Source organism: Arachis hypogaea, chromosome 1 (assembly GCF_003086295.3).
Source record: "Arachis hypogaea cultivar Tifrunner chromosome 1, arahy.Tifrunner.gnm2.J5K5, whole genome shotgun sequence".
Lineage (NCBI taxonomy): Eukaryota > Viridiplantae > Streptophyta > Magnoliopsida > Fabales > Fabaceae > Arachis > Arachis hypogaea.
The window spans coordinates 52,868,353-52,995,898 of NC_092036.1; the positions used below are offsets into that span (position 1 = coordinate 52,868,353).

Here is a 127,546-nt window from a genome sequence, read left to right on the forward strand (position 1 = left end):
TTACCACTTTGATATAAATCAACATCAATATCACCAAATAAAATATACTTAAACAACAATCAAGTTTCACTTTCTAAAATAACTAATATGAAAATAAACATAAAATTAGTCAATCAGCAGATTCATATAGTATCACACTATCACATAACCTATTAATCAATTATCTAAAAAATTTAACAATTCACATAACTTATAATTTAATTAATTCACAGAGCTTATCCAACTGCTGCATATCTCAATCAACCATGGTATAAATCAATATATATACATCTCTATAAAAAAAACATCAATTAATAATAAAAAAAATCAACCCTAAATAGCAATAACATAGGACAACATCAATCAATTTAATAGTAACAATAAAAAAATACAACAACAATTAGAGAAAAAATAACACAATTCAGTCATTAAATTTGCATTAGAAGACAAAATGCAATAATCACCCAATTCATTAAAAATTAATATAGAATAACTAAAAAAACTCACCTCCACCGTTCCACTGGAATTGACACCTTTACCGCATGCACTACATAGAGAAGATGGAGACAAAGAAGCGAGCCACAGTGAATATGGACGACAAGGAGCACAGAGTGATAGATTAGCGGAGGCACGATAATGCAAAGGAGCCAGCGAGAAGCGCAACAATGAGACACCAACCGTGCAATGTTGACGTCGAACTCTACCTCTGACCTCCGCCATTTGAGAGTGAGTGAGTAGGTTAAGGAGGGGCTCCTTGAAGAATTAGGGATTTCTTTAAAAAGCAAAAAAGATCAAAACGACGCCGTTTTAGAGGAGTTAAAGAAAAATTTGAACCAGTCCAAATTTTACAAATTCGTTGGTTCATCGATTTTCATCAAAACTAGCTAGATCAAATCTGTTTCTACCAGTTCGTTTTCTTCGCCAATCCTATGTTTAGGCCAAACCGGTTCCAAAATCGATTCACTAATTTTTCAGTCTGACTGCCTACGTCGGTCAGGTTTTTACAACAATGGCGGGTAGTTTTTTTTTATGCTAGGTCAGGTTTATAATATTAATATAGGACCGGGTAGTTTTTTTAATTAGACCTTAAAAAAACAGAATGGCGGGCCCTCCAGGCAAGTTTGCCTATCCCATCAAAACCGACCAAAATTCATGGGTTAGGCTGTGCAGGTTAAACAGATTTTTTTATTATAGCGGTCTAAAATTTCTAATTCCGCCCATCTTTTTTGGTGAGTTATCTAAGCCGACCTAATGGATTTTGGCCTATTTACCATCCCTAATTAGATGGTTTAAGATTGTTGATAACATCACTCATGAATTGTTTGACTCACTAATACTATATATCTAATAGCTAACTAACTGATTTAGTTAGAAAATATTTACTAATCAAGATTCCTAACGACTATAATGACTAGTCATATAGCTAATAGATCTTTTTCAATAGAATTATAATCTAGAATTACTTTTCATTTTTGATATTCAAACTTTTAATACTTTTAGTAGAAGTATCACTATTTGAAAATTATGTTTAAACTTTTTATTCTTGTCCTAATGAACCATTGTTAGTTGATTAAACAATACAGTTATTTTTTAATTATTTTTTATTAATATTCATAACTTTAATGATGGTTTAACCTTTGAATTTGACATTATATAGTATTGGTTTTTTTTATAAATTTTTAAATAATTAGTCTACCATAGTTATGAAATTACTTTTAATGATAAAGTTGTCTTCTATTTTTTAGAAATTAATACTTTTTAAAAAAATGTCTGTTGTAAAATCTAATTATTGGTCAAGAGCATGATAGAAAAGCGAAAAATCTCTATCATATAATAGTAATTTTTTGAAGTTTCATGGAAAATATAAGTTTTTTTTTCAAAAATTTTAGCTTCCTAAAAGAGTTTATTGCAAAATTAAAATTTTGAGCAAAACTTTTTTGTATTAATTTAAGAAACTATGTGTCATTGGAACTAATATTCGTAAAATTTATTAGTTTTTGGCTTATTAGTTTAGATAATTTAAATTTTTTTCTTTCATTATCTTTTAATTTTACTCGACGATTCTATCTTTTTTTAGCCAATGATTTAAAGTGTGTCCAGCTAATAACTTAGTAAAAAATAATATAGATAAATTATTTTAAGTGGTTTCCTAAAAATAAAAGTAAATAGTCATTTTCTAATAACCATAAAAGATTGAGACATTGGTGGACGAAATTGTGATCATCAATGGCGTCATCAACATGGTACGCATAATTGTAATCTCAACTATTCATCACAATTTCGCACAACTAACCAGCAAGTGTACTGGGTCGTCCAAGTAATAAACCTTACGCGAGTAAGGGTCGATTCCACAGAGATTGTTGGTATGAAGCAAGCTATGGTCACCTTGTAAATCTTAGTCAGGCAAACTCAAATGGTCATGAATGATGAATAAAACATAAAGATAAAGATAGAGATACTTATGTAATTCATTGGTGGAAATTTCAGATAAGCGTATGAAGGTGCTTGGTCCTTTCCGTCTCTCTGCTTTCCTACTGTCTTCATCCAATCCTTCTTACTCCTTTCCATGGCAAGCTGTATGTAGGGTTTCACCGTTGTCAGTGGCTACCTCCCATCCTCTCAGTGAAAATGTTCAACGCATCCTGTCACGGCACGGCTAATCATCTGTCGGTTCTCAATCAGGTTGGAATAGAATCCAGTGATTCTTTTGCGTCTGTCACTAACGCCCAGCCTTCAGGAGTTTGAAGCTCGTCACAGTCATTCAATCATTGAATCCTACTCAGAATACCACAGACAAGGTTTAGACCTTCTGGATTCTCTTGAATGCCGCCATTAATTATAGCTTATACCACGAAGATTCCGGATAAAGAATCCAAGAGATAAACATTCAAGCCTTGTTTGCTTGTAGAACGGGAGTGGTTGTCAGGCACGCGTTCATAAGTGAGAATGATGATGAGTGTCACATAATCATCACATTCATCATGTTCTTGGGTGCAAATGAATATCTTAGAACAATAATAAGATGAATTGAATAGAAGAACAATAGTAATTGCATTAAAACTCGAGGTACAGCAGAGCTCCACACCTTAATCTATGGTGTATAGAAACTCCACCGTTGAAAATACATAAGAACAAGGTCTAGGCATGGCCGAATGGCCAGCCTCCCAAAGAGGGTTCAATCATAAAAACATGATCAAAAGATCTAAAATGATCCAAAGATTCAAAGATCTAAAGATGAAAATACAATAGTAAAAGGTCTTACTTATAGAGAACTAGTAGCCTAGGGTTTACAAAGATGAGTAAATGACATAAAAATCCACTTCCGGGCCCACTTGGTGTGTGCTTGGGCTGAGCATTGAAGCATTTTCGTGTAGAGACTCTTCTTGGAGTTAAACACCAGCTTTCATGCCAGTTTGGGCATTTAACTCCCATCCTTGTGCCAGTTCCGGCGTTTAACGCTGGGAATTCTGATGGTGACTTTGAACGCCAGTTTGGGCCATCAAATCTTGGGTAAAGTATGAACTATCATATGCTGCTGGAAATCCCAGGATGTCTACTTTCTAACGCCGTTGAGAGCGCGCCAATTGGGCTTCTGTAGCTCCAGAAAATCTACTTCGAGTGCAGGGAGGTCAGAATCCAACAGCATCTGCAGTCCTTTTTAGTCTCTGAATCAGATTTTTGCTCAAGTCCCTCAATTTCAGCCAGAAAATACCTGAAATCACAGAAAAACACACAAACTCATAGTAAAGTCCAGAAAAGTGAATTTTAACTAAAAACTAATAAAAATATACTAAAAACTAACTAGAACATACTAAAAACATACTAAAAACAATGCCAAAAAGCGTATAAATTATCCGCTCATCACAACACCAAACTTAAATTGTTGCTTGTCCTCAAGCAACTGAAAATCAAATAAGATAAAAGAAGAGAATATACAATGAATTCCAAAAACATCTATGAAGATCAGTATTAATTAGATGAGCGGGGCTATTAGCTTTTTGCCTCTGAACAGTTTTGGCATCTCACTCTATCCTTTGAAATTCAGAATGATTGGCTTCTTTAGGAACTCAGAATCCAGATAGTGTTATTGATTCTCCTAGTTAAGTATGATGATTCTTGAACACAGCTACTTATTGAGTCTTGGCCGTGGCCCAAAGCACTCTGTCTTCCAGTATTACCACCGGATACATACATGCCACAGACACATAATTGGGTGAACCTTTTCAGATTGTGATTCAGCTTTGCTAGAGTCCCCAATTAGAGGTGTCCAGGGTTCTTAAGCACACTCTTTTTGCCTTGGATCACAACTTTATTTCTTTCTTTTTCTCTCTTTTTTTTTTCGTTTTTCTCCTTTTTTTCTTTTTTTTTCTTTTCTTTTTTTTTTCGTTTTCTTTTCTTCTTCTTCTTTTTTTTTTGTATTCACTGCTTTTTCTTGCTTCAAGAATCATCTTTATGATTTTTCAGTAACATGTCTCCTTTTTCATCATTCTTTCAAGAGCCAACATTCATGAACCACAAATTCAAAAGACATATGCACTGTTTAAGCATACATTCAGAAAACAAAAGTATTGCCACCACATCAAGATAATTAAACTGTTATAAAATTCAAAATTCATGCAATTCTTTTCTTTTTCAATTAAGAACATTTTTCATTCAAGAAAGGTGATGGATTCATAGGACATTCATAACTTCAAGGCATAGACACTAAGACACTAATGATCACAAGACACAAACATAGATAAACATAAGCATAAAATTCGAAAAACAGGAAAATAAAGAACAAGGAGATTAAAGAACGGGTCCACCTTAGTGATGGCGGCTTGTTCTTCCTCTTGAAGATCCTATGGAGTGCTTGAGCTCCTCAATGTCTCTTCCTTGTCTTTGTTGCTCCTCTCTCATGATTCTTTGGTCTTCTCTAATTTCATGGAGGAGAATGGAATGTTCTTGGTGCTCCACCCTTAGTTGTCCCATGTTGGAACTCAATTCTCCTAGGGAGGTGTTCAGTTGCTCCCAATAGTTTTGTGGAGGAAAGTGCATCCCTTGAGGCATCTCAGGGATTTGGTGATGAGAGGGATCTCTTGTTTGCTCCATCCTCTTCTTAGTGATGGGTTTATCCTCATCAATGGGGATGTCTCCCTCTATGTCAACTCCAACTGAATAACAGAGGTGACAAATGAGATGAGGAAAGGCTAACCTTGCCAAGGTAGAGGACTTGTCCGCCACCTTATAAAGTTCTTGGGATATCACCTCATGAACTTCTATTTCTTCTCCAATCATGATGCTATGAATATGATAGCCCGGTCTATAGTAACTTCGGACCGGTTGCTAGTGGGAATGATTGAGCGTTGGATAGACTCCAACCATCCCCTAGCCACAGGCTTGAGGTCATGCCTTCTCAGTTGAACCGACTTCCCTCTTGAATCTATCTTCCATTGGGCGCCTTCTTCACAAATGACTGTGAGGACTTGGTCCAACCTTTGATCAAAGTTGACCCTTCTAGTGTAAGGATGTTCATCTCCTTGCATCATGGGCAAGTTGAATGCCAACCTTACATTTTCCGGACTAAAATCCAAGTATTTCCCCTGAACCATAGTAAGCCAATTCTTTGGGTCCGCGTTCACACTTTGATCATGGTTCTTGGTGATCCATGCATTGGCATAGAATTCTTGAACCATTAAGATTCCGACTTGTTGAATGGGGTTGGTAAGAACTTCCCAACCTCTTCTTCGGATCTCATGTCGGATTTCCGGATGTTCACTCTTTTTGAGTTTAAAAGGGAACTCGGGGATCACCTTCTTCAAGGCCACAACTTCATAGAAGTGGTCTTGATGCACCCTTGAGATGAATCTCTCCATCTCCCATGACTCGGAGGTGAAAGCTTTTGCCTTCCCTTTCCTCTTTCTAGAGGTTTCTCCGGCCTTGGATGCCATAAATGGTTATGGAAAAACAAAAAGCAATGCTTTTACCACACCAAACTTAAAAGGTTTGCTCATCCTCGAGCAAAAGAGGAAAGAAGAGAGTAGAAGAAGAAGAAATGAAGGAGATGGAGATGGCTTTGTGGTTCGGCTATGGGAGGGTGGGTTTGGGTGGGAAAGTGGTTTGAATTTGAATGGTGAGGTAGGTGGGGTTTTATGAAGGATGGATGTGAGTGGTGAAGAGAAAGATGGGATTTGATAGGTGAAGGGCTTTTTGGGGAAGAGGTGTTGAGGTGATTGGTGAATGGGTGAAGAAGAGAGAGAGTGGTGGGGTAGGTGGGGATCCTGTGGGATCCACAGATCCTGAGGTGTCAAGGAAAAGTCATCCCTGCACCAAGGGGCGAGCAAAATTACTCTATGTGCCAATTCTGGCGTTAAACGCCGGGCTGGTGCCCATTTCTGGCGTTTAACGCCAAGTTCTTGCCCTTTTCTGGCGTTTAACGCCAGTCTGGTGCCCCTTTCTGGCGTTAAATGCCCAGAATGGTGCCAGACTGGGCGTTAAACGCCCATTTGCTAGCCTTACTGGCGTTTAAACGCCAGCAAGATCTTCCTCTAGGGTGTGCTATTTTTCTTTCTGTTTTTCATTCTGTTTTTGCTTTTTCAATTGATTTTGTGACTTCTCATGATCATCAACCTACAGAAAACATAAAATAACAAAAGAAAATAGATCAAACATAACATTGGGTTGCCTCCCAACAAGCGCTTCTTTAATGTCAGTAGCTTGACAGTGGGCTCTCATGGAGCCTCACAGATGCTCAGAGCAATGTTGGAACCTCCCAACACCAAACTTAGAGTTTGAATGTGGGGGTTCAACACCAAACTTAGAAGTTGGTTGTGGCCTCCCAACACCAAACTTAGAGTTTGACTGTGGGGGCTCTGTTTGACTCTGTTTTGAGAGAAGCTCATCATGCTTCCTCTCCATGGTGACAGAGGGATATCCTTGAGCCTTAAACACAAAGGATTCTTCATTCACTTGAATGATCAATTCTCCTCTATCAACATCAATCACAGCCTTTACTGTGGCTAGGAAGGGTCTGCCAAGGATGATGGATTCATCCATGCACTTCCCAGTCTCTAGGACTATGAAATCAGCAGGGATGTAATGGTCTTCAACTTTTACCAGAACATCCTCTACAAGTCCATAAGCTTGTTTTCTTGAGTTGTCTGCCATCTCTAGTGAGATTTTTGCAGCTTGCACCTCAAAGATCCCTAGCTTCTCCATTACAGAGAGAGGCATGAGGTTTACACTTGACCCTAGGTCACACAAGGCCTTCTTGAAGGTCATGGTGCCTATGGTACAAGGTATTGAGAACTTCCTAGGATCTTGTCTCTTTTGAGGTAATTTCTGCCTAGACAGGTCATCCAGTTCTTTGGTGAGCAAAGGGAGTTCATCTTCCCAAGTCTCATTGCCAAATAACTTGTCATTTAGCTTCATGATTGCTCCAAGGTATTTAGCAACTTGCTCTTCAATGACATACTCATCCTCTTCAGAGGAAGAATACTCATCAGAGCTCATGAATGGCAGAAGTAAATTCAATAGAATCTCTATGGTATCAGTGGGAGCCTCAGATTCCCATGGTTCCTCATTGGGGAACTCATTGGAGGTCAGTGGACGTCCATGGAGGTCTTCCTCAGTGGCGTTCACTGCCTCTCCCTCCTCTCCAAATTCGGCCATGTTGATAGCCTTGCACTCTCCTTTTGGATTTTCTTCTGTATTGCTTGGAAGAGTACTAGGAGGAAGTTCAGTAATTTTCTTGCTCAGCTGACCCACTTGTGCCTCCAAATTTCTAATGGAGGACCTTGTTTCAGTCATGAAACTTTGAGTGGTTTTGATTAGATCAGAGACCATGGTTGCTAAGTCAGAGTGGCTCTGCTTAGAATTCTCTGTCTGTTGCTGAGAAGATGATGGAAAAGGCTTGCCATTGCTAAACCTATTTCTTCCACCATTATTGTTGTTGAAACCTTGTTGAGGTCTCTGTTGATCCTTCCATGAGAAATTTGGATGATTTTTCCATGAAGAATTATAGGTGTTTCCATAGGGTTCTCCCATGTAATTCACCTCTTCCACTGAAGGGTTCTCAGGATCATAAGCTTCTTCTTCAGATGAAGCTTCCTTAGTACTGCTTGGTGCATTTTGCATTCCAGACAGACTTTGAGAAATCAAATTGACTTGCTGAGTCAATATTTTGTTCTGAGCCAATATGGCATTCAGAGTGTCAATCTCAAGAACTCCTTTCTTCTGATTAGCCCCATTGTTCACAGGATTCCTTTCAGAAGTGTACATGAATTGGTTATTTGCAACCATTTCAATTAGTTCTTGAGCTTCTGTAGGCGTCTTCTTCAGATGTAGAGATCCTCCAACAGAGCTATCCAAAGACATTTTGGACAGTTCAGAGAGACCATCATAGAAAATACATATGATGCTCCATTCAGAAAGCATGTCAGAGGGACACTTTCTGATTAATTGTTTGTATCTTTCCCAAGCTTCATAGAGGGATTCTCCTTCCTTCTGTCTGAAGGTTTGGACTTCCACTCTAAGCTTACTCAATTTTTGAGGTGGAAAGAACTTTGCCAAGAAGGCATTGACTAGCTTTTCCCAAGAGTTCAGGCTTTCTTTAGGTTGTGAGTCCAACCATATTCTAGCTCTGTCTCTTACAGCAAAAGGGAATAGCATAAGTCTGAAGACTTCAGGGTCAACCCCATTAGTCTTGACAGTGTCACAGATTTGCAAGAACTTAGCTAAAAACTGATGAGGATCTTCCAACGGAATTCCATGTAACTTGCAATTCTGTTGCATTAGAGAAACCAATTGAGGTTTAAGCTCAAAGTTGTTTGCTCCAATGGCAGGGATAGAGATGCTTCTCCCATAGAAGTCGGGAGTAGGTGCAGTAAAGTCACCCAGCACCTTCCTTGCATTATTGTCATTGTTGTTGTTTTCGGCTGCCATTTCTTCTTCTCCTTTGAAGATTTCTGTTAGGTTCTCTACAGAGAGTTGTGCCTTAGCTTCTCTTAGTTTTCGCTTCAAGGTCCTTTCAGGTTCAGGGTCAGCCTCAACAAGAATGCTTTTGTCTTTGCTCTTGCTCATATGAAAGAGAAGAGAACAAGAAAATATGGAATCCTCTATGTCACAGTATAGAGATTCCTTGAGGTGTCAGAGGAAAAGAAAAATAGAAGGCAGAAGTAGAAAATTCGAACTTATCAAAGAAGATGGAGTTCGAATTGTGCATTAAGGAATAGTGTTAGTCCATAAATAGAAGGATGTGAGAAGAGGGGAAGAAATTTTCGAAAATAATTTAAAAAGATTTTAAAAACATTTTGAAAAACTTTAATTGATTTTCGAAAACCAAGATTGAGAAAGAAGTAAAGTGATTTTTGAAAAAGATTTTGAAATTAGAAATAAAAAAGATTTGATTGAAAACTATTTTGAAAAAGATGTGGTTAAGAAGATATGATTGGTTTTAAAAAGATGTGATTTTAAAAATTAATAACTTGGCTAACAAGAAAAGATATGATTCAAACATTAAACCTTTTTCAACAGAAAAGACAACATACTTGAAATATTGAATCAAATCATTAATTGATAGCAAGTATTTTTGAAAATGGAAAGAAATTGATTTTGAAAAAGATTTGATTGAAAAGATTTGATTTGAAAAAGATTTGATTTTGAAAAATTTTGAAAACCTGAAAAAAAATTGAATTAAAAACAGAATCTTCCCTCTTGTGCCATCCTGGCGTTAAACGCCCCGAATGGTGCACATTCTGGCGTTTAACGCCCAAACCACTACCCTTTTGGGCGTTAAACGCCCAGCCAGGCACCCTGGCTGGCATTTAAATGCCAGTTTGCCTTCCTCACTGGGCGTTTTGAACGCCCAGCTTTTTCTGTGTAATTCCTCTGTAGTATGTTCTGAATCTTCAATTCTCTGTATTATTGACTTGAAAAGACACAAATTAAAAATTTTTTGGATTTTTTAATAATCAACATGTAACTAAAATCAAATAACAATGCATGCAAGACACCAAACTTAGCAGTTTGTATACCATTGACACAACAAAATGAGAATGCACATGAGAAACACAAAACACTCAAGTCAAGAGAATCTAAAGATCAGAGTAATGAAATCATCAAGAACATTTTGAAGATCACTTAAGGCACATGAATGAATGCAAGAAGAACAGAAACATGCAATTGACACCAAACTTAACATGAGACTCTAGACTCAACAAGAAACATAAAATATTTTTGGTTTTTATGATTTTGTAAATTTTTTTTTGGATTTTTCGAAAATTAAGTGAAGAGGAAAAATAAAAATATCAAAATTCTTAATGAGAATTCCAGGAATCATGCAATGTTAGTCTAAAGCTTCAGTCTAAAGAAATTAGACATGGCTGAACAAGCTTCAGCAGGACATTGCATTCAAGAGCTAAATTGATGAAGATCAATCAGCTTTGGTGATGATAAGAACATCACCTTGAAACACTAGAATTCATTCTTAAGAACTCTGAAGAAAAAAATACCTAATCTAAGCAACAAGATGAACCGTCAGTTGTCCATACTCGAACAATCCCCGGCAACGGCGCCAAAAACTTGGTGGACGAAATTGTGATCATCAATGGCACCATCAACATGGTACGCACAATTGTAATCTCAACTATTCATCACAACTTTGCACAACTAACGAGCAAGTGTACTGGGTCGTCCAAGTAATAAACCTTACGCGAGTAAGGGTCAATCCCACAGAGATTGTTGGTATGAAGCAAGCTATGGTCACCTTGTAAATCTTAGTCAGGCAAACTCAAATGGTCATGAATGATGAATAAAACATAAAGATAAAGATAGAGATACTTATGTAATTCATTGGTGGGAATTTCAGATAAGCGTATGAAGGTGCTTGGTCCCTTCCGTCTCTCTGCTTTCCTACTGTCTTCATCCAATCCTTCTTACTCCTTTCCATGGCAAGCTGTATGTAGGGTTTCACCGTTGTCAGTGGCTACCTCCCATCCTCTCAGTGAAAATGTTCAACGCACCCTGTCACGGCACGGCTAATCATCTGTCGGTTCTCAATCAGGTTGGAATAGAATCCAGTGATTCTTTTGCGTCTGTCACTAACGCCCAGCCTTCAGGAGTTTGAAGCTCGTCACAGTCATTCAATCATTGAATCCTACTCAGAATACCACAGACAAGGTTTAGACCTTCTGGATTCTCTTGAATGCCGCCATTAATTCTAGCTTATACCACGAAGATTCCGGTTAAAGAATCCAAGAGATAAACATTCAAGCCTTGTTTGCTTGTAGAACGGGAGTGGTTGTCAAGCACGCGTTCATAAGTGAGAATGATGATGAGTGTCACATAATCATCACATTCATCATGTTCTTGGGTGCAAATGAATATCTTAGAACAAGAATAAGATGAATTGAATAGAAGAACAATAGTAATTGCATTAATACTCGAGGTACAGCAGAGCTCCACACCTTAATCTATGGTGTGTAAAAACTCCACCGTTGAAAATACATAAGAACAAGGTCTAGGCATGGCTGAATGTCCAGCCTCCCAAAGAGGGTTCAATCATAAAAACATGATCAAAAGATCTAAAATGATCCAAAGATTCAAAGATCTAAAGATGAAAATACAATAGTAAAAGGTCCTACTTATAGAGAACTAGTAGCCTAGGGTTTACAAAGATGAGTAAATGACATAAAAATCCACTTCCGGGCCCACCTGGTGTGTGCTTGGGCTGAGGATTGAAGTATTTTCGTGTAGAGACTTTTCTTGGAGTTAAACACCAGCTTTCATGCCAGTTTGGGCGTTTAACTCCCATCCTTGTGCCAGTTCCGGCGTTTAACGCTGGGAATTCTAATGGTGACTTTGAATGCCAGTTTGGGCCATCAAATCTTGGGCAAAGTATTAACTATCATATATTGCAGGAAATCCCAGGATGTCTAATTTCTAACGCCGTTGAGAGCGCACCAATTGGGCTTCTGTAGCTCCAGAAAATCTACTTCGAGTGCAGGGAGGTCAGAATCCAACAGCATCTGCAGTCCTTTTTAGTCTCTGAATCAGATTTTTGCTCAAGTCCCTCAATTTCAGCCAGAAAATACCTGAAATCACAGAAAAACACACAAACTCATAGTAAAGTCCAGAAAAGTGAATTTTAACTAAAAACTAATAAAAATATACTAAAAACTAACTAGAACATACTAAAAACATACTAAAAACAATGCCAAAAAGCGTATAAATTATCCGCTCATCACAACACCAAACTTAAATTGTTGCTTGTCCTCAAGCAACTGAAAATCAAATAAGATAAAAGAAGAGAATATACAATGAATTCCAAAAACATCTATGAAGATCAGTATTAATTAGATGAGCGGGGCTATTAGCTTTTTGCCTCTGAACAGTTTTGGCATCTCACTCTATCCTTTGAAATTCAGAATGATTGGCTTCTTTAGGAACTCAGAATCCAGATAGTGTTATTGATTCTCCTAGTTAAGTATGATGATTCTTGAACACAGCTACTTATTGAGTCTTGGCCGTGGCCCAAAGCACTCTGTCTTCCAGTATTACCACCGGATACATACATGCCACAGACACATAATTGGGTGAACCTTTTCAGATTGTGACTCAGCTTTGCTAGAGTCCCCAATTAGAGGTGTCCAGGGTTCTTAAGCACACTCTTTTTGCCTTGGATCACAACTTTATTTCTTTCTTTTTCTCTCTTTTTTTTTTTCGTTTTTCTCCTTTTTTTTCTTTTTTTTCTTTTCTTTTTTTTTTTTTCGTTTTCTTTTCTTCTTCTTCTTTTTTTTTGTATTCACTGCTTTTTCTTGCTTCAAGAATCATCTTTATGATTTTTCAGTAACATGTCTCCTTTTTCATCATTCTTTCAAGAGCCAACATTCATGAACCACAAATTCAAAAGACATATGCACTGTTTAAGCATACATTCAGAAAACAAAAGTATTGCCACCACATCAAGATAATTAAACTGTTATAAAATTCAAAATTCATGCAATTCTTTTCTTTTTCAATTAAGAACATTTTTCATTCAAGAAAGGTGATGGATTCATAGGACATTCATAACTTCAAGGCATAGACACTAAGACACTAATGATCACAAGACACAAACATAGATAAACATAAGCATAAAATTCGAAAAATAGGAAAATAAAGAACAAGGAGATTAAAGAACGGGTCCACCTTAGTGATGGCGGCTTGTTCTTCCTCTTGAAGATCCTATGGAGTGCTTGAGCTCCTCAATGTCTCTTCCTTGTCTTTGTTGCTCCTCTCTCATGATTCTTTGGTCTTCTCTAATTTCATGGAGGAGAATGGAATGTTCTTGGTGCTCCACCCTTAGTTGTCCCATGTTGGAACTCAATTCTCCTAGGGAGGTGTTCAGTTGCTCCCAATAGTTTTGTGGAGGAAAGTGCATCCCTTGAGGCATCTCAGGGATTTGGTGATGAGAGGGATCTCTTGTTTGCTCCATCCTCTTCTTAGTGATGGGTTTATCCTCATCAATGGGGATGTCTCCCTCTATGTCAACTCCAACTGAATAACAGAGGTGACAAATGAGATGAGGAAAGGCTAACCTTGCCAAGGTAGAGGACTTGTCCGCCACCTTAAAAAGTTCTTGGGATATCACCTCATGAAATTCTATTTCTTCTCCAATCATGATGCTATGAATCATGATAGCCCGGTCTATAGTAACTTCGGACCGGTTGCTAGTGGGAATGATTGAGCGTTGGATAGACTCCAACCATCCCCTAGCCACAGGCTTGAGGTCATGCCTTCTCAGTTGAACCGACTTCCCTCTTGAATCTATCTTCCATTGGGCGCCTTCTTCACAAATGACTGTGAGGACTTGGTCCAACCTTTGATCAAAGTTGACCCTTCTAGTGTAAGGATGTTCATCTCCTTGCATCATGGGCAAGTTGAATGCCAACCTTACATTTTCCGGACTAAAATCCAAGTATTTCCCCTGAACCATAGTAAGCCAATTCTTTGGGTCCGGGTTCACACTTTGATCATGGTTCTTGGTGATTCATGCATTGGCATAGAATTCTTGAACCATTAAGATTCCGACTTGTTGAATGGGGTTGGTAAGAACTTCCCAACCTCTTCTTCGGATCTCATGTCGGATTTCCGAATGTTCACTCTTTTTCATTTTAAAAGGGACCTCGGGGATCACCTTCTTCAAGGCCACAACTTCATAGAAGTGGTCTTGATGCACCCTTGAGATGAATCTCTCCATCTCTCATGACTCGGAGGTGAAAGCTTTTGCCTTCCCTTTCCTCTTTCTAGAGGTTTCTCCGGCCTTGGATGCCATAAATGGTTATGGAAAAACAAAAAGCAATGCTTTTACCACACCAAACTTAAAAGGTTTGCTCATCCTCGAGCAAAAGAGGAAAGAAGAGAGTAGAAGAAGAAGAAATGAAGGAGATGGAGATGGCTTTGTGGTTCGGCTATGGGAGGGTGGGTTTGGGTGGGAAAGTGGTTTGAATTTGAATGGTGAGGTAGGTGGGGTTTTATGAAGGATGGATGTGAGTGGTGAAGAGAAAGATGGGATTTGATAGGTGAAGGGCTTTTTGGGGAAGAGGTGTTGAGGTGATTGGTGAATGGGTGAAGAAGAGAGAGAGTGGTGGGGTAGGTGGGGATCCTGTGGGATCCACAGATCCTGAGGTGTCAAGGAAAAGTCATCCCTGCACCAAGGGGCGAGCAAAATTACTCTCTGTGCCAATTCTGGCGTTAAACGCCGGGCTGGTGCCCATTTCTGGCGTTTAACGCCAAGTTCTTGCCCTTTTCTGGCGTTTAACGCCAGTCTGGTGCCCCTTTCTGGCGTTAAATGCCCAGAATGGTGCCAGACTGGGCGTTAAACGCCCATTTGCTAGCCTTACTGGCGTTTAAACGCCAGCAAGATCTTCCTCTAGGGTGTGCTATTTTTCTTTCTGTTTTTCATTCTGTTTTTGCTTTTTCAATTGATTTTGTGACTTCTCATGATCATCAACCTACAGAAAACATAAAATAACAAAAGAAAATAGATCAAACATAACATTGGGTTGCCTCCCAACAAGCGCTTCTTTAATGTCAGTAGCTTGACAGTGGGCTCTCATGGAGCCTCACAGATGCTCAGAGCAATGTTGGAACCTCCCAACACCAAACTTAGAGTTTGAATGTGGGGGTTCAACACCAAACTTAGAAGTTGGTTGTGGCCTCCCAACACCAAACTTAGAGTTTGACTGTGGGGGCTCTGTTTGACTCTGTTTTGAGAGAAGCTCATCATGCTTCCTCTCCATGGTGACAGAGGGATATCCTTGCGCCTTAAACACAAAGGATTCTTCATTCACTTGAATGATCAATTCTCCTCTATCAACATCAATCACAGCCTTTACTGTGGCTAGGAAGGGTCTGCCAAGGATGATGGATTCATCCATGCACTTCCCAGTCTCTAGGACTATGAAATCAGCAGGGATGTAATGGTCTTCAACTTTTACCAGAACATCCTCTACAAGTCCATAAGCTTGTTTTCTTGAGTTGTCTGCCATCTCTAGTGAGATTTTTGTAGCTTGCACCTCAAAGATCCCTAGCTTCTCCATTACAGAGAGAGGCATGAGGTTTACACTTGACCCTAGGTTACACAAGGCCTTCTTGAAGGTCATGGTGCCTATGGTACAAGGTATTAAGAACTTCCCAGGATCTTGTCTCTTTTGAGGTAATTTCTGCCTAGACAGGTCATCCAGTTCTTTGGTGAGCAAAGGGGGTTCATCCTCCCAAGTCTCATTACCAAATAACTTGTCATTTAGCTTCATGATTGCTCCAAGGTATTTAGCAACTTGCTCTTCAATGACATACTCATCCTCTTCAGAGGAAGAATACTCATCAGAGCTCATGAATGGCAGAAGTAAATTCAATGGAATCTCTATGGTATCAGTGGGAGCCTCAGATTCCCATGGTTCCTCATTGGGGAACTCATTGGAGGTCAGTGGACGTCCATGGAGGTCTTCCTCAGTGGCGTTCACTGCCTCTCCCTCCTCTCCAAATTCGGCCATGTTGATGGCCTTGCACTCTCCTTTTGGATTTTCTTCTGTATTGCTTGGAAGAGTACTAGGAGGAAGTTCAGTAATTTTCTTGCTCAGCTGACCCACTTGTGCCTCCAAATTTCTAATGGAGGACCTTGTTTCAGTCATGAAACTTTGAGTGGTTTTGATTAGATCAGAGACCATGGTTGCTAAGTCAGAGTGGCTCTGCTTAGAATTCTCTGTCTGTTGCTGAGAAGATGATGGAAAAGGCTTGCCATTGCTAAACCTATTTCTTCCACCATTATTGTTGTTGAAACCTTGTTGAGGTCTCTGTTGATCCTTCCATGAGAAATTTGGATGATTTCTCCATGAAGAATTATAGGTGTTTTCATAGGGTTCTCCCATGTAATTCACCTCTTCCACTGAAGGGTTCTCAGGATCATAAGCTTCTTCTTCAGATGAAGCTTCCTTAGTACTGCTTGGTGCATTTTGCATTCCAGACAGACTTTGAGAAATCAAATTGACTTGCTGAGTCAATATTTTGTTCTGAGCCAATATGGCATTCAGAGTGTCAATCTCAAGAACTCCTTTCTTCTGATTAGCCCCATTGTTCACAGGATTCCTTTCAGAAGTGTACATGAATTGGTTATTTGCAACCATTTCAATTAGTTCTTGAGCTTTTGTAGGCGTCTTCTTCAGATGAAAAGATCCTCCAGCAGAGCTATCCAAAGACATTTTGGACAGTTCAGAGAGACCATCATAGAAAATACCTATGATGCTCCATTCAGAAAGCATGTCAGAGGGACACTTTCTGATTAATTGTTTGTATTTTTCCCAAGCTTCATAGAGGGATTCTCCTTCCTTCTGTCTGAAGGTTTGGACTTCCACTCTAAGCTTACTCAATTTTTGAGGTGGAAAGAACTTTGCCAAGAAGGCATTGACTAGCTTTTCCCAAGAGTTCAGGCTTTCTTTAGGTTGTGAGTCCAACCATATTCTAGCTCTGTCTCTTACAGCAAAAGGGAATAGCATAAGTCTGAAGACTTCAGGGTCAACCCCATTAGTCTTGACAGTATCACAGATTTGCAAGAACTCAGCTAAAAACTGATGAGGATCTTCCAACGGAAGTCCATGTAACTTGCAATTCTGTTGCATTAGAGAAACCAATTGAGGCTTAAGCTCAAAGTTGTTTGCTCCAATGGCAGGGATAGAGATGCTTCTCCCATAGAAGTCGGGAGTAGGTGCAGTAAAGTCACCCAGCACCTTCCTTGCATTGTTGGCATTGTTGTTGTTTTCGGCTGCCATTTCTTCTTCTCCTTTGAAGATTTCTGTTAGGTCCTCTACAGAGAGTTGTGCCTTAGCTTCTCTTAGTTTTCGCTTCAAGGTCCTTTCAGGTTCAGGGTCAGCCTCAACAAGAATGCTTTTGTCTTTGCTCCTGCTCATATGAAAGAGAAGAGAACAAGAAAATATGGAATCCTCTATGTCACAGTATAGAGATTCCTTAAGGTGTCAGAGGAAAAGAAAAATAGAAGGCAGAAGTAGAAAATTTGAACTTATCAAAGAAGATGGAGTTCGAATTGTGCATTAAGGAATAGTGTTAGTCCATAAATAGAAGGATGTGAGAAGAGGGGAAGAAATTTTCGAAAATAATTTAAAAAGATTTTAAAAACATTTTGAAAAACTTTAATTGATTTTCGAAAACCAAGATTGAGAAAGAAGTAAAGTGATTTTTGAAAAAGATTTTGAAATTAGAAATAAAAAAGATTTGATTGAAAACTATTTTGAAAAAGATGTGGTTAAGAAGATATGATTGGTTTTAAAAAGATGTGATATTAAAAATTAATAACTTGGCTAACAAGAAATGATATGATTCAAACATTAAACCTTTCTCAACAGAAAAGACAACATACTTGAAATGTTGAATCAAATCATTAATTGATAGCAAGTATTTTTGAAAATGGAAAGAAATTGATTTTGAAAAAGATTTGATTGAAAAGATTTGATTTGAAAAAGATTTGATTTTGAAAAATTTTGAAAACCTGAAAAAAAATTGAATTAAAAACAGAATCTTCCCTCTTGTGCCATCCTGGCGTTAAACGCCCAGAATGGTGCACATTCTGGCGTTTAACGCCCAAACCACTACCCTTTTGGGCGTTAAACGCCCAGCCAGGCACCCTGGCTGGCATTTAAATGCCAGTTTGCCTTCCTCACTGGGCGTTTTGAACGCCCAGCTTTTTCTGTGTAATTCCTCTGCAGTATGTTCTGAATCTTCAATTCTCTGTATTATTGACTTGAAAAGACACAAATTAAAAATTTTTTTGGATTTTTTAATAATCAACATGTAACTAAAATCAAATAACAATGCATGCAAGACACCAAACTTAGCAGTTTATATACCATTGACACAACAAAATGAGAATGCACATGAGAAACACAAAACACTCAAGTCAAGAGAATCTAAAGATCAGAGTAATGAAATCATCAAGAACATCTTGAAGATCACTTAAGACACATGAATGAATGCAAGAAGAACAGAAACATGCAATTGACACCAAACTTAACATGAGACTCTAGACTCAACAAGAAACATAAAATATTTTTGGTTTTTATGATTTTGTAAATTTTTTTTTTGGATTTTTCGAAAATTAAGTGAAGAGGAAAAATAAAAATATCAAAATTCTTAATGAGAATTCCAGGAATCATGCAATGTTAGTCTAAAGCTTCAGTCTAAAGAAATTAGACATGGCTGAACAAGCTTCAGCAGGACATTGCATTCAAGAGCTAAATTGATGAAGATCAATCAGCTTTGGTGATGATAAGAACATCACCTTGAAACACTAGAATTCATTCTTAAGAACTCTGAAGAAAAAAATACCTAATCTAAGCAACAAGATGAACCGTCAGTTGTCCATACTCGAACAATCCCCGACAACGGCGCCAAAAACTTGGTGGACGAAATTGTGATCATCAATGGCGCCATCAACATGGTACGCACAATTGTAATCTCAACTATTCATCACAACTTCGCACAACTAACCAGCAAGCGTACTGGGTCGTCCAAGTAATAAACCTTACGCGAGTAAGGGTCGATCCCACAGAGATTGTTGGTATGAAGCAAGCTATGGTCACCTTGTAAATCTTAGTCAGGCAAACTCAAATGGTCATGAATGATGAATAAAACATAAAGATAAAGATAGAGATACTTATGTAATTCATTGGTGGGAATTTCAGATAAGCGTATTAAGGTGCTTGGTCCCTTCCGTCTCTCTGCTTTCCTACTGTCTTCATCCAATCCTTCTTACTCCTTTCCATGGCAAGCTGTATGTAGGGTTTCACCGTTGTCAGTGGCTACCTCCCATCCTCTCAGTGAAAATGTTCAACGCACCCTGTCACGGCACGGCTAATCATCTGTCGGTTCTCAATCAGGTTGGAATAGAATCCAGTGATTCTTTTGCGTCTGTCACTAACGCCCAGCCTTCAGGAGTTTGAAGCTCGTCACAGTCATTCAATCATTGAATCCTACTCAGAATACCACAGACAAGGTTTAGACCTTCCGGATTCTCTTGAATGCCACCATTAATTCTAGCTTATACCACGAAGATTCCGGTTAAAGAATCCAAGAGATAAACATTCAAGCCTTGTTTGCTTGTAGAACGAGAGTGGTTGTCAGGCACGCGTTCATAAGTGAGAATGATGATGAGTGTCACATAATCATCACATTCATCATGTTCTTGGGTGCAAATGAATATCTTAGAACAAGAATAAGATGAATTGAATAGAAGAACAATAGTAATTACATTAATACTCGAGGTACAGCAGAGCTCCACACCTTAATCTATGGTGTGTAGAAACTCCACCGTTGAAAATACATAAGAACAAGGTCTAGGCATGGCCGAATGGCTAGCCTCCCAAAGAGGGTTCAATCATAAAAACATGATCAAAAGATCTAAAATGATCCAAAGATTCAAAGATCTAAAGATGAAAATACAATAGTAAGAGGTCCTACTTATAGAGAACTAGTAGCCTAGGGTTTACAAAGATGAGTAAATGACATAAAAATCCACTTCCGGGCCCACTTGGTGTGTGCTTGGGCTGAGCATTGAAGCATTTTTGTGTAGAGACTCTTCTTGGAGTTAAACGCCAGCTTTCATGCCAGTTTGGGCGTTTAACTCCCATCCTTGTGCCAGTTCCGGCGTTTAACGCTGGGAATTCTGATGGTGACTTTGAACGCCGGTTTGGGCCATCAAATCTTGGGCAAAGTATAGACTATCATATATTTCTGGAAAGCCCAGGATGTCTACTTTCCAACGCCGTTGAGAGCGCGCCAATTGGGCTTCTGTAGCTCCATAAAATCCACTTTGAGTGCAGGGAGGTCAGAATCCAACAGCATCAGTCCTTTTTAGTCTCTGAATCAGATTTTTGCTCAAGTCCCTCAATTTCAGCCAGAAAATAAATGAAATCACAGAAAAACACACAAAATCATAGTAAAGTCCAGAAAAGTGAATTTTAACTAAAAACTAATAAAAATATACTAAAAACTAACTAGAACATACTAAAAACATACTAAAAACAATGCCAAAAAGCGTATAAATTATCCGCTCATTAGACATTCACAAAAATAATTGCAAATAATTTAAATAAGAATGGTAATATTTAATGTTTATCTCTGTCTAACATCTCTAGCCAAATGTTAATTTGATGAGAAAAATCGTTAATTCTGATCTTACGTGGTGACGAACTCTCATAGTGACAAATGTGTTGCTACTGTCATCAAAATTATTTTTTTCTCTTTAAATACTCTAATTCTTCTTCTCATCTTCTTCACCAAATCAAAACTCTAAGCCCAATTTATGAAGGCGAAACGACACAAGTTTGAGGAGAGAATATATATAGCTTCTAAGATAGAATGTCAAGGAGTCAAATGATGAACTCGCCTTAGTTCTCATCGTCTTTTATCACAGGTGTTTGTATTTTCTTCAGAAGCATGGTTTGCCCTGTACAACAATTGGTCTCTAAGAACCTGACCAAGATTTTATCAAGAAAGATCAAGATTATTGATATAGGATTTAACTTCATTCTTACCTCCCATTCATTGGTGATACAGGATTATTGACTTGTTTAAGAAGAGATTCAGACTGGGAGGCCAAAAAGAAAGGAAAAAAAAATTACTCAATTCAATAATGAAGAATAAGTTGTTACAAATACTATAACATACTCGCAACATCATCACCCAAGATCCTTTTCCAAACTACATTGCATTAGCCTTTCTCTTTAAATTCTCTCCTCCCTCACCTTCTGCTTCCTCTCACAGCTCCATTTTCTAATGGAAGTTAAAGTGAAACTTTGTCTCCACGATGCCGACTAGCACCGAAGATTCACTGACTTTCTTTCATCCTTCCATGCTGCAACCTACCGCCAGCGTAACCTCTTCTTTGATGACGCCGATTCGGGGATCTCATTAAAGGTGCAGTGTTCCACCTTCAGTTCTACAATGACGACGAGCGGTGCATCAATTCGCTCAGGGAGAAGGTCCTTTTGGTCGATGACTTGAGTTGTGTGGAGGAAGATGAGGAAGATTTGAACCCTAAGGTTGGTCTTGATTGTATCGCAGATCCTGGAAAGCTTAGGGTGGTGGAATCTAGGGTTTTGGGCATGGTGAGAAATGAGTTTGGGGTGAAGGGGTTTAGGCTTTAGGGTGAAAGTAGAGAAGGGATTCGTGAATTTTTGGGGATTTAGGAACATTAGAAGCACTTATGAGTGGAAAGGTTTGAAATTGGCGGTGGATGAGACAAGCTTTGATTTTGGGACTCTTTACAAGATTGACTATGAAAGTGCTGATTCTAATAAGGCTAAGCAGATAGTGAAAGAGTTCTTGAAGTTATGTTGCATTAGAATTATATACATGCTTTGTCTAAAGTTACATACATACATTTCTCATCGATGTTGCATATCTTGCTTTTTTAAGTGTTACATAGTTTAATTTCATTTCAAATCAGTTTGTAGTCCAAGTCGGATAGGATTTATAGTCATAGATTTTTTTATGACATTACTAACACATTTGTCATGTATGAGAGTTCATCGCAACATAAGGTCAGAACTAATGACGTCTCTCACAAAATTAACATTTGGAATGCCTGACGGAGATAAATATTGAAGGTTACAACTCTTATTTAAGTTATGGAGCCTTTTTCAGTGGGAAAAGTATTTTTAAGACCTTGAAGGATCAGGTAGTAAACAAAAATAATAAAAAACACAAGGGTCAGTTCACAAATAAAGAACAATAACAGTTGGGGCGAATTTAGGGAAAATAGACTAACTTATTTACGAAATGAGAACTTATGATTACAACAAATCACCAAAGTCCATTAATAGGTAGGGCTAAATTAGGCTAGGATCACTAGGAAGCTTCGTTTGAACCACCTAGAAGCAGACAGTGCTTCACGACGGAGGAGATCAAGTAATTGAACAACACCGAAGCATAGATCGGGATCCGACCGAGTTGAGGTTCACTATAAGGGAGGCAATGGACCACATGGGGTAACCAGCGATGCAGATACGTTGGTGGAGGTTGGTGGAGGTATGCTCCCGAAATTGATTTCAATTGGGGGATCGTGCCTTCGGTGTGGCTCCGAATTAACGACAATTTTGATGTTGCAATGTTTATGGTGTGCGATGTGGGTATGAATATACAAAATTTAAATTTTTTATTTTGTTGTGCATTTAATGTGGGTAATTGCTGTTTTTAAGTTGTGAAGATTAAAATTAAAATAGAAAAAGAAAAAAATTTACGAAAAATTTTGTCTCCTTTAATGAAAAGTGTTCAGCTTTGAAACCTTTATTTGATATGAATGTAGTGATGAAATATTAAAAGAGTAGATTTAGACCCATTTGTAATCCTCTCTACACGAGACAATGCTTGTAGTTTTTCTGCCTTTGTTGACAATAGTTATAAGTTATTCATATTGGATGCTGCCATTTAGAAAGGTATACAGAGGAATTGGAATTGGAAGTTATTAAAATTTGTATTGAAATTGCTATGTGTTTTTACTGATGCGTGAGCATCTTTTCTATATTTTCTTCGTATTTTAGACATAAATTTGTTGAGTTTTTATGAGATTTTAGTGTTTGAGGCCTGTTTGAATGCTACTTGGATGCTTATTGTGGTTTCATTAATTTCAGGAAAGATTCAGGCGAGTTTGACAGAGTTTGTGCAGAAGAAAAAGGAGGAAATTGGATGCTATCAAGCTGGCGCTAAATGCCGCTACTTGGCGTTTGGCGCCAGGAACCTCGTACTTCGTGCAAGCTTGCTGTCAAGCTAGCGCCAAATGCCATGACTCGATGTTTAGTGCAGCTGTCTTGTAAATAGTGCCCAGACCCACACGCTAGTGGCGCTAAACGCCAACCTTGATGTTTAGCGCTAGGAAGACAGTAACTCACACAACATTCTCTGCCTCAGCAGCACTAAACGCCAAGACTGGCGTTTAGCGCCGCATTTTTGGAGTCCAAGGAAGGCTTCGTGGCTTTAGTTTATTTTTAGTTTCTTTTTATTATTTATTTTTTCTTTTCATTATGGTTAAAACAAAATACAATCTTTTAGGTTTAAGAATTTATGATTTTATTTTATTTTCAAATCAATTAGGTTAGATATAAAAGGAGAAATGATTCAGCCCTTTGAGCTCTCTTCTCTTCTTCTTCTTCCTTATTCCTCACTTTACACAATTTGAGAATCCAAGTTTTCTCTAAGCAATGAGCAACTAAACCTCCTCTGTTAAGGTTAGGGGATCAGTTTATTTTTATGGATTAACACCATTGTCATTCTACTTTTAATTAATGCATTGGTTGAAATTCAAGGATTGCTTTCATTCTTCATCCTAGGAATTAGAGTATATTGGAATATAACTCTTTTTCTACTTGAATTCTTGTTGAATCTTGGAAAAGTTAACTTACTTGAATAACAACTTGAAAGTAAATCCGCATAATTCTCTAATTACTTGGACTTAACGTGATATGTGACATATAATAATCTTATCTTTGGGTATTTAGGGTTTGTGTGATTAATAAACTAGAATTAGACTTAAACATTTAATCTAAATTAAGTGACCAAGCAATTGGCGGTTGATTAGGTTAGAGGAGATTAAATTACTAAGGAATTAGGGTTTAATCAATTAACGTTTGCCATGAATTGAAGTAGTTGGTAAAAATTATTAATCTGAAAAAATAAATATCTCTAAAGCCTTAACTATTCTCTCATATAATTCTTACAACCAATTTACTGTTTGCTTTCTTAATTTCTTGAATTACTTTTTAATGCAATTGAACTCAACACTCCTTTTTGTTTGTCTGACTGAGTAAATCACTCAACTATTGTTGCTTGGTCCATTAATTCTCGTGGGATCGACCCTCACTCACCTGATGTATTACTTGGTACGACCTAATGCACCTGCCGGTTAGTTTGTGGTTTTCAAAATCCATACCAAGTTTTTGGCGCCATTGCCAAGGATTGACTGTGATTGACAACTACCCGTTGTTTGATTACTTAGATTAGATGTTTTCTTACTCTAAGAAGATGCCTACAACAGGCGAGAGTTTATAGAGCTGCTGAGAATCTCAAGGATAACTTTGAGACAAAAGCTAAAGAAATCACTATAGAGGCAAATGATGAGCGGATATTTTATACGCTTTTGGGGTAATTTCATGTAGATTTTAGTATATTTTAGTTAGTTTTTAGTATATTTTTATTAGTTTTTAGGCAAAATTCATATTTCTGGACTTTACTATGAGTTTGTGTATTTTTCTGTGATTTCAGGTATTTTCTGGCTGAAATTGAGGGAGCTGAGCAAAAATATGATTCAGGCTGAAAAAGGACTGCTGATGTTGTTGGATTCTGACCTCTCTGCACTCGGAATAGATTATTTGGAGCTACAGAAGTCCAATTGGCACGCTCTCAATTGGATTAGAAAGTAGACATCTAGGACTTTCTAGAAATATATAATAGTCTATACTTTGCATGAAGATAAACAACGTAAACTGGCGTTTAACGCTAGTTCCATGTTGCATTCTGGCGTTGAACGCCAGAAATAGGTTGCAAGTTGGAGTTAAACGCCAGAAACAGGTTACAACCTGATGTTTAACTCCAGAAACATCCCAGGCACGTGAGAGGCTCAAGTCTCAGCCCCAACACACACCAAGTGAGCCCCAGAAGTAGATTTCTGCACTATCTATCTTAGTTTACTCATTTTTTTGTAAACCTAGGTTACTAGTTTAGTATTTAAACAACTTTTAGAGATTTATTTTGTATCTCATGACATTTTAGATTTGAACTTGGTAATCTTTGACGGCATGAGTCTCTAAACTCCATTGTTGGAGGTGAGGAGCTCTGCAGCGTCTCGATGAATTAATGCAAGTATTTCTATTTTCTATTCAAACACGCTTGTTTCTCTCTAAGATGTTCATTCGTACCTAACCATGATGAAGGTGATGATCTGTGACACTCATCACCATTCTCAATCTATGAATGCGTGCCTGACAACCACCTCCGTTCTACCTTCGATTGAATGAATATCTCTTGGATTCCTTAATCAGAATTTTCGTGGTATAAGCTAGAATCCATTGGCAGCATTCTTGAGAATCGGAAAAGTCTAAACCTTGTCTGTGGTATTCTGAGTATGATTCAGGGATTAAGTTACTGTGACGAGCTTCAAACTCGTGAGTGTTGGGCGTAGTGATAGACGCAAAAGAATCACTGGATTCTATTCCGACATGATCGAGAATCGACAGATGATTAGTCGTGCGGTGACAGCGCACCTGGACCATTTTCACTGAGAGGACGGATGGTAGCCATTTACAACGGTGATCCACCAACACACAGCTTGCCATAAAAGGAACCTTGCGTGCATGAAAAAGAAGACATGGAGAAAGCAGAAATTCAGAAGACAAAGCATCTCCAAAACTCCAACACATTCTCCATTACTGCGTAACAAATACTCATTTCATGCTCTTTCACTTTTTACAATTGAAACTAAAGAACCCTATTGGTATCCTGACTAAGATTAATAAGATAACCATAGCTTGCTTCAAGCCGGCAATCTCCGTGGGATCGACCCTTACTCACGTAAGGTATTACTTGGATGACCCAGTGCACTTGCTAGTTAGTTGTGCGGAATTACATAGTGTGAGTGTAATTTTCATGCCCCAAGTTTTTGGCGCCGTTACCGGAGATTGTTTGAGTTTGAACAACTGACGGTGAATCTTGTTGCTTAGATTAGGAAACTTTTGTCTTTTGGGTCAGAGTCTTTTATTTTCTTTTCAAAATTTTTTTTTTAATTTTTAGTTTTTCTGTGAGTTTAGTGTCATGTTTTAAGTTTGGTGTTAATTGCATGCTTTTCTTTGTCTTTCAATTTTCGAATTGCATGTTCTTTTTTCTTCCTTGATCTTCAAATTGTTCTTGTTTGATCTTTGGTTTGTCTTGTTTTGTGTCTTTTCTTGTTTTTCTTGTGCATTTTCAAATTTTTAGTTTTCAAAAATTTTTATTTATCAAATACCTTTTTAAAACACGTTAAATTTATAGCTCAGTTGGCTAGAGCGTTGGCTTATGTTCTTGGCAATTGGGAATCTTCCTTTAAAAACTTTTTCAAAAATAATTTTTCTTTGATTAAGTCTTGTGCCAAACTTTAAGTTTGGTGTTCTCTTGTTAATTTTCTTTAATTTTCGAAAATTTTATTTTGGTTTTCTAAAAATTTTAAGTTTGGTGTTCTTTCTTTTGTTCTTGTTGTTCTTGTGAGTCTTCAAGGTGTTCTTGAGTTTTCTTTGTGTTTTGATCTTAAAATTTTTAAGTTTGGTGTGCCTTGGTGTCTTCCCTCCAAAATTTTTAAAAACAAGGAGCATTGGATTTAAAAATTTTAAGTCTTGTGTCTTTTGTGTGTTTTTCTCTTTCATAATAAAATTCAAAAATCAAAAAAATATTTTTTCTAACTCTTTTTAAACAATTTTTTCGAAACTTTTCATAAAAATTTAGATTTCAATTTCAAAATTTTTCAATTCTTATCCTTTTAAAACCTTTTTTTTAAAAAAACCATATCTTTTTCAAAAAATATCCTAACCACTTTCTCTCTCCTCACTTTTTCGAAAATCTTCATAAAATATTTTCAAATTTTTTATTTTTATTTTTATCTTTTTTATTTTATTTCATTTTATTATTTCAAAAATTATTTTTCTTATATAATAAAATAAATAAAATAAATCTACATCATCTCCCTTTCATCATCATGGACCTAAGTAGAAATGAACAGTCCAGAAGGACTCTGGGGTCATATGCTAACCCCACTACTACTTCATATAAGAGTAGTATCTGTATACCCTCCATCGGAGTTAGTAGTTTTGAGTTAAATCCTCAGCTCATTATCATGGTGCAGCAAAGTTGCTAGTATTCTGGTCTTCCACAGGAAGAACCTACAGAGTTTCTGACACAGTACATGATAAAGAAATAGATCAGGATGTCTACAGATTATTACTATTTTCATTTGCTGTAAAAGACCAAGCTAAGAGGTGGTTAAAAAACCAACCTAAGGCTAGCATAAGGACATGGAAACAGCTATCAGAAAAAATTTCTGAATCAATATTTCCCTCCAAAACGGATGACACAGCTAAGGCTGAGCATCCAAGGCTTTAAACAAGGAGATAATGAATCTCTTTATGATGCCTGGGAGAGATACAGAGAGATGCTAAGAAAATGCCCCTCTGAAATGTTTTCAGAGTGGGTGCAGTTAGACATCTTCTATTATGGGCTTACAAAGAAAGCTCAAATTTCTCTAGACCACTCAGCTGGTGGATCTATCCACATGAGAAAGATAATTGAAGAAGCTCAAGAGTTCATTGATACAGTTGCCAAAAATCAGCATCTGTACCTAAGTAGTGAACCTTCCATGAAAGAAGAGGCTAAAACAGTAACTGATGAACTCAGTCCTGTAGAACAAGTTACTGAATTCAATCAGCAATTAGATTTTCTAACAAAACAACGAGCTGAATTCAAGGAGATACTACAAGACACAAGAATGGCTAATATGAATATGGAAGTGCAGTTGAAGCAAACAGAACAGCAGTTATCAAAACAAATAACAGAAGAGTGCCAAGCACTTCAATTAAGAAGTGGAAAAACATTAAATATCTCACTTCAAGGCAGCAGAAAGCCAAGAAATGAACAAACTGCTACCCAAAATCCCTCTTAGGACAGTAAGAGCCCAGAGAGGAACAATTCTGGCATTCAAATGCCAGAAAAAGGTGAAGGGCTGGCGTTAAATGCCCAACCCATGCTCAGTTCTGGCGTTCAAACACCAGAAATAGGCAAGGAGTTGGCATTGAACGCCCAAAGGAAGCTCAGTTCTGGCATTCAGACGCCAGAAACAGGTAAGGAGTTGGTGTCTAACGCCACTCCAGCTTCCACCCCTGGCATTCAAGCACTAGTGGGGGTTTAGACACATACAAGTATTGATAGCAACCCCTCTAAAAAGGTTTCTCAACCCACGTCTGTAGGCAATAAACCTGCAGCAACTAAGGTTGAGGAATACAAAGCCAAAATACCTTATCCTCAGAAACTCCGCTAAGCGGAACAGGATAAGCAATTTGCCCACTTTGTAGACTATCTCAGGACTCTTAAAATAAAGATTCTGTTTGCAGAGGCACTTGAGCAAATACCCTCTTATGCTAAGTTCATGAAAGAAATCTTAAGTCATAAAAAGGATTGGAGAGAAACTGAAAAAGTTTACTTCACTGAAGAATGCAGTGCAGTCATTCTGAAAAGCTTACCAGAGAAGCTTAAAGATCCCGGAAGCTTTATGATACCATGCACATTAGAGGGTACTTGTACCAAGCAAGCTCTATGTGATGTTGGGGCAAGTATCAACCTAATACTTGCATCTACTATCAGAAAGCTTGGTTTGACTGAAGAAGTCAAACCAACCCGGATATGTTTCCAACTTGCTGATGGCTCCATTAAATATCCATCAGGCGTTATTGAAGACATGATTGTCAAGGTTGGGCCATTTGCCTTTCCCACTGACTTTGTGGTGCTGAAAATGGAGGAGCACAAGAGTGCAACTCTCATTCGTGGAAGACCTTTCCTAGCAGATGGACAAATCCTCATTGACGTCCAAAAAGGGGAATTAACCCTGAGATTCAATGAGGACGAGTTTAAGTTGAATGTTGTCAAAGCTATGCAGCATCCAGACACCCCAAACGACTGCATGAGCATTGATATTATTGACTCTCTGGTGAAAGAGGTCAATATGACTAGAGTCTTGAATCAGAACTAGAGGATATCTTTAAAGATGCTCAGCCTGATCTGGAGGAACCAGAGAGAATAATAGAATCTTTGAAAATCCCTCAGGAAGAGGAGAAACCTCCTAAACCCGAGCTCAAACCATTACCACCATCCTTGAAATATGCATTTATGGGAGAAGGTGACACTTTTCCTGTAATCATAAGCTCGACCTTAGAGCCACAGGAAGAGGAAGCACTGATTCAAGTGCTAAGGACACACAAGACAGCTCTTGGGTGGTCCATCAGTGATCTTAAGGGCATTAGCCCAGCCAGATGCATGCACAAGATCCTATTGGAGGATGACGCTAAGCTAGTGGTTCAACCACAGAGGCGGCTGAATCCAACCATGAAGGAGGTGGTACAGAAGGAGGTCACTAAATTAATAGAGGTTGGGATTATTTATCCTATTTCTGATAGCCCCTGGGTAAGCCTTGTCCAAGTCGTCCCTAATAAGGGTGGCATGACAATGATTCATAATGAAAAAAATGAACTGGTTCCTACAAGAACAGTTACAGGGTGGCGTATGTGTATTGATTACAGAAGGCTCAATACAGCTACCAGAAAAGATCATTTTCCTTTACCATTCATAGACCAAATGCTAGAAAGACTAGCAGGTCATGAATACTATTGCTTCCTAGATGGATATTCAGGTTATAATCAAATTGCAGTAGATCCCTAGGATCAAGAGAAAACAGAATTCACATGTCCATCCGGAGTATTTGCATACAGAAGGATGCCATTTGGTCTGTCCAATGCACCTACAACCTTTCAAAGGTGCATGCTCTCTATTTTCTCTGATATGGTGGAAAAATTTCTGGAAGTCTTCATGGATGACTTCTCAGTATTTGGAGACTCATTCAGCTCCTGTCTTGACCATCTAGCACTTGTTCTAAAGTGGTGCCAAGAGACTAACCTGGTTTTAAACTGGGAGAAATGTCACTTTATAGTGACTGAAGGAATTGTCCTTGGGCACAAAATTTCGAACAAGGGAATAGAGGTGGATCAAGCTAAGGTAGAGGTAATTGAAAAATTACCACCACCTGCCAATGTTAAGGAAATCAGAAGCTTTCTGGGGCATGCAAGATTCTATAGGAGGTTTATAAAAGATTTTTCAAAAATTGCAAAACCTCTGAGTAATCTGCTAGCTGCTGACACACCATTTATCTTCGATAAGAAGTGTCTGCAGGCATTTGAGACTCTGAAAGCTAAGCTAGTCACAACACCAGTCATCTCTGCACCAGACTGGACATTACCATTTGAACTAATGTGTGATGCCAGTGACCATGCCATTGGTGCAGTGTTGGGACAAAGGCATGACAAGCTTCTGCACGTCATTTATTATGCCAGTCGTATTCTAAATAACGCACAGAAGAACTACACAACCACAGAAAAAGAGTTACTTGTAGTGGTTTACGCCATTGACAAGTTCAGATCTTATTTAGTAGGATCAAAAGTGATTGTGTACACTGACCATGCTGCTCTTAAATATCTACTCACAAAGCACGATTCAAAACCCAGACTCATAAGATGGGTGTTGCTTCTTCAAGGGTTTGATATAGAAATAAGAGACAGAAAAGGGACAGAGAACCAAGTAGCAGATCACCTGTCCCGAATAGAACCAGTAAAAGGGGCGTCCCTCCTTCTTACTGAGATCTCTGAAAACTTTCCGGATGAGTAACTCTTTGCCATCCAGGAAGTACCATGGTTTGCAGACATTGCAAACTACAAGGCTCTGAGATTCATACCCAAAGAGTATAGTAGGCATCAATCAAAGAAATTAATCACAGATGCAAAGTACTATCTTTAGGATGAACCATATCTCTTCAGGAGATGTGCGGACGGAGTAATCCGTAAATGTGTGCCTAAAGAAGAAGCACAGAAGATCCTATGACATTGCCATGGATCACAATATGGAGGATATTTTGGAAGTGAGCGAAAAGCCACAAGAGTCCTCCAATGTGGCTTCTATTGGCCTACTCTCCATAAAGACTCCCGAGAGTTTGTACTTAATTGTGACAGTTGCCAAAGATCTGGCAATCTGCCTCACAGTTATGCCATGCCTCAACAAGGGATCTTGGAGATTGAGTTGTTTGATGTATGAATATTGACTTCATGGGGCCTTTCCCACCATCATACTCAAACACTTATATTCTGGTGGCAGTGGATTATGTATCCAAATGTGTGGAAGCTATTGCAACACCCACTAATGATACTAAGACAGTGCTGAAATTCCTCCAGAAACATATCTTCAGCAGATTTGGTGTCCCTAGAGTACTAATCAGTGATGGGGGCGCTCATTTCTGGAATAAACATCTTTACTCTGCTATAGTTCGATATGGAGTCAGCCACAGGATGGCAACTCCATATCATCCACAGACAAAAGGGCAAGCTGAAGTCTCTAATAGAGAACTTAAAAGAATCATGGAACGGACTGTGATTAACCGTAGAAGGGATTGGGCAAGAAGCTTGGATGATGCTCTGTGGGCATACATAACGGCATTCAAGACTCCTATAGGGACCTCTCCATACCAGCTTGTGTATGGAAAAGCCTGTCACTTGCCAGTGGAACTGGAACATAAGGCCTACTGGGCAACCAGATTCCTAAACCTTGATGCCAAGTTAGCAGGAGAAAAATGATTGCTCCAGTTAAATGAGTTAGAGGAATTCAGACTCAATGCTTTCGAAAATGCAAAAATTTACAAAGAGAAAGCAAAAAGATGGCATGATAAGAAGCTGTCATCCAGAGTCTTTGAGCCAGGACAAAAAGTTCTGCTGTTTAGTTCTAGGCTCAAATTATTCCCTGGGAAATTGAAATCCTAGTGGAGAGGACCATATGTGATTACAAGTGTGTCACCATATGGATACGTAGAGCTTCAGGATAATGATTCTAACAAAAAGTTCATTGTTAATGGACAGAGAGTCAAACATTATCTTGAAAGCAATTTTGAGCAAGAATGCTCAAAACTGAGACTTGATTAAAGCTCAGTAATAGTCCAGCTAAAGACAATAAAGAAGCACTTGCTGGGAGGCAACCCAGCCATTAACAAAGTTTATTTGTTAATTAATTGAATTTTATAGGTTCATATTAAATATCTTCAAGGTAAAATAACAATTGCATGAGTTCACATAGTTACAGAAGGATTCAGAGGATAAAACAGCAAAAAGAAGCTCACTGGTGCGAAAAAGCCAGTAAGAGCTGTTTTGGGCGTTAAACGCCCAAAAGAAGCATCTATTGGGCGTTTAACGCCAGTAGAGATAGCCATCTAGGCGTTAAACGCCAGAAAGAAGAAACTTCTGGGCGTTTAATGCCAGATTGGTAGCATCATGGGCGTTCAGAAAAACGCCCAGTGATAAAGAATTTTCTGGCGTTTAACGCCAGCCAGATGCTACAGCTGGGCGTTAAACGTCCAGGAGAAGCTACAAATGGGCGTTAAATGCCCAAAATATGCAGCGTTTGGGCGTTTAACGCCAGGATTGTGGGGAGGAGGTAAATTCGTTTTCACTTCAAATTTTTTCCATTTTTCATGTTTCAATTCATGATTTCTTGCATAAACATGTTACAAACTCTCATCTTTCAACTTCAATTCCAAAAATTTTTAATCCTAAACATGTTTCTTAATTTTTTCAAAATCTTTTCAAACCTTTTTCAAAACTCAATTATCTTTTTGAATTCTTATCAAATCTTTTTAAATTCTTCTCAAATCTTTTTAAACTCATCATATCTTCTTTTCAAACTTCAGATTTATCTTTTTCAAATATCTTTCTTAACTTTTCAATTTTAAATTACATCTTTTTCCTATCATACTTATCTTTTACAAATCATATCTTCTATCTTATCTTTTTCAAAATTTTCGAAAACCCACCCTTCCCTTTAAATCCACGTTTGGCTCCCCCCCTCTCCTCCACAATTCGAAATTGGCTCTCCTTCTATCCCTCTCCTTTCTTTTCTTTTGCTTGAGGACAAGCAAACCTCTAAATTTGGTATGTTTATCCGTGATCACTAAACCAATACCCACTAAGATCATGGCTCCTAAGGGAAAACAAACCACTCCAAGAGGCAAGAAAGAGAATATTCCAAAACCACTTTGGAATCAAGGAAAGTTCTTAACCAAAGAACATTCAGACCATTACTACAAAATAATGGGTCTAAGGTCAGTGATCTCGGAAGTTAAATTCGATCTGAAAGAAGACGAATATCTGGAGATTCAAGAGCAAATTCGAAACAGGAGCTGGGAAATCCTAGCTAATCCTGAAACAAAGGTGGGAAGAAACATGGTTTAGGAATTCTACTCTAATCTGTGGCAAACAGACAAGCAGAGAATAGCTGGAATCGCCTTCTATGACTATAGGACGCTGGTCAGAGGGAAGATTGTTCACCTTCACCCTGACAAAATCAGGGAGATCTTTAAGTTATCTCAGCTGAAAGATGACCCAGACTCCTTTAATAGGAGAATGATGAGAACAAATAAGGGTTTGGATGAAATTCTAGAGGACATATGCCTTCCTGGAACCAAGTGGACAACCAGCACAAAGGGTGTCCCAATCCAACCCAAGAGAGAAGATCTCAAACCAGTCGCCAGAGGCTAGCTGGACTTCATTGGGCATTCTATACTACCCACTAGCAACCACTCTGAAGTCACCATCAAAAGAGCAGTAATGATCCATTGCATTATGTTGGGAAAAGAAGTGGAAGTTCATCAGCTGATTTCTTGTGAACTTTACACAATTGCAAACAAGAACTCCAAAGATGCCAAATTAGCTTATCCAAGCTTAATCTCTATGCTATGTAAAGATGCTGGGGTGAAGATGGGAGTAACTGATTATATCTCAGTTGAGCGACCAATCACCAAAAAGTCAATGGAAGGACAAGTGAAGGACGACCCCATCAAGAGGAAAGCACGGGAGTTCCTCCCGGAAATCCCTCGAATTGAATACTGGGAGCGTCTTGAAGCATCTGTCACCAAGTTGCAAGAAGCTATGGAGCTAAAGGAAGAACAACAAAATCAAAATAGCTTGCTTTGTAAACTGCTTAGGGAACAAGAAGAGCAAGGGTGTGAACTGAGGGAACTGAAGTGTCAGAAGTTGTCTCTTGAAGCGCCAAGCACCCCACAGATTAAAGGAGCATCCACCTTCCAAAATAAAGGTTGTTGAGTCCTAATCTTTGCCTTAACTCTGTGATAATTGTTCTTATTAAGAATTTACCTTAGAAGTTATATATTAGTAGTAGTAATTAGTATATCTATTTTAATTTTATCTCCAATTAAGCTATAATTTATTTTCCTCATCATCATCAAACATAATTATTTAGATATGGTGGCAATACTTTTCCTCTTCTGAATGAATGCCTGAACAGTGCATATTTTTTATATTGAATTTTATGAATGTTAAAATTGTTGGCTCTTGAAAGACTGATGAACAAGAGAAATATTATTGTTGATCTGAAAAATCATGAAATTGATTCTTGAAGCAAGAAAAAGCAGAAAAAAAAAGAAGAAGGAGCAGTAGAAAAAGCCAAAAGCCCTTTAAACCAAAAGACAAATGTGAAAAGGATCCAAGGCTTTGAGTATCAATGGATAGGAGGGCCCAAGGAAATAAATCCAGGCCTAAGCGGCTAAATCAATCTGTCCCTAACCATGTGCTTGTGGCATGCAGGTCCAAGTGAAAAGCTTGAGACTGGGTGGTTAAAGTCGTGATCCAAGACAAAAGAGTGTGCTTAGGAACTCTGGACACCTCTAATTGGGGACTTTAGCAAAGCTAAGTCATAATCTGAAAAGGTTCACCCAGTTATGTGTCTGTGGCATTTATGTATCCGGTGGTAATACTGGAAAACAAACTGCTTAGGGCCACGGCCAAGACTCATAAAGTAGCTGTGTTCAAGAATCAACATACTAAACTAGGAGAATCAATAATACTATCTGAATTCTGAGTTCCTATGGATGCCAATCATTCTGAATTTCAAAGGATAAAGTGAGATGCCAAAACTGTTCGGAAGCAAAAAGCTACTAGTCCCGCTCATCTAATTAGAATCTGAGCTTCACTTAAAACTCTGAGATATTATTGCTTCTTGATTTCTTTTTATCCTATTTTATTTATCTAGTTACTTGGGGACAAGCAACAGTTTAAGTTTGATGTTGTGATGAGCAGATATTTTATACGCTTTTTGGGGGTAATTTCATGTAGATTTTAGTATGTTTTAGTTAGTTTTTAGTATATTTTTATTATTTTTTAGGCAAAATTCATATTTCTGGACTTTACTATGAGTTTGTGTGTTTTTTGTGATTTTAGGTATTTTCTAGCTGAAATTGAGGGAGCTGAGCAAAAATCTGATTCAGGCTGAAAAAGGACTGCTGATGCTGTTGGATTCTGACCTCCCTGAACACGGAATGAATTTTTTGGAGCTACAAGAGTCCAATTTGCGCGCTCTCAATTGGGTTAGAAAGTAGACATCCAGGGATTTCCAACAATATATAATAGTCTATACTTTGCACGAAGATAAATGACATAAACTGACGTTGAATGCCAGAAATAGGTTGCAAGTTGGAGTTAAATGCCAAAAACAGGTTACAACCTGACGTTTAACTCCAGAAACAGTCCAGGCACGTGAGAAGCTCAAGTCTCAGCCCCAGCACACACCAAGTGGGCTCCAGAAGTAAATTTTTGTACTATCCATCTTAGTTTACTCATTTTTTGTAAACCTAGGTTACTAGTTTAGTATTTAAACAACTTGTAGAGATTTATTTTGTGGCTCATGACATTTTAGATCTGAACTTGGTACTCTTTGACGGCATGAGTCTCTAAACTCCATTGTTGGGGGTGAGGAGCTCTGCAGCGTCTCGATGAATTAATGCAAGTATTTCTATTTTCTATTCAAACACGCTTGTTTCTCTCTAAGATATCCATTCATACCTAACCATGATGAAGGTGATGATCCGTGACACTCATCACCATTCTCAATCTATGAACGCGTGCCTGACAACCACCTCTGTTCTACCTTCGATTGAATGAATATCTCTTGGATTCCTTAATCAGAATCTTCGTGGTATAAGCTAGAATCCATTGGCAGCATTCTTGAGAATCCAAAAAGTCTAAACCTTGTCTGTGGTATTCTGAGTAGGATTCAGGGATTGAATGACTATGACGAGCTTCAAACTCGCGAGTGTTGGGCGTAGTGACAGACGCAAAAGAATCACTGGATTCTATTCCGATATGATCGAGAACCGACAGATAATTAGCCGTGCGGTAACAGTGCACCTGGACCATTTTCACTGAGAGGACGGATGGTAGCCATTGACAACGGTGATCCACCAACACACAGCTTGCCATAGAAGGAACCTTGCGTGCGTGAAAAAGAAGACAGGGAGAAAGCAGAAATTCAGAAGACAAAGCATCTCCAAAACTCCAACACATTCTCTATTACTGCGTAACAAATACTCATTTCATGATCTTTCACTTTTTACAATTGAAACTAAAGAACCCTATTGGTATCCTGACTAAGATTAATAAGATAACCATAGCTTGCTTCAAGCCGGCAATCTCCGTGGGATCGACCCTTACTCACGTAAGGTATTACTTGGACGACCCAATGTATTTTCTGGTTAGTTGTGCGGAATTACATAGTGTGAGTGTAATTTTCATGCACCAGCAAACAAGAACAATAATGTTACTATCCCTAATGCTCCCAATGCTCCTGAGAAACCTAGAAGGACACTTGGTCCTTACATTGCTTCTAATCCCACCTTCTATGGCAGTATCATTATTGTGCCACCTGTGAATGCCAACAATTTTGAGTTGAAGCCTCAGCTCATTACTTTGGTGTAACAAAACTGTCAGTTTCATGGACTTCTGTAGGAAGACCCAAACTTATTCATCTCTAATTTTCTACAAATTTGTGATACAATGAAGACTAATAGAGTCCATCCTGATGTCTATAGGTTGCTGCTCTTTCCGTTTTCTATTTGGGATAGAGCCAAATTGTGGCTTGACACACAGCCTTAGGAGAGCCTAAATACATTGGATAATATAGTCAGCAAATTCCTGACTAAATTCTTTCCACCTTAGAGGCTGACCAAGCTCAGGACTGATGTTCATACTTTAAGGTAGAGAGGGTGAGTCTCTCTATGAATCTTGGGAGAGGTACAAGGTGATGCTCAGAAAGTGTCCTCTTGATATGTTTTCGGATTGAATACAGTTACAAATATTCTATGATGGAGTTATTGAGGATGCCAGGATGTCTTTGGATAATTCTGTAGGAGGTTCTCTTCACATGAAGAAGACCACTGAAGAGGCTCTATACTTGATTGAGATTGTTGCTAAGAATCAATATTTGTATTCTTCTGAGAGGACCGCCGGGAGGAAAGGATCCATGGAATTGGATGCTTTAGACACACTTCTTGCTCAGAATAAATCCATGTCTCAATAAATAAATGCTATTAAACTCAACACTTGGGTGGATTGCAAGTCTCAGCTATTAATATCCAATATGCTTCTTATGAAATTAGTGGTGACTTTTCTCAATGTGAGAACTATGATTATGGTCAATTTTTTCCTGAACAAGTCAATTACATGGGTGATTCCTCTAGACCCTCCCCATAATGATCCTTTTTCCAAGTCTTATAATCCGGGGTGGATCAATCATCCAAATTTTGGGTGGAAAAATCAACCACAAAGGCAACCGAACTTCAACAACAACTTTTCTTTTCAGGGTAAATTTAATCAGAATAACTTCAATAACAACCGTCAGTTTTAGCCCTCTCAATAATATCAAACACCTTCTCATTGTCAAAAATTATCTGAATCAGAATCTATAGTTGTAGAGCTTTCCAAGATTACTCACAGTTTTATGCAGGAAACCAGAGCTTCACTCAGAAACTTGGAGATTCAAGTGGGTATGTTGAGCAAGCAAGCACCTGAGAGGCTTCCTAATACCATTTTCAGTGATACAGTGCCTAACCCATAGGAAGAGTATAAGGCCATACTGATAAACCCCATTTTTAGGATTTATCTTGTGTTGAATTTAGAGGGTTTTGTCAACTTGTCTCCCATTTATTCACTAAAATAGCATGATTTTGTAAATTCTCCTTTAATTGTACTTAAGAGTGAAAACATGCTTTTTGAGTCTTAAAATAGCTAAATTTAATTCCCCTTAATTCCATTAGATGTCTTGATATGTTTGTTAAGTCATTTCAGGTTTAGGAGGAAAAGATTAGAATTGAGGGAATGAAGAAAAAGTATGTAGAAATGGAGAACTCATGAAGAAATGAAGGAAACGCAAAGCTGTCAATCCTGACCTCTTCGCACTTAAATGATCATAACTTGAGCTACAGAGGTTCAAATGAGATGGTTTTAGTTGCGTTGGAAAGCTAACATCCGGGGCTTCAAAATGATATAAAATTTTTTATAGTTTCTTGGCGTTTAGGGATGCGTACATGTGATGTATGTGTATGCATCGAAGCTCGCACGTGACTCACTAACGGCAACTCGTGGCCAGCGATTTTTAAAGTATTTTGGACCCAATCCAACTCATTTATGATTCTATTTAACCCAAGGATTGAAGATGAATGAGGCAATTAGTCATAGTTTAGTTTTAGTTTAGTTATAGAGTTAGTTTCTAAAGAGAGAAGCTCTCTCTTCTCTCTAAAATTCGGATTAGGTTTATATCTAAATTAGGATTTCTTAGATCTAGGTTTAATTCATGCTTTGATTCACTTTTCCTTTATCAATTCTTATTCTTCTACTCTCCCTCTCTCTAGATTAGTGATTTACTTCTTGTAATTCTTTACTTTTTTCTTGATGCATTCTTTTGTAGATCTACAATTCTTCTTCAATGCAATTGGTAAGTCCTTTGTTGTTTCATAATTGTTTTGCCTTTCTATTGTTAATCTCCTACTTTTGTAGTTAGATCTCTCTTCAATTCTTGCAAATTCATGTTGTTTACCTTTGTTGCCTTTTATGTGTTTGATGAAATATTTCTTTTAGTTATGAGGTAGATTTTATTTCTCTTGGCTTTGGTTGAGTAATTGGAGACTCTTGAATTATCTAATTCCTTTGATGATTGATAATTAGAAGTTGCTAATTAACTTGAATGTCACTATAACTAGTCTTTCATCTAGATTTAGCTAAGACTTGTGATATCAAGTTAATTCCTCCACTTGACTTCCCTTTATAGTTAGAGATTAACCAAGTGGGAGCAATACACAATTCTCATCTCAATTGATGATGGTAATGAGGATAGGACTTCCACTTATCATTCCTTACCAAGAGCTCTCTTAGTTGTTAGTCTATTTCTTTCACCATTTACAATTCTTGTTTCTTATCTCAAAAACCCTAAAGATACTTCATAGCCAATAACAAGAACACTTTATTGCAATTCCTAGGGAGAACGACCCGAGGTTTGAATACTTCTGTTTATATTTTTAAGGGTTTGTAACTTGTGACAACCAAATTTTTGTATGAAAGAATTATTGTTGGTTTAGAAACAATACTTGCAAAGAGAATTTATTGTGAAATTCTAGACCATCAATTTTTCTCTCATAAAAAATGGCGCCGTTGACGGGAAATTACAAATGTGCGATTGTTATTGGTTATTGTACATATGTGAATATTGTGAATATGCTTCTTTGTTGATTGTTGCTAGTTTTATTAGTTTTTGTTTTCATTTTCCCTTGCTATCATGAATTCTCACTTTGGCTATGAGTTTGGTTCTAATTATATTTTAGGAGATATGAATTTCAATGACAACATGCATCAAGGATGGGATACTCAAAGGTGGGAAGAGCCATATGTACATGATCAATCTTCATGACAACAACCTCCACCAATACACTATGAACAAGAGCCATTCTATGATGCATACAAATCAAATAGTTATGGTGAATCCCCTTGTGACTTTCAAGAACCACCACCATATGCCTATGAGCCATACCCTCAACCATACTCACAAGTCCCTTTTCACCAACCACCTTCATATGACTCCAATCCATACCCACCATACCAACCACCTTTTGAGCCATATGAACCATATATGGAACCACCACAACATCAACACTCCCAAGAACCACCCCCTCCACACTATTACCAAGATGAACCACCTCCAATGTATACTAATTTTTAACCACAAGATGAATTCTACCTTCCACCACAACTCTCCATGGAAGAATACTCACGTCCATCGATCCAAGAGCAAGAAGATCTTACCTATGCTTGCAATTTGGAACAAGATCGCCTCAAGGAAACAATGGACCGGCTTCAAGCAACCATCTGTCAAAAGATAGACTCATGGGATTCATGTCCCAAGAAAAATATGTTCAAGGATGATTGTAGAGGAGAAACCGTGGAGTGTGTTGTGCAACAAGTAGAAACATCAGAGAATGTTCAACCGCCACATACCTATCAAGAAGAACCACCTTCTTATCATGAACCCTTTCTCCAAAATGATGAACCCTCTTATCCACCCCAAACTCCAATGGATGAACATCTCACTTTGATACGTCAAGGGCAAGAAGAAATACAAAGGGAGGTACTAGGATTCACGGCCGCCTTGGAAGTGGTGACAAACCGATTGGCCTCCCAATGCTTGAACCCTCAAAGCACTCCCATGGCTACATGTGGAGAATTAAATGAAGAGCCTTGCATGAAAGAGAGATTGGGAATTCCGGTGGAAAATGAAGAATGTTGCTTTGTGTTGGAACAATTGGAGGAAGCTTTGATTGTTGAAGAAGAGGAAGAAGTGGTTGAAGACTTAGGAGATGCGGAACCTCTATGGGAACATAGAATTGAAGAAAACCCCTCCAAGAAGATTGAATTTGATGTTGAGGAGAAAAGTGCACAACCTCCAAGGCATATTCCATATGAAAAATTGCATGGGATAGAGCAAGAATTGAGTTCCCATAGCAATGAAGATCAAGCATCAAATCCTTGTGGTGAATCCTTTGAACGTGAAGAACCTTCTCTCGGTAAAATTGAAAGAAATCTGGAGGTATATTTCTCTCATCCTCCCATTTATGATTTGAGTAAGGGGAAGAAGTTAGATAAAATTGATGAACAAAAGATTGAAATTAAGAGATCTTATGAGGAGGTGAAGGTCCTTAGAAAAAGGAGGATGGGAATTGGATGCGCTTTGTCAAGCTCATTGGAAGCTTCTTTACCTAGGTTGTCATCTACTCCTTCACTTGAGTGGATAAAACTCATCTCTATTAGCTTTATTATCCCACTTGAGTATGGCTTGCTTGAAACGGATGGTCAACTTAGGATGCTTTGTGGGATGAAGCGTAAGAGAAAGATGTTTTGTGGTTGGGGTTTGGTGCACGAAATTGTGATTTCAATGGCGCCAACAACTTGGTACGCACAATTGTAATCTCAACTCTTTTTCACAACTTCGCACAACTAACCAGTAAGTGCACTGGGTCGTCCAAGTAATAAACCTTCAGTAAGGGTCGATCCCACGGAGATTGTCGGCTTGAAACAAGCTATGGTCATCTTGTAAATCTCAGTCAGGCGAATTCAAATGGTTATAGAGTTTTGATAATTAAAAGATAAATAAACATAAAATAAAGATAGAGATACTTATGTAATTCATTGGTGGGAATTTCAGATAAGCATATGGAGATGTGTTATTCCTTCTGAATCTCTTCTTTCCTACTGCCTTCATCCAATCCTTCATACTCCTTTCCATGGCAAGCTGTATGTTCGGGTACCGCCGTTATCAATGGCTACCTCCCGTCCTCTCAGTGAAAATGGTCCAGCAACGGGTTACGTAGGGCTAATCATCTGTCAGTTCTTACTTGTTTTAGAATAGGATCCAGTGATCCTTTTGCGTCTGTCACTACGCCCAACAGTCATGAGTTTGAAGCTCGTCACAGTCATCCCATCCCATATCCTACTCGAAATACCACAGACAAGGTTTAGACTTTCCAGATCTCAAAAATGCTGCCAATTGATTCTAGCTTATACCACAAAGACTCTGATCTCAAGGAATTGAAAGCTCTGTTGTCATGAGAGGCAATCAAACGCATGGACCAGGAATCCAAGAGATATGCATTCAAGCTTGTTTTCATGTAGTGCTCACTAAGTGAGCGCTATTAGGGCGCCCCTTGTGTGCATTCCTTGGTTCCCATTTCGAACCATGGTGCTCCCCAATGCACCTTGCTTTTCTTCTGTTGAGGCCCACGAAAATGCTCACTAAATGAGCATAGTACTCACTTAGTGAGCGCTGGTGCTTTGCTCCTTTGGGTGATCGCCATGCTTTTATGTCTTGGGTCATGCTTTTCAAAGCGTGGCCTAAAGTTCAAAGCGTTCTCAAACTTTAAAAGTGTGCCAAAAATTCCTTTTTTCACCATTTCTTCACCTACAAGTAATCACAACAACCAATCAAAGTATCTCCAAATTCACAAGGTTTCTCAATCATTCACAAACCAACTATTTCTAGCTTAAACCTTATGATTTTGTGTCAAATAAATGATGGTTGATTGAATTGACATAACCATGCAAATCCACTACAAATTACTTACTTATAGTGCAAGAAAGTGCATAAAACCTAATGAAACAAGTGAAAATGCTTGAAAAGATATCATAAGATGACTTGTCATCAATACTAAGTTTATAAAGGAATTATTGACCAACAAGAGGAATTAGAAGGAGAGTGAGACTGTGGTGCTCACAAAGGAATATAGTGCTATTATTCAGAAGGATCTCCCTAAGAAGATTCAAGATTTGAGAAACTTTTTTATTCCTTTCACCATTGGTGATATCACTATTCAGAGGGCATTATATGATCTTATGATTTAGGGTTCACAGTTTAGGGTTTTTGTGTTCTAGGATTTAGGATATACGGTTTACGATTTAGGGTTTACAATTTAGAGTTTTTTTTTCTAGGGTATAGGGTTTAGGGTCTAGGGTTTACAGGTTTAGGGTTTGTGGTTTAGGAGTCAAGGTTTAGGGATTAGGGATTATGGTTTATACTTTAAGGTTTAGGGTTCAACTTTAGGTTCGAGGGTTTACGGTTTATACCTATACTATGGAGTTAGATTAACCTGACTCCACTAGTAGCAATAGGCATGCATAACTTCCATACCAAGATTAGCTCGGTTAATAATATCAGCCCAGGTGTTAATTACATGACCTTGACTATCAACTACAGATTCGTTGAAATTAAAACCATTTAAATTGAAAGCCATAGTGCTAATACTTAACACGATTTCACTCCGCTTAGCCCTACACCCCCTCCAGGGGTATTTTAGTGATAGGTTCTAGAGATCAGAAATTGCTGAAGAAGGAACAAGATGTTTCTTTTGTTCTTTCCGGGCGATCGAAAAATAACATCAATATTGAGATCGGATAAAACAAAATTATATCCAAAAGGAATTACCGAATAGCTTATTATAATGGATATAACTGATATGGACATGGGTTACGGGCGTTGTTTTGGCTATATTGACCGCATCTTTTGGTGTAACTGGTTATTCCTTACCTTGGGACCAAATTGGTTATTGGGCAGTCAAATTTGTCTTAAAAGCCTACCATACCCTACCTGCGGGTTGAGAATCTCTCAACCCTAACCCTACCCGTACCCTAATATTCTAAACCCTACCCTACCCGATCTTACCTGCAGAAAAATAAAAAATTTTCAAGCAAATATAAAATTCAACCATTTCAAATTTTATACATATTAATAAAATAAAAAATAAAAAACTAAGTTCAAATTAAAATTAAAAACAATAAAATCTTAAAGAAATATAACATAAAATTACAAATAATATGATCATCAACTAGCTTAGTGGTTATTTCAAGTTTTTATAAAAAGAAGATTGTGAGTTCAACACTCACTTTCTTCACTACATACATAACTTTTACATATATATTATATAATATATTAGGAGAGCGGGTAGGGTAGGGTAGGGTACACCCTGAACCCGTACCCTACCTTACCCGTAGGCTAATTCGCACCGTACCCTACCCTACCTGCAACGGGTCGGGTAGACAACCCTACCCGAACGGGTTGGTCTAGGTTAGGTACCCGCAGGTAGGGTATATATTGCCAGCCCTAGTTTACGCGGTTAGGATTTAGAGTTTATGGTCTAGGGTTGATGATTTTGGGTTTACGATTTAGTGTTTACGGTTCATGGTTTAGGATTTAGGATTTAAGATTTAAGATTTAGGATTTAAGATTTTAGTGTTCAAGGTTTGGGATTTATGGTTCAAAGTTTAGGGATTAGGGTACATGGTTTGGGGGTTAGGGTTTATGGTTTAACGCTTTAGAGTTTAGTGTTTAGGGTTTAACTTTAGGTCCGAGAGTTTATGCGATTACAGTTTAGGGTTTAGGGATTAGAATTTAGGATTTATGGTTTAGGGTTGAGGATTTAGGGTTTATGATTTATGGTCCATGATTTAAGGTTTAGAGTTTAGGTTACAGAGAAAGACAATGTTTATCTTGTTGTTGTTGTTGTTGTTGTTGTTGTTCTACCATATACAGGTAGAGACATGAGCAAGAAGACAAAGACATGAATAGAAACAGAAAGAGACATAGACCTAGAAAATACATATCGAACATGTGATGATCATAAATACTTTTGTTAATATTCTTGTTTATGTCCTTATAGTTGATAAATATATTATAATTATCAATACTTTTATTATTATTATTATTATTATTATTATTATTATTATTATTATTATTATTATTATTATTATTATTATTATTATATGTTACTACTATTATTGTTGTTTTCCTTTTATATCTTTTTCATGAACCGTTAACAATTTATTCTGCATGCTTCCTACTTAGGTCCCTTAGTATAAAAGATGGCTCATCTAAGCAGAACAAAAAAACACACCCACCAAAGAATATTGCCTGTCCCAAGCCCAAGATTTATGGTCACCTCAGGTTTTCATTGTACCGCCTTGGCCCATGAGTAAACAAAAAAAAGGTTTAGTGAGATATCATTCACACACACCAACTGGCATTAGTTGTGGACGCCATTCTCCATCACCATATTACCAAGTTCACTTTGTCGTTTTGGCTCCAACCACCAAGACGTCTGTCAGAAGAATTCCTGATTCAATTTCGTTACTCCAGCCATGATGACTAACGAGGAAATCCCCGTTGCTTCCCTTGGCCAAATACTAATTAGTCGTTGTTTGGATTTCGTGTCCATGTCCGTCTCATAAAAAATAGAAACAAATATATCCAACGACCACCTTCCTCAGTACATATCACTTGTTTTTTATATCATAAAAACACAATTTTTGTTGCATCTTTGTTCTTGTTCCTTCAAATTTTTTTCCATGGATAGAAAAAAATCCTAATTGGTCTGATTGTTCCTGTTCCTGCGTTCATCTTGTCATAAACTGAAAAACTGCACTGTTTGTAGAATATTTACTAGACATCCACTATCTTGCATTTACTACCTTCTCTACATGTTTGTTCTAACTAATTGGTTTACGGTATTTTACCATTTCATAAAAATCTAATTGCACTGACTGTTTGCTTTCCTTTGTTCTTCTTGTTCTAAATCTGAAAGTTGCATTGACTGCAAATTGACTCAGTTAAGATCCACTATTCTACATTTCATACTTTTTTTTGCATGTTTCTACCCTTTGCTTCCATTTTTTCTCCTATCTGATGAAACCCTAACTAAACTAATGTTTAGGGTTTCTTGGTTCTTGTTACCCTGAACCCGAAAATTATGCTGTTGGAAATAAGATACCGGAGCTCAACTATTATATTTGTCCTACTATTTCAGTTGACCAACAGTTTCACCCTGAACCTTATTTTCTGTTTTGTATTAGGCATACATGTCTTCCTCTAGGGGCAAGGGTAAGCGACCGACAACGAGTGATCAAAACCTGGTGGTCCCTGATGGAAAGGATGTCCATATTCAGTACTTCTGGAAAGAACGACAAAATGACAGCATCGCATTGACGCGAGATTGGCCACAGTTCTATCGAAGGTACAAAATCAATCTGGACTCCATGCTGTATTTCAAACACATAGGTAACTCTGATTTCCAAGTGCATATCTTCACCTTTGGTGGCCATACTATCCCCACGTACCAACAACTACTGTATGAAAAGTAAGGCACCTACTAGCGTGTCAGCTGTATCAACAATCCTTTTTTCGACAAAGTTAAAGCAATAGATGAAAAATTCTCCACCAAATGCCCCTTTTTCGTGATGGACCTCACTGGCCTCATCTTGTCTTCCCACTTGTTGGTAAGCTAAACTAAGTGCAACATGTTCTTTTAATACTATTCTCCCGACCTTGTTTACTTGCACTAATTAATTTTCTTGTATGTGGCTTCATCAATATTATCTATCTCTTAATGATCTTTTGCTATGCTATAATTAGTCGAATGTTCCTCATCTGAGTCATTTTACTGGTCAGAGACACCCACTCTTCTTTGTACACGGCTATATTGAGGTTGAAGCAACCTACACTAAATTTAGTGGCACACAAAACAGTAGCTTCGGAATAATTTCTGGAAGTTGGGAAAACTTTGCAAGTTTGTGCAATTTCAAGCCTGGAGGTGTTGGGACCTTCAAGGTCATCTTAGTTAAATCGGTCACAATCCTTCAAGTCCGATGCCACTAGGAATATGCAAGCTGATGAACTTCTATCCTTTTGTTATTAATTACACATGCATTATGTAGTTTATGTTAATATTTAACTTTTTAAGAATTCTATTATTTAACCTACTCATTCCTGCTAAAACAATACATTTTGCTTTTTTGCTACACTGTTACTATTGTTTCACCTATGCAGATGCTTTGTTTACTAACAATTTTTATGGCTGCTACTACAGCCTAAATTACGTTACAACTTTTCTACTCATATTCACGTCCATTTTCAACCTTCTTCTTTAATTACACTAATTAACACTTCTTTGTTATTAAGTTTTTTTGGTCTCCTTCAAGCTTTTCTAAAAATAATTCATATGTTAATGTAGAAGATGAAGTTGTGCAGAAAGATTTGGGTAACGTCATTAAAATAAGGAGTAGTGCTTGGGTAGGTTGTGGATAGTAATTCAAACTGGTTTTTGGGGATATGAATTTGCATTAGAGTAATTTTTGGGTGGACTGTGAGCGCAGGCCATGTGGCTAACTCTAAAAAAAAATTAACCACCCATCAATACTTCCTTCCAACAAAAAAAGGCCTGAAACCGTCGGTCCAATCGACCATCTCATGTACCAATTTGCAATTACGTTTAAGGTTGGGTCAAATCTAACAATAATAACATCTTGTGTCCTAGAGCAATCTAATCCATACATTAGAAATTTTTCTGCATGGTGTTTTAAAGACCACATTATATTTTTTCCACCAAAAACGTCCTCTTAAATTATTTATAATTAGTTTTATATTTTTCATAGTTAGAAATAACTATTTACTTTTAAAAATAATTATAACAAGAATCAAATTATTTAAATACATTAATATACACAACAATTAAATAAATCTGTTTAAAAAATTGCATGTTATAATTAAATTAATAAAAAAAAGAAATAACAATATTATCCGTTATTATTAATCTGTCGGAGAATTTTCTTTTTTTGAAAAAAATATTTATGATTTTGGTTGCCGCTGACACAGTGAGGCATCTCTATTTGTCTGTGTCTTTAAACCTTTCATTTCAATTGATTATTCACCTTATCCTCAATCGTTGAGGAATTGAGGTTCTTCTTCTTCTTCTAGCACCCCTCCATGGCAACCATGCCTCTCTTCAAGTCCTTTACAATGGCATCACAATCATGGCTACTCTCTCCCCCGTCACTCTTTTACACCAAACCCAAACACTGCCCTTTTCACTCACTTCGTCATTCTTCTAGACTACTCAGATTTCAAGTTGCATCCTTCAATTCTTCTTCGTTCCTTTCACTTTCACGCTCTCTATGCCTCACCAACAGGACCATTCATCATTCTCCTATGCTCACCTTTGTCGCACAAGCGTCAGATTGGGCTCAGCAACAAGAAGTTGATGGTGAAGAAGAAGAAGCAACGTGGGAGAACGAAGGCGAACCCAAATGGGTAAACCAAGATGATGAAATTGAGGCTGTGATTGATGGTAGTGAGGGAGAAGGGGAAGGTGGGTTTGATGAAACTTCTGAGGATGCAAAACTCTTTGTTGGTAACTTGCCTTTTGATGTTGATAGCCAGAGACTTGCCATGCTCTTCGAGCAGGCCGGAACGGTGGAGATAGCCGAGGTGAGACTCCTTTTGATGAATTCCCTTTTCTGATTTTTGTTTGATGGTGTTATTTTTGTGTTTATGCTTGTGTTTTTTGTTTCAATTTCATAGTTTCAATTTTAAATTGTGACTGCTGTTTGGTTCTGAATTCTGGATTTTGCATTGTAATGTTAGGTAATTTACAATAGGGCAACCGATCGGAGTCGCGGGTTTGGATTTGTAACAATGAGTACAGTTGAGGAAGCTGACAGAGCTGTGGAGAAGTTCAGTGGCTATGTAAGTTATTGTTTACATGTGTGACTGTTTTGAGGAGGATTGCTAGTACCATAGAATTATAGAAAGTATTGTAGCAGCTAGGAGAGTTGTAAGTAGAGTAAACTACTATTTCTATCCATGAAAGTTCACAAATCTACGTATGAATCTGTTGTGAATAAAATTTTGTAAAGTTTTATGGTTAGAAATGGGAGTTTACCTATTCTAAGTAAGAAGCATTGTCAATTATTGAGTACTAATTCATGGATGTGGTTTTGAAAATTTTAGATACTAGGGTCAAGGACAATAGTGAAGCGTTTGACATAATTTTATCTTGATGTTTGGTAAAGCTTATAAGATAATTGTTGCAAAGCATGCATCTATGTTGTACATTATGATGAGGAAAGTCTCAAAATTTATTGGGTGCATGCATGGTTATCAAACTTTGATGAGTTTATTAGTTTAGGCCCCCAAATCAAATTTACAAGTTGAGCTTTACAATTTGAAGTTTACATAAGCTATTTGAGTTTACGTGAACTCTCGGTTTAATAACCTTGGGGGCATATGCCCCCGCATATATCTCAGCAAATTCCTCACAGGTTGCTTCTAGATGTGTGTCAATAACTGCAAGAGCATGGGGATTTCAGTCCTTGACAAACTTGGGAGATCAAGTGTAGCATGAAATCTCATTTGATCTGTTTTGTTTTGTTTTTTTCTCCAATGTAGTATATATTAGGTAACCAACTTCGATTTCATATCTGCCAACCTTTTCTTAGTAGTACGTTATTAGCTCCTTTTGAACCTCAAACACACCTTTTACGCAAAGCATTTTGCCAATTTCTGAAGAATATTGGACATTTGTAGAATTTACTGTACCAATGAGATGGGGAAGTATTCTCACTTATTTTGATTATCTTCAAAGTAGTTAACCCTAGTCTTGCTAATCTTGCTTGTTGGTGTACAAGCTTTATCTTTCATTTGGTTGTTCTCTAATGATGCTCTAGTCTGTACTCTATTGGAATTTATGATCACCATGAATTGGGAGAAATTTCAGAATAAAACTAGTTGACAGATTTTGCCGTACTCCTTACATTTACTGAACAAAATAAAACTGAAACTTTACAATTAAAGTAATGATTATGTGTGTGTAAGGCAGCATTTGTGCCTGTAGAAAGGTCTTTTGAAATTTCTCTGTTTTCTGACTTCAAATGTGTGTCTTACATGTGAAATGCCCAAATGCCCTTTAGTCCTTTACTGGAAGCATGACATGTCTTATTAATGTCTTCTTCCCTAATGCTGCTTGTTGCGGCTTGTTGAGACTTGAGATCCTTCTTCTATGTCAGGAGTTAGATGGAAGAACGTTGACTGTTAATAAGGCTGCTCCAAGAGGATCGCAGCCGGAGCGGTCACCGCGCACCTTTGATTCCTCGTTAAGAGTATATGTTGGTAACTTGCCTTGGGATGTTGATAATATTCGACTAGAGCAAATTTTCAGTGAACATGGTAAGGTTGAGCAAGCTCGGATAGTGTATGACAGAGAGACTGGTAGATCACGTGGTTTTGGCTTTGTCACAATGTCCAGTGAGACTGATATGAATGATGCCATTGCTGCTCTTGATGGCCAGGTATCACAAAAAATTACATTCTTACTTTAACAATGTCATCGTCCCTTCATAATTAAACGGAACTTTTATGTTTTGGTCTGCAACTACAATTGCTATTTGCTAATGTAGTGTGCTTTGCAGTTGCAATTATGCATCGCCGCAGTAATTTCATCTGTGATCACAACATCAATTTAAAACCGTTACACACTAATGTCCCTCTATATTGGTAGCACAACTTCTAAAGTTTCCTCCTTTGTTTTTTCGACAAATTACCCTCACTTTCTCTGATTATAGGTGAAGATTTTGGAACTTCCTTTTATTTATAAAAGGGTTAAATTAGTCTGTTAGCTTTTGTAATTTCTCCAAATTTGTAATTAGGTCACTACATTTTAAAAGATTTTGATTAGATCTCTATATTAGTTTTAAATTTGTAATTAGATGCTTTTTAACAGTAAATGTTATAATGTTTTCATTCATCTCACACCACTAGCGAATATACCTCAACTTATTCTGTTAAGTTAAACATTTTTGAAACGACAAAGATGTGATTATAAATTTAAAACTGGTGTAGGACCAAATTAAAAGCTTTTAAAGTGTAGGGACTCAATTACAAATTTGGTAAATGAAATTATAAAAACTAACAGAGTAATTTAATCTTCCCCTGTCATTTAAATAATAATGAAGGCGATATCTTTGTATTTTTTAAATGATAATACTGAAGACCGTTGGAGATATAACGCTAACCTTTCTGAAATGAAGGTTTAACAAATAAAACTAAGCATTGTGAGGACTACTTGTTGCTTATGGTTGGTTCTGATATTGCAGAGCTTGGATGGGCGGTCACTCAGAGTGAGTGTTGCTGAGGAGAGGCCCAGACGCAGCTTCTGAGTCATTATCCGAGTAATTATCCTGTGTGTGTGTATGTGCTGCTTGTTTATGGCTGAGGACATGTCAATCTTGTTTTTATTTTTCTTCTTTGGCGGCTGGTTTAAGGTTAGATTTAGTGATTCACAAAGTGTCAATCTTGTTTTTTAATGTCATTATTAATTAAACGTCCAGAATCCAGATAATGATGATGATCATGATGATTATAATTCCATCTCTGGAGATTTTGAAGAAACTCTTTGTTGTCTTTTATTTTTCATCATAATCAATGGTGAATGTAATCAGTGAGTTGCGAATGAGTTCTTACGTTATCAGCATATCGTTCTGACATTACTCTTGCACAAAATCTTACAAGTGCTTAATTTCAAGAGGATATCAACGATTTAAGTAGCGAGATTTAGTGTTTAAGCTGATCCTTTATCAACTTATCCATTAGTATCTGTTACAGATAAATCCATGAGTTTGGTTCTCGTTGCACTTGGTAGTTTTAGCATTTAGCATAAATGCTGCGAATTTTTGTGAATAGTTGAATTACAAGTTGGTTGTAGCTTGACACACCTTGTCAGCAAGAAGTAGTTAGAAATAATTTGGAAAGTTGAAAGCTTTATTAAGCAAGCAAAAGCTTTGAACTTTGTAGATTCAATTAAGATGTAGCACCACGAACCATGGAAGCGAGCTATAGATTCAGTTTGCTTACATTATTACATGAACTAACATTTCACAAATAAAAACAGCTACAAAACCGGTATAAATAATTAACTATAACTTATTTCGAATAGTATATTTAACTACTAATGAACCGAAAGGAAACCATTAACAATTGACTAATGATATAAAATAAAATTTGGAAAATCTATATCAACAGATTGAATATATAAAATATGTTTTGGACACTTGAGACTATTTACATATAGAAAATACAGTTTTGTTTATTTCATATATATATAGAGAGATAGATGGATAGATCAGAAAATAGATATTCATGAATTTATGACACCTCATCATCAGCATGAACTCATTCTTTTCCCAAGACAACAAACTCTAGCTATATAAATTCTGGACAATATACGGTACAGCCAACCACTTATCTCCACAATTAATTTGTTTCCATCTATTTCACTCCATTAACCTTGCAGTTGAGCTTCTTTACTGGTTAGAGGCACATAACGAACAGAAGTCTCCGTCCGGATACTGACGGAACCATCAGAGTTCTTATCCACAACCTGCAAATCCTGAAATAGGACTCCAACAGGAATCACCATTCTACCTCCTGGCTTCAACTGGTCAATAAGTGGTTGTGGAATCTCCTTGGCCGCTGCCCCAACGTGAATGGCATCGTAAGGAGCAAACTCTGGCCAACCTTGCCTCCCATCTGTCAACGAAACGATTCCTCAAACATTCAAAATTACGGATGCAATTGAAGCAAAACTAATGTAAATTTATCACCATGGACAACGAAAATGGTCAACACACAGATACATCAAATAACAAGAAAATAATTGCTTGCGCTCATCTGTTCGTTCTACTTTAGTTAGCTCAATCGCTTGAAACATACACATCTACTGACTCCAGGACTAGTTAAAATAAAACTATTCACCGATGACCTAAAATTGCGTCTTCACCCACCAAATCATAAAAAGTAAATGCAGGCTATATCTTCAAATGCATAAAATGAAACTGTACTTTTGCTGTCCGAAAATTGAACAAGTTTAGAAAGCATACCACCAGAATACACAGAAAGGGAACCATCTTTCAGTAGTGACGCAGCAGCACTCTTCTGAATATTCTCCGTTGAGGAGGAAACCAATTCAGGAATATGCTCCACACCAATAGCACGGCCTTGTGGTCCAACCATCATTGCAAAGCATGCCGTCAAGTACCCAGTTCCTATAAAGAGGCCCAAAGTATGGAAATATGAGCATAAATGTAGATAGATTACACAGCAAAGAAGCAGTGAATTCAATATCAAAATAAACATTTAATTCTGCATAGAACATTTTGACGGATACAATATCGATACCCACCTAGAATTGGGGCTAATGAAAAATCCATTGGAGATACCTTTTCCTTGTCAGTAAAGAAAGTCAATGATTTTACATCATAAGTCATAAGATCATATAATCATTCTATAACTCCATCATGGAAATGCAACTAAATAAATTGTTTTCTGCTCAACCTTACAATTATGGTAGCTATCAATGACAATTATCATAAATCCATTAGTAATCAATCTCATCAAACTGGGACTGTAACTTCCAACTTTTCATCCCATGCAGTCCATGACTTATCAAAAAACTCCAGGAATGGCAATAGCAATGGAATAAAAATATAAAAGAAATTTAGGACCCGGTCTAATAAGCATTTTCTATTGCTGTTGAATAGTTAAAACATTATGTTTAAATAATAATTATAGTTCATGGACTATACCAGAGCCAACATCCAGCGCATGCATCCCGGGTTGTAAATTCTCCTCAAGCAATTGAAGGCAGGTGGCATGCATGTGCGGCGCAGATATAGTGGCATTATAGCCTATTGGGATTGGGCTGTCAACATAAGGTGGGGTTCCATTGGGTACGAACAAACCTCTATCAATAGTTTCCATTACTTCAGCTACCTTTCTTGATTGGATTATTCCATAACGCTGCAAATTCTCCACCATCCCTTTGTTTTGATTTACGGCATTCCCAGACCAATATTGCTGTACTTTGTGCAATATCAAGTTTAGTTTGGACTTTGGATTCATCCTTGTGTATTTATCTATTTATTTTATCGAACATACAAAGTGAATAAGAAACATAAGCAAGTAACATTGCTGTTGTGTTCTTCCTTTTGTCTTAACTCACCATTCCCTTGAGAAAAGGGAAAAGAGAATCAAGGGCTTAGTTCATGGTCTAAAAAAGGGGAAAACATACAAAGTAATAAAGTATTCATCAAAACCCAAAAGCAACCGCCACATAAACGTTAAATCCAGACTGAAGAGTTGGTGTAGTGGTTAAGCCTCTATGGGAAGTTCTCGGAAATGAATAATGTTGATTACTTACTACTTGAGGAAAATGGTCAAGCTCAAACCCGTTGAAGATCACCCAAAAATATTCCATTTATAAAAGATATTCAAAATACATCAAGTTCACTCACTATCAATAACTGAGTGAAAGATTTTCTGCCCTATTTCAAGGGAAATCAAATTAACAGTAAAGCACCATAACATACCTCGGAAAATAGGGAAAAGCAAAGCAGTGAAATGATGTTTTTTTTTTTTTTCCTTTTTAGGTGTCTGGAAAGGAAACTAAAAACAGAAAAGAAAAAAGAACAACCCCCCCCCCCAACCCAAAAAGAGAAAGGGAAGAACAAAGCTAAGCTAAATCAAAGTACAAAACATGCATAAGCTCAGTTCCAGGATGCAGGAGCGGAATGATGATTGAAATCAAATTAGTAACGAGTTTTCTATTTAGACGTTTAGTTAAAGAGTAAATATTGAAAGCAATGTTAAGGATTCCGTGACAACTCCAAAAACATAAAATAAAATTAAAGAACGATTACGATTAACAGAAACATTCAGAAAGACAGGGAGATAGATTAAGAGGTTACATTACCTCCATCCTATGGGAGAGAGTGTTTCCCGTCGCGAAATTAGGGTTTCTACTTACAACACACAACAGAGATAAAGAGAGTGATCGAGCTGAGTAGCTAGCTAGCTGACCGACACACGGGAATATCGCAATCGCAGCTTCATACAGGGATCAAATCAGAATAACTGTCTTTAGCGTTTAGCGTTTCGGCCTTCTTTTGAACTAAGGTGGTGTTTGGAGAAAGGCAAATAGAGATTGAGTGATCAACAGTAAATCAAATTTTGATAAAATGAGAAATAGATTCTTTATTTTTTTTTATGAGTAAAGTGATCGAATATTTGAAAATACATTTAAGTGATTTAATTGATATGGATATACACTTGAAGAGTTTTAAATTTGGATAAATTAGATTCAAAAATTGATATATCTAAATTTAAAAGATGTTAGAGATTTAAATATATTTTTTGAATTTTTAGAAATATAAATATTGCAGACCAAAAAATTAGGGATCAATTTGTCTTTTTCTTTTGAATTTTTGTATTATACAAGGTATCAAACATAATTGACTGAATTATATTTTAATATTTTTTTATTTAAAATAAAAATAAAAATTTAAATAAATAAAATTATTAGAATGTCCTTAATTATTTTATAAAGAATAACAATTTTTACTTTTTTTTCTTTTTTTATCTCTTTTTTTATTTCTATCTTTCTCTTTTTTTGATAAATTATCGTATCATACTTTTTTTGTTACTATTATTTAGCTATTCTGTCTCTATTATCTTTGTTGAAGCTCTGCTTTCTCTCGTTAGTGAATATACAACACGACAATATCTTTTAGTTATTTTGTTTTTATTTTTTGTACTCGCTGATGGTCTGTCGTGCCATCTCTGTTCTCTGTTCTCTGTTCTTGCCACGTTGCCATGTCACTTTTGTACCCAACTATTCTTTTATTTTCTATTTTGATTTTAAAGTCCTCTTTTGAATTTAATTTTGTCTATGAAAATTTGACAGCACAATACACACTCGTCAGAAACTGTACAGATACTCTTTTGAAAATAATTCTGACTCAATTGTAAAAATAGGAGTGATGCCCCAACGTGAAGGAGATATAGTTTTTGAAAAAAATGTATATATGCTTTGATGGATGCAAAAAAGGCTACAGGACTAAATGTCGCCCACTGATAAAATTAGATGGAGCCTTTTTAAAGATTCAATTTGCAGGATAAATTCTTTCCACAGTTGGACAAGATACCAACAACCACATATATATCATTGCTTGCGCTATTATAGACGTAGAGAACAAAGAGAACTGGTGATGATTTTTAGAGCTTCTATTAGATGATATGAGTGACTACAAGCAAAATGGCTAGTACTTCATGTCGAACATGCAAAAGGTAAAATTTAATGTTTAGCTCAATTTTATCTACTTTTTTATTGTTATTCGTTAGGCTGATATGAGAATATAATGTCTAAGTTTTTGTCTAAATTTGTGTGTTTTTATAATTATTTGCTTCAAATAATTTGGACAAATTCTAATTCAATTATAAACTGTTTTAGACATACCATATGTTTATGCATGTGTTATAATTGCTAAATTGAATGAAAATCTTAAAGATTACTGTCACACTTGATTGACAATAGTTTCTTATAGAAAAACATATATTCATTCTCTAAATTTTATTTCTAGATAAATATTGTGGGAGAAGTCTCAATATAATAGATCTCAAGTTTCAAAAATTCGAAAAAAGCCAAGTCCTTTGAAAAAGAAAAAATGAAAGGATGTAGATGAAGAGCCTTTAGGAAGTAAGATGAGCAAGACTGGAGCAACCAAATTGAATAAAAAGTAAGAAGTTTACTTATAGTTATTGTGAGATAAAAGGTCACACCAAGAGAAACTACTACAAAAAGACTGATGATGTTGCAGCTATTTTTGCTACTGCAATAGTTGTAATTTCTAAAAAGAAAAGGGCTTCTAATACAAATCAAACCACAGAGAATGAGTTTGTACAAGAGAGAGACGATGACCCTATTCCAGCCACTGATGTTACTATTTCTGAGGCTCTAATAGATATTGCTACTTATTTAAAGATTGTGCTATTTCAACTACTTTTTTTACAACTAGAAGATGAAAAACAAGTGATCTACTTAATTTACTTTTACATTTGTGGAATTAAAGTTTATTTTAATTATCTATTTACTTTAATTATGTCTCAACCTGATTTGGACTTGTATTTCACTCATTCAATTATAGATAATTTCGGAAGGAAAGCCCAATAAACTGCAATATAAAAGAAAAGTATCTCCAATCCCAGACTCAGCAAGTGTTGATCCAATACAGAAAGTAAATTCTAGAATATCGCTAAAAATGCCTACTTTTATGAAGTTTGTCTCTACAATGAGTCTAGAATTCAAACCTCTTAGAAAGAAGTGATTTATATCTAGAAGTGATAGATTATTCTAATTAGAATAGTTGCTTTTTTAATTATGTTTATCTTACGTCATTGGAATATAATTATGTTATTTGTTACTTGTCTTTTCATGTCTTTTTTGGATTGTCTTTTGTTGATACTCTATTATGTTTATTTTGGCCAATTTATAATAAACAGTACCTTTGAATATTGGTTATGCATATCTTTTTTTGATCTAAATTTAGAGACTTGAATTGAAGTTTATGAATAGTACTAATAGCCTAATAGATTTAATATTTAGCTTTACTTCTTGACTGTTGCATTAATATATATGTACCAGAGTAACTAAAGCATGCTTCTTTTTAATATTTGCTTTTACAATGCTTTGGTTCATAGAACACATATACAACATTAATTACACACTTCTAACCACATTTAGTCACATTTATCCCAAACATAATACTCACAAACACACAAAAATAAATAGCTAAAGTTAAAATACTAATTCATAGTTTTAAACATCTAATTTTAGCTTTTATTGTGTTAATTCTCTATACTAAATTTATTTTTCAATTATCATCATTATTTGCAGGTTGTGCTCTCCTCACTATACTCTATTCTTCCTCGCCATCTAGCCACTTAAAAAAAATCACACCACATCTCCTAGAACTTTGTCAATCCCTCAACAATCAAGAAAAAGAAAAATTTTTCAAAATATTCATAAACAAAAGTACCAATAACAACACATTAAAGAAAAAGATATTGAACTTACATTATAATTTGGACATTCACAAAAGAGTCTCTTAGCATTAGCATCTGTCCTAGACTACCGAAACACTTGATGCATTCTGCAGCCACACCAATCAGAAATCTTCTCTAACCTCCGATAGTTACAATTTCTTACAGAAGTGCCATGGAAACGTGACCTCGTAAAGTTTCCTGAACTCATCATATTTCTAACAAAATTTCAAATATTTTGGAAAAATAGGACTACAATTTAAGATTTTAACATCTTTGGGTGGATTAAATTGAGTAACATTAATTTTTGCTATATCATTTAACCATTATACTTTCACCATGGCAAATTGAATCTCACGTGGATACACATTTTGCAAATCAACGTGCCACATCATATTTTCATAAATAGAATTTTCATTAATGGAGTTAACAGAAATAACTCGAAAAATAAACATAAATTACAATTTAATATTTCGGAATCTTAATTGGATAAATTAAAATTTAGAATCAAATTGAGCCCAAATATAAATTTTAGGAGGCAAAATAAGTTTTATCTTTTCGCGCATTTTCCTTCACACACTGTTCCTATGCTCCTAACATGTGAGCCCATTCCTTAGGTTCAATTTGTTCACGGTACTAAAAAATATAAGAAGAAAAAATAAAGATATTTATCCATATCTTAAGTTAGGCTAGAATTAGACAATAAATAAATAAATAAATAAATTTTATAATGTTTATAATTTGGTATTTAATTTTTTGACTTATTTTTTTAATAAAATTTAAATATTTAAAAATTATTTATTTATATATTTTTTAAATTAAATATTAATTTTTAATTTTTTTAATAAATTAGACACTACTTTTAACTACCATAGCAATCACCAATTATTAAACAGCAAAAGAAGATACATCTAAATGTACCCAAAAAAAAAGTATGATTTGGGAGACCAAAATACTCTTTAAAAAAAAAATAATTCTGTTAAATACATCATTAGGAACATTGCACTCCTCTTTTTTTTTTTTTTTTTTTTTTTATTCGCATGTTAATTCAACTGTCTTAAGTTAACAACTTAACATTTAATAAGGATAATACGGGGCGTATGTGCCACACCATGCATAGCACCACCTAAGAGGAAAATGTAACTTGCAGACTTCGTGTAATTTCTGCGTCATTTGATTAACAGAACAGTCAGAGTTTAATTTATAGACAGATGATTTTTAAATCTTTAACACTTATTCCCTGTATCCATTTTAAATACATTTGAGCTTAGTTGATCACTTATTTGGACAAATTTAGGTTACTTGTTAGAGAGTCTAATCCTTGACACCTAAGGCTTGACTCACAAGCTAACTTTATCGAGATATATTGATTTAAGCTGTTTCAATTATTTTAAAGACCCAACTTATTTTCGATATAATTTATGCATCGCATTCATATATAGACGTATAGTATTACATTTTAATATTTATCAAGTCAACTCATGAGCTACTAAGTCATTATTGTCAAAGATGAGCACAAGAAAATCGTCCCATCTGCATTGCTAACTATACATTCGTTAATCAAGCAGCAGAAGTTTAGCCCCCCCAGGAAAAAAGTTGAAAATTCTCAACCCAACGTTTTTTCACTCTTACATGTGGGGAATTAGATGGTATCAAATACATCTTCCATCAACAAAGCATAATTGGTTTTCTAATAGATCATGATAGGGGGAACCAGAAGTTACAAACAAGTATCTTAAAATGCTTTAGAAATCTAGAAGTAACTGAGGCAGAATAAACTCCAAATGAGAAGGTTCTATTTGAGTACTTCCCTCTGCCTCCGCAACTGCAGCAGCCCGCTGAACAGCCTCTGCATAAAAAAATGGCTTTTGTCAACATGATACACACTATATACAGTCATAACAAGCATGATTGTTTCTCTTTAAGTACGGACCTGTGACGAAAACCCGAACGAGTTCACAAGAAAGCTTTAGTGCATTGCCATTGACTGTATCAGAAAACACGGACGCGTGTGTATTTTTCAAAATGTCCAGTTTGCCATAGTAACGTAACTATAGCATGACATGATAATAGAACTTCTACCAACTAAGAATGATATAAATTGCAAATGGGTATCAGTACCAGAAGTTGGCCGACTCTTCTTGGAAGTTCCAGCTCCTGCCTGTAGCAATAAAAGACGCGCAGATTATTGACACATTCCAATAGTAAATAGCTAACATGTTATAGATTGCAGAAGTTACTTTGAAAATGAAGTTATAGGTGAATAGTTCTACATAATCTTACTATCACAAATGTGACAGAACCTAAGTAATATAGAGGGAAAAAACAAAAGGAAATGGAAACACTTGAAGCAAATATGGTCTATTCCTAAGTATATTAAGAAAGGAGCATTACATAGATCTCTCCTGAATTTAGGCGATATAACACAAGAACACAAAACTAATTTTTTTGTCATGCCTAAACTTATATGGGAATTCAGTGTCACATTTTATAAAATATAGTATAGTATACTTGTACAAAAGATAAGGTATTGTGTGTAATATTACCTAATCTAAGAAGAGATCAAGGTAATTTTTACTTAACAATAAATTAACTATGGACTTTCTGAAACCTTATATTTTGTGTTTACTAAACGGATCTCTGATCTATAAGGAAAACTAAGACAAACTTCATTGCAAACCATAGAAATGTCAAAGCCCACAGTTTCACATTATCTAAATTGAAATTCTGGTTATTAAGCTTTGTAGGTTCATGGAAAACATAGAGAAAAAGATTAGCTTAACATTTTCAATTTAGTTTCAAAGAGAATACACAAGATCAAACACGAAATTTGTGCCAGTAACAATTAAACTGTTAATTTTGTTTAGTCTAACCACAAACACAAGTCAACAAAAGGAGAACTCAGAAAATGAAAATAAAGTAAGAAACTGGAGATAATAGAGTTGCTAACCTCAGAATCCAACGCTTCGTTGGCTTCGATTCTTTCACGCTCTGCAAAACGGAAACCATGAACATTGAAGGTAATAATTCCGATAAACCAAAGAATGAAATGAAAGAAGAAGAGAGAGACCAAGGGTTCGCGCGGTCCAAACGCGCTTCAGAATGGCATGTATCAAAGGCTGCAACAAAAAAATGCAAGTAGAAACTAGAAAGTTAGGTCTTAGATGTACAATTGACAGCGATGAGAAACAGGTACTAAACGGGAAACGAAGGATTTTCGGGTTTTACACACTCAAAGGCTGCTTCCCCCATCGCAATGTGATTACAGTAATCAGATTCACTCGTATTGTTGCAGAGTTTGGAGGGATAATATAAAAAATAAAATACCGAATTTCCTGTCAAAATTTTTTAACTTTATCTCAAAAATATTAGTTTTAAAAACAGCTCAAAAACAGGCCCCTATAGCTCAGTGGTAGAGCGTCAGTCTTGTAAACTGAAGGTCTGTAGTTCGATCCTGCATGGCGGCAATTTTTATATTTTCATTTTTAAAATAAATAAAAATAATTTAAAAATTAAGAATAAAAAATATTTAGAAGGTGTTTAAAAAAATATAGTTTTTAAGAACTTATTTGTGTTAGTATTTTTTAGGATTTGTTTTGTCAGCAATATAAACTTTCAGGTACCATTTTAGTAGTTTATTCATATTTATAAATATTATTTACAAAGTAATTATTTATAAACAATGTATAAATTTATTTATTTATTTTTTAATAGTATTTAATTTAAAATAAAGATAAAAATTTATATTCAAAGTATTTTTTATTTTTATGCATAATTTTAGTGATACAAAATATTTTATTTTTTAATTTTATATATTCAATTTATTAAATTATTTTTAATTTTAAATGATATAAGTTACTTTTTTAAGAAAATTAAAATAAAAAAGATAAAGAGACTCCCGAAAAAGGATAATATTAAGTTTCATATTCTTATGTATGAGAATATTATAGTTCATTATATTATATATTATTTTTGCATTACAGAACAAAAAAAATAGAATTCTATATTTTTTTGTTATTTATTTTATTTTATTTTAGTTGTCTAAATTAGTTTATATATTGTCAACTCATTTTTTATTATTTATGCAATATTTTTTCTTTTCTAATAGTTGTCTATTAATAAATGTTGAATAACAATTTTGTTTATTATATTTTAATATATTTATTTTAATTACACTCAATAAATTGCTCACATACAAATTTGTTTTCTTGAACCATTTTTTTATCATATGATTAGAATTGTTTAAACATGAGGCAATGATCCTAAAATTTTTGAAGTAAAAAAAAAAAATACAATAAAATAAACTTAAAACTTAAAATAAAATAGTTTAAAAAATAGAAGATATATGAAAAAAAACAATCAACTAAAATTTATATTGCCCATGAGATAGAAGAAAAAAGAGAAGGAAATAATTATGAAGATTGAAACAATAAAAAATATATAACACAAAGTTTAGATATTTATTGGGTTGTCAAGTTATTTAAAAAATTAATTAATAAATATTTTTATGTTGTCATATTTTCAATGTTATATATCAATTTATTAACCATTAAAAAATAATATTATTCAATATAAAATAGGTTAAAAAATAAAAAAGAAATTAACAAAATATACATGGGATTTTTCATTCTACTATTGGTAGGTACAAATTTTTTGACGCTCTTTATATGTCAATTAAATAATCAGTAATATATGCTAAAATGAATAATATTAAATTAATTATTTTTTGCAATATAATATATTTATTTTAATTTAATTATAAATAAATTTGTATGTATTTAAATCTCAAATTTAGTATTCTACATAATTAATAGTTTAAAAAATTAACATTTTAATGTTTCATCAAATTATTAGTAGGGTAGATTTAACTCCAAACTTACAGCATTCTGGACGTTTAGAAAAATGCCCAGTAACAAAGGCTTTCTGGCGTTTAACGCCAGTCAGGATACGTTAAACACCCAAAACAAGCAACAACTGGGCGTTAAACACCCAAAACAAGCTACAGTTGGGTGTTAAACGCCCAAAACAGGCAACATTTGGGCGTTTAATGCCAGGAATGTGGAGGGGAGGTAGTTTTGTTTTCCAACTCAATTTTTTATTTTTTTATGTTTTCATCCATAATTTCTTGCATAAACATATTACAAATCCTCATCTTTCAATTTCAAATTTCAAAAATAACTCTTAATCCTAAAAATCTTTTCTTCTTTTCAAATCTTTTTTCAAAACTCATATATCTTTTTTATTTCTTTTTAAATCTTCTGCAAAATCCATCTATCTTTTTAATATCTTTTCAAATCTTTTTCAACTCATCATACTATCTTTTCCAATTTAGTTTTATCTTTTTCAAAATTCTCTCATATCTTTTCAATTTTAAAATTACATCCTTTGCATTTCATACTTATCTTTTACAAATCATATCTTCTATCATATCTTTTTCAAAAAAATTTTGAACCCACCCCTTTCTTTTAAATTCACATTCGGCCACCCCCTCTCCTCCACAATTCGAATTTGGCTCTCCTCTTTCTCCTCTCCTTTCCTTTTTTTTTGCTTGAGGACAAGCAAACCTCTAAGTTTGGTGTGTTTTGCGTGATCACTGAGCTAAGACTCACTAAGATCATGGCTCCTAAAGGAAAACAAACCACTTCAAGAGGCAAGAAAGAGAATAATCCAAAATCACTTTGGAATCAAGAGAGGTTCTTAACCAAGGAACATTCGGACCATTACTACAAATAATGGGTCTAAGGTCAGTAATTCCAGAAGTTAAATTCGTTCTGAAAGAAGACAAATATCTGGAGATCCAAGAGCAGATTCGAAACAAAGGCTGGGAAATTCTAGCTAATTCTGAGACAAAGGTGGGTAGAAACATGGTTCAGGAATTCTACTTAAATCTGTGGCAAACAGAGAGGCAGAGATTGACTGGAACTGCTTTCTATACCTTTCGAACCATGGTCAGAGGGAAGATTATTTACTTCGACCTGGACAGAATAAGAGAGGTCTTCAAGCTGCCTCAACTACAAGATGATCCAGAATCCTTTAATAGGAGAATGGTGAGAGTAGATAAGCGCTTTGACTAAGTTCTAGAGGACATTTTGATTATTAGATTTTTGATGGTATATAATTTCACAAATGAATTCTCGTTGCAAGTATAGTTTCTAAACCAATCAATAATCCTTTCATACAAAAAGTTGTTTGTCACTAGTACAAACCCCTAAAATTATAAACCGAAGTATTGAATCTCGGGTCGTTCCCCCTAGGAATGACAATAAAGTGTCTTGTTATTGGTTGTGAGTTATTTTTGGGGTTTTAATAAGAAACATGAAAGATAAATGGCAAAAAGTAAACTAATGGCTACAAAGGTCTTGGCAAGGGTTGGTGGTCAAAGATCTCTATCCTAATCACTAACCACAACGTGAGAATTGGCAAGGATTAATCTCACTAAATCATCCTCTAACTAATGGTAAAGGAAAGTTGAATGAGATATATCAATCCAAGTCCATAGGTCCTAACTCTCCACTAATTCAATTAGTGAGAACTAGAGTCAATGGCTCCCAATCATCAATCACTTGGACATTAGTAACTCAAGAGGTCCTAAGTTACCTTTCCAAGCCAATAGTATAAAATTATACTCTAAAATCCAACCAAGCATTTCATCAAACACTTGGAAGGCATAAAAGGAAAGCATAGTAAATCAACAACAAGAACAAAATCTAACAACAACTATTGCAAAGAATTAACAACAACAAATCAAAAGGAACACAATTATTATGATTTACCTTGATTGAATTGAAAGAAAGTAGAAGAAACAAAAGTATATCTACAACAAAACACAAGAACAACATAAAAGAGATTACAACAAAGGAATGGAAGAAGAATGAATGTAACTACAAGGAATTGAGAAGATAGAAGTAGAAGAAGATGAATTAAAATCTAGATCTAAGAACTAAACCTAATTCTAATCCTAATTCTAGAGAGAAGTGAGAGCTTCTCTCTCTTAAACTAACTTTCCCTCCAAAACTAAGCTAAACTAAACTAATGGTAACTAACTTGTTCATACCTCTTCAATCCTTGGCTTAAATAGCATCAGAAATGAGTTGGATTGGACCCACAAGGCTTCTAAAATTGCTGGCCACGAGTTGCATTAAGTGGATCATGTGCCACCATTGGCGCGCCCGTGTACCTTATGCGCGATGCAAATATGACAAATCTTATATCATTTAGAAGCACCGGATGTTAGCTTTCCAACCTAACTAAAACCGCATCATTTGGACCTCTGTAGCTCAAGTTATGGTCGATTAAGTGCGAAGAGGTCGGCTTGACAGCTTTTGCGATTCCTACATTTCTTCATGAGTTCTCCATTTCTACATGCTTTTTTTTCTTAATTCCCTTGGTCCAATCCTTGCCTCCTTGACAAACCCCATTTGTAGGGTTTATCTTGTATTGATTTTAGGGGATTTTATCACCTTTCACCCACATTTATTCAATGAAATAGCATGGTTTTGTATATTCTCCTTTAATTGTGCTTAAGAGTGAAAACATGCTTTTTAGGACTTAAAATAGCTAAATCTAATTCTCCTTGATTCCATTAGATGCCTTGATATGTTTGTTAAGTGATTTAAGGTTTAGGAGGCAAAGATTGGATCAAGGGAATGAAGAAAGAAAGCATGAAAAGTTGGAGAACTCATGAAGAAATGAAAGAACCGGAAAGCTGTCAAGCCGACCTCTTCGCACTTAAACGACCATAACTTGAGCTACAGAGGTCCAAATGATGCGGTTCCAGTTGGGTTAGAAAGCTAACATCCGGGGCTTCGAAACGATATAAGATTTGCCATAGTTGCTACACGTATGGTGGCGCGCACGCGCATAGTACGCGAACGCGCCGTTGCTGCCATCTGGTTCACTTAATGCAACATGTGGCCAGCGATTTTAGAAGCCTTGTGGGCCCAATCCAACTCATTTCTAATGCTATTTAAGCCAAGGATTGAAGAGGAATCAACTAAACTTTTAACCATTAGTTTAGTTTAGTAGTTAGAAGTAGTTTCTAGAGAGAGAAGCTCTCACTTCTCTCTAGAATTAGGATTAGGATTAGGTTTAGTTCTTAGATCTAGGTTTTAATTCATGCATTCATCTTCTTCTTCTTCTCAATTTCTTGTTGTTACATTCATTCTTCTTCCATTCTTTTATTGTAATTTCCTTTATGTTGTTCTTATACTTTGTTGTAGATCTACTATTGTTCCTTCCATTTTCTTTTAATTCAATAAGAGGTAATTCATAATAATTGTTCTTCTTTGCTTTTCTATTGTTGATCTCTTGCCTTTGTAGTTAGATCTCTCTTTAATTCTTGCAATTTATGTTGTTTACTTTTATTACCTTTTATGTGTTTGTTGAAATGCCTCTTTTAGATATAGTATAGATTTTGTTCCTCTTGGCCTAGGTAGAGTGATTAGTGACTCTTAAGTTATCTAATTCCTTTGTTGATTGATAATTGAAGAGATTGCTAATTGGTTTGGAGTGCACTAAAGCTAGTCTTTCCTTGGGAGTTGGCTAGGACTTGTGGCTCAAGTCAATTCATCCACTTGACTTTCCTTTATTTAGTAAGGGTTAACTAAGTGGTAGCAATGAACAATTCTCATCACAATTGAGGAGGATAACTAGGATAGGACTTCTAATTTTCATACCTTGCCAAGAGCCTTTTATAGTTGTTAGTTTACTTTCTTGCCATTTATCTTTCATGCCTCTTATCAAAACCCCAAAAATAACTCAACCAATAACAAAACACTTCATTACAATTCCTAGGGAGAACGACCCGAGGTTTGAATACTTCGGTTATTAATTTTAGGGGTTTGTTACTTGTGACAAACAATCTTTTGTATGAAAGGATTATTGTTGGTTTAGAAACTATACTTGCAACGAGAATTCATTTGTGAAATTCTAAACCGTCAAAAATCTATTCGTCACTCCTCAATCTGAAATCACTTAGCAAATATATCAAGGCATCTAATGGAATCAAGGAGAATTAAATTTAGCTATTTTAAGACCTAAAAAGTATGTTTTCACTCTTAAGCACAATTAAGGGAGAAGTTATAAAACCATGCTATTTCATTGAATAAATGTGGGTGAAAGGTTATAAAATCCCCTAAATCAAGCACAAGATAAACCCTACAAATGGGGTTTATCACATATGCATCCCTGGAGCTAAGTGGATAACCAACACAAAGGGTGTTCCAAATCAACTCAAGAGAGGGGATCTCAAACCAGTTGTTAGAGGCTGGCTGGATTTCATTGGGTATTCCATACTGCCCACCAGCAACCGCTCTGAGGTCACTGTCAAAAGAGCAGTGATGGTCCATTGCATTATGCTGGGAAACGAAGTGGAGGTTCATCATCTAATTTTTTGTGAGCTTTACACAATTGCAAACAAGAACTCCACTGAAGCCAAATTGGCCTACCCAAGCTTGATTTCTCTGCTATGTAAAGATGCTGGGGTAAAGATGGGAGTAGATGAGTATATCTCAGTCGAACAGCCAATCACAAAAAAGTCAATGGAAGGACAACAAGTGCAAGATAACTCCATCAAGAGGAGGGCGCAGGAGTTCCTCCCAGAAATCCCTCAGATTGACTACTGGACCCTCTTAGAAGCATCTGTCACCAAGCTGCAAGAAGCTATGGATTAACTTAAGGAAGAACAGCAGAATCAAAATAGCATGCTTTGCAAACTGCTTAAGGAACAGGAGAAGCAAGGGCGCGAGCTACAGGAGCTGAAGCGCCAGAAGCTGTCTCTTGAAGGACCAGACACCCCACAGATTGAAGGAGCATCCATCTCCCAAAATAGAGGTTGTTGAGTCCTAATCTTAACTCTGTGATAACTTTTGCTATTAGAGATCTATTTTAGGAGTCATATGAGTAGTAGTAGTTAGTATTTTTATTTTTATTTTTCTCATCTCCAAGTAAGCTATAATTTATTTTTCTCATCATCATTAAACATGAACAAAATAGCAGATATTTTTAAAATAAGGAGGCAACTTTTTCGAGTTCTTAATAAGAAAAATTCAAATTATTTATATGTGGTGGCAACACTTTTTGTTTTCTGAAAGAATGATTGAACAGTGCATATTTTTTATCTTGTTGTTTATGAATGTTAAAACTGTTGACTCTTGAAAGAATGATGAAAAAGAGAAATGTTATTGATAATCTAAAAAAATCATAAAATTGATTCTTGAAGCAAGAAAAAGCAGTGAAAAAAATATAATAAATTTGGCGCAAAAGAAAAAGAAAAGCAAGCAGAAAAAGCCAATAACCCTTTAAACCAAAAGGCAAAGGTAAAAAGAATTCAAGGCTTTGAGCGTTAAGGGATAGGAGGGCCAAAGGAATAAAATCCTGGCCTAAGTGGCTGAATCAAGCTGTCCCTAACCATGTGCTTGTGGCATGCAGGTCCAAGTGAAAAGCTTGAGACTAAGTGGTTAAAGTCGTAATCCAAAGAGTGTGCTTAAGAACTCTGGACACCTATAATTGGGGACTTTAGCAAAGCTGAGTCACAATCTGAAAAGATTCACCCAGTTATGTGTCTGTGGCATTTATGTATCCGGTGGTAATACTGGAAGGCAAAGTGCTTAGGGCCACGGCCAAGACTCATAAAGTAGCTGTGTTCAAGAATCAACATACTAAACTAGGAGAATCAATAACACTATCTGAATTCTGAGTTCCTATGGATGCCAATCATTTTAAACTTCAAGGGATGAAGTGAGATGCCAAAACTGTTCAGAAGTAAAAAGCTACTAGTCCCACTCATCTAATTAGAATTGAGCCTCATGTAAAACTCTGAGATTACCTCTTGATCTTCGTGCTATCCTATTTTGTTTATCTAGTTGCTTGGGGACAAACAACAGTTTAAGTTTGGTGTTGTGATGAGCGAATATTTTATACGTTTTTTGGGGGTATTTTCATATAGTTTTTAGTAGGATCTAGCTATTTTTTAGTATATTTTCATTAGTTTTTATGCAAAAATCACATTTCTAGACTTTGCTATAAGTTTGTATATTTTTCTGTAATTTTAGGTATTTTCTGGCTGAAATTGAGAGACCTGAGCAAAATCTGATTCAGATGTTGAAAAAGGACTGCAGATGCTGTTGGATTCTGACCTCCCTACACTCGAAATGGAATTTTTGGAGCTACAGAAGTTCAAATGATGCGCTCTCAATTGTTTTGGAAAGTAGACATCCAGGGCTTTCCAACAATATATAATAGTTCATACTTTTCCCGAGTTTAGACGATGCAAACTGGCGTTCAACGCCAGCCTTCTGCAATATTCTGTCGTTAAACGCCAGAAACAGGTTACAAGCTAGAGTCAAACGCCAGAAACAGGTTACAACTTGGCATTTAACTCCAGGAATAGCCTATGCACGTGAAAGCTTTAATGCTCATCCCCAACACACACCAAGTGGGCCCCGAAAGTGGATTTCTGCACTATCTATCTTAGTTTACTCATTTTCTATAAACCTAGGTCACTAGTTGAGTATAAAAACTACTTTTAGAGATTTATTTTGGACCTCATGACACTTTTAGATCTGAATTTGTATCTTTGACGGCATGAGTCTCTAAACCCCATGGTTGGGGGTGAGGAGCTCTGCTGTGTCTCAATGAATTAATGCAATTATGTCTGTTTTCTATTCAATCACGCTTGTTTCTATTCTAAGATATTCATTCGCACTTCAACATGATGAATGTGATGATCCGTGACACTCATCACCATTCTCAACCTATGAACGCGTGCTTGACAATCACTTCCGTTCTACCTTAGATTGAATGTATATCTCTTGGGTTCCTAGTTCACGAGTTTGACTGCCTCTCCTGACAACAGAGTATTCAATTCCGTAAAACCAGAGTCTTCGTGGTATAAGCTAGAATCAATTGGCAGCATTCTTGAGATCCGAAAAGTCTAAACCTTGTCTGTGGTATTTGATAAACCACTATTTTATGGTTTATATTGTGTTTAATTGAGTGGTTTTTATCAAATTCTTGCCTACTTATTCATATGATTTGCATGATTTTACAATTCCTTCCCAAACTTATTCCATGGTTGAAAACCTGCTTCCTAGAGATCTTTTTATTGTGTATTTTAATTTTCCTTTATACCATTCGATGTCGTAATCCGTGTGTTAAGTGTTTCAGGCTTCATAGGGCAGGAATGGCTTAGAGAATGGAGAGGAAGCTTGCAAATAGGGAAGGAGCACAAGAAATAAAAGAGACAACCAGCGAACAGTGATGCGCACGCATGGCTGACGCGTGCGCGCGATTTGGACAAAATCACAGCGACGCGTACGTGTGCTTGACGCATATGCATGGATTGGAGTTCACGCAAACGACGCGAACGCGTGCCTGACACGCACGCATGGAGAGAAAAATCGTCAAACGACGCGTACGCGTGACCGACGCGTACGCGTGACATGCGCGATCTGCAGAAAATTCAGGAAACACTGGGTACGATTTTGGACTGCGTTTTGACCCAGTTTTCGGCCCAGAAACACAGAATAAAGTCAGGGAACATGCAGAGACTCAATTCATACGGAGCATAAGCTGATAATTCATAATTTTAGGTTTTTAGATGTAGTTTTTAGAGAGAGAGGCTCTCTTCTCTCCCTTAGGATTTAGGATTAGGATTCCTCTTAAAGGATTTAGGATTTCTTCTTCTCAATTTCCAGGTTCAATGTTCCTTTTATTTATTTTCTCAATTTGGTTTATGAACTCTTTATGTTTAGATTGATTTTCTATTTAATACAATTTGAGGTATTTCAGATTTATGATTGCTTTATTCTATTTATGATGTTTTCAATTTAATTTAGAATTTTCCCTTTTGGCTTTGGTTAAGTAATTGGTGACGCTTGAATTATCAAATTCGAGGTGTTGACTAAAAATTAGAATTCCTTGCTAATTAATTTGGATTCCACTAACTCTAGCCTTTCCAAGGGAACGACTAGGATTTGAGGATTCATATTGATTTATCCACCTGACTTACCTTCGTAGTTAGAGGTTGACTAAGTGGGAGCAAAAGCCAATTCTCATCACAATTGATAAGGATAACTAGGATAGAACTTCCAATTCTCATACCTTGCCAAGAGCTTTTCTAACTATTAGTTTATTTTCCTTGCCATTTAATTACCTGTTCCCTATTTCAAAAACCAAAAAATATACCTTTTTCCATAACCAATAATAAATCATACTTCCCTGCAATTCCTTGAGAAGACGATCAGAGGTTTAAATACTTCGGTTTATAAATTTTATTGGGTTTTGTTACTTGTGACAACCAAAACTTTTGTACGAAAGGATTTTTGTTGGTTTAGAAACTATACTTACAACGCGATTATATTTGTGAATTTCTTTATCGATAGAAATCCGATTGTCAAAATGGCGCCGTTGCCGGGGAATTGCAAATGTGTGCCTTATTATTGGTTATTGTAAATATTTTTTTTTTTATTAATTTTTGTTTTATTTTCTCTCACTACTATGAACTCTCACCCTTTTGGCTATGAGTCTGGTTACAATTATGTTGCAAGAAGAGGAGATTACAATGAGAACATGCATCAAGGATGGAACAACCAAAGATGGGAAGAGCCACAAGGATTTAATCAACCCTCATGGCAACAACCACCTCCAATGGACTATCAACAACCATTCTGTGATGCATATCAAGGCAATGGCTATGGTGAGCACTCTTTTGATTATCAACAACCACCACCATATGCCTATGAACCCCCCCTCAACATGATTTTGGACCACCATACTCACAAGCCCTTTTCTGCCATTCACCTCTATATGACCCTAACCCTCAACCACCATACCAACCACCTTATGAGCCATATGAACCAGATATAGAACCACCCCAATTCCAACCCAATTACTCCCAAGAATCACCACCTCAATATTCACCATCTCCACATCCATCAATCCAAGAGCACTATGGTCCTACTTATGATAGCCGAGCGCAATAAGAATAAAAGAATCGTCTCAAGGAAACAGTGGAAAAACCTCATGCAACCCTTCGCCAACTGGATCAAGCGATAAATCGATTACATTCCCGATGTTCGGACATTCAAGGAACCCCCATGGCTTCATATGGAGAATCTACTGAAGAACGTAGCATGAAGGAGAACTTAGAAACTCCGGTGGACAGTGAGCAACACGATTTTGTATTGAAACAATTGGAAGAAGCTATGCCTGCCATTGAAGAGGAATAAGTGGTTGAAGACTTAGGAGATGTAGAACCTCCATGGGAAACTCAAGTCATAGAGCCTCTTTCTAAGATGTTTGCAATTGATGTTGATGAGGGTGTACAACCTCCAAGGCATATCATGGTTGAAGACTTTGAAAGGGATGATCAAGAGATGGATTCAATCATTGATGAATTCTTATCTACATTTGAATCCTCTCCCATTGACTTGACATGGAGATTAAAGAAGAAAAAGAACAACCTCCTATGCCCTTGGTGAACAATGAAGAAGAGATCGAATTGGAAGAAAGCTACCAAGAGAAAGAGGTTGATATTGAAGGAGCTTGCAAAGAGGTGAAAGTTGTCAAGGAAGAACTCAAGGGAATGGAGTTGCAAATCACCTTGCCAAAGTTGTTAGAGACTTCTCCCCCAAAGCCATCACCATCCATCCCTTCATTAAAGTGGGTAAATCTCTCATCTCTGAGCTTAATTAGCCCACTTGAGTATGCTTTGCTTGAGACGGATGGGCAACTTAGAGCTCTTTGTGGCTTTAAGAATAAGAGGAAGATGGGTAGTGGTAGGAGTTGTCATGCAAGATTAAATATGGTGGAAAGCTCAAAGTTTAAATGTAAAGGTTGGTGTAAAGCTCAACTGACTGGGTCTAGGAAGCTGTTTGGATGGTTCAGTGAGAATTCAAATTGCTTGCCACCCGGCTGGAACAATGATGATCAACTTGAAGATGGGTGCAAAAGCAAAGTTTGGGATCCCGGAGGCTACTGGAATTCCAAACATTGGTGGAGATTTTTGGATGAATTTAAGCACAAGTCACCATAACAGAGAGCTCACCAAATGTCCAACTTAAGGACTTTAACTAAAAGTGCTAGGTGGGAGACAACCCACCATGGTATGATCGTTCCTTTTTCAATTATAATTTTATTTAGTTTTGTTTGTTTTTTAGTTTTATTTTATTTTATTAAACCTGGAATTAATCATAATATCTGCATTTGCATCTGCATATTGTATTCTGCATTTTGCATAAAAAAGGGAAGCACGTGACGCGCCAGCATCGCTGACGCGTCCGCGTCATAGGTGCATTAGAAAGAAAAGAAAAAATTGAACAGAAAGTTGGTGCACGAAATTGCAATCACACTTTTGCAATTCTGCACAACTAACCAGCAAGTGCACTGGGTCGTCCAAGTAATACCTTACATGAGTAAGGGTCGATCCCACGGAGATTGTCGGCTGAAGCAAGCTATGGTTATCTTGTAACTCTTAGTCAGGATATCAATAATTATCAGGGTTGATTGTAAAAAGTAAAAGAACATGAAATAAATACTTGTTTTGCAGTAATGGAGAACAGGTTGAGGTTTTGGAGATGCTCTATCTTCTGAATCTCTGCTTTCCTATTGTCTTCTTCTTCAAGCACGCAAGGCTCCTTCCATGGCAAGCTGTATGTAGGGTTTCACCGTTGTCAATGGTTACCTCCCATCCTCTCAGTGAAAATGTTCAACGCGCTCTGTCACAGCACGGCTAATCATCTGTCGGTTCTCAATCGGGTTGGAATAGAATCCACTGATTCTTTTGCGTCTGTCACTAACGCCCAGCCCTCAGGAGTTTGAAGCTCGTCACAGTCATTCAATCCTTGAATCCTACTCAGAATACCACAGACAAGGTTTAGACCTTCCGGATTCTCTTGAATGCCGCCATCAATTCTAGCTTATACCACGAAGATTCTGATTAAGGAATCCAAGAGATATCTACTCAATCTAAGGTAGAACGGAGGTGGTTGTCAGGCACACGTTCATAGTTGAGAATGATGATGAGTGTCACGGATCATCACATTCATCAGGTTTAGGAACAAGTGATATCTTAGAATAGAAGCAAGCATGATTGAATGAAAAACAGTAGTAATTGCATTAATCCATCAAGACACAGCAGAGCTCCTCACCCCGAACCATGGGGTTTAGAGACTCATGCTGTAGAAGATACAATGAGAAACGTGTAATGTGTCATGAGGTACAGATACAATGTCAAAAGATCCTATTAATAGTGAACTAGTAACCTAGGGTATACAGAAATGAGTAAATGACGTAAAAATCCACTTCTGGGTCCACTTAGTGTGTGCTTGGGCTGAGCATTGAAGCTTTCATGTGTAGAGACTTTTTCTGGAGTTAAACGCCAACTTTTATGCCAGTTTGGGCGTTTAACTCCAATTTTTATGCCAGTTCCAGCGTTAAACGCTGGGAATTCTGAAGCTGATTTGCAACGCCGGTTTGGGCCATCAAATCTCGGGCAAAGTATAGACTATTATACATTGCTGGAAAGCCCAGGATGTCTACTTTCCAACGTCGTTGAGAGCGCGCCAATTGGGCTTCTGTAGCTCCAGAAAATCCACTTCGAGTGCAGGGAGGTCAGAATCCAACAGCATCTGCAGTCCTTTTCAGCCTCTGAATAAGATTTTTGCTCAGGACCCTCAATTTCAGCAAAAAAATACCTGAAATCACAGAAAAACACACAAACTCATAGTAAAGTCCAGAAAAGTGAATTTTAACTAAAAACTAATAAAAGTATACTAAAAACTAACTAAAATATACTAAAAACATACTAAAACAATGCCAAAAAGCGTATAAATTATCCGCTCATCACAACACCAAACTTAAATTGTTGCTTGTCCCCAAGCAACTGAAAATCAAAATAGAATAAAAAGAAGAGAATATACTATAGACTCCAAAATATCAAAGAAACTTAGCTCCAATTAGATGAGCGGGACTAGTAGCTTTTTGCTTCTGAACAGTTTTGGCATCTCACTTTATCCTTTGAAGTTTAGAATGATTGGCATCCATAGGAACTCAGAACTCAGATAGTGTTATTGATTCTCCTAGTTAAGTATGATGATTCTTGAATATAGCTACTTTATGAGTCTTGGCTGTGGCCCAAAGCAATCTGTCTTCCAGTATTACCACCAGATACATACATGCTACAGACACATAATTGGGTGAACCTTTTCAGATTGTGACTCAGCTTTGCTAGAGTCCCCAATCAGAGGTGTCCAGGGTTCTTAAGCACACTCTTTTTGCCTTGGATCACAACTTTATTTCTTTCTTTTCTTTTCGTTTTTTCGTTTTTTTTTTGTATTCACTACTTTTTCTTGCTTCAAGAATCAATTTGATGATTTTTCAGATCCTCAATAACAGTTCTCCTTTTCCTTCATTCTTTCAAGAGCCAACAATTTTAACATTCTTAAAACAGCAAATTCAAAAGACATATGCACTATTCAAGCATTCATTCAGAAAACAAAAAGCATTGTCACCACATCAACTAATTCAACTAGTTTCAAAGATGAATTCGAAATCCTGTACTTCTTGTTCTTTTGTGATTAAAGCATTTTTTTTCATTTAAGAGAGGTGATGGATTCATAGGATATTCATAGCTTTAAGACATGAACTTTAAATTTTATTGATTATGAATTAAGAACAAGACTCAAAAATAGATATAAGATGAGACTAGTAGGAATAGAAAACAAAAATTTTAAATAGGCTCCTAATGATAGAGGTTATCACAGAGTTAGGACTCAACAACCTTGATTTTGAGAAGTGGATGCTCCCTCAAATTGAGGGGAGAACTTTTGGCGTTTCAACTCTTGAAGTTCACGCCCCTGCTTCTCTTGTTCCTTCAGCAATTTGCAGAGCATGCAGTTCTGATTCTGCTGTTCTTCCTTAAGTTGCTCCATAGTTTCCTGCAACTTGGTGATAGATGCTTCTAGGCTGGCCCAGTAGTCAATTTCAGGAAATTCAGGGAGGAACTCCTGCACCCTCTTTTTGATAGAGTTGTCTTGCATTTGTCCTTCCATTGACTTCTTGGTGATTGGATGTTCAATGGGTATGAATTCATCTACTCCCATCTTCACCCCAGCTTCTTTATAGAGCAAGGAGATCAAGCTTGGGTAAGCCAGTTTGGCTTCAGTGGAATTCTTATTTGCAATTATGTAGATCTCACAAGCAATCAGATGATGAACCTCCACTTCTTTTCCAAGCATAATGCAGTGAATCATCACTGCTCTCTTGATGGTGACCTCAGAATGGTTGCTAGTGGGCAATATGGAACGCCCAATAAAGTCTAGCCAGCCTCTTGCAATTGGTTTGAGGTCTCCCCTCTTGAGTTGGTTTGGGACACCTTTTGAATTGGTTATCCACTTAGTTCCAGGGAGGCAAATTTCCTCTAGAACTTGATCCAACCCCTTATCTGCTCTCACCATTCTCCTATTAAAGGATTCAGGATCATCTTGCAGTTGAGGTAATTTGAAGACCTCTCTTATTTTGTCCAGATGGAAGTAGATAACTTTCTCTCTGACCATGGTTCTGTAAGTATGGAAAGCAGTTCTAGTCATTCTCTGCTTATCTGTCAGCCACAGATTTGAGTAGAATTCCTGAACCATATTTCTTCCAACCTTTATCTCAGGATTGGTTAGAACTTCCCATCCTCTGTTTCGAATTTGTTCTTGGATCCCCGGATATTCATCTTCTTTCAGATCGAATTTAACTTCCGGGATCACTGACCTCAGACCCATTATTTTGTGATAATGGTCTTCATGTTCTTTGGTTAAGAACTTCTCTTGATTCCAAAGATTCTTTGGATTATTCTCTTTCTTTCCTCTTAAATTTGTTTATTTTCCCTTACGAGCCATGATCTTGATGAGTCTTGGCTTAGTGATCACGAAAAAGCACACAAACTTAGAGGTTTGCTTGTCCTCAAGCAAAAGAAAGGAAAGAGGGGAGAGAGGAGGTGAGAAAATTCAAATGGTGTGGGGAAAGAGGGGTGGCCGAACGTGTTTAAATAGGAGAGGAGGAGAGATTTTCGAAAATTTGAGGGAGATTTGAGAAGATATAGAAAAAATTTGAGGAGATAATTGAGTTTTTGAAAGAGCCTAGGAAAGGATTTGAAATAGATTTGAAGAAGATTTTAATTTTTGAAATTGGAAGGTGAATGATGAAAGTTTGTAATGTGTTTATGCAGAAAAATAGGGTTCAAAACAAGAAAGTTTGAAAAAATTTGAAGTGGGAAACAAAATCTCCTCCCCCTGCCTTTCTGGCGTTAAACGCCCAAAATGGTATCCATTCTGGCGTTTAACGCCCATTTGTTTGCCAATTTGGGCGTTTAACGCCCAGCCAGGTACCCTGGCTGGCGTTAAACGCCAGAAATTCCTTTATCACTGGGTGTTTTGCTAAACGCCCAGGATGCTGCACACCTGGCGTTAAACGCCCAGAATGGTGCCCATTTTGGCGTTTAACACCCAAAGTACCCCTTACTGGCGTTTTTTTGCCAGCAAGCTCTTTTTCTCTGCTTTTTGCACTGAATCCTTCTGTAACTTGTGAATTCCTTCAATTTTGATAATTGCCCTTTTAGAATATGTATCAACCTTGATTAAACAGAACAGATACCCTGCTAATCACTGGGTTGCCTCCCAGCAAGTGCTTCTTTACTGTCTTTAGCTGGACCTTCACTAAGAATCACTCAAGTCTCAGTTTTGAGCATTCTTGCTCAAAATTGCTTTCAAGATAATGCTTGATCCTTTGTCCATTAACAATGAACTTCTTGTCAGAATCATTATCCTGAAGCTCAACATATCCATATGGTGATACTCCTGTAATCACATACGGACCCCTCCAGTGGGATTTAAGTTTTCCTGTGAACAATCTGAGCCTAGAGTTGAAGAGCAGAACTTTTTGTCCTGGCTCAAAGACTCTGGATGACAACTTCTTGTCATGCCACTTCTTTGCCTTTTCCTTATAAATCTTTGCATTTTCAAAGGCACTGAGTCTAAATTCATCTAGCTCGTTTAGCTGGAGTAATCCATTTTCACCAGCTAACTTAGCATCCAGGTTTAGGAATCTGGTTGCCCAGTAGGCTTTATGTTCCAGTTCCACGGGCAGATGACAGGCCTTGCCATACACAAGTTGGTATGGTGAGGTTCCTATTGGAGTCTTGAATGCTATTCTGTATGCCCACAGAGCATCATCCAAGCTCTTTGCCCAATCCTTTCTTCGGGCTATTACAGTCCGCTCTAGGATTCTTTTTAGCTCTCTGTTAGAGACTTCAGCTTGCCCATTTGTCTGTGGATGATACGGGGTTGCCACTTTGTGGCTAATTCCATATCGGACCATAGCAGAGTAAAGCTGTTTATTGCAGAAATGAGTACCCCCATCACTGATTATGGCTCTGGGAACACCAAATCTACTGAAGATGTGTTTCTGGAGGAATTTTAGCACGGTTTTAGTATCATTAGTGGGTGTAGCAATTGCTTCTACCCATTTAGATACATAGTCCACTGCCACCAGAATATAAGTGTTTGAGTATGATGGTGGGAATGGACCCATAAAGTCAATTCCCCACACATCAAACAACTCAATCTCTAAGATCCCTTGTTGAGGCATGACGTATCTGTGAGGCAAGTTACCAGCTCTTTGGCAGCTGTCACAGTTACGCACAAACTTTTGGGCATCTCTATAGAGAGTAGGCCAGTAGAAGCCACATTGGAGGACCTTAGTGGCTGTTCGCTCACTTCCAAAATGTCCCCCATACTGTGATCCATGGCAATGCCACAGGATCCTTTGTGCTTCTTCTCTGGGTACACATCTGCGGATCATTCCGTCTGCACATCTCTTAAAGAGATATGGCTCATCCCATAGGTAGTACTTGGCATCTGAAATTAATTTCTTTCTTTGCACTCTGTTGTACTCCTGTGGTATGAACCTCACAGCTTTATAATTTGCAATATCTGCAAACTATGGAGCTTCCTGAATGGCAAAGAGTTGCTCACCTGGGAAAGTCTTAGTGATCTCAGTAGAAGGGAGGGACGCCCCAGCTACTGGTTCTATTCGGGACAGATGATCAGCTACTTGGTTCTCTGTCCCTTTTCTGTCTCTTATTTCCATATCAAACTCTTGCAGAAGCAGCACCCATCTTATAAGCCTGGGTTTTGAATCCTGCTTTGTGAGTAAGTACTTAAGAGCAGCATGGTCAGTGTACACAATCACCTTTGATCCCACTAGATAGGATCTAAACTTGTCAATGGCATAGACCACTGCAAGTAACTCTTTTTCTGTGGTTGTGTAATTCTTCTGTGCATCATTTAGAACACGGCTGGCATAATAAATGACGTGCAGAAGCTTGTTATGCCTCTGTCCCAACACTGCACCAATGGCATGGTCACTGGCATCACACATTAGTTTGAATGGCAATGTCCAGTCTGGTGCAGAGATGACTGGTGCTGTGACCAGCTTGGCTTTCAGGGTCTCAAATGCCTGCAGACACTGTGTGTCAAACACAAATGGTGTGTCAGTAGCTAGCAGGTTGCTCAGAGGTTTTGCAATTTTCGAAAAATCCTTTATAAACCTTCTGTAGAATCCTGCATGCCCCAGAAAACTTCTGATTGCCTTGACATTGGCAGGTGGTGGTAATTTTTCAATTACTTCTACCTTTGCCTTATCCACCTCTATTCCCTTGCTTGAAATTTTGTGCCCAAGGACAATTCCTTCAGTCACCATAAAGTGACATTTCTCCCAGTTTAAAACCAGGTTAGTCTCTTGGCACCTTTTCAGGACAAGTGTTAGGTGGTTAAGGCAGGAGCTGAATGAGTCTCCATATACTAAGAAGTCATCCATGAAGACTTCCAGGAATTTCTCCACCATATCAGAGAAGATGGATAGCATGCATCTCTGAAATGTTGCAGGAGCATTACACAGACCAAAAGGCATCCTTCTGTAGGCAAACACGCCAGAAGGGCAAGTAAATCCTGTTTTCTCTTGGTCTTGAGGATCTACTGCAATTTGGTTGTAACCTGAATAGCCATCCAAAAAGCAGTAATAATCATGACCAGTTAGTCTTTCTAGCATTTGATCTATGAATGGTAAAGGAAAATGATCCTTTTTGGTGGCTGTATTGAGTCTTCTGTAGTCAATACACATACGCCACCCTGTGACTATTCTTGTAGGAACCAGTTTATTTTTTTCATTATGAACTACTGTCATGCCTCCCTTTTTGGGGACAACTTGGACAGGACTCACCCAGGGGCTATCAGAAGTAGGATAAATAATCCCAGCCTCTAGTAATTTAGTGACCTCTTTCTACACCACCTCCTTCATGGCTGGATTTAGCCGCCTTTGTGGTTGGACCACTGGTTTGGCATTATCCTCCAATAGGATCTTGTGCATGCATCTTGCTGGGCTAATGCCCTTGAGATCACTTATGGACCACCCAAGAGCTGTCTTGTGTGTCCTTAGCACTTGAATCAGTGCTTCCTCTTCCTGTGGATTTAAAGCAGAGCTTATAATCACTGGAAAAGTGTCACCTTCTCCCAGAAATGCATACTTCAGGGATGGTGGTAGTGGTTTGAGTTCAGGTTTGGGAGGCTTATCCTCCTCCTGAGGAATTTTCAAAAATTCTTTTGTTTCCTCTGGTTCTTCCTGATCAAGTTGAACATCCTTGAAGATGTCCTCTAGCTCTGATTCTAGACTTTCAGTCATATTGACCTCTTCCACCAAAGAGTCAATAATGTCTGTGCCCATGCAGTCATTTGGTGTGTCTGGATGCTGCATAGCTTTTACAGCATTCAACTTGAACTCATCCTCATTGACTCTCAGGGTTACTTCCCCTTTTTGTACATCAATGAGATTTCGTCCAGTTGCTAGGAAAGGTCTTCCTAGAATGAGAGTTGCATTCTTGTGCTCCTCCATTTCCAGCACCACAAAGTCAGTTGGAAAGGCGAATGGCCCAACCTTGACAATCATGTCCTCTATTATGCCTGATGGATATTTAATGGAGCCATCAGCAAGTTGGAGGCATATCCGGGTTGGTTTGACTTCTTCAGTCAACCCAAGCTTTCTGATAGTGGATGCAGGCATTAGATTGATGCTTGCTCCAAGATCACATAGGGCTGTCTTGGTGCAAGCACCTTCTAATGTGCATGGTATCATAAAGCTTCTTGGATCTTGAAGCTTTTCTGGTAAGCTTTTCAGAATGACTGCACTGCATTCTTCAGTGAGAAATACTTTTTCAGTTTCTCTCCAATCCTTCTTATGACTTAAGATCTCTTTCATGAACTTAGCATAAGAAGGTATTTGCTCAAGTGCCTCTGCAAACGGAATCTTTATTTCAAGAGTCCTTAGGTAGTCTGCAAAGCGGGCAAATTGCTTATCCTGCTCCGCTTGGCGGAGTTTCTGAGGATAAGGCATCTTGGCTTTATATTCTTCAACCTTAGTTGCTGCAGGTTTATTCCTTACAGAAGTGGTTGGAGAAGCCTTTTTAGAGGGATTACTATCAGCACTCTTAGGTGTCTGATTCCCCCCTGGCATTTGATCGCCAGGATTGGGTGAAGATTGGGCATTTAACGCCAACTTTTCCCCCTTTTCTGGCATTTGAACGCCAGAACTGGGTAGGGAATGGGCGTTTAACGCCAGCTTTCCCCCCTTTTTCTGGCGTTTGAACGCCAAAAGTATTCCTCTCTGGGCTCTTACTGTCCTCAGAGGGATTTTGGACAGTGGTTTGGTCATCCTCTGTCAATTGTTCCTTATTTGGCTTTTTGCTACTTTGAGCAGTGTTATTCAATGTCTTCCCACTCCTCAGTTGAACTGCTTGGCATTCTGCTGTTATCTGTTTAGATAGCTGCTGTTTTGCCTGATTCAACTGAGATTCTATGTTCTTGTTAGCAATTTTAGTTTCTTGGAGCATCTCTTTAAATTCTGCTAACTGTTTTATCATCAGGTGTAATTGCTGATTAAGCTCAATCATCTGTTCTTGAGGGTTAGGATCAGTGGCTACTGCCATAGCTTCCTCTTTTGTAGAGAACTCAGTGCTAGCGTACAAACATTGATTTCTAGTAACAGTATCTATAAGCTCTTGAGCCTCTTCAATTGTCTTCCTCATGTGTATAGATCCACCAGCCGAGTGGTCTAATGACATCTGAGCTTTTTCTGTAAGCCCATAGTAGAAGATGTCTAGTTGTACCCACTCTGAAAATATTTCAGAGGGGCATTTTCTTAAAATACCTCTATACCTCTCCCAGGCATTATAAAGGGATTCATTATCCTCTTGTTTAAAGCCTTGGATGTCCAGCCTTAGCTGTGTCATCCTTTTTGGAGGGTAAAATTGATTCAGGAATTTGTCTGATAACTGTTTCCATGTCTTTATGCTTGCTGTAGGTTGGTTATTCAACCACCTCTTAGCTTGATCTTTTACAGCAAATGAAAACAGTAATAGTCTGTAGACATCCTGATCCACCTCTTTATCACGTACTGTGTCAGCAATTTGTAAGAACTGTACCAGAAACTCAGTAGGTTCTTCCTGTGGAAGATCGAAATATTGGCAATTTTGCTGCACCATGATAATGAGTTGAGGATTTAGCTCAAAGCTGCTTGCTTTGATGGGAGGTATACAGATGCTACTCCCATATGCAGCTGTAATGGGGTTAGCATATGACCCCAGAGTCTTTCTGGACTGCTCAATTCCACTTAGATCCATGATGGAGAAAGGAAATATGATATGAATTCACAAGTAAAGTAAAATATATTTTTTTTTGAATTGACCAAAAAAATAAAATAAAACAAAAGGAAAACAAAACAAATTTTCGAAAACTAAAAGAAAATAAGATCAAAGCAAATTGAAAACTAAATCAATTAATTAGTTAAAAAGATTTTGGAATTAGCAATAGAAAAGATATGATTGAAAATTATTTTGAAAAAAAGATTTGATTTTTTTGAAATGAGGAAAGAGAAAAACAACAAAATGACACCAAACTTAAAATTTTTAGAAAATCAGACACAAATTTTCGAAAACTTAAAGGAAAACAAAAAGAAGACACCAAACTTAAAATTTTTAAAGATCACAAAGGGACTAGGGACATGCAAATTCAAAAAATCAAAAGAAAACAAAAGCATGCAATTGACACCAAACTTAAAATATGAAACTGAACTCAAATAAAAGACTCTAAACCAACTAAAATAAAACAGTCCTAATCTAAGCAACAAGATAAGCCGTCAGTTGTCCAAACTCGAACAATCCCCGGCAACGGCACCAAAAACTTGGTGCACGAAATTGCAATCACACTTTTGGAATTCCGCACAACTAACTAGCAAGTGCACTGGGTCGTCCAAGTAATACCTTACGTGAGTAAGGGTCGATCCCACGGAGATTGTCGGCTGAAGCAAGCTATGGTTATCTTGTAACTCTTAGTCAGGATATCAATAATTATCAGGGTTGATTGTAAAAAGTAAAAGAACATGAAATAAATACTTGTTTTGCAGTAATGGAGAACAGGTTGAGGTTTTGGAGATGCTCTATCTTCTGAATCTCTGCTTCCCTACTGTCTTCTTCTTCAAGCACGCAAGGCTCCTTCCACGGCAAGCTGTATGTAGGGTTTCACCGTTGTCAATGGTTACCTCACATCCTCTCAGTGAAAATGTTCAACGCGCTCTGTCACAGCACGGCTAATCATCTGTCGGTTCTCAATCGGGTTGGAATAGAATCCACTGATTCTTTTGCGTCTGTCACTAACGCCCAGCCCTCAGGAGTTTGAAGCTTGTCACAGTCATTCAATCCTTGAATCCTACACAGAATACCACAGACAAGGTTTAGACCTTCCGGATTCTCTTGAATGCCGCCATCAATTCTAGCTTATACCACGAAGATTCTGATTAAGGAATCCAAGAGATATCTACTCAATCTAAGGTAGAACGAAGGTGGTTGTCAGGCACACGTTCATATTTGAGAATGATGATGAGTGTCACGGATCATCACATTCATCAGGTTTAGGAACAAGTGATATCTTAGAATAGAAACAAGCATGATTGAATGAAAAACAGTAGTAATTGCATTAATCCATCAAGACACAGCAGAGCTCCTCACCCCGAACCATGGGGTTTAGAGACTCATGCTGTAAAAGATACAATGAGAAATGTGTAATGTGTCATGAGGTATAGATACAATGTCAAAAGATCCTATTAATAGTGAACTAGTAACCTAGGGTATACAGAAATGAGTAAATGACGTAAAAATCCACTTCTGGGTCCACTTAGTGTGTGCTTGGGCTGAGCATTGAAGCTTTCATGTGTAGAGACTTTTTCTGGAGTTAAACGCCAGCTTTTATTCCAGTTTGGGCGTTTAACTCCAATTTTTATGCCAGTTCCAGCGTTAAACGCTGGGAATTCTGAAGCTGATTTGCAACGCCAGTTTGGGCCATCAAATCTCGGGCAAAGTATAGACTATTATACATTTCTGGAAAGCCCAGGATGTCTACTTTCCAACGCCTTTGAGATCACGCCAATTGGGCTTCTGTAGCTCCAGAAAATCCACTTCGAGTGCAGGGAGGTCAGAATCCAACAGCATCTGCAGTCCTTTTTAACCTCTGAATCAGATTTTTGCTCAGGACCCTCAATTTCAGCCAGAAAATACCTGAAATCACAAAAAAAACACACAAACTCATAGTAAAGTCCAGAAAAGTGAATTTTAACTAAAAACTAATAAAAGTATACTAAAAACTAACTAAAATATACTAAAAACATACTAAAACAATGCCAAAAAGCGTATAAATTATCCGCTCATTAAAAGTCACGCGGGAGCGTGGCTGGAGGCGTGCCTCAGGCACAAACACGCCCACGCAAACGCGTCTCTGACGCGCCCACGTTGTTTGCGAATCCAGCCATCCACGCGTGCACGTCACCCACGCGCACGCGTGACCCCGCTAAATCGACGTAAATGGGTGTATGACAGCAAGTGTGATGGAGTGGGGCTGGAACCATGCTAGAAGCACAAGCCCTACCACGTGAACGCATGCCCCACGCGTCTGCGTCATTTCAAAAGAAAGGCCATGCACGCGTGCGCATCACCCACTCACACGCGTCACCCTAAATTTTGGCAAATAGATGTTTGAGACTGAGAGTTGCGCGAGCGCGCAGTTGCTCTCGCGCCACTAGTGCAAATCAAGTCACGCGACACTTGAAGATCTTGGATACCACGCGAACGCGTGACCCATGCGTCCGCGTCGCATGCAACGCACAGTTTATCCAGCTCAACGCCAGAAATCTTATCTTTTCTTCCCCAATCCTAATTTTTCCTTCCTCCCTTCTTACTTACTTCTTCTTCATCCCTTTAACTTCTCATCCCTATTCTCTTTCACTTTCTTCTACTTAATTTATTTGCATACTTTCATTCATCTTTTAATTACTGTATTTAATTATTTTTCTTTCTTCTTAATTTTCTTTTTAGCATAATTATTTATGGTCTCTTTTTCTTTCTTTTTCATGCATTTTTATGTTGGTGTTGGAACTTTATTTGGGTCTTATACTATTGCTTGTGGATTATTATGGAGTTGTTTGACAATTCATATTAATTGTTGGTTTGTTACGAGTAATAATACATTTTTAATTTTTGATGCTTGATCTATGCTACTCATGCCTTTCCCAACATGCTAATAAACATCTTGCATCAAATACTTACCATGCCTTGCTATATTTCCATTGACGAACTGATCACATGGAATCGCGACCATGTCTTTTGTTCACTATTTTCCTTACCTGGGCATCGATTATTACTTGCACTGTCCTCTTCCTTGCTCTAACCCTTGGACTTACATGCTACTTCTCTTTTCCCTTTCAGGATGGCCACCAAAAAGGGTAAAGAGAAAGCCTCTAACAAACCACTGGCGAAGAGCGGAACGAAAGGAGCACCGGTTGAGAAACCACAACCCCCGCCCACTTGCACATCGCTGCATGTACCGAGTGCAATCTTTAAGTGTGGGGAGGTCTATACCGATCTCCATGGGTTAGTTATTCTTTTCTCAACACCAATGTCTTATTTTCTTTATTAGTTCATTGTTGCATTGCATAATAGATTGCATGTGTAGTTGATTGTTTGCATTTAAGTACTACTTGGTTGAAAAATAATAAGTTTCTTTCTAGGACCCTATTTTTGAAAAATTTCACTAATTTAAATTAAAAATTAAAATTTTCTATGTGTTAAATTTGTTTAAAGTTGTATTTAGAACATGGTTTTTTGAGCCAAAAAACACACAACCTGTGAGATTTTGAGCTTATTTATATGGTTACATTATTTAACCATAAATATTTTATTCTTGTGTGTTTTCTTCTCTATGATTGCAATTTTTGCTTTGTTCCATTCTATACGTCCATTATTTAGTGTATTTATATGCTTGCATATGATTGAGGCCATTACTTGTTTTAGCTCACTTCTCCCAAATAAGCCTACCCTTTTATGTCACCCTTATTAGCCACTTTGAGCCTTTTAATCCCATTTATTCTATATTTTACCACATCACTAGCCTTAAGCGAAAAAACAATTAAATACCCCAATTGAATCTTTGGTTAGCTTAAGATAGATATTGTGCATCAACTAAGTGTGGGGAAACTGTGGAAACATGGGTTAATAAGGGAATGTATCATATTTCTAATTTATTCGAATATTGGGAATTTGGGAACCTACTCATGAAAAAAACCAAAATAACTAAAAAATTAAAAATTCATGTGCATTGATAAGTTATGATTTCAAAAAATAATAATAATAAGTAAGTGAATAAGGGGATAAAATTACCTCAATGTTAAGCTTTAATAAAGATCAATGCACATGTGATAAAAGTAAAGAAATATAAAAAAAATTGGTACATGAGTATGGGAATTATACAAAAGTGGGAATTATGGGTGGCTAGGTGTGATTTTTAGAATTACATAGAGTATGTGTGTGTGTTAAGTAAGAGCTTAGGTTAGTCAAAGATTCATATTATAGCTCACTTGGCCATACATGTATCCTTACCTTTACCTTAGCCTCATCACAACCCTAAAAAGACCTCATGATGTTTGTATTGGTATGCTAAATATTTGTTGATTGGTTAGATGAAGAACAAGGTTGAGAAAGCATGACTAGGGAAGAGTAGAGTGATTGACCCTAGACACTTGAGCGTTAGAGTGATATACACTACCAGTAAGGGTTCAGTGCTTAATTCTATGTTCCCTGCTTTCATGAGCTATCTTCTTACAAGTTTACTTGCTTTTTATTGTACGATTTGAATTAGTGGAATTTGGTTTGTAGTTGTCTTGAAGAACTTGTTTGCTTTTAACCAAGTAACATCTTAGCATGTAGTTGCATTCACATTCATAGGTTTCATTGCATGAGTCTTGCTTTTTCCCTACTCATTTATTTTATCTCCTTAAGCTAAGCATGAGGACATGCTAATGTTTAAGTGTGGGGAGGTTGATAAACCACTATTTTATGGTTTATATTGTCTTTAATTGAGTGGTTTTTATCAAATTCTTGCCCACTTATTCATATGATTTGCATGATTTTACAATTCCTTCCCAAACTTATTCCATGGTTGAAAACCCGCTTCCTAGAGATCTTTTTATTGTGTATTTTAATTCTCCTTTATACCATTCGATGCCGTGATCCGTGTGTTAAGTGTTTCAGACTTCATAGGGCAGGAATGGCTTAGAGAATGGAGAGGAAGCTTGCAAAAAGGGAAGGAGCACAAGAAATAAATGAGACAACCAGCGAACAGCGACGCACATGCATGGCTGACGCGTGCGCGTGATTTGGACAAAATCATAGCGACGCGTACGCGTGCTTGACGTGTACGCGTGGATTGGAGTTTGTGCAAATGACGTGAGCGCGTGCCTAACGCGAGCGCGTGCCTGACGCACACGCATGGAGAGGAAAATCATCAAACGACGCGTACGCATGACCGACGCGTATGTGTGACATGCGCGATCTGCAAAAAATTTAGGAAATGCTGGGGACGATTTTGGGCCGCGTTTTGACCCAATTTTTGGCCCAGAAACACAGAATAAAGTTAGGGAACATGCAGAGACTCAATTCATACGGAGCATAAGTTGATAATTCATAATTTTAGGTTTTTAGATGTAGTTTTTAGAGAGAGAGAGGCTCTCTCCTCTCTCTTAGGATTTAGGATTAGGATTCCTCTTAAAGGATTTAGGATTTTTTTTGCCATTTAAATTACCTGTTCTCTATTTCAAAAACACTAAAATATACCTTTTTCCATAACCAATAATAAATCATACTTCCCTGCAATTCCTTGAGAAGATGACCCGAGGTTTAAATACTTCGGTTTATAAATTTTATTGGATTTTGTTACTTGTGACAACCAAAACTTTTGTACGAAAGGATTTTTGTTGGTTTAGAAACTATACTTACAACGCGATTATATTTGTGAATTTCTTTACCGATAGAAATCCGATCGCTAGTATTCCGAGTAGGATATGGAAAGGGATGACTGTGACGAGCTTCAAACTCATGAATGCTGGGCACAGTGACAGTGTGCAAAAGGATCAATGGATCCTATTCCAATATTAGTGAGAACCAACAGATGATTAGCCATGTACATGGACCCTTTTCCCTGAGAGGACGGCTGGTAGCCATTGACAACGGTGATCCACCAACATACAGCTTGCCATGGAAGGAGACCTGCGTGCAGGAAGAAGAAGACAGTAGGAAAGCAGAAATTCAGAGGACAGAGCATCTCCAAAACCTCAACCTGTTCTCCATTACTACACAACAAGTATCATTTAATTCATGCTCTTTTACTTTTCGCAATTAAATCTAAGAACCACTATTGATATCCTGACTAAGAATAATAAAATAACCATAGCTTGCTTCAAGCTGGCAATCTCCGTGGGATCGACCCTTACTCACGTAAGGTATTACTTGGATGACCCAGTACACTTGCTGGTTAGTTATCCAGAATTATAAAGTGTGAGTGTAATTTTCGTGCACCACTCGGCCTCCTTGGCCATGGCAAGGGCCTTACACTCTTCCCTTGGATTTGCTTCTGTGTTACTGGGAAGAATGTTAGGAGGTCTCTCAGGTATTCTCTTGCTCAACTGACCCACTTGTACTTATAAGTTCTGAATTGAAGCTCTTGTCTCATGCATAAAGTTGTGAGTGGTGTTGCAAAGTTCAGAAACTATTGTGGCTAAGTCAGGAGTGTCTTGGCTCTGAGAGTGTCCTTGTTGCTGCTGAGATGGATGAAGTTGCTGGTTGTTAAACCCATTCTGATTGGAGACACCCTGGTTGTTGTTGAAAATTTTTTGGGGCTTCTGTGGCTGCTCTCTCCACCCAAAGTTAGGGTGATTCCTCCATCCCTGATTGAATGTATTGGCATAGGGATCATTATTGAGGTTTCTGGAGGGATTTCCCATATAATTTATTTGCTCAGTGGCAGGTTGAGCATAGCCATAAGCGTCCTCTTGGTTGTAGCTTTCAGTCATGTCATAGGATGCATCTTGAGTGTTAACAGCTGAGACTTACATCCCAATCAAGTGCTAAGAGATCATACTAATTTGCTGGAACATGATCTTATTTTGAGCCAAAATGGCATCCAGTGTGTCTACCTCTATGACTCTTTTCTTCTGAGTAGTCTGATGAGGGAAAAATGATTCTACACAAACTCACCGGCAAGTGTACCGAGTCACATCAAGTAGTAATTACTCACAAGAGTGAGGTCGATCCCACAGGGATTGATGGATTGAGCAACTTTAGTTAGGTCATGAATTTAGTTAAGCAAATATTTGATGATTTGAGTGATTTTGATTAACAGAAGTGAAATTGCAAGTAAACTAAAGTGCTGAATGTAAATTGGCTGAAAACTAAAGTGCAGAAAAAGTAAATTGCAGAACTTAAAGTGCAAGAAAGTAAAATAGCTGAAACTTAGATTGCAAGAAAAGTAAATTGCAGAAACTTAAAGTGCAAAAAATATAAATTGCTGAATCTAAATTGTTGAGAAACTTAAATTGCTTGAAGAGTAAAGGGATTTGGGTGCTAGGATTCAGAATTGAACAAGAAAATGCAAGCTAAAGTAAATCAGAAAGCTGTGAAATGAAGAAATTCAACTCATTCACCAAACAGAAATGTAAAATTACTTGAAGAAACAAAGAGAAAGTAAACTTAGCTCAATTATGAAATTCTAAAAGAGAAATTGATGATCGAAGAAGAGCAATGAGATTAGAAAGTAGATCTAGATCTCAATTGCTCCTTTGATCAAACAGAAAAGAAATTGCAGATGAATTAAAAAAGAAAACAACAAAGGAGATTTAGATCCAATTCTTAGAACTATTGAGAAGAAAAGCAAAAGGTAATTCTCAGATTTAGAATTAATGGAGCTCTTCAATCTCAATTCAAAACCCAGAACATAAAGTAGAAGTTGCAGAAGAAAAGAAAATGAAAACAGCAGGCTAGATCCAATTCCCAAATCCCAAATCCAAAGACAAATGGAAATTAAAAGTGAAAACTAAAAAAATGAGCTAAAGGTCCAACTAAAAATGAGCAAAAGGTCCTTTACAAATCAAATTAACTCCTATTTATACACTTTCTATTTTTGGTTTTCAGAACTTGGAGTGGGCTTTTCAAATTGGTGAAGAAGTGGATCTAAGATGGCTTTTGATTGAAAGTGGACCAAGGGTGCTAGCTCCAGTGGAGCGCTCAGTGAGGAGAATGAACGTAGCGCTACACATGCTCCCTCTGCTCCCCCTTCGAGCCTTCCTCGTGCCCATACATAGCGCTCAGTGGGGAGTTTTGAATGTAATGCCCCTTTCGTGTTTGGTTCCCTCTTTGAACCCTGGCTATTTCACTTTGTGGGTTTCCTTGTATGCTTGCAATTTCCTCAGCGCTCAGTTGGAAGTTTCCAACATAGCGCTACTTTGCTGCCTTGTGCAAGCTTTGCTTTTCTCTTCATGGGCCATGAAAACGTTCACTAGTTTGAACGTAGCGCTCAGGTATTTGAGCGCTGGTGCCTTGTAGCGCCTTGCCCTCTCTTCGATCCTTGGCGCTACCACTTTGTGAGTGTTGCGCCTAGCTTCTCTTTTGAGCCATGCCCGAAAACGTTCAATCAATTGAACGTAGAGCTCTCTTCAATTGAGCGCTGGCCTTGTTTGAGTGCTTTTTGTTGAGTGCTCCGTTGTGTGCATTCGAGCACTATGCTTGGCCTTGTGTCTTGGCCTTTCCACCGGCGTTCACTCTTTGAACGCTATGCTGGCTTAGTGAGCGCTCCTTATTCCTTGGTTGAGTGCTACGCTTTAGTATCATGGGCCACGCTTTGATTGAGCACGCTTTCATGGTTCTTTCTTTTATTCTCCTACAAGCAACCAAATAAACATATCAAAGTATCACCAAATTCACAAGGTTTCTAAATCCTTCATAAAATTAACTAATTCTAGCTTAAACCTTATGATTTTGTGTTAATTAAATAATGGTTGATTGATTTAACATAACCATGAAAATCCACTCCAAATCACTTACTTATAGTTCAAGAAAGTGCATAAAACCTAGTGAAACAAGTGAAAAATTCTTGAAAAGCTAGTATAAGATGACTTGTCATCACAACACCAAACTTAAATCTTGCTTGTCCCCAAGCAAGCACTAAACATAAGAAGAAATGAAATAAAACAGAGAAGCATACATGTCCTTATTTAGCAGATAATTGAACTTGGTTCATGGGGTTTTATGCAGACAAATGTAGCTCAATTATTCTTAGCTATCTGATATGGAATGTCTCTTTGATAGTTCACTAGAGTTGCTGCTATAATGCCTTCCTTTTGGATTGATCCCTGCTAGCTTTTTCTTTCTTTCTTTTGCTTAGAAAGCTTATTTCTTAATGAAAGCTTGGTGGCAAGTGTTTCAGCAGCCTTTTGGCACAATTTTTGCTCAACACTTCTTCACCACAGACACTTGGCTTACAATTTCTTCCTAGGAACATTAATGCCCAGCATCTCTTTGGATCACTAAATGCTTTGTAACTAGGTTGCTCTTGATAATGAACTTTCGGTTGGCAATCCCAGATTAGTTAATCCAAGTGGCCAAGTTTTAAAATACTCCTCAGAACCTAATTGTCCAAGCATATCCTAGTACAAAAGCACCACATGCATATGTCCTAAGGTCCAAGCTATTGGTGTCTAGCCTTATTGTTTGTTTCTTTGCCAATTCTTGGCTTTTCTTTTCTTTTTCTTTCTTACTTTGATCATTCTCAAGGGGATATTCATTAATAAAAGGCTTTATAGCAGCAACCTAATTCACACTTCAAGGAACATTTAATTATGCAACTTTTATTATTGAGCTAATCATTAAATCAAACAAGTACCACCACTGAATTTCATTCTAATTCCTACAACATTGGACAATCACTTTCTGTGTCAAACATTTTTCTTTTATTCATGCAGAAGGAAACAAAATAGAATTTAAGCAAATGATTGATAACAAGCACAATACAGGCTAGCATTCTTAGCAAACATCTCCACTTACACCTAATTGAACACTTCAGCAAGACATATAGGAATCTCCAAGTTAAAACACAGCAAAAAGGATTAAGTGTCAATACAACCTGGGAATGTCTCTCAGCTTTTCTTCTGTCATCATTATTTCTCTCTGTTGTACCTCCTTGGGATGATGATGCAGATTCCTTCTCAAGGTTGAATGTTTTCCTACACAATCCTTAGAAGTTGCTTGTTTTCCAAGCCCTTAGGTAATAGTTAATATGTAGAATTTGTTTGTAGGCTTTTGAACTTACTTTGGTGTGTGAACACCAAACTTAGTTCCTTGCCAATGTTTCTTATGCAACAAGTCAACCATTTATATGAAACTTTGTTCCTTTGCTGAAGGTCACAAAACTAAAAACTAGAAAACAGACAATGGCTAAGTAGTTTCTCTGATTGCTTGGAGCTAGCAACTATTTATGCAGAAAGTGAGAATGTGTTTTCAAATGAGATTTTTGGTGGAATACCAAACTTAGCATCCTTCATTCACCCTTAAATTATTTTGGTATACAACACCAAACTTAGCTCCTTGCAATACAGATAAGTCTACTTAACCTTTTTATTGAAATATTTTAGGGAAAGAAAACTACCTCTGGTTGGGTTGCCTCCCAACAAGTGGTCTTTTAATATCACTAACTTGACATCTTGTCCTTTGATCATGGAGATTGAAAATTATAGTGCCTTCTTCCGGTCTCCTCTTTGATGATCTCTAGGTGTTCAAGTGAAAGGATCCGGTTCACAGTATAGAACTCAGACAATTGTGGAGACACCTTCATTGGTTGGGTGTTTAACATCAGTTTATCCCCTGGTGAGATGCCTTCAGTGGGGATTTTCTTGTTTCTCCATCCTCTTGGCCTCTTCTTCTTTTCTTCCTCAAAAGATGATTCATGCCTTGATGGTTTTTTTATCTGGGGGTTTTGGATCTAGTTCCTTCATGACTTCTTTGGTCTGTTGCACCATCTCTACTTCTTTAAAGCATGGGTTTAGACAACTTGGATTTGACTTCTTAATTGTCTCCTTTGAGCTATGATCTCTGGCCTTATCCTTCTGGCATTCTTCTTCTTGAGTGGGCTCATGTAAAGTCTTGAAGACATGAAATGCTAGGTGCTCCACATGCACTCTTAGCAACAATTCCCCTTTTTCAACATCTATCAATGCTCTGCCCGTAGCTAGAAAAGGCCTCCCCAGGATGATGTGAGTGTTAGGGTCCTCTTTCATATCTAAGATAACAAAGTCAGCAGGGAGAAAGAATTTTCCCACTTTTACCAGCACATTCTCCACAACTCCCAGTGCTTGCTTAATGGATTTGTCCGCCATTTGGAGAGCTATTCAAGTGGATTTCAGCTCAAGAATTTGAAGTTTCCTCATAAGAGATAGAGGCATCAAGTTTATGCTTGCACCAAGGTCACAGAATGATTTCTCAATAGTTATGTTTCCTATGGTACAAGGTATATAAAACCTTCCAGGATCATATTTCTTCTCTGGTAAACCTCTTTGGAGGATAGCGCTAAACTCCATTGTCATCTCAACAGTTTGTCCTTCTTTCAAGGATCTTTTCTTTGTTAGCACTTCTTTCATAAATTTGGCATATAATGGCATCTTCAAGTACTTCTAAAAAAGAAATATTGATGCTGAGTGTTTTGAATATGTCCAAAAATTTTGAGTATTGCTTATCCTCGTTTTCTTTCTTGAACCTGAGGGTATGGAAGTTTGGGGACATATGGATTCACCCCTTCCTTCTTCTCTTGCAACTGTGGTTCATTGATGCTCTTGTTTCCTTCTGAGCTTTATGCATTCTTGGTCTTCTGATCCTCTTTACTTCTCTCCTCTGTCTCTTCTTGTGGAGCTTCTCTATGGTGTTCTCTTTGAATGATAGCTTCCTTGTCCATAGTCTTCTCACTTCTCGCTATGATTGCTTTGCTCCTCCCATTTTGTAGCTTTTCCTTTGTCTCTTGGGCCTTCAGTGGCACAAGGGAAGGCTTTTGCTTGTTTCTCACCCATCTCAGCAATTTGTTTAGCCATTTGTTCCATGTGTATCTCAAAATTATTGATTGAAGCTTCTTGATCTTGTCAGGCCATCTCTTGAGTTTTAATGAGTTTTTTCATCAACATTTCTAAGTTGGAGATCCTTTGAGATTCTGGATGGGGCTGTGTGGGTTGTGATGGTTGTTGGTGGAAATTGTTTGAAAAATTGGAGGAGTTGTTTTGTGGATAAAGTGGTGGTATGGAGAAGTTGTTTTGGGGGGGGTTTGTGAAGTGTGATGAGGTTGGGTATGTGTGTCTTGTGGTTGTGTGTAGTGGTTGTTATTAGTAGGGGATTGATTGTGTTTGTTTGTGTTGCCAAAATTGTTGGAGTTGAAGTCCCTTTGTCCTTGATTTTGATGCTCACCCACCTCACGTTAGAATGAGTTCTCCAAGATGGATTGTGTGTATCACCGTGGAAGTCATGTTGGCATGAACTTGAGGTGTTGTTCATGTTTTGTATCTGTTTAGGCCTTTATTGCTCATAGTTGAGTGTCCCAAGACCTCCTTCAGATCAATTCCATCCATGTGAGATTTGAGATTGGCTTTGTGTATTCACTGCAGCAAGTTGCAGTCCATCAATTCTCTTAGTAATTATCTCCATTTGTTGCTGAAGTTGTTGATGCATCTGCTTGTTTTGAGTCTACATTGCACTTACTCCTTCAAGTCCCATCACTCCTCTCTTTGGATTTGTGTCATGGTGCCTCTCAGATGAGTAAAAATATTGATTGTTGGCCACCATATCAATGAGATCTTGTGCTTCTTGGGCAGTTTTCATCATCTGAAGTGAACCTCCAGAGGAGTAATTTAATGCTTTTCTTGATTTCAGGGTCAATCCTTCATAAAAGTTTTGAAGTTTCACCCACTCACTGAACATCTCAGGTGGACATTTCCTTATCAGGGCCTTATATCGTTCCCATGCCTCATAGAGTGATTCTCCCTCCTTTTGTATGAAGGTTTGCACCTTTGTTTTCAGCTTGATGATCCTTTGAGGTGGGTAGAACTTAGATAGGAATTTGCTCACCAAATCATCCCAATTGTTGATGCTCTCCTTAGGAAAGTTTTCCCGCCATTGAGCAGCATTGTCCCTCAAAGAAAATGGGAATAGAAGTAACTTGTAGATGTTAGGATGTACCTCATTTGTCTTGACAGTTTCACAAATCCTCAAGAAAACAGACAAATGTTGGTTGGGGTCTTCAAGAGAGTCATCTCGATAAGCACAATTGTTCTGCACTAAAGTGATTAGTTGAGGCTTCAACTCAAAATCATTTGCATGAACATTTGGGGTGAGGATGCTGCTCCCATAATGTCTGGGATTGGAGATAGTGTAAGAGGCCAACACCCTTCTTGCAGGTTGAGCATTGTTGCTCACTCCCTCTTCATGCACCTCAGCCTCCATGACTTGCAAAAATCTCAAACAAACCAAATGAAACATGGACATTCTAATGCTAGAATGTGGTTAGAGGGTTAGGTGACACAATGTGTCAAACAGTTAATGTGCTTAGTAAAAATAAAAAGAAATGCTTAATATAGATTATCACCCTACTTAATCATTGTCAATCTAAGTCAATCCCCGGCAACAGCGCCAAAAAACTTGATGAGGAAAAAATGATTCCACACAAACTCACCGGCAAGTGTACCGGGTCGCATTAAGTAGTAATTACTCACAAGAGTGAGGTCGATCCCACATGGATTGATGGATTGAGCAACTTTATTTAGATGATAAATTTAGTTAAGCAAATATTTGATGAATTGAGTGATTTTGATTAACATAAGTGAAATTGAAAGTAAACTAAAGTGCATAATGTAAATTGGCTGAAAACTAAAGTGCAGAAGAAGTAAATTGCAGAAACTTAAAGTGTAAGAAAGAAAAAGAGCTGAAACTTAGCTTTCAAGAAAAGTAAATTGTAGAAACTTAAAGTGCAAGAAATGTAAATTACTGAAGCTAAATTGCTGAGAAACTTAAATTGCTTGAAGAGTAAAGGAATTTGGGTGCTGGGATTCAGAATTGAACAAGAAAATGCAAGCTAAAATAAATCAGAAAGCTGTGAAATGAAGAAATTCAACTCATTCGCCAAACAGAAATGTAAAATTACTTGAAGAAACAAACAAAAAGTAAACTTAGCTCAATTATGAAATTCTAAAAGAGAAATTGATGATCGAAGAAGAGCAATGAGACTAGAAAGTAGATCTAGATCTCAATTGCTCCTTTGATCAAATAGAAAAGAAATTGCAGATGAATTAAAAATGAAAATAGCAAAGGAGATTTAGATCCAATTCTTAGAACTATTGAGAAGAAAAGTAAAAGGTGATTCTCAGATTTAGAATCAATGGAGCTCTTCAATCTCAATTCAAAACCCAGAACATAAAGTGGAAGTTACAGAAGAAAAGAAAATGAAAATAGCAGGCTAGATCCAATTCCTAAATCCCAAATTCAAAGACAAATGAAAATTAAAAGTGAAAACTAAAAAAATGAGCTAAAGGTCCAACTAAAAATGAGCAAAAGGTCCTTTACAAATCAAATTAACTCCTATTTATACACTTTCTATTTTTGGTTTTCAGAACTTGGAGTGGGCTTTTCAAATTGGTGAAGAAGTGGATCTAAGATGGCTTTTGATTGAAAGTGGACCAAGGGTGCTAGCTCCAGTGGAGCACTCAGTGAGGAGAATGAATGTAGCGCTACACATGCTCCTTGTGCTCCCCCTTCGAGCCTTCCTCGTGCCCATACATAGCGCTCAGTAGGGAGTTTTGAACGTAACGCCCCTTTCGTGTTTGGTTCCCTTTTTGAACCCTGGCTGTTTCACTTTGTGGGTTTCCTTGTATGCTTGCAATTTCCTCAGCGCTCAGTTGGAAGTTTCCAACATAGCGCTACTTTGCTGCCTTGTGCAAGCTTTGCTTTTCTCTTCATGGGCCATGAAAACGTTAACTAGTTTGAACGTAGCACTCAGGTATTTGAGCGCTGGTCCCTTGTAGCGCCTTGCCCTCTCTTTAATCCTTGGCGCTACCACTTTGTGAGTGTTGCGCCTAGCTTCTCTCTTCAATTGAGCGCTGTTTGAGTGCTTTTTGTTGAGCGCTCCGTTGTGTACATTCGAGCGCTCTGCTTGGACTTGTGTCTTGGCCTCTCCACTAGCGTTCACTCTTTGAACGCTGTGCTGGCTTAGTGAGCGCTCCTTGTTCCTTAGTTGAGCGTTACGCTTTAGTATCATGGGCCACGCTTTGGTTGAGCACGCTTTCATGGTTCTTTCTTTTCTTCTCCTACAAGCAACCAAATAAACATATCAAAGTATCACCAAATTCACAAGGTTTCTAAATCCTTCATAAAATTAACTAATTCTAACTTAAACCTTATGATTTTGTGTTAATTAAATAATGGTTGATTGATTTAACATAACCATGAAAATCCACTCCAAATCTCTTACTTATAGTGCAAGAAAGTTCATAAAACCTAATGAAACAAGTGAAAAATGCTTAAAAAGCTAGCATAAGATGACTTGTCATCACAGTCCCAGAGTTCACAGGGTTCCTTTCAGAAATGTATAGATATTGGTTGTTAGCAACCATCTCAATAAGCTCATTTACCTCTTCAGGCGTTTTCTTCGTGTGCAAGGAACCACCTATAGAGTTGTCCAATAACATCTTGGCCATCTCAGAGAGGCCATCATATAAGATCTACAGCCTGGTCCATTCAAAAAATATGTCAGGAGGACACCTCCTGATCATCGGCTTGTATCTCTCCCAGGCCTCGTAAAGGGACTCTCCATCTTTCTGTCTGAAGGTCTGGACATCCACCCTAAGCTTAGTCAGCTTTTGAAGTGGAAAAATTAGGTCAAAAATCTAATGACCACCTTGTCCCACGTGTCTAGGCTCTCCTTGGGCTGAGAATCAAGCCACTATTTTGCTCTATCCCTTACATCAAATGGGAAGAGCATGAGCTTGTAGACTTTAAGATTCACTCCATTCATCTCCACAGTGTCACAGATCTGTAAGAAGTTAGAGATGAATAAGATTATATCTTCCTACGAGAGTCCATGAAACTGGCAATTCTGCTGCACCAGAGTGATCAATTAAGGCTTAAGCTCAAAATTATCTGCACCAATGGCAGGTATAGCTATACTGCGCCCATAAAAGTCAGGAGTGGGTGCAGTATATGAGCCAAGCGTCCTCCTTATGTAACACTCCGTTACCCTAAGTCTTACCTCTAGCCGTAAGGCAAAGGATAACAAAGTGCCACGACAGTTCTAAAGCTTATAACATATAATATATGTCCAAGAATATATATAACTAGGAAGTACGATGAAGGAATAAATCTCAAAGTCGCATAAAACGAAATTACAAAATGTGAAACATTCCCACACAGTAACTAAGCACGTAGGTACGAACAGAACAAATTATAATACATATAAAACCTTGTAGATAGCTCCAAAATACACAAGGTAATGATTAAAGTAAGCAAGATATATATATAAGTAAGATATACAAAAAGAGGACCAGTCACAACTTGCGGAGTTTAGGCCGGCTAGTCAAACCGAACACAATAAAGTTTTGAAATTTAAAACAGCAGCGACCTATCTCTCAAAGTTTTCCAAAAATAAAGCCTCTAAGGCAACAACATTATATGTACAAAAGGTGAGAGAATACTACAACAAAATAAAGTAGGATAAAACATAAGGAAGATCATCCTTCACTCTGTCACCATATCCGCAAACTCACCGTTGTGGGTTGCGACCTGCATCTGAAAATAACAACAACATATGGTATGATAATCGGAGGTTCTCAGTATAGTAACAGTGCCCAATATGTAAGATATAAGGTTCCAAAACGCCAAAGAAAATCCTAGAACTTCACACAAATACAGATATTCAAGCTTAGAATAAATAACTTAAACCATAAACAATAAACAGGGTTATCTAAACTTAAAGGATTTCTAGCTAATACTAATCACACCGTTGTATCCCACAGCCTTCGCCAATCTAACCTCCGTGCGACATCACCACCGTCTTTCGATTCTCCTCAACGCCAGACAAAATCACAAGTATATGCAAACAAATAATACATAGGTAATATTCTTGTATAGCAAGTAATTCAAGAAGCAGGTAGGCATATTATACATTTAGGCAAACTGCAAGTAATAAAATCAAACAAGCATATAAGAAATGCATATGATGAATGCCTATCCTATTTGGCTAGTGATATCACATGTCGGTTATAGTGTCAAACCCGACACAAAATTCGGTCGGCAACTCCTGGATTTGTCTCTCTGTTGCGCATACTCAGGAGGAATAATTTCGAGGGATGAGTGCCCTACCACATTCTCTATTCAGAGGGAAACGTTCCAAGGAAGAGTGCCCTACCACCTTCCTCTGGATGCTGCATGATTCCGTAGGATAATGCTCTACCACCTTGCAACCAGAGAGAAAATGTATACTCAAGAGGAATAATTCTGAGGGATGAGTGCCCTACCACCTTCTCCATTCATAGGGAAACATTCCGAGGGAGAGTACCCTACCACCTTCCTCTGGATGCCGCATCATTCCGTGGGATAGTTCCTAATGCACCACTAATTCGTGGTACATCTTGTGCTTAATTGAGTGGATTTTATCCACTATTCTCATACTTATTCACAGAATCCGCATGTTTTACACTTTCCTTCCTGATTTTGTGCTATGATTGAAAACATGCTTCTTTGGCCTTAATTTCGCTAATCTTAATACTCTCTTATTACCATTCGATACTATGATATGTGTGTTAAGTGTTTTCATGTTTTATAGGGCAGGAATGGCTTAGAGGATAGAAAGGAAGCATGCAAAAGTGGAAGGAATACAAGAAGTTGAAGGAATTGCAAAGCTGTCAACCCTGACCTCTTCGCACTCAATCAATCATAACTTGAGCTACATAAGTTCAAATGAGGCGGTTCTAGTTGCGTTGGAAAGTTAACATATGGGGCTTCGCAATGATATACAATTTGATATAGTTGACTTGGCGTTTAGGGATGCGCACGCGCAAAGCACGTGTATGCGTGGATTGTGCACAAGTTCAGCGTATCAGAAATCATTGGGGGCGATTTCTGGGCTGTTTTTGGCCCAGTTCCAAACCCGAAAACACATATTAGAGGCTTCGGAGTGGGGGAATCAATAGGACACTTCCCATTATTCACAATTTTAGGTTTTAGATGTAGTTTCTAGAGTTTTAGGATTCCTAGTTTTATGCTTTTGAGTTGGATATTGACAGAGTTACTACCTCCGTTGAAGTATTTATCATTATAGTTTGTTTCCTATTTACTTACTCTTTTAATTTCTATTTATCTTATTCACGAGTTACATATGAATATTTCTGATTTTGGGATTTGTTAATGCAAAGAATAATTTTCCATTTAATTTCATTATCTGTTTGTTTGCTTCCAATTAATTTGATTATTATGTCTTCTTTCTAACCCTTGAATATGTATGTGAAATTGGCATCCATGTCAATGGAGTAGACGCCCAACTTGACTTGGGAGTTGATTGATACGAGACCCTTGAGTTGGAATACTCAAGCGTTAATTGGTAATTGGAAGTTGTTGGCTGGCTCTCTAGTCACTAACGCTAATCCTTCCCAAGGGAGAGGATTAGGACTTGTGAATTGGAGTTAGCTCAATTACTTAACTTGTGAATTGAGGGTTAACTAAGTAGAGACAATAACCTATTATTACTAATCTTGGAAAATCCAACAATGATAGAACTTCCGATTAATCTTCTCCTAACCAAGGCTTTTTATTTCAATTGCATAAAATCTCTTGTTAATTTTTCTTGTTTTAAATTATAATTAATTATTTTATCATTTCTCACTCTAAAAATTCTCAGAAAAAACCCATAACCAATAGTAACACACTTCCCTGCAATTCCTTGAGAGACGACTCGAGGTTTGAATACTTCGGTTATTATTTTTATAGGATTTGTTACTTGTGACAACCAATTTTTTGTATGAAAGGATTTTAGTTGGTTTAGAAGCTATGCTTGCAACAAAAATTTATTTGTGAATTTCTTTACTACACAAAAATTCGGTCATCAGTGCCCTACCACCGTGCAACTAGCAATAAATGTGAGTGGGAAGCCCAGTTTCAACCTTTATATCTCAACATAGGCGGGAGACTGCCACAGCTCTTGCGACAGAGAACAATGCATATCACAATCACATACTCACTCTCAGAGATCACTGCTCATAGCACAAGTCCACTTATACTCATCTCATTAACCATAATCATTTATTTCCAAGACTCAAACTCATCATCCATCCTCAATATCACAAGTTCATCATCAATATAGTACACTGTCAAATACCCAACTAGTCCATCCCCCGTACACCAGAAACCTAAGTCTCCATCTTCTAACTTATTACCAGAAAAATATCTAGTTAAATTTACTTATGGTATTCTCTATGTTTCAAAGCCTAAAAACAAGCTAAGGGATCTTAAACAAGAGTTATGGAAGTTTTCAAGCTTGTGGGGAAGGTAATACGGTTAAAAACAAAATATTTATTTGAAAAGCAGGGCTTGTGCGTACATATAGGGTTGTGCATACGCACTCAACAAAAGGTTCTTCCCAGTTGTGCAAACGCATGATGTTGTGCGTATGCACAACTTGCAGATTTCACAGGGTGTGCGTGCGTACACCCGTTGTGTGTACGCACGAGTCACAACACTCGTTCTGCTCGTAGCGTAGGCACAGGTGTGTGCGTGGGCACACAAACTAGAACTTACAATGATCATATATTTTTCTACAAAATTCCGATTTCCACGAAATCTATATTGTTTTAAAGATATTTGAATTATCTTTAATGTGATACAAAATTTAATCAATTTCAAAAACTGAAGCTCAAGATATGATCTGCCAAAGTTGGCCCAAAATCTGTTTCTATCAAAAACCTTAAAATCTCAATTTTACCAAAACTCTCAATTCAAAACCAATTGCTCTACATCCAAACCAGTCATAAGTTTATCAAAAATTATATTCATATACTATCCAGTCATTCCATAACCTATCAACATGCAATTTCATCAATTTCATCCAAAAATTCTCACTTATATACATCCAATTCTCAATTATTACAACTCAAAGCATCATTTCACTATCCTCAATATTTATCAACATCAACAGGCTTCATAATTCATTATCAACACTCATAATCATCATTTTCAACCCCACATCATAAATCATTCAATCAAAGCACAATTAAGTTATCAAGATTGTCACAATGCAGCACATCGCTCTCTAAAGCACATTACTATATATATAAAAATCACAAAATACAAAATAGCAGAACAACCATAGCTAATCAATAATCAATTAATCATTCAATCTAAGCATAATCAAATTATCAAAAAAGTCACAATCAAAGCATAATTGAGACACAAAACACAAAACATCTGTACAATTTTAATAAAGACTAAAAAGATTAACTGGTAAACTAAATCAACTAATCATTCAATAGTTCAATCCAAAATAAAAAAATAGAGTACAAATGTACAATGCAGTACAGAAGCAGAACTAATTATTCAATTTTCAAATTGAGTAGCACTAGCAACATCCTAAACAAAAATCAATGTTCTGAGCAAAGAATAAAGAACAAAGAATTAAAATTAAAAACAAAATGAAGCCATTGTCTTCATTTTGAGCAATCTGAGCAGAGGGATAGAATCACGACAGAGACGGAGACTAGGCAACGAGTAGGACAATGATCACTGATCCTCGAAGAACAAGCATGAAGAGAGTTTGATTTCTGAATGGAGCAACAAAAAAATGAAGAACAAGCATTAGCAGTAAGTATTGACCTTCGATGGATGACGGTGAGCAGGATGGCAAACAAGGGTTGGAGACTTCGAGTCTTGGAGAATGCTGACAACACGAAGAAGGAAGCTCCTGAGTGGGCTAAAGCATAGAGGGGGACAAAAAGCAGGACGAAAAAGGATGACGTGGCTGAAGGGCTAGAGCGCGATGGAGGAATGAGGCGAGGTGAGATGATTTCTAGTGGCGACGATGGTTTTGAAGTTCGAACAGTGGCAGAGACGACCATAGTTGGGAAGACAGCTTTGAGCAGTTGCAACGGCAGCAGTGACAGGGTGGTGATTGGATGGAGCAAGTGAGAGAGTGAAGGAAGAGCTCGACCCAGAAGTAGAGGTGAGAGGAAGGAGAAGGAATAAAGGAGGAGCTCAACCGAGAGGCAGAGGTGAGAGAAAAGAGAAGGAGTGTGAGTGTTGTGCAGAGCTTAGCTTAGGGTTTCTCTCTCTTTTTTTAATGACCGAAATGACAATGTTTTAGTAGAAAGAAAAAATATATCATTTAGCTAAAAAGAATAAGGGTAATACAAGAATTTGCATAAAATTAGATATTATAGTAGTAATGAAAATCATATATAATCTATTAAAACTATTTTAAGAATACTATTTATTTATAAACTTACTAATTGATTTCAAATGAGTGCTTTAATTTAAAATTAGAGATAATCTAATTAATTTTTTTGGTTCATAAAATTAAACTACAAATTCTAATTTTTCAAATTAAATTATCAAATTCTCATTATTTCTTAATTACTAAAATTTTAAATTTTAAATAAAAAATACCAACTTATGGTGGAATTTATGAGTCCAAAATAATTTTAAACCCAAAATATCATCAATTTGGCTTAAATATTTTTAGTGAAGTAATTTTATGAATATAAAATCTTAAACAAATATAATAAATTATATTTAACTCATTATTTTAATTTTAAAAATTCAAAGCCTTACATTTTATATCTTAAAACAAAACTTTTTATTAGTTACAATAAATCTTTAAATTTTGTGACAAATAAATAACTTATTATAAAAATATTGTATTTTGTGACAAATTAATTTTTTGTTACAAAATATATAGGCTTTTTGAAATAAACATATATTTTATTATAAAATATTTTAAATTTTTGCAACAATATAATCTTTTGTTATAAAATATTATAATATTTTGCAATAACACAACGATTCGATACGAAAGCAAACATAATTTGTAGTAAAAGAAAGCATGTTGTTGTTACAAAATATTAAAACGTTTTGTAACATATTTTTTGTTATTACAAAATATTCTTATTCTATAATAATAATAATAATAATAATAATAATAATAATAATAATAATTATTATTATTATTATTATTATTATTATTATTATTATTATTATTATTATTATTATTATTATTATTATTATTATTATTATTATTAAAAAAACTATAATTTGTAAACAAATTTTTTGTTATAAATATTTCATTTTCTTGTAATGATCAACAGCTACTAGTTATGCACTACACATTATTATGCAAATAGTTAGTCCAGTATAACAATTTTATGAGGGTAGGGGTTGAGGAATAGAAGAATACATAGAAGTTTTGATTTATTTCATTCACAAATTTTACAAGTTTGTAGGAAAAGTTTATTAAATTTGCTATCAACAACTGATGAGAGTGATAAGCGAATATTTTATACGCTTTTTTGGCATTGTTTTTATATAGTTTTTAGCATGTTTTATTTAAGTTTTATCAAGTTTTCATAGGTTTTAGTGTTAAATTCACATTTTTAGATTCTACTTTGAGTTTGTGTATTTTTATGCAATTTCAGGTAATTTTTGCCTGAAATTGAGGAGTTGGAACAAAAGTATGATTCAGAGACAGAGAAAGCACTACAGATGCTGTCCAGATTTGACCTCCTTGCACTTGAAAGAGCTTATCTGGAGCTGCAGAAGTCCAAATGGAGCGTTCTTAATGGCTATGGAAAGCTGACTTTCAAAGCTTTCCATCAATGTATAAAAATTTATACTTTGCTTCAGAATAGAAGGCCCAAAGGAGGAGACCAGTGTCCAAACGCCCAAAGAGGATCCCCTAGCCAGCGTTCAATGCCCTATAAGCCTCCTAGTACGTAGATCTCATCAAAGCTCAGCCCAAACACTCACAAAGTGGGCCCTAGAAGTAGACTTTAGAACTAAAAAGACTGTTTTACCCTTACTAGTAATTAGTTTAGTATTTAAAGTAGAAGATCACTCTTTATTAAGGATCTTCATCCATCCTTTACCATATTTTCGAATTCCATGCTTGTATTTTCTACCAGTATGAGTTTCTAAGCCTCTTAGGTTGAGGGGAGGAGCCCTGCTGAGTTCTATGGATTAATAAAAGTATTAATATTTCTCTTCAATCTGTGTTTGATCCAATTCTAAGATGTATATTCGTTCTTCATCAATATGAATGCGTTGAAGTGGCATAAGGTTATCATATTCTACATGGGTTCAGAGTGAGTCTTTCATCGGACAATGATGAACCACCAGCTTGATTATACATCTCTTAGACGGCTAATTCACGACTTCGTTGGGGACTTCTCAAGACACCAGTTCAGCCGAGTTATGGGGAGATTAGGGTCTCTGTGGTAGAGGCTAGAACCAAAGGCTCAACATCCTCTGATCCAGAAGATTCGACCTTGTCTGTGGCATTTTGAGTAGGATCACTAAGGAGAATGAACGATAGGAGCTTCACTCTCAATCAGAATGGATCCGCACTAACCCTGGGATTCAGATCTGGAGGAGTATTGGTGGCTGCTAAAACCAGCATCAATTATATATAGCCTGTCGTAGAAGAAATCATTCACAATTGAAGAAGACAGTAATACCAGAGTTAATCCAGAAGGACAAAGCATATCCAATCCTTAACCACCTTCTTATCATAGTTTACACTACTTCTGAGTTCTGATTACCCTTTTTCTTTATTTACTTTTAAACAATCAAACTGCATTTAAACAAATCCAACAACTCTTCCATCCTCCTGACTAAGACCTGCAAGATAACCACAGCTTACTTCAAATCACAATCCTCATGGAATCGACTCTAACTCACTCAGGTATTACTTAAACGACCCAGTGTACTTGCTGGTTCAGTTGTACAAAGCGTGGGGATTCGTGCACGAAGTTTTTGGCACCGTTGCAGGGGATTGTTCGAGTTTGGACAACTGACGGATTATCTTGTTCCCTAGATTAGGTATTGTCTTTAATTTTGTTAGCTTTTATTTTTATTTTCTTCTTCTTTATTTTAAAAAAAATCAAAAAACTTTTTCAAAAATTTTTCTTTTCTTTGTTTAATCTTTGTTTTTTGTTTAAGTCTTTTGTTTTTGTTCTTGTTGAAGTTTTCAAAATTTTTGAGTGTTTCTTTCAAAAAAATTTTCGAAAATAGTTTCTTTATTTAAATCTTGTGTCAATCTTTAAATTTGGTGTCCCTTGTTTGATTTTATTGGCTTGAATTTCTTGAATAGTGTTCTTGGTGTTCGTCTTGACCTTCAAGATGTTCTTGTGTTTTCTTTTTGTTTTGATCTTAAAATTTTTAAGTTTGATATCTTTCGGTGTTTTTCCTTCAAATTTTCAAAAATTGTGTGTTTGGTTTTTAAAATTTTTAAATTTGGTATATTTTGCATTTTCTTGTGTTCTTTGAATTCCTTGAGTTTTGTTCTTCGTGTTCTTCTTAATCTTCAAAGTGTTCTTGGTTTTCTTTTTGTTTTGATCTTAAAATTTTTAATTTTAGTGTCTCTTTGTGTTTTTCTTGTTAATTTTCGCACACTAGGTCCCTTTGGATCTAAAAATTTTAAGTTTGGTATCTTTTTGTTGTTTTTCTCTTTCCTCTTTAAATTAAAATATATATATATATATATTTCCAATATTTATTTTAATTAAAAATTTTGAAAATTCCATTAAAAATTCAGATTTTAATTTTAAATTTTTATCTTATCTTATCTTAGTTTTCAAATTTCAAAATCAAATCTTTTCAAAAATGATATCTTTTTCAAAATCTTGTCTTATCTTTTTATCTTTCTTTAAAATTCAAAAATTTAAAATTCAAACTTCAAAATTCAAAAATCTTATCTTATCTTATTTTAAATTTAAAAAAATTAAACCTTCTCAAAATTCAAATCTTTTTCAAAGCTTTATCTTATGTTGTTTCAAATTCAAAATTTAAAATTTCAAAATTTAAAATTTCAAATTCGAATTTCAAAATTCAAAGTTCAAAACTTAAAATTCAAATTTCAAATTTTAAATTCAAATCTTTTTAATTTTAAAACTTATCTTTTCTTGACTTCCTTATCTTATCTTTCTTACCTAACTTATCTTATCTTTTCTATCTTATCTTCTTTTAAATTTTAAAATTAAATCTTTTTCAAATCTTCTTAATTCTTATCTTATCTTGTTGACTTTTTCAAATATTTTTAAATTCAAATCTTTTCTAATCTTATATCTTATCTTGTTTTCAAATTTTTCCTATCTAGTTACTTATCTTCTCTCTCTTCTTTTTCAAAACTTCCTAACAAATTCTTCTCTCTCCTATTTTCAAAAATTCCTCTCTCTCTCTCTCTCTCTCTCTCTCTCTCTCTCTCTCTCTCTCTCTCTCTCTTCTATTTTCAAAATTTCATTAATTAATTCTCAATTTTTTTAGTTAATTAACTTTTACTTTCAAATTTAATTAATAAATAAAATAAAAACAAAAATATTTTTAATTTTTATCCCACACTCCTTCTCTTCTTCTACCTTTCTTCATCATGAATCCAAATGGGAATGAAGAGTTCAGAAGAACTCTGGGGTCTTATACAAATTCCACTGCTGACTTTTATGGAAGAAGTATTAGCATACCTCCCATCAGAGCAAGTAGCTTTGAACTAAACCCTCAACTCATTATTCTGGTACAGCAGAGCTGTCAGTACTCTGGACTTTCACAGGAAGAACCTACTAAATTTCTGACAGATTTCTTAAAGATTGCTGACACAGTGCACAATGAGGGAGTAAACCAAGATGTCTACAAACTATTACTTTTTTGTTTTGCTGTAAAGGACCAAGCAAAGAGGTGGTTGGATAACCAGCCCAAAGATAGTTTGAAAACTTGGAAACAGTTAGCAGACAAGTTTTTAAATCAATACTTCCCTCCAAGAAAGATGACCTAGCTGAGACTAGACATTCAAGGCTTCAAACAAGGAGATAGTGAATCTCTTTATGATGCCTGGAAAAGGTATATAAGGATGCTAAGAAAATGTCCCACTGAAATATTTTCAAGATGGGTACAATTAGACATCTTCTACTATGGACTTTCAGACATGGCTAAAATGTCTCTGGACCACTCTGCTGGTGGTTCCATATACATGAGAAAGACCATTGAAGAGGCTCGCAAGCTTATTGAGATAGTTGCCACTATTCAGCATCTGTACTCAGCTGCTGAGACTTCTATGAAAGGAGAGGTTAAAGACATATCTACTGAACCTAACCCTTCAGATCTAGATTTCCCATTGACTCAGCAATTGCACGCCCTTACCCAGTAACTACTGGAACTGCAAGAGGCTTTGCGAGAAACTCAGGCTTCTAACAGGAATGTAGAAGCCCAGCTGAGTCAAACAAGGCAGCAGTTATCCAAGCAGATAATAGAGAAATGTCAGGCTATTCAACTGAGGAGTGGGAAATTCTTAAACACCCAACCTCAGTGCAATAGGAGATTAAGGGAAGAAAAGCTAACAGAGAAATACCAGACTGATGTCTAAGACGTCTCTGAAGGTATTGAATGCCCAAGGAGGAATGTCATTCGCGTTCAACGCCAAGAGGGGGTATCCATCCCTGGCGTTGAATGCCCAAAAAGGAATAGTAGCCTCGGTGTTAAATGCCAGGAAGGGGGCAGCAATATGGGCGTTGAGCGCCCAAGCAAGGGAGGCCAGTCAAATACTGATAACGACCCTCCTAAGCAAGCTAGTAACCCCCCTTCCAACACACACGACACTCGGCCTTCATCAACCAAGATTGATGAGTATAAGGCTAAGATGCCATTTCCTCAGAAACTCTGTCAAAAGGAAAAAGATAAACAGTTTGCCCGCTTTACGGATTATCTCAGAACATTAGAAATCAAGATCCCTTTTGTAGAGGCTCTTTAACAGATACCTTCTTATGCTAAATTCATGAAGGACATTCTGAGTCATAAGAAGGATTGGGGAGAGACAGAAATAGTCTTCCTCACTGAAGAGTGCAGTGCAATCATTCAAAACAGCTTACTAGAGAAGGTTAAGGACCTTGGAAGCTTTATGATACTATGCACTCTAGGTAATGCTTGTACAAGGACAGCTTTATGTGACCTTGGAGCAACCATCAACCTAATACCTGCTTCATTAATAAAGAAGCTTTGCTTGACTGAGAACGTCAAACCAACCTGCATATGCCTTCAACTTGCTGATGGTTATATTAAGATACCATAAGGAGTAATCGGAGACATGATTATCAGGGTTGGACCCTTTGCTTTTCCCACTGACTTGGTGGTGTTGGACATGGAAGGGCACAAGAGTGCATCCCTGATTCTAGGGAGACACTTCCTAGTTAAGGGACGAACCCTCATTGATGTTGAAAAAGGAGAAGTAACCCTGACAGTTAATGAGGAAAAGTTCGTACTGAATGCTGTAAAAGCCATGCAGCATTGGTGCACGAAATTGTGATCACACTTTTCACAACTCCAGTACAACTAACCAGCAAGTGTACTGGGTCCTCCAAGTAATAAAACCTTATGCGAGTAAGAGTCGATCCCACAGAGATTGCCGACTTGAAGCATGCTATGGTCATCCTGTAAATCTTAGTCAAGCGAATTCAATTGGTTATGACTTTTGATAATTGAAAGATAAATAAAACGTAAATTAAAATAAAGATACTTATGTAATTCATTGGTGGGAATTTCATATAAGCGTTTGGAGATGCTTTGTTGCTTCTGAACCTCTGCTTTCCTATTGTCTTCATCCAATCATGCGTGCTCCCTTCCATGGCAAGCTGTATGTTGGTGGATCATCGTTGTAAATGGCTACCATCCATCCTCTCAGTGAAAATGGTCCAAGTACAGTTTCTGTATGGCTAATCAACTGTCGGATCTCTCGTCTCGGATGAAAAATACCAGGCACAGCTACCACACGGCTAATCATCTATCGGTTCTCACTTGTGTCGGAATAGGATCTCTCTATCCTTTTGCACACTGTCACTGCGCCCAACATTCATGAGTTTGAAGCTCGTCACAGTCATCCCATCCCAGATCCTACTCGGAATACCACAAACAAGGTTTAGACTTTCCGAATCTCTGAAATGCTGCCAATTGGTTCTAGCCTTTACCAAAAAGGTTCTAATCTCACAGATTCGAATGCTCTATTGTCAGGAGAGGCAAGTCAAATACGTGGATCAGAGACCCAAGAGACTATACTCCAGCTGTTGTCTAATGACTACGTTGAACATCATGTAGACCACTTGTGGTTATCAGGCACGCGGATCTTGGCTAAGCGAGTAACGAAAAGAGTGGGTGATTGTCACGGGTCACCCCTTCATTCTAACTTAACTGAATTAAGCACGAGAGTATATCCTGGAGAAGAAGTGTGAATTGAAAGAGAAACAATAGTACTTGCATTAATTCAGGAAGAACAGTAGAGCTCCGTACCTTAATCTATGAGGTGTAGAAACTCCACCATTGGAAAATACATAAGAGAAAAAGGTCTAGGAATGGCCGAATGGCCAGCCTCCCAAATGTGAAAAATGGCATAAGATCCGAATACAATAGTAAAAAGTGTTATTTATTCTAAACTAGTTACTAATGATTACAGAAAAATAAGTAACTAAGTGCAGATAGTGCAGAAATCTACTTCCGGGGCCCACTTGGTGTGTGCTTGGGCTGAGCATTAAGCTTTGCACGTGCATAGGCCTTTTCTAGAGTTAAACGCCAGCTTGGATGCCATTTTGGGCGTTTAACTCCAGTTCTTGTGCCAGTTCTGGCGTTTTACGCCAGAAAAGGGTCTCTGGTTGGCGTTAAACGCCAGTTTGGGCCATCAAATCTCGGACAAAGTATGAACTATTATACATTGCTGGAAAGCCCAAGATGTTAGCTTTCCAGCCAAATTAAGAACGTGCCAATTGGACTTCTGTAGCTCTAGAAAAACGCGTTTGAGTGCAGAAAGGTCAGAATCCAACAGCATCTGCAATCCTTTCTCAGCCTCTGAATCAGATTTTTGCTTAGGTCCCTCAACTTCAGCCAGAAAATATACAAACTCATAGTAAAGTCTAGAAATGTTATTTTTGCATAAAAACTAATAAAAATATAATAAAAAGTAACTAAAACATACTAAAACTACCTAAAAATAATGCCAAAAAGCGTATAAATTATCCGCTCATCACAACACCAAACTTAAATTGTTGCTTGTCCCCAAGCAACCAAAAACAAAATAAGATAAAAAAGAAGAGAAAATACAATAAATTTCAAAAATATCAATGAAGATTAGTTTGAATTAGATGAGCGGGACTAGTAGCTTTTTGTCTCTGAATAGTTTTGGCATCTATCTATCCATTGGAGTTCAGAATTATTGTTGGCCTCTTTAGGAACTCAGAAATACAGATAATGTTATTGATTTTCCTAGTTAAGTTCTTTTTGATTCTTGAACACAACTCTTTTATGAGTCTTATCCGTGACCCTTAGCATTTTGTTTTCTAGTATTACCACCGGATACATAAATGCCACGGACACATAACTGCCTGAACCTTTTCAGATTGTGACTCAGTTTTGCTAGAGTCACCAGTTAGAGGTGCCCAGAGTTCTTAAGCACACTCTTTTGCTTGGGATCATGACTTTTACCACTCAGTCTCAAGCTTTTCACTTGGACCTTCATGACAAAAGCACATGGTTAGGGACAGCTTGATTTAGCCGCTTAGGCTAGGATTTTATTCCTTTTGGGCCCTCCTATCCACTAATACTCAAAGCCTTGGATCCTTTTTACCCTTGCCTTTTAGTTTAAAGGGTTACTAGCTTTTTTGCTTGCTCTTTCTTTTTCTTCTTTCTTTTTTTCGCAAGCTTTTGCTTTTCACTGCTTTTTCTTGCTTCAAGAATCAGTTTTATGATTTTTCAGATCACCAATAACATGTATCCTTTTTCATTATTCTTTCAAGAGTCAACTTTTCTTAATTCCAATTTCAAACATACACTGTTTAAGCATACATTCAGAAAGCAATACTACATCAAAATAATTAAACTAATTTCAAGATAAATTTCGAAAGTCATGCACTTCTTGTTCTTTTGCAAATAAAAACATTTTTCATTTAAGAAAGGTGCGAGATTCATGGAATCATTCATAGCTTTAAGACATAGACTCTAAACACTAATGATCATGTAATAAAGACAAAAACACAGACAAAACATAAAACATAGGAAACGAAAAATAGAAAAATAAATAACAAGAAAATTAAAGAACGGGTCCACCTTAGTGACGGCGGCTAGTTCTTCCTCTTGAAGATCCTATGGAGTGCTTTAGCTCCTCAATATCTCTTCCTTGCCTTTGTTGCTCCTCCCTCATGGCTCTTTGGTCCTCTCTGATTTCATGGAGGATAATGGAGTGCTCTTGGTGCTCCATCCTTAGTTGCTCCATGTTGGAACACAAATCTCCTAACGAGGTGTTGAGTTGCTCCCAATAGCTTTGTAGAGGATAGTGTATCCCTTGAGGCATCTCAGGAATTTCTTGATGAGGAATTTCCTCATGCTCTTGTTGAAGTCCATGAGCGGGCTCTCTTGTTTTTTCCATCCTCTTTCAAGTGATGGGCTTGTCCTCTTTAATGAGGAAATCTTCCTCTATAACAATTCTGGATGAATTGCATAGGTGACAGATGAGATGAGAAAAGGCTAACCTTGCCAAAGTGGAGGGCATATCAGCCACCTTGTATAGTTCTAGAAGTATGATCTCATGAACTTCCACTTCCTCTCCAATCATGATACTATGGATCATGATAGCTCGATCCACAGTTACTTCGGACCAGTTGCTAGTAGGAATGATAGAACATTAGATGAATTCCAACCATCCTCTAGCCACGGGTTTGAGGTCAGGCCTTCTCAATTGAACTGGCTTGCCTTTTGAGTCTCTCTTCCATTGTGCTTCTTCCACACCAATGTCTGTGAGGATTTGGTGCAACCTTTGATCAAAGTTGACTCTTCTAGTGAAAGGATGAGGATCTCCTTGCATCATTGGCAAGTTGAATGCCAACCTCACAGTTTCTGGACTGAAATCCAAGTATTTCCCCTAAACCATTGTGAGCCGATTCTTTGGGTTCGGGTTCACACTTTGATCATGGTTCTTAGTGATCCATGCATTAGCATAGAACTCTTGAACCATTAAGATTTCGACTTGTTGGATGGGGTTGGTGAGAGTTTTCCAACCTCTTCTCTGAATCTCACGTCGGATCTCCAGATATTCACTCTTTTTGAGCATGAAGGGGACCTCGGGGATCACCCTTTTCTTGGCCACAACTTCAAAGATGTGGTCTTGATGGACTTTTGAGATGAATCTCTCCATCTCCCATGACTCGAAGGTGGAAGCAACTGCCTTCCCTTTCCTCTTTCTAGAGGTTTCTCCAGCCTTAGGTGCCATTAATGGTTATGGAAAAACAAAAAGCAAAGCTTTTTCCCAGACCAAACTTAAAAGATTTTCTCGTCCTCGAGCAAAGGAAGAAAGAAATGAGGGGAAGAAGAAGAAATGGAGGAGACAGAAGGATGTTATGAATTCGGCCAAGGGGGGTTTAAGTGTTTATGATGTGTGAAATTGAAGGTGGTAAGGAGGGGTATTTATAGGGTAAGAGAGAGAGAGAATTCGTGTAAGAAGGGTTGGGTTTGGGAGGAAAATGTTTTGAATTTGAATGGTGAGGTAGGTAGGGTTTTATGATGGGTTTTTAGGGAATAGTGGATGGATGTGAGTGGTGAAGAGATAGGTGAATGGTGTTTGGGGAAGAATGTTATGGAAAGGTGGGAAGAGGAAAGAGAGTGAGTTGGGATAGGTGGGGATCCTGTGGGGTCCACAGATCCTGAGGTGTCAAGGAAGTCTGGTCCCTGCACCTTTCTGGCATTTAAACGCCCCTGGACATCCATTTCTGCATTTAAACGCCAGTCTGCTGCCTTTTCTGGCGTTAAACGCCAGGTTGATGCCCTCTTTTTGGCATTTAACGCCAGTTTGTCTACCAATTATGGCATTTAACGCCCTGAATGCTGCCAGACTGAGCGTTAAATGCCTATTCTGCTATCCTTACTGGCGTTTAATGCCAGCCAGACACCCTTATTTGGCGTTAAACGCTAGTTTGTCTGCCAATTATGGCGTTTAACGACCATAATTCTGACAGACTGGGCGTTAAACGCTCATTCTGCTTATCCTTACTAGCGTTTAACGCCAGCCAGACACCCTTTTCTGGTGTTAAACGCCAGTCTGTCTGCCAATTCTGGCGTTTAATGCCCATCCTGCTATCCTTACTGGCGTTTAAATGCCAATAAGCCTGTCCTCTAGGGTGTGCTATTTTTTATGCTGTTTTTTATTCCGCTTTAATTTCGCAGCTATTTTTGTGACTCAACATGATCATCAACCTAAAGAAAACATAAACTAACAATGGAAAATGAAATGAAAAATTAATTAACATAGATAAATAAGATTGGGTTGCCTCCCAATAGGCGCTTCTTTAATGTCAATAGCTTGATAGTAAGCTCTTACAGAGCTTCACAAATACTCAGAGCATGATTGTGGCCTCCCAACATCAAACTTAGAGTTTGAATGTGGGGGCTCTGCTTGACTCTGTATGGAGAGAATTGGATGAAGCTTTTCATGATTCTTCTCAATGTTTACAGAAGAAGATCCTTGAGCCTTAAACACAAGGTAGTCCTCATTCAATTGAAGGACTAACTCTCCTCTATCCACATCAATCACATCCCTTGCTGTGGCTAGGAAGGGTCTTCCAAAGATGATGGATTCATCCTCATCCTTCCCAATGACTAGGATTATAAAGTTAGCAGAGATGTAAAGGCCTTCAACCTTCACTAAGACATCCTCTACAAGTTCATAAGCCTGTTTCATTGATTTGTCTGCCATTTCTAGTGAGATTCTTATAGCTTGTACCTCAAAAATCCCTAGTTTCTCCATTACAGAGAGTGGCATGAGGTTTATACCTGACCCCAAGTCACACAGAGCCTTCTCAAAGGTCATGGTGCCTATGGTACATGGTATTAAGAACCTTCCGGGATCCGGTTTCTTCTGAGGTAATTTCTGCTGAACCAAGGCATTCAATTCATTGTTGAGCAATGGAGGTTGATGAGCGGATATTTTATACGCTTTTTGGGGGTAATTTCATGTAGATTTTAGCATGTTTTAATTAGTTTTTAGTAGAATATTATTAGTTTTTAGGCAAAAATCATATTTCTGGACTTTACTATGAGTTTGTGTGTTTTTCTATGATTTCAGGTATTTTCTGGCTGAAATTGAGGGAGCTGAGCAAAAATTTGAGTTAGGCTGAAAAAGGACTGCTGATGTTGTTGGATCCTGACCTCCCTGCACTCGGAATGGAATTTTTGGAGCTATAGGAGTCCAATTGACGCGCTCTCAATTAGGTTGGAAAGTAGACATCCGGGCTTTCCAGCAATATATAATAGTTCATACTTTGCGTGAAGATAGAGGATGTAAACTGGCGTTCAACGCCAGTTCCATGTTGCAGTCTGGCGTCCAGCACCAGAAACAAATTACAAGTTGGAGTTCAACGCCAGAAACAGGTTACAACCTGGCGTTGAACGCCCAAAACAGCCCAGGCACGTGAGAAGCTTAAGTCTCAGCCCCAGCACACACCAAGTGGGCCCCAAAAATGGATTTCTGCAATATCTATCATAGTTTACTCATTTTCTGTAAACCTAGGTTATTAGTTTACTATTTAAACAACTTTTAGAGACTTAATTTGTATCTCATGACATTTTTAGATCTGAATTTTATAAACTTTGCGGCATGAGTCTCTAAACTTCATTGTTGGGGGTGAGGAGCTCTGCAGCGTCTCAATGAATTAATGCAATTGTTTCTATTTCTCCATTCAAACGTGTGTGTGTTCCTATAAGATGTTCATTCACGCTTAATTGTGAAGGAGGTGATGATCCGTGACACTCATCACCTTCCTCAATCCATGAACGTGTGCCTGACAAACACCTCCGTTCTACATCAAATTGAATGAGCATCTCTTAGCTTCCTTAATCAGAATCTTCGTGGTATAAGCTAGAACTGATGGTGGCCACTCTTGAGGATCCGGAAAGTCTAAACCTTTTCTGTGGTATTCCGAGTAGGATTCAAGGATTGAATGGCTGTGACGCGCTTCAAACTCGCGATTGCTGGGTGTGATGACAAACGCAAAAAGATCAATGGATCCTATTCCAACATGATCGAGAACCAACAGCTGATTAGCCGTGCTGTGACAGAGCATCTGGACCGTTTTCACTGAGAGGATGGGAAGTAGCCACTAACAATGGTGACACCCTACATACAGCTTGCCATGGATGGAACTTTACAAACAATTCAGTTGAATATTACATTGCAGAAATTCAGAAGACAAAGCGTCTCCAAAACTCCAACATATCCTCCATTAATAAAGTAACAATTACTTATTCCAAACACTTTTACTTCTTACAATTAAATCCAAATAATCTTATTGGCATCCTGACTAAGATTAATAAAATAAACATAGCTTGCTTCAAACTAATAATCTCTGTGGGATCGACCCTTACTCACGTAAGGTATTACTTGGACGACCCAGTGCACTTGCTGGTTAGTTGTACGGATTGCAAATTCGTGCACCAAGTTTTTGGAGCCGTTGCTGGGGATTATTCGAGTTTGAACAACTAAAGGTTTATTTTGTTGCTTAGATTAGGAATAATTTATTTTTGTTGTTATAGAGTCATTAAATTCTGAGTCCTTTATTCCCTTTTCAAAAATTTTTCAAAAATATATTATTTTTCTTTATCAATTTCTAATTTTCGTGAGTTTAGTGTCTTGTTCTAAGTTTGGTGTCAATTGCATGTTTTTCCTTGTCTTTTAATTTTTCGAATTGCATGTTCTTGTTCTTCCTTGATCTTCAAATTGTTCTTGTCAATTTTTCTTGTTTGATCTTTGGTTTGTCTTGTTCTGTGTCTTTTCTTATTTTTCTTGTGCTTTTTTCAAAACATTAGTTTTCAAAAAAAATTTATTCTTATCTATAAAAATAATACATCTTTAAAATACGTTACATTTTTAGCTCAGTTGGTTAGAGCGTTGGCTTATGTTCTTGGCAATTGGGTATCTTCTTTTTAAAATCTTTTCTTCAAAAATAATTTTTCTTGATTTAATCTTGTGCCAAACTTTAAGTTTGGTGTTTTCTTGTTGATCTTTCTTTAATTTTCGAAAATTTATCTTGGTTTTCTAAAAATTTTAAGTTTGGTGTTCTTTCTTTTGTTCTTGGTGTTCTTGTGAATATTCAAGGTGTTCTTGAGTCTTTCTTGTGTTTTAATCTTAAAATTTTTAAGTTTGGTATTCCTTGGTGTTTTCCCTCCAAAATTTTCGAAAATAAGGAGCATTAGATCTAAAAATTTTAAGTCTTGTGTCTTTTGTGTGTTTTTCTCTTTCATCATAAAATTCAAAATTCAAAAAAAATATCTTTTCTAACTAATTTTAAATTACATTTTTGAATTTTTTTATATAAAAATTCAGATTTCAATTTCAAAATTTTTCAATTCTTATCTTTTTAAGTTTAAAAAAAATATATATATACATATATATATATATACATATATATATATATCTTTTTCAAAAATATCCTAACCACTTTCTCTCTCCTCAAATTTTTGAAAATCTTCATAAAAGTTTTCAAATTTTTTATTTTTAATTTTCTTTCTTTATTTATTTTATTTTTATTTCAATTTTTTTATTTTATTTTATTTTATTATTCCGAAAATCAATTTTCTTTATATAATAAATTAAATAAAATAGACAATATCAACATCTATACCATCTCCCTTGCTCCATCATGGAACTAAGTGGAAATGAACGGTCCAGGAGGACTCTGGGTCATATGCTAACCCCACTACTGCTTCATATGGGAGTAGTATCTGTATACCCTCCATTGGAGTTAGTAGCTTTGAGTTGAATCCTCAGCTCATTATCATGGTGCAGCAAAGCTGCCAGTATTCCGGTCTTCCACATGAAGAACCTACAGAGTTTCTGGCACAATTTTTACAAATTGCTGACACAGTGCATGATAAGGAAGTAGATCAGGATGTCTACAGATTACTACTGTTTCCATTTGCTGTAAAAGATCAAGCTAAGAGGTGGTTAAATAACCAACCTAAGAACAGCATAAAGACATGGAAACAACTGTCAGAAAAATTCCTAAATCACTATTTTCCTCCAAAATGGATGACACAGCTAAGGCTAAGCATCCAAGGCTTCAAATAAGGAGATAATGAATCCCTTTATCATGCCTGGGAGAGATACAGAGAGATGCTAAGAAAATGCCCCTCTGAGATGTTTTCAGAGTGGGTGCAATTAGACATCTTCTACTATGGGCTTACAGAAAAAGCTCAGATTTCTCTAGATCACTCAGTTGGTGGATCTATACATATGAGAAAAATAATTGAAGAAGCTCAAGAGCTTATTGATACAGTTGCCAGAAATCAGCATCTGTACCTAAGCAGTGAATCTTCCATGAAAGAAGAAGCTAAAACAGTAACTGCTGAACTCAGTCCTGTAGATCATGCTAATAAATTCAATTAGCAATTAGACTTTCTAACTCAGCAGCTAGCTGAATTCAAGGAAATACTACAGGAAACAAGAATGGCTAACAGGAATATGGAAGTACAGTTAAAGCAAACAGAAAAGCAACTGTCAAAACAAATAACAGAAGAATGCCAAGCAGTTCAATTAAGAAGTGAGAAAACATTAAATACCTCACTTCAAAGTAGCAGGAAGCCAAGAAATGAACAAATGGCTACTCAAAATCCCTCTGAGGATAATCAGAGCCCAGAGAAGAATAAGACTGGCGCTGAACGCTCAGACCATGCTCATTCCTGGCGTTCAACGCCAGAAACAAGCATGAATCCGGCGTTGAACGCCCAAGGGGAGCACAGTTCTGGCGTTTAGACGCCAGTAACAGATAAGGAGTTGGCGTCTAACGCCACTCCAGCTTCCACCCCTGGCATTCAAACGCCAGTGGGGGATCAGTCACATACAAGTGCTAATAACAACCCTTCTAAAAAGACTTCCCAACCCACTTCTACAGGTAATAAACCTGCAGCAACTAAGGTTGAGGAATACAAGGCCAAAATGCCTTATCCTCAAAAACTCCGCCAAGCGGAACAGGATAAGCAATTTGCCCGCTTTGCAGACTATCTCAGGACTCTTGAAATAAAGATTCCGTTTGCAGAAGCACTTGAGCAAATACCCTCTTATGCCAAGTTCATGAAAGAGATCTTAAGTCATAAGAAGGATTGGAGGGAAACTGAAAAAGTTTACCTCACTGAAGAATGCAGTGCAGTTATCCTAAAAAGCTTACCTGAGAAGCTTAAGGATCCCGGAAGCTTTATGATACCATGCACATTAGAGGGTACTTGTACCAAGCAGGCTCTATGTGATATTGGGGCAAGTATCAACTTAATACCTGCATCTTTTATCACAAAGCTTGGTTTGACTGAAGAAGTCAAACCAACCCGAATATGTCTTCAACTTGCTGATGGCTCCATTAAATATCCATCAGGCGTGATTGAAGACATGATTGTCAAGGTTGGGCCATTTGCCTTTCCTACTGACTTTGTGGTGCTGGAAATGGAGGAATACAAGAGTGCAACTCTCATTCTAGGAAGACCTTTCCTAGCAACTGGCCGAACCCTCATTGACGTCCAAAAAGGGGAAGTAACCCTGAGAGTCAATGAGGAGGAGTTCAAGTTGAATGTTGTCAAAGCCATGCAACATCCAGACACCCCAATGACTGCATGAGTGTTGATATCATTGACTCTCTGGTAAGAGAGGTCAATATGGCTGAGAGTCTCGAATCAGAGCTAGAGGACATCTTTAAAGATGTTCAGCCTGATTTGGAGGAATCAGAGAGAATAATAGAACCTCTGAAAATCCCTCAGGAAGAGGAAAAACCTCCCAAATCTGAGCTCAAACCATTACCACCATCCCTAAAATATGCATTTCTGGAAGAAGATGATACCTTTCCTGTAATCATAAGCTCTACCTTAGAGCCACAGGAAGAGGAAGCACTAATTCAAGTGCTAAGAACACACAAGACAGCTCTTGGGTGGTCCATCAGTGATCTTAAGGGCATTAGCCCAGCCAGATGCATGCACAAGATCCTATTAGAGGGTGACGCCAAGCCAGTGGTCCAACCACAAAGGCGGCTGAATCCAGCCATGAAGGAAGTGGTGCAGAAGGAGGTCACTAAATTACTAGAGGCTGGGATTATTTATCCTATTTCTGACAGCCCCTGGGTAAGCCCTGTCCAAGTCGTCCCTAAGAAGGGAGGCATGACAGTGGTTCATAATGAAAAAAATGAACTGGTTCCTACAAGAACAGTTACAGGGTGGCGTATGTGTATTGATTATAGAAGGCTCAATACAGCCACCAGAAAGGATCATTTTCCTTTACCATTCATAGACCAGATGCTAGAAAGACTAGCAGGTCATGAATACTACTGCTTCCTGGATGGATATTCAGGTTATAATCAAATTGCAGTAGATCCCCAGGATCAAGAGAAAACAACATTCACATGTCCATCTGGAGTATTTGCATACAGAAGGATGCCATTTGGCCTGTGCAATGCACCTGCAACCTTTCAGAGGTGCATGCTCTCAATTTTCTCTGATATGGTGGAAAAATTTCTGGAAGTTTTCATGGATGACTTTTCAGTATTTGGAGACTCATTCAGCTCCTGTCTTGACCATCTAGCACTTGTTCTAAAGAGATGCCAAGAGACTAACCTGGTTTTAAACTGGGAGAAGTGTCACTTTATGGTAACTGAAGGAATTGTCCTTGGGCACAAAATTTCGAACAAGAGAATAGAGGTGGATCAAGCTAAGGTAGAGGTAATTAAAAAATTACCACCACCTTCCAATGTTAAGGCAATCAAAAGCTTTCTGGGGCATGCAAGATTCTATAGGAGGTTTATAAAGGATTTTTCAAAAATCGCCAAACCTCTGAGCAACCTGCTAGCTGCTGACACGCCATTTATCTTTGATAAAGAGTGTCTGCAGGCATTTGAGACTCTGAAAGCTAAATTGGTCACAGCACCAATCATCTCTGCACCAAACTGGACATTGCCATTTGAACTAATGTGTGATGCCAGTGACCATGCCATTGGTGCAGTTTTGGGACAGAGGCATGACAAGCTTCTGCACGTCATTTACTATGCCAGTCATATTTTAAATGACGCACAGAAGAATTACACAACTACAGAAAAAGAGCTGCTTGCAGTGGTTTACGCCATTGACTAATTCAGATCCTATTTAGTAGGATCAAAAGTGATTGTGTACACTGATCATGCTGCTCTTAAATATCTACTCACAAAGCAGGATTCAAAACCCAGACTTATAAGATGGGTGTTGCTTCTGCAAGAGTTTGATATAGAAATAAGAGACAGAAAAGGGACAGAGAATCAGGTGGCAGACCACCTGTCCCGAATAGAACCAGTAGAAGGGGCGTCCATCCCTATTACTGAGATCTCTGAAAACTTTCCGGATGAGCAACTCTTTGCCATCCAGGAAGTGCCATGGTTTGCAGACATTGCAAACTACAAGGCAGTGAGATTCATACCCAAAGAATACAGTAGGCAGCAATCAAAGAAGCTGATCACGGATGCAAAGTATTATCTTTGGGATGAGCCGTATCTCTTTAAGAGATGTGCAGACGGAGTAATCCGTAGATGTGTGCCTAAAGAAGAAGCACAGAAGATTCTATGGCATTGCCATGGATCCCAGTATGGAGGACATTTTGGAAGTGAGCGAACAGCCACAAGAGTCCTCCAATGTGGCTTCTACTGGCCTACTCTCTATAAAGATTCCCGAGTGTTTGTACTTAATTGTGACAGTTGCCAAAGATCTGGTAATCTGCCTCACAGTTATGCCATGCCTCAACAAGGGATCTTGGAGATTGAGTTGTTTGATGTATGGGGTATTGACTTCATGGGACCTTTCCCACCATCATACTCAAACACTTATATTCTGGTGGCAGTGGATTATGTATCCAAATGGGTGGAAGCTATTGCAACACCTACTAATGACACTAAAACAGTGTTAAAATTCCTCCAGAAACACATCTTCAGCAGATTTGGTACCCCTAGAGTATTAATCAGTGATGGGGGCACTCATTTCTGCAATAAACAGCTTTACTCTGCTTTGGTTCGTTATGGAGTTAGTCACAGGGTAGCCACTCCATATCATCCACAGATAAATGGGCAAGCTGAAGTCTCTAACAGAGAACTTAAAAGAATCCTGGAACGGACTGTAATTAACCGTAGAAAGGATTGGGTAAGAAGCTTAGATGATGCTCTGTGGGCATACAGAACAGCATTCAAGACCCCTATAGGGACCTCTCCATACTAGCTTGTGTATGGAAAGGCATGTCACTTGCCAGTGGAACTGGAACATAAGACCTACTGGGCAACCAGATTCCTGAACCTTGATGCCAAGTTAGCTGGAGAAAAATGATTGCTTCAGTTAAATGAGCTAGAGGAATTTAGACTCAATGCTTTCGAGAATGCAAAAATTTACAAAGAGAAAGCAAAAAGATGGCATGATAAGAAATTGTCATCCAGAGTCTTTGAGCCGGGGCAGAAAGTTCTGCTATTTAATTCTAGGCTCAAATTATTCCCCGGGAAATTAAAATCCCGGTGGAGAGGTCCATATGTAATTACAAGTGTATCACCATATGGATACGTAGAGCTTCAGGATAATGACTCTAACAAAAAGTTCATTGTTAATGGACAGAGAGTTAAACATTATCTTGAAAGAAATTTTGAGCAAGAATGCTCAAAACTGAGACTTAATTAAAGCTCAGTAATAGTCCAGCTAACGACATTAAAGAAGCACTTGCTGGGAGGCAACCCAGCCATTCACAAAATTTAATTTTATTTATTTTTGTTAATTAATTGATTTTTACAGGTATATGTCAAAGTATCTTCAAGGTAAAAAAGCAATTGATTGAATTCACAGAGTTACAGGGGAATTTGGAAGCCACTGGCGTGAAAAAGCCAGTAAGAAATGTTTTGGGCGTTGAACGCCCAAAAGAAGCATCCACTGGGCGTTCAACGCCAGTAAGGATAGCCATCTGGGCGTTGAACGCCAGAAAGAAGCATCTTCTGGGCGTTGAACGCCAGAAAGAAGCTCCTTCTGGGCGTTTAACGCCAGAATTACAGCATCCTGGGCGTTTAGAAAAACACCCAGTGACAAAGGACTGCCTGGCGTTCAACGCCAGAAAGAAGCAACAGCTGGGCGTTGAACGCCCAGGAGAAGCAGCAATTGGGCGTTAAACGCCCAAAACATGCAGCATTTGGGCGTTTAACGCCAGGATGGTGGGGAGGAGGTAAAATTCGTTTTTCTTTAAACATTTTCCAAATTTTTATTGTTTCAAATCATGATTTCTTGCATAAACATGTTTCAAAATGTCCTCCTTCAAATCAAAATAGTTTTCTACGAACCCTAATTTCTAAAATCCCTTTTTCAAAAATAATATAACTTCATACATAAACATAAACCTTTTTCCAATCCAATCCAACTCTTTTTCCAATTTTTTTTAAAAAAACTTAATTATCTTTTAAAATCTTTTTCAAATTAAAAAATGCAGATTTATTTTTAAATATCATCTTTTTAAATTATATCCTTTTCTTATCATATTTATCTTTTATAAATCATATCTTTTATCTTATATCTTTTTCTTATTTTTGAAAACCCACCCCTCCCTTTATATCCACTTTCGGCGCCCCTCTCATCATCCACCATTCCACACCTGCTCTCCTTCTATCCCTCTTCTCTCTTTTCTTTTGCTTGAGGACAAGCAAACCTCTAAGTTTGGTGTGCTTATCCGTGATTACAAAAACATACTCACTTTGATCATGGCCCCTAAAGGAAAACAACCCAACCCAAGAGGTAAGAAAGAGAATATTTCAAAGCCACTTTGGAATCAAGGGAAGTTCTTAACTAAAGAACATTCAGACCATTACTATAAAATAATGAGTCTAAGATCAGTGATCCCGGAAGTCAAGTTCGATCTGAAAGAAGATGAATATCCGGAGATCCAAGAACAAATTCGAAACAGGAACTGGGAAATCCTAGCTAATCCTGAAACGAAAGTGGGAAGGAATATGGTTCAGGAGTTCTATGCAAATCTATGGCAGACAGACAGGCAAAGAATAATTGGAGCTGCCCTCTATGATCATCGGACCTTAGTCAGAGTAAAGATTGTTCACACCCATCCTAACAAAATCAGGGAGATCTTTAAGCTTCCTCAACTGAAGGATGACCCAGACTCCTTTAATAGGAGAATGATGAGGGTAAACAAAGGCCTGGACAAGATTCTAGAGGATATATGCATCCCTGAAGCCAGGTGGACCACCAGCACCACTGGCATCCCAAATCAACTCAAAAGAGAAGATCTCAAACCAGCTGCCAGAGGCTGGCTGGATTTCATTGGGCGTTCTATATTGCCCACCAGCAACCATTCTGAAGTTACTGTTAAAAGAGCAGTGATGATTCACTGCATCATGTTGGGAAAAGAAGTAGAAGTCCATCAACTGATCTCGTGTGAACTATACAAAATAGCAAACAAGAATTCCAAGGATGCCAGATTGGCCTATCCAAGCTTAATTTCTATGCTCTGCAGAGATACCGGAGTGAAGATGGGAATAACAGAGTATATCTCAGTTGAGAAGCCAATCACTAAAATATCAATGGAAAGACAACAGCTGCAGGATGATCCAATCAAGAGGAGAGCACAAGAAGTCCTCCCAGAACTTCCTCAATTCGAATATTGAGAACATCTTGAGGCATCTATTTCCAAATTGCAAGAAGCTATGAACCAAATAAAGGAAGAACAGAACAATCAAAGTAGCATGCTTTGCAAACTGCTTAAGGAATAAGAAGAGCAAGGGCGTGATTTAAGGGAGCTGAAGCGCCAGAAATTAATCCTTGAAGGACCAAGCACCCCACAGATCAGAGGAACATCCACTTCCCAAAACACAGATTGTTGAGTTCTAATTTTAGCTTTAACTCTGTGATAGTGTTATTATAGAAATTTACCTTAGAAGTTATACAGTAGTAGTAGTAGTAGTAATTAGCATATCTATTCTGGTTTTATTTCCAATTAAGTTATAAATTATTTTTCTCATCATCATCAGACATGAATAAAATAGTAGATTTTTAGAATAAAGAAGTAATTTATATTTTTCGAGTTCTTAATAATAAAAATTATAATTAATTATATATGGTGGCAATACTTTTTGTTCTCTGAATGAATGCTTGAACAGTGCATATTTTATCCTGAATTTTACGAATGTTGGCTCCTGAAAGAATGAGGAACACGAAAAATATTATTGATGATCTGAAAAGTCATGAATTTGATTCTTGAAGCAAGAAAAAGCAGTGAAAAAAAAGAAAAAGCCAATAGCCCTTAAAACCAAAAGGCAAGGGTGAAAAGGATCCAAGGCTTTGAGAATCAGTGGATAGGAGGGCCCAAGGAAGTAATTCCAGGCCTAAGCGGCTAAATCAAGCTGTCCCTAACCATGTGCTTGTGGCATGCAGGTCCAAGTGAAAAGCTTGAGAATGAGTGGTTAAAGTCGTGATCCAAAGCAAAAAGAGTGTGCTTAAGAGCTCTGGACACCTCTAACTGGGGACTTTAGCAAAGCTGAGTCACAATCTAAAAAGGTTCACCCAGTCATGTGTCTGTGGCATTTATGTATCCGGTGGTAATACTGGAAAACAAAGTGCTTAGGGACACGGCCAAGACTCATAAAGTAACTGTGTTCAAGAATCAACATACTACACTAGGAGAATCAATAATACTATCTAAATTCTGAGTTTCTATGGATGCCAATCATTCTGAATTTCAAAGGATAAAGGGAGATGCCAAAACTGTTCAGAAACAAAAAGCTACTAGCCCCGCTCATCTAAATTAGAATCTGAGCTTCACTTAAAACTCGGAGATTTTATTACTCCTTAAATTCTTTTTATCCTATTTTGATCATCTAGTTGCTTGGGGACAAGCAACAGTTTAAGTTTGGTGTTGTGATGAGCGGATATTTTATACGCTTTTTAGGAGTAATTTCATGTAGATTTTAGCATGTTTTAATTAGTTTTTAGTATAATATTATTAGTTTTTAGGCAAAAATCATATTTCTGGACTTTACTATGAGTTTGTGTGTTTTTCTATGATTTCAGGTATTTTCTGGCTGAAATTGAGGGAGCTGAGCAAAAATCTGAGTTAGGCTGAAAAAGGACTGCTGATGCTGTTGGATCCTGACCTCCCTGCACTCGGAATGGAATTTTTGGAGCTACAGGAGTCCAATTGACGCTCTCTCAATTGGGATGGAAAGTAGACATCCAGGGCTTTCCAGAAATATACAATAGTTCATACTTTACGTGAAGATAGACGACGTAAACTGGCGTTCAACTCCAGTTCCATGTTGCAGTCTGGCGTCCAGCGCCAGAAACAAGTTACAAGTTGGAGTTCAACGCCAGAAACAGGTTACAACCTGGCGTTGAACGCCCAAAACATCCCAGGCACGTGAGAAGCTTAAGTCTCAGCCCCAGCACACACCAAGTGGGCCCCAGAAATAGATTTCTGCACTATCTATCATAGTTTACTCATTTTCTGTAAACCTAGGTTATTAGTTTACTATTTAAACAACTTTTAGAGACTTAATCAGATCTGAATTTTATACACTTTGACGGCATGAGTCTCTAAACTCCATTGTTGGGGGTGAGGAGCTCTGCAGCGTCTCAATGAATTAATGCAATTGTTTCTATTTCTCCATTCAAACGTGTGTGTGTTCCTATCTAAGATGTTCATTTGCGCTTAATTGTGAAGGAGGTGATGATCCGTGACACTCATCACCTTCCTCAATCCATGAACGTGTGCCTGACAAACACCTCAGTTCTACATCAAATTGAATGAGCATCTCTTAGCTTCCTTAATCAGGATCTTCGTGGTATAAGCTAGAACTGATGGCGGCCACTCTTGAGGATCCGGAAAGTCTAAACCTTGTCTGTGGTATTTCGAGTAGG

At 37.3% G+C, this 127,546-nt stretch overlaps 2 protein-coding genes, 1 non-coding gene and 2 pseudogenes across 6 annotated transcripts; 3 read left to right on the forward strand and 2 right to left on the reverse strand.

Moving 5' to 3' along the window:
* Positions 1–21,282: 21,282 nt before the first annotated feature.
* On the forward strand, positions 21,283–37,692 carry LOC112726682 (triphosphate tunnel metalloenzyme 3-like; annotated as a pseudogene).
* Positions 37,693–45,098: 7,406 nt separating this feature from the next.
* LOC112804062 (28 kDa ribonucleoprotein, chloroplastic) lies at positions 45,099–51,423 on the forward strand. Of its 4 annotated transcripts, XM_072198519.1 has the most exons (7): positions 45,217–45,811; positions 46,056–46,216; positions 46,341–46,478; positions 46,651–48,465; positions 48,622–48,723; positions 50,043–50,324; positions 51,129–51,423. In XM_072198519.1, the coding sequence occupies exons 4-7, from the start codon at positions 47,965–47,967 to the stop codon at positions 51,189–51,191; spliced, it is 948 nt and encodes a 315-aa protein (XP_072054620.1). In that variant the 5' UTR covers positions 45,217–45,811; positions 46,056–46,216; positions 46,341–46,478; positions 46,651–47,964; the 3' UTR covers positions 51,192–51,423. The 4 variants fall into 4 exon arrangements, with proteins under 4 accessions (XP_025703283.1, XP_072054618.1, XP_072054620.1 ...); XM_072198517.1 differs by having other exon boundaries at positions 45,102–45,811; positions 46,056–46,478; positions 46,615–48,465; XM_072198518.1 differs by having other exon boundaries at positions 45,226–45,811; positions 46,056–46,478.
* Positions 51,424–52,031: 608 nt separating this feature from the next.
* Positions 52,032–55,043, reverse strand: LOC112804069 (protein-L-isoaspartate O-methyltransferase 1-like; annotated as a pseudogene).
* Positions 55,044–59,371: 4,328 nt separating this feature from the next.
* LOC112804079 (protein MHF2 homolog) lies at positions 59,372–61,241 on the reverse strand. The gene is made up of 6 exons (XM_025847512.2): positions 61,135–61,241; positions 60,977–61,025; positions 60,857–60,897; positions 60,028–60,067; positions 59,840–59,893; positions 59,372–59,755 (listed from the first exon to the last, which is right to left on the reverse strand). Exons 1-6 carry the CDS (start codon positions 61,156–61,158, stop codon positions 59,652–59,654), a joined length of 312 nt encoding a protein of 103 aa, XP_025703297.1. The 5' UTR covers positions 61,159–61,241; the 3' UTR covers positions 59,372–59,651.
* Positions 61,242–61,301: 60 nt separating this feature from the next.
* On the forward strand, positions 61,302–61,373 carry TRNAT-UGU (transfer RNA threonine (anticodon UGU)). Its single transcript has one exon. It is a non-coding gene; the product is annotated as a tRNA-Thr (tRNA).
* The last annotated feature ends 66,173 nt before the right edge of the window (positions 61,374–127,546 follow it).

What these genes read in the sequence shown, in the direction of transcription:
- LOC112804062 (XM_025847498.3), top strand. Translation starts at nt 47,965, where the DNA reads ATGGCAACCATGCCTCTCTTCAAGTCCTTTACAATGGCATCACAATCA. An exon ending in GAACGGTGGAGATAGCCGAG is followed by an intron (nt 48,466 to 48,621) that starts GTGAGACTCCTT and finishes TTGTAATGTTAG; the next exon opens with GTAATTTACAATAGGGCAAC. An exon ending in TGGAGAAGTTCAGTGGCTAT is followed by an intron (nt 48,724 to 50,042) that starts GTAAGTTATTGT and finishes CTTCTATGTCAG; the next exon opens with GAGTTAGATGGAAGAACGTT.
- LOC112804079 (XM_025847512.2), bottom strand. Translation starts at nt 61,158, where the DNA reads ATGGGGGAAGCAGCCTTTGAGTGT. An exon ending in TTGGACCGCGCGAACCCTTG is followed by an intron (nt 60,898 to 60,976) that starts GTCTCTCTCTTC and finishes TCCGTTTTGCAG; the next exon opens with AGCGTGAAAGAATCGAAGCC. An exon ending in CGTTCGGGTTTTCGTCACAG is followed by an intron (nt 59,756 to 59,839) that starts GTCCGTACTTAA and finishes TTTTTTATGCAG; the next exon opens with AGGCTGTTCAGCGGGCTGCT.